Source organism: Bos mutus, chromosome 26 (assembly GCF_027580195.1).
Source record: "Bos mutus isolate GX-2022 chromosome 26, NWIPB_WYAK_1.1, whole genome shotgun sequence".
NCBI classification, from domain to species: domain Eukaryota; kingdom Metazoa; phylum Chordata; class Mammalia; order Artiodactyla; family Bovidae; genus Bos; species Bos mutus.
Window position 1 is genome coordinate 41,738,365 of NC_091642.1, and position 121,896 is coordinate 41,860,260.

Genomic DNA, 121,896 nt, shown 5'->3' on the forward strand with positions numbered 1-121,896 from the left:
AAGTAGAGACAGAACATGTTGGATCTCCTTGTGCCTAATAGGTCTTTACTGAATATGAAGTTCCCACTTCCCCACAAGTGACTCTCCCACCCTAAGATCAAGTTGCTAAGGGTGTCCAGGCAATGTACCGAGCTGCCTGAATCACAAGCGCTGTGGAATTGCTTCCAAAACGTGCTGCACAGGTGGCGACAGAGCCAAGGAAGGGAGAACATGTTTAATAACTTGTTTACAGGGCTTTTTGTTGTTACGTGTCATTTTCTCTCGCAAGATATGATTTATGCAAAGCACTGCCAAATATGTTTAGCAACATGCCCTGTTTCCAGGGAAATCTACTATACTGTATTCAAAGCTGTAAATGCAAAAATGTGCATTTTTTTTTCAGATGAAGAAACTGAGGCACAGAGTGGGTGAGTAAGGTCAAAGAGCTAGTAAGCAGTGGCATTGAGAATCAATGTGGTGGTGTGACTTGGTCCAAATCATGAACTCTATTACCGTTTCACCTGAAGTATATACACATATTTTGTACATTCAAGCATCCACTCAGTTATTACATATTGAAGAGTTGTATACTTGGAGAGAGGAAGGGAGGAGACAAAGAGGACGGGAGAAGAGAAAGTGTCTCAAGTCCACCATAGACAAAGAGCTGGTAGAGCCCTAGCATCCATCTGAGAACAAGCTGATAACACAATATAAACCAAATGCACAGCAAATGGAGTCTTCTTTGAGGCTCCCTTGTAAAAACTGTGACCCAGCCTCTGCTTATGTATCTCAAATTGCTACTGCTAAGTCGCTTTAGTCGAGTCCGATTCTGTGTGACCCCATAGATGGCAGCCCACCAGGCTCCCCTGTCCCTGGGATTCTCCATGCAAGAACAATGGAGTGGGTTGCCATTTCCTTCTCCAATGCATGAAAGTGAAAAGTGACATTGAAGTCGCTCAGTCGTGTCCGACTGTTAGTGACCCCATGGACTTCAGCCCACCAGGCTCCTCTGTCCATGGGATTTTCCAGGCAAGAGTACTGGAGTGGGGTGCCCTTGTCTTCTCTGATGTATCTTAAAACATACAGCTAAAAGCAAAACTAAGTTCTTCTTCAAACTATAGTTCTTCTGTTGGAAATTCTGTTAGCTAGAACGGCACTGTCCTATAGAAATAAAATGCAAACCTTACAAGTAATTTTTAGTTCTCCAGTAGCCATGTGTTTTTAAAATAGGTGAAATATTTATAATAATACATTAATTTAGCCCAGTATACCTGAAAGTCATTTTAACATTTGATCAATATAAAAATTACTGAAGAGATATTTTACATTCCATTTCTCACACTAAGTCTCCAAAATATGGTATGTAATTTATACTTCCAGCAAATCTCAATTTGGACGAGTCACGAATTTCAAGTGCTCGACAGTCACATGTGGCCAGTGGCGATGATATTGAACAGTAAAGAGCTGCAAGTTACTTATTGGGAGGCAAACTTGGCCTTCGAATATTCCATTCATAAATTCTGGTTATACTCCATGGAGTGAGAGAGTACAACTCACCCCTTTCAGAGGCCTTAGCCTCTTTCGTATTACGGCTACAGAGTATAGATCTAGAATTGAAGCAGCTTGCCCAAGGTCATCCACTGAGTGGTAGGAAACCCAGGATGAGCACTCAGATGTTCTAACTCCCAGGGCTGTGCTCTTTGGAAAACACCATGCCGTTAATACTTTCTCTCACATGGCAGACTTCAAATGTTTTACAACGTTTGGAAATACCCTTGGACTTCTGTTCTCAAGGAAAACTCTTGTAGTTGACCTCCATATGTGCCTCTCAGACCTGCGCCTTGACTAATAGGGTATTTTGCATATTGTAAGCACTATAAAAATGGGTTTTAATCATTTGTGCATTGTACAAGCAGTACATATAGAAATTATTATTCAACTGCCATTATGTAGTTACTCAAACATTGTCACATGTACAGCATGTAAAAGCACTGGGTCAGATGATCATAAAGGAAAAATGAAACTTGAGATGACCTAATTCGCCCTCATGACATCTGATAATCACTGGATTATTTTCTAGTGTTCTTGAATTCCGTGCTACAGAATATGGTATAGTCTTTTTCTGGGAATCAGTGTTAAACACACTGGTCTTCATTACCCAGAATGTATCCCTCTGGAGAGTTAAGGCAATCTTTTCTCATTTCTACGTGACAGAACTTTCCCCCATTTCCCCTAATTTGGCACAGATTACTGCGAATGATTCTGAGACCTCATTTTCAAGTTCCTTCATCACTCTGAAAATTAATTTGTTTGGAGCTTTGTTTTAGGTGAATGTCCTCTTACTTGCCTATTCCCAATCAAAGCTCTTATGTCAGTGATCCTCAAAGTGTGGCCTCCAGCCCTTGCAGAATATTGAGATCCTTTCAGCAAAGCAAATGAATATATTTCCTGTCAGTAATAAATTTCAAGCTTTTGAATAACAATTAATATTTTTAAAAACTTGCATCTGCCACCATTAACTTGACAGCTTTCCAATATTTAAAGACTTTTCTGATGAGCCCAGAGTGATATTAGCAACCATGACTTTTTTTTTTTAACATTGTGTAAGGAAATGTGTCAACATTTGGAAGATCTACACAACTCAATGAACCAATATTTTCCAAATAATCCATGTATGATGTTACAAAATCATGCATGGATAAAAGATCCATTCAAGGAACAGGATGAATCAATGTGTTTGCATTAATATACAATACAAAAAGTTCACTGAAGGTTTCCAATTCCACATTGTGCCTAACTTTAAGGAAATTACAACTTGGTGGGTTGGTAGTGCCAAATAAAAACATCTACCCTGGTAGCCCAGACAGTAAAGAATCTACCTGCAATGCAGGAGACCCAGGTTCAATCCTTGGGTTGGGAAGATCCCCTGGAAAAGAGCATGGCAACCCACTCCAGTATTCTTGCCTGTAGAATTCCACGGATAGAGGAGCTTGACAGGCTACAATCTGTGGGGTCACAAGGAGTCAGACATGACCGAGCAACTTTCACTTCACTTAACTCCACTTAACAATTATCTGAAAAGGCTGTTAACATACTTCTTTTCCTAACTACATACTTATGTGAGGCCATATTTTCCTCACATACTACCACCAAAAACCATACCATAATAGATCAAATGCAAAAGCATGTATGAAAGTCCAACTCATTCTATTAAGGCAAGTAAAAAAAGATATGAAAAAATGTTTTTTTAAGCTATCCTTATATATTTTTAAGATTAGTTGTTTGTCAGTTGCTTCATTTGCTATTATTTTCTCCCATTCTGAAGGCTGTCTTTTCACCTTGCTTATAGTTTCCTTTGATGAAACTGCAGCCTATTATACAGAGTAAAGTAAGCCAGAAAGAAAAACACCAATACAATATACTAATGCATATATATGGAATTTAGAAAGATGGTAACAATAACCCTGTGTACGAGACAGCAAAAGAGACACTGATGTATAGAACAAACAGTCTTTTGGACTCTGTGGGAGAGGGAGAGGGTGGGATGATTTGGGAGAATGGCATTGAAACATGTATAATATCATATATGAAACGAGTCGCCAGTCCAGGTTCAATGCACGATACTGGATGCTTGGGGCTGGTGCACTTGGTCGATCCAGAGGGATGGTATGGGGAGGGAGGAGGGAGGAGGGTTCAGGATGGGGAACACATGTATATCTGTGGTGGATTCATGTTGATATATGGCAAAACCAATACAATATTGTAAAGTTAAAAAAAATGTTTTTTTAAATCTGCAAAAACAAAACAAAAAAATAAAAGCTACCCTTATCACTAAATTTCTGTTTTGGAAAGCATATCATCTTCATCAAAAATGTTATCTTAATATGTAATGAGTTTATTTATTGTTACTTTTTAAATTAGTAAACATATATTAGGTAATAAGGCTTGAGTTTTAATTCCCTTTTTTTTTTTTTTTAGCTATAAAGCATCTTTCTTTTTGGGCTTCCCTGATGGGTCAGTGGTAAAGAGCCTACTGCCTGCCATTGTAGGAAATGCAGGTTTGATCTTAGGGTCAGGAAGATCCCCTGGAGAAGGAAACGGCAACCCACTCGAGTATTCTTAGCTGGGAAATTCCATGGACAAAGGAGCCTGGCGAGCTACAGTCCATGGGACCACAGAAGTGTCAGGCACCGCTTAGGGACTAAACAGCAATGAACTACACGTGTAGACCTGACCCTCATACCTCGTCTAAAGAGGCCTCCCTGGTTCTACTCAGTCTTATCTCCTGTCTGTTTCAATCAGAATATTTGGCTTGGTTCTGTAATTACCTCATTTACTTCTTTTTTCTTTTTAAGTTATTCACATATTTTTCTCTTTTTTTTATTGTAACTATCATTTTTTATTTTTAATTTTATTTAACTTTACAATATTGTATTGGTTTTGCCATATATCAAAATGAATCTGCCACAGGTATACATGTGTTCCCCATCCTGAACCCTCCTCCCTCCTCCCTCCCCGCACCATCCCTCTGGGTCGACCCAGTGCACCAGCCCCAAGCATCTAGTATAGTGCATTGAACCTGGACTGGCGACTCGTTTCATACATGATATTCTACATGTTTCAATGCCATTCTCCCAAATCATCCTACCCTCTCCCTCTCCCACAGAGTCCAAAAGACTGTTCTATCCATCAGTGTCTCTTTTGCTGTCTCATACACAGGGTTATTGTTACCATCTTTCTAAATTCCATATATATGCGTTAGTATATTGTATTGGTGTTTTTCTTTCTGGCTTACTTCACTCTGTATAATAGGCTCCAGTTTCATCCACCTCATTAGAACTGATTCAAATGTATTCTTTTTAATGGCTGAGTAATACTCCATTGTGTATATGTGCCACAGCTTTCTTATCCATTCATCTGCTGATGGACATCTAGGTTGCTTCCATGTCCTGGCTATTATAAACAGTGCTGCGATGAATATTGGGGTACACGTGTCTCTTTCAATTCTGGTTTCCTCAGTGTGTATGCCCAGCAGTGGGATTGCTGGATCATAAGGCAGTTCTATTTCCAGTTTTTTAAGGAATCTCCACACTGTTCTCCATAGTGGCTGTACTAGTTTGCATTCCCACCAACAGTGTAAGAGGGTTCCCTTTTCTCCACCCCTTCTCCAGCATTTATTGCTTGTAGACTTTTAGATCGCAGCCATTCTGACTGGCGTGACTTCTTTACCGTCTACTATCTTTACCGTCTACTAGCTTTCTCCATCCGGAGAAGGCAATGGCACCTCACTCCAGTACTCTTGCCTGGAAAATCCCATGGATGGAGGAGCCTGGTAGGTTGCAGTCCATGGGGTCCCGAAGAGTCGGACACTTACTGAGCGACTTCACTTTCACTTTTCACTTTCATGCATTGGAGGAGGAAATGGCAACCCACTCCAGTGTTCTTGCCTGGAGAATCCCAGGGACAGCAGAGCCTGGTGGGCTGCCGTCTGTGGGGTCGCACAGAGTCAGACATGACTGAAGCGACTTAGCAGCAGCAGCATGTGGCTCAGTTGTAAAGTCTACCTGACAGTTTAGGAGATGGGTTCGATCCCTGGGTGGGGAAGATCCCCTGGAGAAAGAAATGGCAACCCACTCCAGTATTCATGCCTGGAGAATCCCATAGACAGAAGAGCTTGGTAGGCTACACAGTCCATGGGGTCACAAGAGAGTCAGACATGCTTAGTGACTAAACAACAATATTGACCCACAGCACTATGTTAATTCCAGACCCTGGAATGCTTCACAAATTTGCAGAAGCCATGCTAATCTCTGTATGATTCCACTTTTAATTATGTAATGCCAAAACTAGTACTGAATTTTAGTTTCTCATACGGTAAATATCAATAGGTAAAGCACACAAACAAAAGCTCTTTGAGATCCTCCATAAATGTTAAGAGTATAAAGGAATTCTGAAACCAAACACTTGAAATGTGCTCCTTACACCACTGTTCTACCCATTCCAGATTGAAGACCATGTTCTCTTAAAGAAATTAAAGGTTTCCTCAAGTTGTTACAGGAAGTAGTATGTATAACATGATAATTAATGGCCTCGGGTCAGCAATCAAATTGACCTGGATTTAAGTCCTGGTTCTACTACTTACTAATTTTGCTATGTTCAACAAGTTGTTGAACCTTTCTGTACCTCAATTTCTCATGTATCAGATGGATATAATCATACTTCCTACCTTATGAGAATTAAATGGCAAAACTTGTTGCACTTTTTAATCCAGAATAATCATTGTCATCACAGAGTTTTATACTAACAGTTGAAAGTAATATGGTGCTACTGTAATAATGGGAGGTATTCTAAAGCCTTGAAATTCTCTTCCTTCATCAGGAAGTCATTTTCCCAAATGAGTGCAATACCAGTTCAGTTTTTCTCCAAACCAACCTAGAAACTTGTCAAGATTTCTGGGTGCTAGAAACTTTAAACATCAAATCTTTTCTGTTGGAAAACTGAAAAGCATGTGTCATGCCTACATGATTGGTCAGTTTTCTGAGGATGTCTCTGTAATAACATCCATATCTAGGAAAAGGCCCAATTACAAAGGTTAAATCAAAGAGTTAACATGAGCAGGTGACAAAGTGATTACCCAGTACTGACTCTGAGGATGAGCTTAACCATTATGTATCTGGTGACGACTCTCCCATGTTTCAAAACCGCTTTTATTGTGCGTATACAACACAATAGACCTAATCAGAATACTATTTTTTGTCAATGCCACTTTGGATATTGTAAGTCACAGAGCATTTGAAATGGGTTTTTACATATTGCATGCATGCTTAGTCACTCAGTCACATCCGACTCTTTGAGACCACCTGGACTTTAGCCCACCAGGCTCCTCTGCCCATGGAGTTCTCCTGGCAAGAATACTGGAACGGATAGCCATTCTCTTCTCCAGGGGATCTTTCTGACCCAGGGATCGAACTCCGGTCTCTTGCATTGCGTGTGAATTCTTTAAAGTCTGAGCCACCAGAGGAACCATTTACATATTAAACCTGCATAAAACACTGTAATATACAATTGACATAATCATGTTTGGACCTATGATAATGCTAATTTTTCACTCAGTGTTGTTGACAAACAGCAGGAACTTTATATATAGCTGAGGGAGTCCCATGAATGTTCTTGGTTTAATATCTTATTAAGGTACTTGTAGCTAATTGCAATCAGATATATTTTGTTTTTCAAGCTCTCATCCACCTTTAAGGCTTTAAAGTCAGCATGAAAATCAGACATTTATTAATTTACCTTCAAGTTTGCTGACTCCTATCACTTCCATTTTTCTGTTGTCCATGTAGTGGTTTTTATTTTTAATATCAGATGGTATACTTTTTGTTGTAAGATTTCTATGTGATTCTCTTCATAATTTCTCTGCTGAGAACTTTTTCCATTCAGTTCAAGTGTGTTTATCTCTTGAAGTATAATAGTTGCATTTACATCTGATAATTCTAACATCTGGGTTATCTGGAGGCTGGCTTCTCGACATTTTTTTCTTTAGAAAAAGTATTCTTGGGTCTTCCTGGTTATGTAAAGTTGGATATTGGCTTATACCACCTCTGATCTTGTTGGAACTCGGGGGGATGGGGAAACATTTTGTTTGATTGTTTAGTTAAGCAATCAACCCAATAAGGCTCAGACTGCAAATTCTGTCTCACTTTTTGTGAGGGGGGGCTCCGACCTCAGTTTCATTTGTGAAGGCTGCTATGATGCCTCAGGTCTGTCCTATGCATGCCAGCTCAGTAGTGAGCCCAGGACATGTGGAATGTCACCCAAAGAATTAGAAGGTTTTCCAACTCTGGATTTTCCTCAGGATATCTTCAAGATTTCCCCACTCTCCCCAACCCCATGCTCTCTGACTCAGATGAAACTCTTTTCTGGTTCCTCTGGCCAGAAAGCTGGATGTCTCCAACCATGTACAGCTCCACCCTTAAGGCCGAGCTGTAAGAGAAAAGAGAAATCATGGGAAATCCTCATACAAGTTGCTTTTCCAAGTTTTGACACTCCTTCACAGTCTGCTTGCTTTTGTTTACTTTTCAGGGTTCTTAGGTACTATACTTGATTTTCACATTTGCTTCAGAGGTTGTCATTAGCAAGAATTGAGTGCTTTTGGTAAACCTTGACTGGATCTGTGAGTTCCCTGCCTACTTCTCCAAATGCTCTCTTCCACCAGTCTCCACTGTCATTTACTCTACACCAGCCTTTTTCTTCTAACAGGTTCCTAAATGACCAAGTTTGCACCTACAAGCCATGGAGCTTGCTCTTCCCTCTACCTAAAATCTGTTTCCACGCTCTTAAATAAACACTCTGTGACCTTTTCTGACTTCTGTGTGTGCTTAGTTGTTAAGTTGTGCCCAACTCTTAGCGACTCATGGACTGTACCCTGCCAGGTTCCTCTGTCCATGGGGATTCTCTAGGCAAGATACTGGAGTGGATTGCCATGCCCTCCTCCCGGGGATCTTCCCAACCCAGGGATCAAACCCAGGTCTGCAGGCGGATTCTTTACTGTCTGAGCCACCAGGGAAGCTTTCTGACTTCTACACTACCATAATGCCAACTGGACATGGAAAGCATGCAACATGTCCTTGTTGGATGGCTAGCTGTTCTGCTAAACTGATAACCAGTTACTTTGAACAGTCCAGGTATTCTGGTCCAAGCAAAAATAAAATGTGAGTGTAGTTGATCAATTTAACAATAAACTAGTAAATAGAAAGAGCTCTCATTCTGCGTCTTGATATGAAAATGTGTGTCAACAGCTTACTATCATACCTGTCAAGAAGTTTGCAAGATAATATTTTCCTCTTTTATGGCTCAAACAATTAAGTATTTATCTTTGTAATTCATTTTGCATGACATACCCTGAGCTTAAGCTTCCTTTTCTCCCGTCAGTAATAAACAATATAGGCATGACTTCATTATCCACTAGTTGTTGAGGCTGTTTTGTTTGCTTTGTAAATTCGATTCTGTTTAACAGGTAGGAGACAACCCTGTTAAAATCTAGATCTACTTACTAGTTGTCAGATGGGAAATGTAAGGACTCTGAACTTCAGTTTTTGTGCAGAAAACGATATACAACTATCTACCCTGAAGGGTAGGTAAAGTACGTGAAATATCTACCACAGCGTCTGGCACATACTGCAGACTCAAAAGAACATTTTTTATTTTCCCATCCCTCCACCAGCCCCCAGTACTAAAAGTCAGTTTGAGCTCTCCCATGTGCTGCTTCCTGCTTTCCCTTCTTTTCTTACTTCAGCTTCCTCTCTCTGTGTTTCTTTTATTTCGGTCTCTAGGTACCAGACGTATCATCACAGAATTCCCATGAATTTTAAATATGTGCCTTCAGGTTTTCTGATGTAGAACTGTGTTTGATTTTCCTGAAAAAGATTCAAGTTGCTTGAGGTTTTCAAGGACCTCCTAGTCAAGAATTTACCTCAATAAATCGTGTTCATAGTGATAATTTTGTTTTAATCTTATTGGATTTTTTATAGAAACAATGGCTTCAGTCTTCTCCAAGGACAGCTAAAACACATTAAGTATCTGCTGGGTCTGGCAAAAGGGAAATTTTACCTTATATGCACCTACTATTTTATAAAAAGACTAAGATTTATTTTCTCCTTCAAATACTCATTAATATACAGTACTAATAATCATAACAAACCCATGCATTATTCATATGAATTGTGATAGCTGTACACAGTAAACGATTAGCCAACTAATTACTTAAAGAACACTTGCAGTTCCCTTGTTGAATATAACCATGCAAAATGTTTTCCCACCAAATATACTTTCATGGAAATATTGAATAAAACTGGAAAGTTTGATGATTTTCATATCCATAAAATTTAAATACATTTATTTTCCTTACAGATAATAAGAATTAGAAAACTAGGAAACCTTTAATTTCAAAAATATGATAATAAAAAAGGAAAGCATGAGTTTCACAGTATCTATAGGTCATATTTTTGCCTTTGCATACTGTTCACTGACTACGCTAAAACCTTTGACTGTGTGGATCACAACAAACTGTGGAAAATTCTTCAAGAGATGAAAATACCAGATCACCTTACCTGCCTTCTGAGAAATCTGTATGCAGGTCATGGAGCAACAGTTAGAATCGGACATGGAACAACAGACTGATTCCAAATTGGGACAGGAATACATCAAGGCTATATACTGTCACCTTGGTTATCTAACTTATATGCAGAGCACATCATGTGAAATGCCAGGCTGGATGAAGCACAAGCTGGGATCAAGATTGCTGGAAGAAATATCAATAACCTCAGATATATAGATGACACCACCCTTAAGGCAGAAAGCGAAGAGGAACTAGAGAGCCTCTTGATGAAAGTGAAAGAGAGTGAAAAGGCTTAGCTTAAAACTCAACATTCAAAAAACTAAGATCATGGCATCCGGTCCCATCACTTCATGGCAAATAGATGGGGAAACAGTGACAGACTTTATTTTCTTGGGCTCCAAAATCACTGCAGCCATGAAATTAAAAGACACTTGCTCCTTGGAAGAAAAGTCATGACAAACCTAGACAGTATATTAAAAAGCAGGGACATGCCAACAAAGGTTTGCCTAGTCAAAACTATGGTTTTTCCCGTAGTCCTGTATGGATGTGAGAGTTGGACCATAAAGTTGAGCACCGAGGAATTGATGCTTTTGAATTGTGGTGTTGGAGAAGACTCTTGAGAGTCCACTGGACTCCAAGGAAATCAAACCAGTCAATCCTAAAGGAAATCAGTCCTGAATATTCATTGGAAGGACTGATGCTGAAGCTGAAGCTCTAATACCTTTGGCCATCTGATGCAAAGAACTGACTCATTGGAAAAGATTGCGAAACTCATGCGAAACTCATGCGAAAGATTGAAGGCAGGAGGAGAAGGGGACAGCAGAGGATGAGATGGTTGGACGGCATCACTGACGCAATGGACGTGAGTTAGAGTAAGCTCCAGGAGCTGTTGATGGACTGGGAAGCCTGGTGTGCTACAGTCACAAAGAGTCGGACACAACAGAGTGACTGAACTGATAGATCATGTTTACCTGGAAAATATTAAATAGAAAAATATGACTAGCTATATTTTTCCCAAGTCTCAATTATTTCAAGAATAAACACTATGGTAAAAGCGTAGCTTATTTCCTTGAAAATTAGGTTGGAGACTTATTTATCAAAGCTTAAAGGAGCAAGTCACAAAAATATTCCAATGAGAGGTTCAGGAGATATTCCCAGTAAGTTTAACTGTTCAGCCAAGACCAATGGATATATGCAATATGGTTTTCTAAACTGACTTGGCAGTTTGCATGTTAGGGAAGCCCATTCAGATACCTTAAATTCTTTCTAAAGTAAAATGCAGTAGGAAAAAATAGCCGTGGACTCAGAATAAAAACAAAAAGCAAGACTGTCAAGGAAATCTTTTAAACCACTTAAAATCCTATTTTTAAAAAAGCTAATAGATAACATTTTCTTTCAAAATTTTATGTCCAGTTATACATAACTGCCTTGCTAGGAAAAGAAACTGGTCACTAGCAAATACCAGTTAAACAATGTCCTAATAAATAGTTGCAAATTTCTATTGTATTGACTTAAATATACTATTTCCCTTTAATCACAAAGTTAAACTTCTTGTTTCTTGAATGGAGTAAGAGAAGAGTGCGTGTGTGTTGGGGGGGGGGGTCCCTCTTTGTGAAAAGACGTTTCTTTCACTATTATACAGTTCCTCAGGCTTTTGCTTATGAGTTAAGAATATAAAGCACTAGGCCATAAATTTCACTTTTCTTGAGTAACTCAAAATTTACAACTTGTTTCCTATTAATAAATTGTAACTGACATTTCCTTTCAGCTTTACAGAAGTGTTTAAGGCCATAACAGAACTTTAACGACTACTGAAAAGTGGTATCAAATATTGCCAAAATACACACACACACATTTAGTAAGACTGCAAATTTAAAAATGAACACAACTCTGACAAAGAAGAGAAACAGATTATTTATACAGATTTTGCCAAACCAATTTAGAAAATAACATACCTTAGAACATTGTAACTATTTTGAGTAGTAGTCTTAAAAATTCTCCCTAGATATACCAATGTGAGCACCTGCATCCTCAGTAATGTCCGGCTCTTCATGACCCCATGGACTGTAGCCCATCACGCCCCTCTGTCCATGGGATTTTCCAGGCAAAAATACTGGAGTGGGTCGCCATTTGCTTCTCCAGGGGATCTTCCCAACCCAGGGATGGAACCCGTGTCTCCTATGTCTCCCGCATTGCAAGTGAATTCTTTACTGCTTGGGCAAGGCTCAGATATACCAACAGTAACCCTGAAAACTCAGAAATCAATATAGTTGTAAAAGGCGAGAACAAAATTTTATACAGGATGAGTGCATCTTGCTAATTAAAAGGATGAAAAATTCTAACCACTGTTTCAGGGGAGGCCTATTTGGACTTCTCAGTGCAATCTCTGTTTCTGTGTACCTGGTTCTTCCTTACCCTGTTCACATTCCCCACCCCTCCCCCACACAGCATTTATTAACTTATAAATGGTGTGGTGCTCATTCCTTATCTACTGATATTATCCCTTACTAGAATGTAAGATCTATGAGGACAGGGATCTATTGTTCACTCATTTGTATCCCACGTATCTAGATCAGTACCTGATACATATCAAGTGCTCTATAACAACTGAGTGACTTACAATTTAGTTTCTTTATTGCATCATGTTGTTTTGTTGCCATTTTTTTTTTTTTTTCCCAGTTTGCTTTGTTCTTAACTTCCTCTTCTTTGCTCAACAAAGCCTTCCCGGTTTTGTTGTTGTTCAGTCGCTACGTCCTATCCGACTCTTTGCAACCCCATGGACTACAGCACGCGAGGCTCTCACGTCCTTCATTCACTGTCTCCCAGTTTGCTCAAATTCATGTCCATGAAGTCGGTGATGCTATCTAACCATCTCATCCTCTGCTGCCCGCTTCTCTTTTTTACTTCAATCTTTCCCAGCATCAGGGTCTTGTCCTTCCAAAGCGTAAGCTAGAATACAATTAATGATGCAATGTAACAAATTGTCCCCAAATCTCAGTGTAAGGTAATCTTAACCGCTTGCTCATGCTAATACCTAACATTCAATACAGGGGGAGGATTTGAGGAAGTTTTGCTCCATACAGTCACTCAAGAGACAGGCAGACAGAGCTGCACCATCTGGAACACATCATGTCCTTGGTCACTGTAGTAGAGAAGCCTCAGGATTGTACAAGGGATTTTATTTTCATTGCTTTTCCTTGGAAGCGTCATACCACTTTTCACTGCTAACTCACTGGAATAGTCAGAACAGCCCCTTCTAACTTAACGGGGGTGGAAATTCAGAGGAGCATATGGAAGGTGTGGTAATCATCATGGTGTCACATATCAATATTATAACTATTTTAATAAAGTCTATTTTCTCTATTAGATTGGAAACTCCTGAAGGGCCAGAGGATGTTGGTTGGATCTCTAATATAATCCAAACATCTACGGACTTGACAAACACTTGTTGAATAAAAAGTTTAAAACCAAGTATTAAAAATAATTAACCTTTTTAATTTTTTAAAGAAAACAAATACTGTCCATAAGAAAGCATCTCTGTTTTCATGTCCATCAGTAGCCAAATGGAATTTTGATATAAACATTTCCAACATACCAACTTTGGATAAATGCACAACTCAGAAAACAATTCAATAATGCACGTATCAAGATACTACCAACAAATTCATTAATATCCAAGACTCATTACTGAGTGTCAAAGTCAAGCAAGGTCAAGATTATTTTCATTATGATGAGCTGTAAAATTCCAGTGAAAACTGGTTGCCTGAATTAAACTATTTCATCTCTAAAACTGGAATCTAGCACTCTCAAACACGAAGTTCACCCAGCCACCCAGACCTCACACACACACACACACACACACACACACACACACCCCCCACACACACACCCCCACACACTCTCTTTTAAAAACTGCCCATTAGGGCATTATAATGGAAAAAGAAAATAGAAACTGAAAGAGCATTTGTAAACATGGGATATCACTTAGACAACAGACTAGGCAGAAAAATCCTAAAAGTGTACATGAAAGCTGATAAATGATAAGCTACAGAAAGCCACATTTAACCATTTTAAGAATTTCACAACAGTGAACAGATTTGACAAACTGAAACACTAGAGCCATGACTATGAGCTTTGCTCCACTCCAGAACAAACAAAATCTCTAACCACTTTAAGAACAGATGAGAATCCACATGCAACAAAGGAGATATAAATATTATTTTTAATTGAAAAAATGAAAAATATAAATCCTTGTTAAACATTTCATTTAAAAATATGCAGCTTTATTTTAAAATGTGGTAATGCTCAAAAATGGCAGTTGACTTCACTCATATATGTAAAAATGTTGGTAAAATATCAATACATTGGTTTGTAAGTTATGTATTGCCCTCCAGCTAAATTTTTTCCACCAAAATTCTTAACTGTCAGGAAAAGTCTTATGTCCTAAGCCCACCATTATCAAACATGGTTAAGTTCCAGAGCTAAATGCGAACCATTCAAGAAATAGGTTTTGATGTGACAGAAGTCTCATGAGCACAGATATAGAGACAGCTAAGTGATAAACCAGCAGTAACTTTCTTTTTTGCAGGTGTTTAATTCACTCTAAATTGAGCAACTGTTTGGGAATTATAAAGACTGAAAAGCTCATCCTTCTTTTCCAACTTATAAGGGAAATAGAAAGGTGATGATGAAATTAACTAATAGTGTTTCATACATTCTGTTTAACACATAATCCCAAAATGCAAATGTTTGAAATAGTTTTTGAAGAGAAATATCTACAATCTTAAGCCTGTCTATTCTAAATAAATGTAACTGTCTTATTTACCTAGACATGTATTATTGTGATGCCAACAATATTTAAACATCTATGACTGACCCACTGAATTGGAAAGGGCTCTCCAGTACACTCATAATCTGCATCTGCAGCACTAGAAAGAATCCAATCAATGTCCATTTTCTGATGCAATTTAACATTCTACAAATCCATGAGAGAAATACTAAGCTTAAAGGCTTTGAGTATGCACAGTACAAATTTCACTATTTAAAGAAAATATATACATGAATATACAAGAAAAAAAACATGATTGTATAGTCACTGAAGTATTAATGGCTATTTCCAGGTGGTGGGATTATGAGTGAAGATTTTTTTATGGGAAACTGTTCTCAACATAGCTAACTTAAAAACCAAAGGGTATTCTCAACCAATGAAACTACTGTCCTTTACTGACTTCACATTACAAACTTTTAAAGCTACCAACATATGTATTTGTCAGAGTGGCTACATATATTCTGATACACTTGGAAGATCTCTTAAAAGATGGAAAAATAGCAAGATCATAAAAGAATATATTTACTCTAAAATTAAAAGCCATTGATAATCATTAGGTTTCCTACAGATACATAATTCCATAGGAAAATCAGTCTCTTTCATCTCATCTTTAGAAGTTTTTAAATGTTTTTCTCTATTATCTTTTTTGCTAGTTTTTTACGTATTTATACCAGTTTGGACTGAATATTTACACTATTTCCATTCACAAACATTCCTGCTTATCAAAACTTACACTCTAGCCATTTAAGACTAAGTTTTAGATCTGTGGCTAATTATCTGGCAAGAATAAAAGAATAAGAAAAGTTTCACATTAGCAGCAAATTAACTAGATTTAAGGGTCTTGATTTGTTGTGAGCCTTTGGAAGCCTGCATATTAAACACCGGTGATTTTTAAATTCTCAATGGAAATGGTGATGGCATTCACTTAACCAAGCTAGCTCAAATTAAGGGTAGTGAGAACATGCAATTAAGAAAAAAAAAACAGTAAATTCCTATTTTCCAGACACCACCAAGATCATCTTATAAATCAGAATGATCTTAGACTCCAGGATGGTTTTCATCCATACTTAAGGTATCTAAAAAGAAAAAAAATGTGTGTACTCACACACACACACACTTTTCATACTTTATATATTATTCACTTTTTCAAAGTTAGAGAAAATGTAAACTTGAAATAACATTAAATTGTTACATAAATGATCTGCTTTAACATTTGTATAAGCTACACTTTCACTTATTACCTTACTATGCTTTGTGAAAGGATATGCCTTACTTAGTTTTTGCGCTCTTAAAAATATGAGAAATAGTAAGATTAAGTTCAGGAACACGAAGTCTTTAGACTATTGTGGAATATCAATTTTTAAAGAGCGTAAGTCACAATGAACAGATGAAGCTTCCCATGTTGATGGCGTATTACAGAATCAAAGAATGGAAAAGCCACAAAATTGAAATCTGAGATATCAAATCCATTCTGGGCAATTATCTTCAGACACCCCACTTAGTAGAATATATATATATATAGATATATGCATGATTTTTCAAAAATCGTGAACATTTTGGGATTAGCGTATTATTTAATATGTGCAATTTAAATTGTGCTTGAAACAATTTACTAAGTATTAGACTAAGATCCTAAAAAAGCTAAATGCCTCTCAAACATGAGTAGATTGGTACTCTACTCCCAAACTGATAAGGGCCCATGTTTTTATGTAACTGCAGGCGTTGAAGGACAGCAGGGGGTTAAAAAAAAACCTTACAAAAAACTTATTAATTACATTTGGCTGCCCATCATTAAAATGTCAATGAACCTAAGCAATTTAAATTATTAATATTCTCATTTAATAAAACACCCACACAATGACAAGAATGAGACTTTAATCAGTTTTAAGTGGAGTTTATAACACTAAGAGATAAAGGGCTGTTAACAAACACAATAACAAATGGACATCTGATTGGTAGGAGGCATTATCCTGTACACATCGTATTTTTTGTGTATCCTCAGTGCATAGCATTTACACACAGAGCCACTGCTGCACAGCACAAGAGTATCTGAAGAGGCTGAATCAGAGTAAGGCTGTTGAACAGACTGAAATTTTTTAGTATATATATTCTATATGAAAACAGATTGAACTTTTGAACTGGCAGGGTAGAAGGCAACTCTGCCAAACACTGCAGTTAAAGCCCCCACTTTAGTGCACAGTTCCACCCCTTCCATCTGCATGCATGACACATTAACAGTATTTAAAGGTAAACGAGGCACTTTGTGGCAACCACAGCCATCGTTATGAACATATTGCACAAATTTTCTAGAACTAAACATTAACTTGTACCCTACTTTTATTTTTTAAAGCTGAAACATTTGATGCTGCCGGTAAACTCCACTCAAGTTTATAACCTGTGCCACAGTGAAAAATGGTGATGCTATTTACTCAACTACCCTTTAATAATAATGGCAGAAAAATGTTCAAGAGGAGCTACAGAGGACTTGGGATGGTACAGGGCCCCAGTTGTAAGCTTTCTTAAAAGTGATGCCTTCAAGTAACTTCAGACAAGTAAGCGGCTGCACATCCAAAAAGTCTAAGAAAACATTCCAGAAACTCAAAGAGATTTACCTACAGAATGCATTTCAGGCTAATCATGAATACTGTCATAAATAAAGTTTTAATTAGGACTCGGAAACCTTTCAGTCATAGCAATTCTTGTCAAATTCTATGGGCATGGTAACTGAAAAAAGGAGAGTAGTATGTATAATATATATTTATATATATATAATATATATAATGCCATTTTTCCATTTCCAATGACTACACCATAAAATGTAAGCAAGGCTTCTCAAAAACATCGAAACATTCAAAATCAAAACCCTCATTCAGACCTTCACATTCCAAAGGAAAAATAATAACAGTGCAAAAGCCCATTATAATGTCATTATTTATGACCTGGCCCTCCATGTTACATATTGGAACAATACAAGTTATGCTTTAATATACTGTGCCCAAAACTATAACAAACAACAGTATTAATAACTATCTTCAAAACACAAATAGTTGATTTTCATTTTAGTCAACAGTTTTCAGCTTTTATGAAAGACAAGGTGAGATAAATTTCAATGATAAGGGCTGAGGAATAGGTGTCTCTAACCTTACCAATTTAACTTATGAGCAGTCAATCAATTCTCTACATATCAGTGTTTAAATATAAATGTGTAAATACTAACCGCTTTGTTAAAAAATTTTAAAACCTTATTTTTTGAATGAAACTGACGAGGTATGGAAAACATGTCAAGATTATTTACTAAAGAATATTTTAGATGAAGTTCTGCCTAATCTATTTACCATCAAACTCTATAAATGCTGCTCTAGTAGGTCCTATGCAATCTGTATTTGTAAATTAACTAGGTCAGACCACAGCTAGTGAACAATTTCAGCACCAATAAGTTATTGAAAATGAGATTTTACACCAATAAGAAATAAATTGGCTGGATAGTCAAATGTTTCAAGGTCAAGGTGTAATTTGAAAGATATCAAATTTCTGGGAAAAAAATGATTTTTAATCATATCTTCACATTAACTTTACAATAGTAGTTGTACTCTGCTTAAAATCATATGCAGTCTGGGCATATCAAATATATGATATTTAAGAAGTGAAACTGAAGCCCTAATCCTAACTCTAGCACTATGAAAAATGATTCAACACTGCACATTTAAAAAAATCTATTCTTTCAATAGCAAATTGATAAAAGCATTATGTGGGACAATTTCTACTGAAAAAGTAAATGACTTATTATTTGTGCAGTGTTGAAAATTTACTGCAACTCTAATTTCCTTTTTAACACAAATAACGTCCTTTTAAATATAAACATTATATGTATTCAATATTCAAGTAAAATTCCCTAACAGTTAATGACATTTAAAAAATGTGCAAAACTGCAAAACTCATTGTAATAGAATGTGTAAGGTCAAAAGGGTGGAACGGCTGACATCTATTGGATTGAATAAGTGCATCATAAATTTTTAAAGAAAAAAAAACCGCTTACTGTAGAATCTCAAATTGAAATTTCCTGTGCAGCATTACAAAATATTGTATATTTAATGAGAAAAAAGAAGCTTGTAGGCAGCACATGAAGCATCCACAGCAGGTACATGATTGAAAACTAATAACGTAAGTGTAAGTTGTTGACTGATGTAGGTACTAATAGCATCTGACTTTTAGCACTGGCCTTGATTACACAGGAGATGGAGCAGTCATTACAACTGAGAAAACATATTTAATAAATCATTGTCGATTTTTATAATGTTTCAAGCCCATTCTTTGTTGATAGCCTCCACATTTGTATGGTTAAGTCATTGTTGCTGTGTTTCTTATCTATGACCACATTACTTTTAAATCCCTTCATTTGTGGATTCTGAAGATGTTGTGGAAGGTTCATTCCTGTACCCCAATACAGATTCACTCCCTCTAGCTGCCTTTTCTAGCACCAATATGCTTAAAAAAAATAAAATGCACAAATAACAAGCAGTGACAGCGGCCAATTCCTCAAACGTCCAGATTAATAACTGTAGCATGCTAAAGAAAGGTGCGTGTAAATAGCTGGAGATGGTATATGGTCCAGAGTCCAGCACACAACAAATGCCTTTCTGAGCATTCCCTCCATTCCCCTAACCCGAATACATGCATTAGAATGTAGCAAAACCTTTTAGAAACTCCTCTTAGCCAACTGCAAACTTATCTGTTGCCACAAGTGCAAAGGGGTAGGATGTGAACCTGTGTATCACAAAGCTCTTTAGCCACTTCAGTTGGTGACAGAACACAAAATGAGAAATTCCTACGTATACACATCAGTCTGTCTCCACTTTTTATAAAACTGGAATAAAATGGGAAAGTGCCATCTTTATTCATCCTAATTGAATTTTAAATGTCCTTTTGACACAAAAAGGTATATACATGACACTACACAATCTTTTTTCAACTGGACAACAAGTGTCAAAACCCTGTGGATGTATAGGGTAAAACAAGATTGGTCAGGAAAAGAGAATTGTTCCTATAACTGGTAATCTGACACAATGTCCTATTGCCATTAAAAAAAAAAAAAAAAGGTCCATTTTCAGTTTATTCAAGTTTGTTTTCATGGTGTTTTATCCCTCTTGATAAAAAAAAAAAATCAGACTTTTGTAATTTGTGTATGCTGATCTTCATCAAAAGGTTCATTCTCTGGATCAGAGTCAGTGGTGTCAGAATATCTATAATGATCAGGTTCATTGTCACTAACATCTGGTGTTACAGAAGTTGAACTGCTAGCCTCTGGATTTGATGACTCCTCTACTGTTTTTGTGAAGTACAGCTTCACCTAGAGAAAGAAGAGAAAGTGTAAATGAAAAATCAATAAATCTGACCACCCTCAAAGATACATATCTTCATCAGATTCATTTTCAAGTACTATGACATATATAATCTTTAAAGAGCCTTTTAAATGACATTCTCAAGATTTCCTACATTTTCTTTCTTGGTATACACTGAAAAGAAACTGGGATGTTAATATACTACGTGTTTTTTTAAATAAGCATAAACTACAGGCATTAATGAAATAATTCTACAAAAGAAATGTACTGATTTCAACAGTCCACATAATATTTTTTCAATCACAAAATTCAACTCACAAAGAGTTGAGTTTCAAAAGAATATTTCACTTACAGCCTGTCTGAAATTCAACGTATTTTCTAATACAGATAACATTAACAATGATGTTTAGGATTCCATTCGCCCTAAAAACTTCACTGAAAGGGAGTAATAAAAAAGTTAATATCATACAGCGCTCTAAACAGTGAACCAACGACCTTTACAAGCAGAGCTGGAATAACTGTCAAAACAACTCTACAAGATAGGTCTTTCTCTTTTAAAAGAGAGAAAGCTATAGTTCAGAAAGGCTAGGACACTTGCTAAAGGCCACGTATCTAGTAGGCAGTGGATGTGGGATTTAAATTAGATCTGACATCCAATTCTTTGATCAGTCTATTGTATCTACAGCCCTGCCCACATGATCCAAGAGTCATTATGCACTCTTCTTTTTCTTACATTCAATAACCACTCCATCAGGAAAGCCTTTTAGTTCCACCTTCAACTAGTGTCCTAGCTTCACTCTTGCCCTCCTCTAGCCTTCATTTTAAAGGAGAGGACAGAGGAAACTTTTAAAGACAAAAATCAGGTTACATCTTTCCTGTGGAGAACACACTCAATGTATTCACACTTGGACTGATGTGTGTGAGTCAAAATGATTTCTTATCTATTGCTCTTCAAATACACTAAGCTCACTCTTGTCTCAGGGTTTCTACATCTGCTCTTTCCTCTTTTCCCAGATATTTTATAGCTCCCTCATTTCACTTAGGCCTCTAATTAAAGTCAATTTCTTGGAGAGGCCTTCTCTAATCATCCCACTAAAAAATACACCAAGGCCACTCTCTCTCCTATCTCTGCTTTATTTTTCCAAAGCACTTACCATTATATGATGATATATGTGTTTACTGATAACTGCAACAGCTTTATTTGTAATAACAAATATAAAACCTCTTGTAACATTAAAACAAAAAAAATAAAATTAGAGTAAGTCACACTTTAAAAGCTAGGAACTGAGGAAAATGTAGACAGAGAAAAGAAAGTAAACAAACTTACAAATTCTAAAAGACACTTCAAAACACTTTAAATATAAGATCTGAAGGCACTTATTAGCTCCATTTTCACTTGAAACAGGTAGCCCCTCTTTATTTTTATTACTACTAGCAATATCCTTAAACTTATAAGATATGATTAAGTTTGCTACATGTTATAAAAATGGAATGAAGAGAGAATTTTAAAAAAGAAAGGAAGAGGGTGTGGCGAAAGGGAGAGAGAAAAATCAGGTACAATACAGAAGAAGAAATGAGAAGAAGAAAAAAATGGCAAACAACCATTAGGGAATGTTCACAAGTCAGATTTTTAACCTGATTTGAATTCTCATCTATAAATATAAACAAAAGTACACAAATACGTGTGACATAGATAAAAGTAAAATGAATCAAATAATTCCGTAACAAGAGGAGGTAGGCAGAGTTTAAAGAAAAGGAAGAAGAGGAGAGGATGACCAGAGAAGGCCTTTCGGAGCACATGAGATTGAAGCGAAGGTTAGGATGTAAGGAGGACAGCCAAGTGAAGGGCAGGGAAAGGCCAAGGGCTGGAGAGAAGGGAGAAGGAAACGAACTGGAAAGACCTGAAGCAACTGAAGAACTGACAAGAGACCATCCTGAATGAACTGCAGGAAGAGAATGTGGCCAGACTAGGTGTAGAAAGTAGTCCCATGCTAAATTATACAGTTTCCTGCAGGTCCCATCAAAAAACCACAGATCTTTAAAAAGTATAAACAAGACTGATACAATCAAGTCATTTTTAAGATCGCTCTAAGGAGTTGAGAACAAAATGGAGAGGGAGAAGGGTAGAAGCAGTGAAAACATTCCATATGAATCATTCCTAAAGGGCTGAGTTCCTTCCCACTTCCTTCTTCACCTATTCTTACTTCATATTCAACTTAAATCCCCTCCCCAACCTATGCCCCGTATTTCACCAAATTGCAAAGAACAGGGTAAGGAAAAGGTAGCCTTTTGACTCTCTGTGCATCCTGGATTTCATTAGAAAGTTTTAGGTTACTGCTACGTGAACAATGCTTATGAATTTACTTAGTTTAAAAATTAACCGTCCAAGTCTTTCACCAGCTATATACCTAGAATAAAACAAACACACAGAGCCACTCATCAACTTGTCAATATGTTTTTAACTGACCTTAAAATTTGGAGAAAAGTATCGGTTGGCCTTGTCTTTATTTGCTTTGTCGAGATCATTTTTTGTTAAAGTGAGTACTAGATATTCCTTGTCATTATCTGCACGCTCTATACTGCAAATACTATCAATTTCTTGATCACATAGACTTCCATTTTCTACTTTTTCTGAGGTTTCCTCTGGTCCTGGTATGAAGAATGTGTTTACCCAAAAGTGAAACATTTTGTCCTTTAAAAAAAAAAAAGCATATTTGAATTTTTTTTTAAAAAACAATGCTAATTTATTCAACATTTGTCCTAGGAAGTGAACACATCATGCCATGTGCTATTTAATATTCCCAACAAAGGTAAACACAAAAACTAATACTGGGCAATCTATGGGTTATCTGTCTATAGCATCTAACTCCCATAGGAAGTTTCCTTTAATTCAAATCTAGACCAAAATGTAGTTCCACAAGTGCTAAAATAAACTTACTTTAATACCTTAAGTAAAATATCTTTTCTAGTCTAATGTTAGTTTTTTAAAGTGTTGAGTTTATATTATATACTAAAAAAATTCAGAAATGGATTTAATTTCCTCTGTGTTTCAACAAGCTATTACAAAATTTACTTTAACAAAAGCTCCTGAAATGTCAGTACAACTTTCCAATGAAGCACTGAAAGGTGTTACGAACTTCAACTTTTCATTGTTACAAAATGCCCACTTTAAAAAAAAAAAAACTTCTTACTAATAACGAGGTCTTGTAAATTAAAACAAAAATCACATCAGAAATTCACTACTTCAAACCTTTCCTGATCAACATAGAAACTGTTCTCTCTTGATTAGTGGAACTGGCCTGTATGCATCATTTGACAATTAATGATGTACAGCCCTGTGACATCTTATCTGGTACCTTAACCTGCCATTTAAACCTTTTATTCTAATTTATCTTCAAGTTTATTTTCCTGGGAAGATGGTAAGAACCTTAAGGAACTTATGTCTTAAATGTTTTTGTATCTTTTAACAGCACCTAGCACAGCAATTTTATAATGTGGTAGAAGTCTTTTTAAAATGTCTTATTAATTTCAATTATTTTAGCAAAGTTACTGAGTTAGTAACTACACACATACTTCACTTAAAGAGTCAGAAGAAAATAAACTAGTAAAATTTAAAACTTCAAAAACTGTGGATTGTGCTAAAGCACTAATGATAGAAAAACTGCTTTGTTTAAAACACACCAAACTCTTACAACATGCAAGGAATATCACATAAAATGGAAATAAATGTAAGGTAATTCAAGATACACAAATTATTATAAATATTTAACTTAACCTTCAATTTTACATGTGTTAATGTAAATTGGAAGAATAAGAATTAGTGCACTCCTAAAAGTATTGAAAATGTGATACAGGTGCTTACTTTTAAAAGCAAAATATAAAATTTTTATGTGTGCTAGTCTTACAATGAATAAAAGAAAAAGTTTACCTTAACTGCAAAACATTTATTAATACCTCTTGGATTATTGAAAAATATATTTTCAAAGTTATGGAGATATACTTAACTTTTATTTATATAGTACACATAGGAAATGGGTTTCTGGTGAAAAAAATCAGTTTTACATCTTGTGATTTTCTAGCTACTTGGATTCTGGATAAAGAAAAATATATTTCTTCTGATAAGCAAAATACAAGTCAAAATTTTTGTAGTAAATGAAGCTTCCTTATTTTCTCTCAACAACAACAATAAAAAGCTAAAATTCAGGAAAAGGAAATCAATCTGACTATGGAGACTGTCTAAAGATTAGTGATACACTACTAGCTGGTATGTTTAGGAGGCAGGAACAATACACACAACCACTGTTTCTGCTCGTTACTATCTAAATATTCTGCACCTTAGGCTCACCTTAAATGTTCACACTTAGTATTTTAAACCAAGACTGTTTTAAAATGAGCTCCTATATTCTCTAAACATAGCTCAGTGAGATGCAAACCTCACTGACTTTCTAAACGTGTATATTTAAATACCACATTTTTTCATTCTTTATTACTTCCTCTTCATATTTATTCCTCGCCTAGCTAAAAATTGAAATACTCAGTAAATCTGAAGAAGCTAAATATAAAATGACCCAGTCTCAACAAACATTAACCAAAATGGGGGAAACAGATTTTATTTTTACAAACAGACCAAAATTTTTTTTCAAACTTGTGCCCCATGCTTACTTCTTGGTTTCATCAATCATCTCTTCTAAAAGGACTGTAACTGATTGAATGGGGTACATATGCAATCTTTAATATTTTTACAGAATTTATCTGCATAACCCAAGTTAAGAAAAATTCATCTCAAATTACAATGTCAGATGGCCTTTTCCTTCTCCTAGGACTATGTACCACTATAATGGCTCACTGATGCCATAGTAAGCAAAGCCTGTGCAGATTTAGTAGAAAACTATTCATGATTTATTAGATGTCAGACAGAAAACACATCTTTTAGTCTCTCCTTTCAGAATGATTTCTGCCCAACTAAATGCTTTAAGCAAAAGATCTGAGGTTACTATTCAAGGTATGGTTATTTTGGATATTTTTCCCAAAAAAAGTAAAGAGCAAACCTTTTTTAGCATCTTGTTCTGTTTGTGGAAGAACTCTACTTTGATGTCACCACACACAGGCAATGGCTGAGGGAACTCAAAGTACATGAACTTGTCTTCCCGTCGTGTGGGTCCTGAATTGGAGGAATATATCTTCACCTTTAGCTGGCAGACCACAAACTGAGGATCTGCATGGTCAAATACATACTAGTATCACTTCACAGGAAATGTCTTTAACTGTCAAAAGCTATTTTGATGATTAGTATTAGCAACAGACACAAAGTAGTAATTTTGCATCTTTAATGCCCCAACTAAAACAAATCAATAGATAGAAAATAACAAACAGGTAGATAGATAGAAATAAATCAGTGGAAATAAACTACAGCAAAATATAATCAATACCAGATTTTCCCTAATTTGTACCGTCAATATGAGGTAACATTAAAAGGAACTTTTAAAACAGGTATTTGCTGCAGTATTTTAAAGTCTGTAACACAGAATAAAAACCACAAAATACCAATCCTTACACATTAAGAAAAAGAAAATATAACCTATAACAAAGTTATAATACATTCCATAAACACAAGTTTCAACAATTATAAAAATATTAACCATATTTCATTTTACCTATAATTCATATTTTATTTTTAAAGGTATATAAAGCCACCACAAGAAACAGGAAGAAAGAGATTTGAAGTGTCTGCAAAGAAATGCAACAGACATCAAGTACAAATTATAGCACAATCTCCCTCTCTTCAAAGCACATTCCAGTTTCATTAACAAGTATTTTGACTTTGGTCCATGTCTGTTTTAAAATAAATGGTAAAAAATAATAATAATAAAAATAAAATAATCTCAAAATACATTGTTTATATTAGCAATGCAATTAAAAGGCAGCTAAGTGTGAAAAGAAAGGCTTATGTGTTTTATTTTTTAAATCTGCTCATAAATACATTTATACTAATGACACTGATGACAGAATTTGGCTTCAAGTTACGAACATTAAGATCCTAGCAGTTAAGAAAGAAAGTAATTAAACTGAGGAGGGAAGAAGTGGGTTTTTAAAGTTTCAAAACATACCAAGATAATTAAGAAATAAAAACATAAGCTTGCATAAAGTAAATGAGAAATACATAAATATATAGACATAAAGTTCTCAGCACCAAAAGACATCATCCTTAAATATGGGGGGGAAAATGTATCACATTCTTTATCAATGTGACCACAACTCTGGACAAGGCAAAAAGCTTATTCAAGCTAAATAAATTTTCCACTATAATAAACACCTACTGGCTCATCTATACAATACTTAATGCAATATCATCAATCACATAATAAATAAACAGTAAGCTTGATAAAAAGCATGAGTGTTTACTGCAATATGGATTTGTGAGACATTGATGAGAAAAAGGAACTCTAAAAAGAGAAATGTTACACTAACAACCTATCAATAATCTTCACTTCCTTGACTAAAGATTCAAAGTACAATGAGCTATTTTACAAGACTTAATTTGACACTGAAAATTTCACTGAGAAGTCCAGCTTGAAGAAGTGAACAAAGTATGATTTTAAAACTGTGATAAAAACCAATCAGGATGAAAATGCCTTGTAATCATATTAATTCAAACTCCACTAATTCAGAATCTGATCATCTTAATCTCAGGAGTTTAAAAAGCAAATTAACTGTGAAATCTGAATTAACAGATTTTAATTAAACTACATCTAAAATGTGCGCCTTCAAGACTTTTAGAATTATATAAATAAATAATCTTATTAGAAATTAGTGTTACTTAGATATTTCCTCAAAAAACTAAGCTAAAGTTTTAATAAGTGAAAAATATTCCCTCAAATCCCTAAAGAAGACAATTTTCTTTAAAGTATGAATTTCACATTTTAGATAGATAAGACCAAACTTAACAGAAGTCCAACATTAGTATGGTTCTTTTGACTAAGACACAACTGATATATATATATATATATGTCTTTGATAGGATAAATGGTGCTCTAATAGAACAGAAATGAAATAAAACTTAGAATTTTTTTTTGGATGGACATATATTGATATACTATGAGAAAAATCACAGTGATCATCTTTTATTAACTTTTTTAACCCTTTTAGATATACAGAAGATAGCAACTTTTTATTTAGAAATATTAAGACAAAAATCAAATAAGAAAAAGGTCGTTAACCCCTGACAACTTTGCAGAAGATACTTTATTTTCACGTTTCGTTTTCTTCACTGATTCCTCTTCCTCCTCCTAAACCGAAACCATTATGAATCCTGTTTGTCTCAGTCCTCACACTATTTTCGTCTGAGCCTTCCCATATTCTCAGTTCAGTCGCTCAGTCGTGTCCGACTCTTTGCAACCCCATGAATCGCAGCACGCCATGCCTCCCTGTTCATCACCAACTCCCGTGAGTTCACTCAAACTCACATCCATCGAGTCGGTGATGCCATCCAGCCATCTCATCCTCTGTCGTCCCCTTCTCCTCCTGCCCCCAAACCCTCCCAGCATCAGAGTCTTTTCCAATGAGTCAACTCTTCCATGAGGTGGCCAAAGTACTGGAGTTTCAGCTTTAGCATCATTCCTTCCAAAGAACACCCAGGACTGATTTCATATTCTAGCCCTATTCCAAATTTATATGAAACGCTTAACTACCATGTCTTGTTCCTGATGCTTCTCAAAATATGACATATCTTTCACATAAGTTCAAATCCATACTTTCAAGTACCAAGTGAATATGTTCATGTAAACGGCTCACCTTTACCTGATTTAAAACATATGTTTAAAACCAAAATATCAACATTCATGTCTCCAAGTCTCAGATTCCCTTTTCTTTCTTCCCTTTTCTGTGACTTATTCACCTGACCAGAGTAAAATATTTAGATATAAATGGCAAAAGAAAAACTAATCATTTGACTGCCCTAGCAAAGCATACCTGGCTTAAAGAAAGTCATGTTAATTCAATTGTTTAAATTTCACTGTTTTTTCTTCCCTCGTGCAATCACTACTTTCTACAAAACTGTACCCAACTACAGCTTAAGCTATGATCACTGACAACTAGTATTTATCAAATCAAGTCTGATATGCCTATCCGGAGTCTTCTAACAGTCAGCCACACATTTTATTCCTATTCTATTCTCCATCTCTATATTTCTTGTCCAGCTCATTTCCTTCTGCTGTGCTTCAATTCAAGCTATTTCCTACTGCCTGTAATTTTCTTTGGTTTAAAGGCCAATCTAAATTGTATGCTTTCTCCAATGTTCAATAAAGATCTGGACTTCCTTCATGAAACTATTTGACAACTCCCCCCAACTTGATTTTTCTGAATATACTATTTGTAATTTACATGTACAACCACACATTTAGTTATATATTACAGCTTCACTAGACAGTATTGAATCATAGTATGTAAACAAAGAACTAGAAAATTAGTAAAGATTAAACAGATCTCAGTAGTAACTTGCTAAGTTTAAACATAATACTGAGAGGTCCAATATACACAGACATATACAACACATAGGTTTAAAGGTAGAGCACAACTGGGAGAATTAACAGATGTTTGCTAGAGACCAATACGGAAAAAAAAAAATAGAGTAGATAAAATTACTGAACTAAATGTTTATTTCTGTAATATTTTATATCTTGCCATTTGGCTCTTACACTGATCTCTAACACTATAGGAAGAGCATGAGTTTTTTGCGTGTTTTTTTCCTTTCCCTTCTCTGCTATAAATCTAAATTCCTATGTCAATCACCTCTTGACAGCATAGTATCTTGTACTCAGCAGTTTTTAAAACTGTACTGAGATGACAAAAACATCAATGGGGTCTCTTTGAAGTCTTCCACATGCTATGTTAAGGTCTTTGATAAATAAAGTTAACTTGCCCTAAGAATACGGGAAAGATCTAATGAAGGTGATCACACCTGACAAACAACATAAAGAAATTAATTCTCTAGGTATAAATTAATTCAGGGTCAGAAAGCCTTTAAATTACATAAATACTGTCAAGAAGAAAACTTTAAGCTAAAAAATAAAGCCACCAACAAATTGCAAAGCATCACTGAAATACTGTTAGAGGTATTAGAAAAATAATACAGTTACATCTTATCTAGAAACTACAAAATTGTATTCTAAATAAACAAAACACAGTTCTTAAACATGAAATGGAATAGGAAATGGCAACCCACTCCAGTATTCTTGCCAGGAAAATCCCATAGACAGAGGAGCCTGGCGGGCTACAGTCCATGGCGTCACAAAGAGTCAGACACAACTGAGCAGACACAGACACAAACGTGAAAATACAACTAACCATACCTGTGATAGATTCATTTTGATATTTGGCAAAACTAATACAATTATGTAAAGTTTAAAAATAAAATAAAATTTAAAAAAAAAACAAAAAAAAAACTAACCACTTCCAAGACAGAAACTAATACAAGAAACTCTAACAGAAAAAAGCAGCACAGTCTGTTCTTTTATAGGTCCGCATTAACACTTCCACGTGTTCTCTCGTGACCACCTGCTTAGGGTCAAGGTTTTAAGGTTCCTATCAGTCTAGCTTAAGAACTCTGGCAAAAAATAGGAGAAAAGCAGAAAAGGACCAGGAGGACTGAGGTAGGCTTACAGAGGTTAGGATGGGAGAGATAAATTAAAGGCAGACATCAATGACATGATCTTCATTTAGTACTTTTCTAGGAAGTTTCAGATTTCAAAATATCCTCATATTATTGATAAACAAAGAGAGGTGAGGAAGATGATGTGCCCTTGGTTACATAGCACATTAATGACGACTCTAGCACTGGGGTGGGGGCGGGGGGACAGAGGGGTCTCAGTCACTTAGTCATGTCCAACTCTTTTTGACCCCATGGACTGCAGCCCGTCAGGCTCTTCTGTCTATGGGATTTGCTGGGCAAGAATACTGGAAAGGGTTGCCATTTCCTCCTCCAAAGGAATCACCCGAGAGGGCACCCATGGATCAAATCCATGTCTCCTGTACTAGTAGGTGATTCTTTACTACTGAGCCATTTGGGAAGCCTCTTTAGCACTGGAACTCAGATCTAAATCTAGGTTTTCTCTAATACTCCACACTCAATCAATATACTTCAGCATGTTGCCATGTCTTGTAACTGTTTTCTTTTTAACGTTCTTATCACCATTTCTATTAATATCTGGTCTTCCTAAGATACTGAGGAATTGGTTCCTACCCTAACACCACTGAAGTGGTGAATCTCAATGCTCAACCACTCATACTGAATCACTGACAGGACAGGCTTTAAGTCACCAAGTCAGAATATAGGCTGCATTTGGTGGTTGTGGCACAGAATACTTCTTTCATAAATGTAATGACTTCAAGACTTTCAGACCCAATGGTCTTGCCTTCCTTAGGCCAATGTGTGCTGAAGAGCTGAGTTTAAGTAATCAGTTTGGACACCTCAGAAATACACAAACTTGAATAAAGTTTAAGTGTGGTAAATTTCTTTCTAGATTTTTTATAAACTTCTACATATGTTAAGAAAAGGGTTACAGTAAATGAAAGGATGGGAATTTAGAGCACTTACTGCAAGTTCCACCACTGAACATTGGAATAGTTTCAAACATCATCTTGTGAAACAACAGTGCCACTGGTCTATAATCCAGATGATTCTTTAACAGGTAGCTATAATAATACACATAGCGCCTCTGACTGGGAATAGTTACTCCCTGGTGAACAGACAAAAAAAGACAAAAAGGCAAAGTCAAAAGAAAAGTTTCATTGTATCTGCTGAAGAATATATATACATTAAAAATTTGACCTTAAATGATCTAACATTTAAATCTAGCTCGGTAATAGAGTAAATCAAAGCAACATCAATATGAAGGAAATATCATAATAAACTCTTCTCCCTTAAAATACAATTATCATAACACTCCCATCTATTCAATGGTCACAACAATCTTTGAACCATGCACCCAATAAGCAAAGGCCAGTGCATATCCAAAATAACTGTCAAAAGCCTTCACACATAGGGTTCCCCACAAGGATTTATAGAACAAAATTCCTCACAAACCTGGATACTTATTTTCTAGGCAAAGAATCAGCAAACTAAATAAAGGCATATTGCCTTTATGAGACAGAAATAGCAGCAGCAAAAAAGATGTTGGCTTTAGAACCCAACAAAAACAAGAGTATGTGGCTGACACATATGCTTGTATGCTATAACCTGAAAACAAAGGTACTTAGGTGTCCCTGAGCTACTGTGTTACCTTGGAAATACATAATGTTTTAGAAAAGTTATGTATGTTCTTGCTGTTGTTCAATTGTGAAGTCATGTCTGACTCTTTGCAATCCCATGAAACTGCAGCATGCCACGCTTCTCTGTCTTTCACTATATCCTGGAGCTTGTTCAAACTCATGTCCACTGAGTTGGTGAGGCCATCCAACCATCTCATCCTCTGTCGTCCCCTTCTTCTCTTGCCCTCAAACTTTCCCAGCATCAGGGTCTTTTCCAATGAGTTAGCTCTTCGCATCAAGTGGCCAAAGTATTGGAGCTGCAGCTTTAGCATCTGTCCTTCTAATGAATATTCAGGGTTGATTTCCTTTAGGATTGACTGGTTTGATCTCCTTGCTGTCCAAGGGACTCTCAAATATACAAATGCTAAAAATATATACAATTCATGTAGTGTTTAAATGGAGACCCTGACTTACCTCAAGAAAAAAAAATCTAATGTGTGTAACAATGCATTCACTAATGGGCTGAATAAATGAGGTATTAGGGAACTTACTGAAGGTTTCTTTTCCTGTTACACAATATTACTTCAGGAAAATTTAAACATTCAACCTAGAATTTGCAGTATTTCTCTTTTAGATGTTATAGCAGCATCTAAATTGCCCTATGTATTAAAATCTCTGGACTTTTATGCTTTCCTTCCCCAATGAATAGTAGAAAGTACATTTATATAAGTTTAAAGATAAGTATGTTGAATGGCAGGTATACAGGTATTCATTTCAGTACTTTCACAAAGGTTAGTATGATTTTATTACGATTAAAAAAATATATAAAGTGCCAAATAATGGATAAAAGTCACTTCAAAATCTAAGATTACGGCTATAGTACAAAGATCATTCAATCAGGAGACTTGGATGTGAATGCTGATAGTCAAAACACAAATTTTGTTTCTTCAGGAAAATGAAGACAATACTACTACCTTCACAAGATTCTCATGGGGATTGAACACTAAATGAAGTTAACACAAAACCATGCTAAAACAACAAAATGTTACAGAAATCCAAATCAGTGATTTTAGAAATTCTACCAAATATTTAAGGTATAATTTTTGGAACTGCAGTATTTTTAGTTCTACATATTTTCTTAAACAAACAGAACTAAAGCTGTGTTATTTTAAGAGCTGCTACAAATACCAATGTAAAAATTATCATTAAATTTTAAAAACTGTTAAGCTTAAAATTATTCTCTAAATCACATTACTTATTGCCACTTAACCCTGTCCCCCCAAAAAAACCCTCTTCATGTTTATCAAGATAAAATACAGAATTGCAAAGCAGGTTGGGGGAAACAGCACACACAAGATGGATGGGGGGTGGGGAATCTTTTTTGAACCATGTATATTTATAATCTAGTCTAAAATTAAAATCAAATTAAAATTTTAAAATTAAATCAATGGAAACCGACCAAGTTGTCAAGTTATTTATTGGGGTTTAGTGGAATGAAAGATGATCTTTTTTGTCCTTATCTTCATTCTTGGTATAAGTGTGCATGAAATAACTAGAAGATTTTCAAAGTTTTAATTTTATTCAAGTAGCAAGTGATTGGTAGTTTATCTGTAGTACAGGTTTTAGAAACCCAGTTAATCCTTAACAAAAAGGCAAATGCATAGAGAAAAAATACTATATGAATCTAATAGCTGCTAGCAATGAGTAATTAATGTGTAATTACAAGAATCAAAATTATTGACACAGTTCAAAGAAAAATGCTGGAAAATGTAACTTTAAATGTATTATTTTACTATCAAATTATGTAAAATTAGTCTTCTGTATCTTAACTTTGCAATCCTTATCTGTTAGCTAACCAGCATCTCAAATTCAATGTGCCCAAATTAAAAGAAATTTAAAACTTGTGGAGAAATCTGAAGCTTTAGAGATACAGACAAGCAAATGCTAAGAGTTCAGCACCACCAAATCAGTTTTAGTTTTATGTTAGATCTCTATATTTGATAATAAATAAGCTCTAGCTTTGTTTAAAAAAAAAGAAAGTTGGAAGGTCCAAATGTGTACTATAAGCCCTTGAAATGTTGTTCTCACTCTATTCTTGTCTCTCACAGCCGTGATCCACCTAACTAAAATTTAAATAACAGTACAATGAATCACAATGTAATCTAGGATTTGAAGTAAAATGACTAAAACTTCCACACTAAGTTGACAATGTGATTTATAACACTTTAAACATCATATATCCTGAATGCATTCACTGAAAACAATGATTCATGTGCATGTTTTACCTACAGCATCTTGAATATTAAGATTAAATTTAAATATATATCTTTTTTAAAAAATCTAAGAAATGAACTTACTGATCTTCAAAAATTCTACATATATGAAGAGGGCTGACCTTTAAAAGCTGTTGAAGATTAAAAATTACATGTTCAAAAATTTCCATTTTTCATTAAATTCAGACTAATAAAAATCAATTCTATTCTTGAATTAATAATTTTTAAGCTAAACTGGTCTCTAACTACATCCCCAAAATGTAGTTCTACTCTCTACCATTAAATATTCTCCCAGAAAATTACTTATATTCTTAACTTTTTTTCCTCAAGTAAAACATTAAAACCACTTTAATTTTAGCTACACTTAGCATTCTACAGGTTGACTTAGCATCACATTTCTGGCCATCATCTCAAAAGGCAGCCACTGCTTCTTCAATTCCCTTTTAATTCACCGGCCAGGAGGATGTTTAGTGTTCCTCCCACTATTCCTTCTAGCTTACATTTCTACTGTCTTTACTTAGCCTCACCAATTCCAAATCTGTATCATTCAATAACTCTTTCCTCTGGTATACACTTATTAACACCTGACTACAATGTTTTCAGCATTTTGTTTATCCACCTCTCTGTCCAGTCGCAAACATCACCGTCTAAGAACTAAGTTCTCATTTTACTGGGAACCCTGAGGTAACCCAATGTGAGCACCCTCAGAATTATTTTCTCTCACCTTAAAATCTTTTTAGTGCTGAAATTTTATAGAAGTGTCTCTTCATGTTCACACTGGTTCCATTTTTGCAAGTGTTCTATTAATTATCGCCTCTCTGACATCGGCCTTTATTCTCTCCACCTGTCCATCCTAATAAAAAGCTCAGGTAACTCATTCTTTATCCAAAACAAGCAAACAACTCTAAGACCAAAAACCTATTCTCTCCCAAAATTTTATATCCCTCTCAAACTTCCATCTTCTCTCTCTCTATAAACTCTTGAAGAGAAGTCTCCTTAACTCCTGGAAGTCTGTTAGCATAAGGCTGATTTCTTAAAAGTCTTTAGTTCTAATGGGCATTAGTGGTCATTCTACTGTTTTCCTACTATCATTGTGGCTCATATTTTTGGCTGCCATTTTGAAAACTCCCTGCTTCTTTCACAGGATACACTTTCTAAAGATATTCTCTTATCTTTATGGCCATTCTTCTCTTCTTGTTCCCCCCAAAATCGATCTCAGCTATCCCCTCTTTACATCAATCCAATCTACTTCAGTCTCAGTTCAGTCACTCAGTCGTGTCCGACTCTTTGCGATGCCATGAACTGCAGCACACCAGGCCTCCCTGTCCATCACCAACTCCCAGAGTTCACCCAAACCCACGTCCATTGAGTCAGTGATGCCATCCAACAATATCATCCTCTGTCGTCCCCTTCTCCTCCCGCCCTCAATCTTTCCCAGCATCAGGGTCTTTTCAAATGAGTCAGCTCTCCAAATCAGGTGGCCAAAGTACTGGAGTTTCAGCTTCAACATCAGTCCTTCCAATGAACACTCAGGACTGATCTCCTTTAGGATAGACTGGTTGGATCTCCTTGCAGTCCAAGGGGCTCTGAAGAGTCTTCTCCAACACCACAGTTCAAAACCATCAATTCTTCGGTGCTCAGCTTTCTTTATAGTCCAACTCTCACATCCATACATGACCACTGGAAAAACCATAGCCTTGACTAGACGGACCTTTGTTGGCAAAGTCATGTCTCTGCTTTTTAATATGCTGTCTAGGTTGGTCATAACTTTCCTTCCAAGGAGTAAGGGTCTTTTAATTTCATGACTGCAGTCACCATCTGCAGTGATTTTGGAGCCCAGAAAAATAAAGTCAGCCACTGTTTCCACTGTTTCCCCATCTACTTCAGTAGTTTAATTATAAATCTTACACATTAACTCCCAAAACTGTGTCTCTCAATATGACTTCACTCCTCACTCCCAGTCCAGAATTTACATGGCTGGACATTTTGAGCTGGAAATCTTACAAGTGCGTAAAAAACAATATATCAGAGCTGAAGCTTTCATATTTTTGCATGGACCAACCTCTTTTAATTACTCACTTACTATTTTCTCCAGCATCTGAGGGCCAAATCTCTTCTAATACCATCACTATCATAGAGCAAAGGAAACACACTTTTAATGTGACAAAAATATAAGATTAATCACATAAACAAAATGTTAAATGGCTTCCCAGTGTCTACCCCAATAAGAACAAGTTTATTAAATACTATAATTCCTCATGTTTGTTGTTTAGTTGCTAAGTCTTGTCCAACTCTTTCACAACCCCAGGCTCCTCTGTCCATGGGATTTCCCGGGCAAGGATACTGGAGTGGGTTGCCATTTCCTTGTCCAGGGAATCTTCCTAACCCAGGGATCAAACCTGCGTCTCCTGCTTGGCAGGCAGATTCTTAACCACTGAGCAACACCAGAGAAGCCCGTAATTTTTTAACAAACATAAAAATACAGTCCAACTTCATTTTCTACTCTTATTTCTCACAACTCCCTTCCACTTACTCTTACTTTTGGCCAAACTATTTAATCTCCCCTGTATTATGCTTTCTGGTTTTAAAAATGTTATCCTTATCACACTGAGGTAGGAGGGCAATGTGAGCAATCCTCTGGGAAGTTACATCCCTTCCAATACCTGGACGAATTTACATAACATAATCATTTGATGCTTCAAGGTATTATAGCAGGCTGAAATACAAATCTGTTACTTACTTCTTGAAGGCTCCTACACATTTTCACTCTTAGATGGTCTATTCAGACTTTGTATTTCACCTTGAAACATTTATGATAACATACTTATTAAGAAAGTCATGGTACATATACACAATGGACTATTACTCAGCTATGAAAAAGAACACATTTGAATCAGTTCTAATGACGTGGATGAAACCGGAGCCTATTATACAGAGGAAGTCAGAAAGAAAAACATCAATACAGTATATTAACGCATATATATGGAGTTTAGAAAGATGGTAATGACGACCCTATAGGTGAGACAGTGAAAGAGACACAGATGTAAAGAACAGGCTTTTTTGGACTCTGTGGGAGAAGGCGAGGGTGGGATGATTGGAGAGAATAGCACTGAAGCATGTATATTACCATATGTGAAACAGATGACCAGTGCAAGTTCAACGCATGAAACAGGGCACTCAAAGCCAGTGCACTGGGACAACCCTGAGGGATGGGATGAGGAGGGAGACGGGAGGGGGCTTCGGGATGGAGGACACATGTACACCCATGGCTCATTCATGTCAATGTATGGCAAAAACCACAAGATTGTAAAGTAATTAGCCTCCAATTAAAATAATTTTTAAAACACTGTCCATTTTCCATTGACATTTTCAAATTCATTAGCATAGATTTGAATATGTAGTTCTATCTCCTTTCTCAAACCTAACATCTTTCTGTTTTCTTCTCTCTTTCCTTTGATTGGCTTCCAAAAAGATGTATTGATTTTAATGGCATTTTTATACAATGAGTGTTTGGATTTATTAGTTCAAATGGCTTACTGTTTGCTAACTCATAAATTTATACTTTCATCTTTATTAATCCATCTCTCTCCAATTTGCTATTATTTTAATAATACCTAATATGAATTTCTATTTCTTCAATGACCCAAAATTTAAAGAGTTTTTAAGTTTCCAAATAGTTGATTTGGTTTGATTAAACATTTTAACAAATTTTCTCATTCTACTGAATTATAACAAAGGTATGGGGCTTAGATATTTCTACTTGGAGGTGAGATTTTTATGGTTGGCCTAATGAATTATTAATATTTATGACTTTTTAAAATGAGAAAACAAATATATTTTATGGGATTTTATTATATTATTCAAGGAATTTACATATCTTCTTATTTTGTATCTTTCTGATCTTCAAGTGAGGGCTTCCCAGCTTGCTCAGTGGTAAAGAATCTGCTTGCCAATGCAGGAGACACAGGTTTGATCCCTGGGTCCAGAGGATCCCCTGGAAGAGGAAACAGCAATGCACTCCAGTATTCTCACCTGGTGTATCCCACGGATAGAGAAGCCTGGTGGGCTGCAGTACACGGGGTTACAAAGACTTGGACACGACTGAGCAAAGGAGCATGCACATACGTTAAAGTACGTACCTTAAAGTACGTTAAAAAGATTTCTACTAGCACTGCTATCAATTTTTCTAATTTCTTCCACTTTTTGCTTAATATATTGTGATGTTATGTTTAACACTCTATTATTGCTAAGTCTGCATTGTGGAGTGTGCCCTGTGTTAATATAAAATGGTATTCTTGGTCCAGTTTTACACATTTTGCTGTGCATTAACCCTCTTATATCATCTTCTTCAAGATGAACTTATAATCTAGATTCCTCAGTTTAAAAAGTAATTTTCTTCCTCAGTAAACTACTCACTGGCACATCTAAACTCAGAAACAATGTAAATGTTTTAACATGACACCGTTTTTTGAAAATTTGGAAACCCATGTTTCAGAGTGATCACAATAAGATTATTACAAGAAAGTAATTCAACAAAGGAAGAAATATGGTTCTTAAGAATGGTGATTATTATAATGACATCATATAACAGTGTATGCTCAGATGCTCAGTCGTGTCTGACTCTGTGCAACCCCATGGACACAAGTTATTGTATATTAAGCTACATGCCAGACATTTTACATATATCCCTAAAACTACAACCACTTTACAAGATAGATCTTTTCTAAGGATAAGAAAACAGTCCTAATGTACATAATCACTTTGTTCAAAAACAAGATCTGAACCTAAATAAGACTCTAATTTTTTTTTACTCCTATGTCCTGGGTTTTCTAACAGTATGTATACTAACTATGTAAAATGAAGGACTTCACAACCTCTCAGAACTCTTGTTTTTCCCACTGACAAAAGACCTCCAAAGTTTAGAGTATTACTGTGCTTCAGTTCTATGAAACTAATTATAAACAGTGTGCTGAATAGTGGTACATTAACCACAGAATCCTTGAGAATAATATGAAACAGAAAACTGCTATTTTTCTCTTTGTGTAGCTACAGGTTTATATGCTGTCTACTTTGGCAACTGCAATGGGAAGAGAGCAACAATGCTATGTAGCATCCTTTCCTCTTTGGGATGCTCTCTCTCTCCCTGTGACTTGCAGGGAGAAAGAGGCAGGGCCTAGTCTTCAGGTTCGGATATATGCCCCAAGCCTCTGGCTAGAATGTCTGGTTAAGGATCAGAACATATCCTAATTCAGGTAAACTAGAACCTAATCTAGAAATTTTTGCTTGAATTGTAGCTCTTGTCCCATTGGAGTTGCTAAAGTAGCACATAAACCCAGAGCTACTACCTTGCCATTACTTGTGAAAAGTCTGCCTAAAATAAAGTACAGAAAGATGAAAATACAGAGTTGAGAGACAGATTTCTGACATATGTTAAACATCTAGATCCAGGTCAGAGTTTTTAGGTTTATACAAGCCAATAAATGTCTCCTTATGTTTAAGCTATTTTGAGTTGGGCTTCTGTGACTTGAAACTGAAAGAGTTCTAATACATTAAAATATACTTCTTTTTTCCTTTTTAAAATTTTCTGTTTTTATTTTGGCTTTGGGGATTAAAATAATAAAACCAATTTGGATAGGAGAACATAACATAGTACAGTAGAAAAAATACTGGATTTGAGGTTAGGAGACATGGTTTTCAGTTATTACATAGAATAAATGACCAGGAGAAAATGATCTTTGCAAATCTGTTTTACCATTTATATTAAATGGGTTCTGAATTAAATAACTGCTAAGATTCTTCACGGCTCAGTGGTAAAGAAACCACCTGCCAACGCATGAGACAAGGGTTTGATCCCTGGTCAGTAAGATCCTCTGGAGAAGGAAATGGCAACCTACTCCGGTATTCTTGCCTGGGAAATCCCATAGACAGAGGAGCCTAGGGGGCCCTGGTCCATGAGGTTGCAAAAAGAGTCAGACATGACTTAGTGACTAAACAACAAAAGATTCTTCAAGGTATAATAACAACTTTATGCATATATAGATTGGATAACAGGTTTAAATACCATGTATTAGCGAAACACAGTTTAGCCCAGGAGAATTACTGTGTTAGAAAAAATAAAAACCTTATAGTCAGAGCTTTATTAAGCCAAAAAAAAGGATAATTATAGCTTACTTTGCTTGAAATGAAAAGATGAGAAATTTTCATTAGGTTACCATATGGGGAAACTTAATAAATAGACCAGAAAAAAATAATCTGATTATACTAGCACATAAATTCATTCCTCAAAGAAACTAGAAAATTTCCTCTTCTTGGGGTCACTCAGAATAAAGTGCCTATTACTTCTAGAAGACAGAAGTCTTCATTAAAGATAAGCTAATGAATTCATGTATAGAGATCATAACACACAAGAACTTTAATAACTGCTTTGAAAACAAACCTTCTCAAAAAGAAAATAAAAATCTCAAAATTTTTTCCTAAAAGTTAAAGAAAGTAAGTATTAATGCATACTTAATCTGCCACCATTCTAGAAGGGAGAAGACAAAAGAGAGAACAGCAGAGATTTTGCATATGTTTGTCAGGAATATAAGTTTGTCTCTCTAAATTCGGAAATGTGGGGCATCTTTCCAAAATATACACTTTCCAATATATTCCAATATACATCTTTCCAATATATACCAATACCAGTATTGGTAGGGCATTTTAATTCAATTCATAGTTGGTAATAAATATGGTTATCTATTTTAATTCTGAAATGTAAATGTAAATACAAATGCAGATAGGGTAAGTCATAGACTAGATGGGAAGCAACCCTAGAAGCTTTATTTGAGTGGGAACCATCAACAGTTCATTTTAGACTTTTTGCCATGTGCTCATAAGGTAAAGACCAAATATGCAAAGAAATGATTCCTAGAAAAGTAATAACATGATTGCTTTCTTATAAATTACTGAATAAAAGAGTCTTCCCTCAAGTAGTTATCCTACTCTCAGAAAACTTTTTTTGAGTAAGAGGTTATCAGTTGTACTTTGACTTCTCTGCAACAATCAAACCCTGAAGTCTTATTTAGGTATTACTAACTGCACATTGTTTTCAAGTGGTCATGTATGGATGTGACAGTTGGACTGTGAAGAAAGCTGAGCGCCAAAGAAATGATGCTTTTGAACTGTGGTGTTGGAGAAGACTCTTGAGAGTCCCTTGGACTGCAAGGAGATCCAACCAGTCCATTCTAAAGGAGATCAGTCCTGGGTGTTCTTTGGAAGGAATGATGCTGAAGCTGCAACTCCAGGACTTTGGCCACCTCATGCGAAGAGTTGACTCACTGGAAGAGACTCTGATGCTGGGAGGGATTGGGGGCAGGAGGAGAAGGGGACGACAGAGAATGAGATGGCTGGATGGCATCACCGACTCGATGGACGTGAGTTTGAGTGAACTCCAGGAGTTGGTGATGGACAGGGAAGCCTGGCATGCTGCAATTCATGGGGTCACAAAGAGTCGGACATGACTGAGCGACTGAACTGAACTGCACATTTTATGGTGAAGAGGCACCCACCACTCTGCCATCTAATTTGTACTAAGTATACCGAGAAAAATGGCAAGACTGCACTAGATTAATCTGAGGAGAGTCTCTGCCAAGTCTATAAATCTTAAAACAAAAACAGGACAACTAGCTCCTCTTTCTTCAAATCAAGGGGGAGGACTGGGGAGGAGCAAGATGGTAGAGAGGGTAGGGGAGCGGAAGGGGAAGGCGGAAGAGGAGGAGAAGAAACATTTTGCTCCTATAAAAATGTCACAAGGACATAACTTTCTTCAGTATCTTAGTGTTTATCTATAAAGTTGGGCTTCCCTGATGGCTCAGACGGTTAAGGATACAAGCAAAAGAACATTAAATACAGTTCTAATAAAATTAATCCTACACTACAAAACTGATAAAATGCATGTATCTTCTATAATTGTGGTTCACAATTTCAAAAATGCAAATTCATAGACTCAACCTAAAATACTGGTAAGAGGATAAATCTCTTAGCAGATGTTTCAAAAATAAAACTACTTTGGATAATCAATTATACTTATTATAAGATACTTATTTCTCTGGAAAAATTCCACAGTTATATAACATCAGCTTTAATATGCTCCACTAAGTTTTCTTATGATAAGAGAAAGTTTATTTTTCTAAGCTTTCTTATTTTTATTTTCCATTAAGTTTTCTTATGATAAGAGAAAGACATTATTTTTAAAAGTTAAAAATATATTATTATATATATTATTATTTCTAACCATTAGATGAAGTCATACTTGTAGTTTGCAACAGAAAAAGTAAGACTGTTGTAGTACCTCTATCAATCAATTTTTTCCATTCCAAAAAAAACTGAAAACTATGAAGCAGGTCATGAAAGGACTGGAGGTGCCACTTCTCTTCAGCATATGACGTCTCAGCTTAGCCAGCTACTAGTTTTCATCAAATACATGCATGGTGACACAAACGGTAACTCCTGATTTGGAGTCCTTTTTGGAAACTTCAGAGGACGTTAACATTTTCAAAACAGTGACGTTTCTTGGCCCAGAAAAAGGCTTCTGAAGCAATCTCATTATTCTGTCGACAGAGAGTACACCTTAATGACGAGCAAAACTTGGTTTTATGGCTCTGGTAAAATCAGAAGTTCTACCTGTCACTGTGACTCCATCCTGTGTTCACCAGAATGTACCAGTGTATAAGACTCTATCATTAATTCCAAGAGAAAGCTTATCTATTGTTGTGAAAGTATCCTACTGCTTCATAAGAGCCAAGTTTTGAATCACAGACTGTGCAAGAGGATCTGTCACAAAAAAATCTACTGTTGAGAGAGGTGCCAAATTCAGTAAAGCCAGGACTTTAAATAAAGGATTCTTAGCAGGTTTTTGCGGAGAAGGCAATGGCACCCCACTCCAGTACCCTTGCCTGGAAAATCCCATGGACGGAGGAGCCTGGTGGGCTACAGTCCATGGGGTTGCAAAGAGTCGGACACGACTGAGCGACTTCACTTTCACTTTTCACTTTCATGCATTGGAGAAGGAAATGGCAACCCACTCCAGTGTTCTTGCCTGGAGAATCCCAGAGATGGGGGAGCCTGGTGGGCTGCCATCTGTGGGGTCGCACAGAGTCGGACACGACTGAAGCGACTTAGCAGCAGCAGCAGCAGCAGGTTTTTGTCAAGGAGTGGTACCATCTATGCAATTCTTTGCTACACATTAAGTTCACTGGCTTTAGGAAGACAAATACTATAGCATAATATACAAATTCATTAACACAGTTTAACTCTTCAATATTGAAACAAAACTGTGGAGTTATAATCCTTTCCTTCCTAACACATGCAGGATCTTGCCAAAAATGATCTCAATAACTAGAAGGCAAAGAAAATGACGCAACATGAATTTATCTGAAGAGTCTTAGAGAATTCTTATTTGCTAACACAAGCCTACTTTCATCTGGCCAAAAAAAAAGATTCCAGTTTGCTCTTTCATTCTTACAGGATAGGGTTCTGGGCAGTTGTTTTCACCAAGAACAAAGTCAAAGCTGACTGGATATCAAATATGACATAAAAATTGCCAAGTCAAAGACAATGGCATAGTTTCAATGTGTTAAAGACTAAATAGTAGGACTCTTTCACAAAATTTACTACTGAGGAGAACACCAAAGTTTAATTTTGGTTAATCTGTACCACTTGGATTTATTACTCTCAAGCAGAGGCCACTGATTCCGGCATAAAAAAGTGAAACAAAATTTGGGGAATATTTATAGTTTTTTCATATTTTTTAAAAGGTATATAACATAAATAGTTTAAAAGTCCCTAACTTAAAGCTAGTTCTATGAAGCACAAGCTGGAATCAAGACTGCCTGGAAAAGTATCAGTAACCTCAGATATGCAGATGACACCACCCTTATGGCAGAAAGTGAAGAAGAACTAAACAGCCTCTTGATGAAAGTGAAAGAGGAGAGTGAAAAAGTTGACTTAAAGCTCAACATTCAGAAAACTAAGATCATGGCATCCGCTCCCATCACTTCATGGCAAATAGATGGGAAAACAGTGGAAACAGTGTCAGACTTTATTTTTTGGGGCTCCAAAATCACTGCAGATGGTGACTGCAGCCATGAAATTAAAAGACGCTTACTCCTTGGAAGCAAAGTTATGATCAACCTAGATAGTATATTCAAAAGCAGAGACATTACTTTGCCAACAAAGGTCCATCTAGTCAAGGCTATGGTTTTTCCAATAGTCATGTATGGATGTGAGTGTTGGACTATAAAGAAGGCTGAGCACCGAAGAATGGACACTTTTGAACTGTGGTGTTGGGAGAAGACTCTTCAGAGTCCCTTGGACTCCAAGGAGATCAGTCCTGGGTGTTCACTGGAAGGACTGATGTTGAAGCTGAAACTCCAATATTTTGGCCACCTGATGTGAAGAGTTGACTCATTTGAAAAGACCCTGATGCTGGGGAAGACTGAAGGCGGGAATAGAAGGGGATGACAGAGGATGAGATGGTTGGATGGCATCACCGACTCAATGGACATGAGTTTGGGTAAACCGGGAGATGGTGATGGACAGGGAAGCCTCGTGTGCTGTGGTCCATGGGGTCGCAAAGAGTCAGACACGGCTGAATGACTGAACTGAAAGCTAGTTCTGGCTTCACGTTACACAAGTTTCCTATTTTTATTTTAAATTCTTTTTACCTTCTTTCTTTTCCATGACCGAACTGTGTGGTGCTCATCAACCCTGTTTTAAATTTCTACCACTGCTTCGGTGACTGTACTTTAATTTGATCCATCTCTCTAGTTTTTCTTCTCATTGAGTCACTTTTCCTTGTGCTGTCCTACATTTATTCACTTAAGCACAGAAAAATTTACCTTCTATATTTTCAGTCAGTAAAAGCAGCTGTTTCCCTCTACATGAAGAAAAGAATGAACCAAAATAAACATCTCAGGTCCTCTGCTCTGGAATTCATTTTAGTGCTATAGTTCCATGGTACACATAGCATACAGAAATGTACAGCAAGTTGTTATAATCAATATTTACCAAATCATGCATCAACAGTAAGATTCAATTTTATAAACTATCATCAACAAACCATGCTTTGGTATCTTTAGATATAATTCAAAAAAGTAACAACAAATAAAACAAGTGAGGAGGAAGTAAAGGAACAAAAATCAGTGCAACTATACAGCTGAAAACGATAGTTACAATCACCTATGTTTCTGTTTTGAAGTTAAATTAAAAAGAAATTAAACTCAAAGAAAGCCCTCTTCATTGCAAAAATTATTAAAACTATAATAAATTTTCACATAAAGTTCAGATGTCTTCCTCAGCAGAGCTCTCTTCCCCCTAACTCCAGTTGTTTGTTTGTTTTTTTCTTTCTTGGAGACAGAAATGAACAAACTCCCTTTGCAAGAAATGTAAACATGTTTTGTCATACTTACTATCCAAAGAAATAAATTCCTTGAAAATCACTGTAAAAATTCTCGCAAGAATTCACTTTTTGCTTTCACATGTATTACACAAATTTGTCAATGATTTTTAGCAGTCTTTAGTTTTCTGAATAAGAGAAGAACCTTTGACTAATCTTAATTATAATTTCACTTACAAATATTCAAATCAAAAAACAATCTTTATGTATTATAAAAGTAAAGATCACACTTTACTAAGTAATGGCATCCAAGTTATTATCCACAGACATTTTATTTTCAAGTAAGCTTCAGGAATATAAATCTTACTTTTGATCAGTGTGTGTTACTTTTTAAAATGCTTTGTAAAGATTTCATGAGACCAAACTTTGCAATCCTGTTAATAGGTAAGATCTGCCAGCATGGCATGAAGAGAAAAACTTCAGTGAGTCTGCCATTTGCTCATATGAAAGTTAAGGTAGCATACTGACTTAAATGTTTAGAGGAAGGAAAATAAGGGTTACCAATTATCTTTGTAAAAATTTATTTTCCAATAAATTCTCAGATCTAAGTAGACAGAAAAAAAAAAATCAAACATAACTTACCTTTTTGTCTCTGGTCCTTACTTCCCCATAGAAATCTAGGGCCTCTTGTGCCTTTAAAAATTTGCCCCGATGTAACAAATATGCACAAATCATTACACCAGTTCGTCCCTTTCCAGCTTTACAGTGAATTGCTGCAACATGATTGTCATCTTCACTTAGCCATTGGTCAAGATCTTCACAAAAGGGTTTGATAAGTTCTAACTGTGGTGGATTATGGTCTTCAAAGGGATACTGTGCAACTGTGATAAAAAAATAACCTCAGAATAAGAAAATAATCTCACTTGAATTGCTTATTACAAGTAGGTTAACTTTAGAAATGTTGCATACAAATAGTTTAAAAATATCTGAACTATAGAGAAAAAGAATTTATTGTCTGATAATTTTCTAATTTTTGAACAGAAAATAATCTCTCATTAACTCAAATTTATCCATTAGACAGGTATGTCAAGTATTATTTTCCTCACTTTATGATGGAGGCAATGGAGTAGCAACATATCAGAGGTCACAACATAACAGAGGGAGAGGTAAACTCAAAATGATACATCACATGAGCCTCTTATCAGGGCTCTCAATACATTTTCTAGCAAAAGGAACTGTAATATCTATAATATTGCATTATCGCAAAATATGTATTCCAAAGAAAGCAAAGATCACTAATAAATCAACAATGCAAAAGACTGCATTTTATGCTATATATAACAGAAAGGCCAAGCATATTATTTTAAAGATGGTCTCAAAAATGTAACTGTTGCATACACACAACTCTAAACACATTTACAAAAGACACTTAAAAATTTTTTGTTTATAATGTATACAACTGCAGCAAAGTTTATCAAGCAAGTTTTAGGACTTTTCACATAAGTTGTAAGAACTCAAAACTTCTCTGTTCCCCATAGTTGGGGTTGAGGTTTTAAAAAATTTTTTTTCTAGAAATAACACTTTAAATATGTCACTTAAATTTTATCTTATTGGTCTGTGCCTAGGTTCCACTCTATAAAAATCCTGACTAACATTCAAATAATTATCCTCTGTGTCACTTAAATATGTGAAAAGTGTGTCTTTTATATCTTCAACCAAATCATTCATGATGTGACACAAGATACACTCAATTAAGCCTTTGGTCTGACAGAACAGCTCTTCAGACAATGACTACTACTACAGGCAGTCATCAGGACAGCTTTGATTTAGTCATCTGCCTAGCTGAACCATCATTTCATCTTCATTTCCCCAGTGGCATACAAAAATACCCAGGAAAACCTGTTAAATGTCTATTCGAAGGTGGATAAAGCTCAATTAAGACACTCTTTGACCAGTAAACAGCAAAAATCCACTAAAAATGAAACATTCTTAGTAATAAATCTATCCTAGCTCTCAGTTATTTCAGCACTTCTGAATTCTTAAACCAAGTTTGAAAGTCTGTCCTTATAAATATTTAGGAAGGAACAATGGCAAATCTGTAGCTCACGGCATCAACTTTCTCTTTGTGACTATCACAGCAGCATCTTGCCAAGCTTCTCAACGTTCTAGGTCTCTCATGGTTCAAAGAGTTCCACAAACACAAATGAAAGTTTTTTGTGGACTCTGAGATAAAATATGCTACACCTGGAGAATAACTCACTTAAAGCAATTTTTGCTCTCATCTATCAGGCTCCTTTTATCCATATTTCATTATACCCTTTTCCACTGTACAGGTCATGTTCCATTACAGAATTAAGCCATTCTCCTTTCTCCCTGTAATCTCTTACTATCATGCCAAATGCCTCAAATCACAGATATAACCCTCTATTTATTCTGTTAGTCTATAAATTTCTCCTAGTTTTCAGTTAATTCAATTTAGTCTTCCTCATTTACATGATACTTATTTCCAAAAACACAACAGCAAAATTAATTTCAAATTTTCTCAGACCATCTTTAAGATAAATATATCACTTAATACTTGAGATTATTCATTATTGGTATGACAGTAAAATTTAGACTGTTGGCTTCAAGTTATCTAACATAATATGTGTACCTATACTTACCTCTGCAATTAAATTTGGCGGTATCATAATGTCTTTCAGCACATCTAAAAGAAAATTTTTAATTTGATATAAAATTATCTTGTGCACTTGAGGAAAAAAAGTGCAACAGTAACAAACATTTCTGAACCTTTATAATATACCAGGCATTATGTTAAATATCTTACATTAACTACTTCTTTTAATCCTAAGAATCCTATGAAGTAGGTCCCATTCTTCAATCCACATTTTACAATTACAGAAATCTAGGTTTAAAATGCTAAGTATACACAATCAGAGCTTATACATTTGGTTGCAAAACTTGTAATGTCACTAATATAAAACAGGACAAATTCACCTGCATCCACACCATCACCATTCCCTTTATGAAAATTATACACGCGAAAGGACTTGTTATTTCACAAGTATGTGTAAATAACTAACTAGTTTCAATTTTATCTTTGCCTTACAATTGAGCATACATAGTTCTCTCAAACTATTATTATAAAAGATGTATGTTAAAACAGTTAAAAAAATAAGTAGGGGAAAATTTAAAGCAAAGAATGAAAGTGAATGATGCTAATCTACTCAAACACAACATTAACTCAGTTATTTTAAACCTGATCTTTCCCTCCATAGATAAGCCAAAGGTCATCTTTTTCAATAATCTCTCAGGTCGTAGGTTTTAATTAAAGTCTGAGAGTAATGAAAGAGTAGTAAGTAAAATCAATACAGAAAAACATTGACTTAGCATATTTAAAGCATGCTAAAATCTGTCTTTTTACCAGTAGTCACACATTTGCTATCATGCACTGGCTGACTCATGATTAACAGGCCACATAGGCTCAGAAAGGGATTCCATACATTAGTTTGTGGTCAGCAGCATCCTGGTAACTCCAACTACTAGCCAAACCAGGTATTTTCAAAAATTTAGCACTTTAAAACAAATAAAGACTCTTAATCCATCACTGCAAAATCCCCAAATTTTTAAACATCTGAAATTTTCTCTTAACTGTATGGTAAACTCAACTGCAGGAGAACTAGATCTGAGTTTATAAAAATGTGTAGTCTTTAATTAATAGAAATACATTTAAAACGAAGAGTGAAACAATCTATTCTAGGTACTGTTCCAAATCCTGCTGGGGTGTTATGTAATACAGAATATATGTTTCCATGTTAACGTTCTAAAAAAACTGAAAAATTCTGAATGCTGAAACAAAACTAGTTCAAAGAGTTTCAAATAAGCAATTATGGACCAGTGTTTTACATTTAAAAATCCTGAGAATATCTGTAAAGTTCTTTTATTTTAAACAGTTTTTGAAATCCACATGAAGATAGGGAATCCCCTGGCAGTCAAATGGTTAGGATGGCGCTCTCACTGCTGAGGGCCCAGGTTCAATCCTTCGTTGGGGAACTAACATCCCACAAGCCTTGTGGTTGTGGCCAAAAAAAAAAAAAAAAAAAATTCCACATGAAAGTTGAAATAACTCTAAGTAAACTGCAATCCACTAATTTTTAACTGGTCAGATCTGAAACAAATCAGCTTTTATACTACCACTGAAAACCAAGTTTTCCCCTTTTAGGATATTATAATTAAGTATATTGAGTTTGCTAGAAAGAAAATTTACTTAATAATGAGATGCATATATACACATCTTTGCTAAATAATTTCATATTCACTTAAATTTTTAAAAAATGACATAAAGAAGAGAAGTAACCATGAAAATACTATCATTTTACACTGTCTTTGGTACAGATTAAAGAGGAGTATGGTCAATAGTGAAGAATCCATGAAAAATGAAAGTTAGTGTTAGTCGCTCAGTTCTGTCTGACTCTGTGAACCCATGGACTGCAGCCTGCCAGGCTCCTCTGTCCATGGACTCCTCCAGGCAAGAATACTAGAGTGGGTTGCCATTTCCTTTTCCAGGGGATCTTCCTGACCCAGGGATCAAATCCAGGTCTCCTACATTGTAGGCAGTCCTTTACCATCTGAGCTACCAGCAAAGCCAAAGAGTCCATAATGGAATATTTTATAAGGAATCATGTAAAGATAGAGCTTAGGAGACAAGGGGAGCACTATATGCCAGGAAACAATTCTAAGAAACTGGTCTCATCACAGCAAAACAAAAATAAACATTTTGAATTTTATACAGCTTCAGTTATCTATAAAATTCCCATACTTTTTTAGCAGCTCAAACACTATGACTACCTTCATACTTTGACTCTCAAGAAATATTGTTAACAGGAAAAAAACAGAGGGAAAGTGAAAACAATGAGCTACTAAATGTCTACTAGATGTGCATACCTTACAACCAAGATTCCTTGTTTTCAAATTCATCCTCACAATCAGTTAATATTATCTCCATATTATATATGAGAATGCTAAGATTTACAAGAGCATTACAAAACTTGCCCCAAACCACAATATATAAGTGGAAGAGCCCAGCACTTCTGATTACAAAAGCTGAACTTTTTTCAGTACTGTTTCACACTTTCACAGAAAGAATATAAAACGGTTTAGAAAACAATAACACATTTTAGTCAAAGTCAGCATTCCTACAAGAGCATTATTTGGCATAACAGAACCAACAAACAGTGATAATGAAAACATGACCAAAAAATAGCAAAAATCTCTACAAGTATGGATAGGGAGTATGTGAAAACATATACTGGGTCTGGTAGGGATAAAAGTGATCTGGGGAGAGGTTAGGGTAAAAAAGAAGATCCTCAATTAAAACCTTCTCTGATAACTGCACAAACACACACACACACTATTCCTTATAAATTTTTTGTGGTATATTAATGATAGGACAAGTTTTTAAAAACAAACCAAAATTGACATGAATGGGAAATGGGATTTGACCAAGACAAGTGTTAGGAAGATTTAACCATTTTTGCTTCCTTATACAGAGAACTCAAAAGACATCTTTTAAAAATCATCGTCTCCTTTGGCTTTCAAGAGATAAGAAAAATGAAGATACACTGAAAGAGTTTTTATGAAGCAGCAGAAAATGAAGAAAGGGATAAGATTAATAGAAAAAGCTTCCAGAGAAGTGAGACTTGCCATAGATTCAGCTAGGCATGTAGGTCTCTTCTTTACTTTCTTCAATGGAACTATCCCTATCTTACAAAAGAAAACTTAATAGATAAAAATTAATAACAGCTAAAGGTTTACCACAAAAGGATGGAGAGTTGTATGTTAAGGAGAATATATGATGAAATAGTCAATCTTTTAAAAATTAGTATCTAAGGAACATTTAGCTTCCTCAAAGGCAAGAACTATATTATATCTTTATACCCTATCTTCCCCCTCCTCACCTTACCCTCCTCAGAAGATAAGATTATAGAGGAACATACAAAGATGAAATACACACACCTGCACAAAACAAATTGATTAATGTACTAATTCACCAAGTATATCTGAATTTGGTTAATGATTTGAAGCTAATTCTGTCCTTTCTTAAAATAACCTTACTGAATGCCCAATAATATAGAGATATAAACAGATAGTCAATTAGAAAGTCTATGTTAAGAACTCTTCATCCACATATGTCATAGTTGCCATAAAAATTTTAATATACTATTGAATATAGGTATGTTAAGTGCAAGTATTTTAAGGTCTTTCCACTTACATATGGCTTCAAAGACATATATCACATGTTATTAATATCCTAAAAATAAAAGAAACAAAACAGAAACATCTGCTAGTTATCAGACTCACTTACCCAGAGCCAAAAATATAAACAGGGATAGGTAAAGAAGATTGAAAAATGATGTCAGAAATCAAAACATTCTACAACTTGGTAGTTCTAGGAATTTCTGAAGTAAGTAAAATTTGGGGAGATTAAAACAAACAAAAAAACCAGAAAGGGAATACTGGTATCAATAGTGGACGGTCTGCTAACATATGTACCTGTGTGACCTTGTTCAACTCACTTAACTTCTCTAGACCTCAGATTCCCCATCTGTAAAATGAGAAGGTTGGACTAAATGATCTCTTTCAGATACTTTCCAGTTCTATGATTCCATTAAATGGATGGGGGAATAAGCGAGTTAAAATATGTGCACCAAAAGCTACTCTCAACTAATAATGAGACAATTCATTAACTTGAGAGTCCAATGTTTGGATATACAAACAGGCAATCAAGTTTCCAGGCTAGATCCCAATGCTGATTTTAACCAAATAACACAAGTGACCCACAATACTGACAGTACAAACCTAAGTTTTAAATTCTGGAAGCAGGAAGCCACTGCATACAGGAATGAAAAGTATTTCCTTTCTTTTCTTTGGATATAATGTTAAAGCCTTCCTTCTGGGGCTCTACATGCTCAATCCTCAGAGTCTAAGTCCAAAGTGACTCATTTAGTGGACTCCAGCTTTTGCAGTTAGTTCATGACCTCTTTTTTTTTTTTAAACTGAAATTCTGAATCCATTTGTTCAAAAACTACAAAACTCTGTGACTTATTTTCCTCCACATAAACCTGTGGCACCTGCAACAAAAGTTGTTGCAGAAGAGGTTAATCCAGAAAAGAGAAAGATACATGCACAGATCATTTGTAAACAGCTGCTGCTGCTGCTGCTAAGACACTTCAGTCGTGTCCGACTCTGTGCAACCCCATAGATGGCAGCCCACCAGGCTCCCCCATCCCTGGGATTCTCCAGGCAAGAACACTGGAGTAGGTTGCCATTTCCTTCTCCAATGCATGAAAGTGAAAAGTGAAAGTGAAGTCGCTCAGTCATGTCCGACTCTTGGTGACCCCATGGACTGCAGCCCACCAGGCTCCTCTGTCCATGGGATTTTCCAGGCAAGAGTACTGGAGTCAGGTGCCACCTAAACTAAGTTTCTGCAGCACCTGTTTGTTACTCTCCTTCATTTGATTATACCACTGCTCCCTCCACACACCATAATCTGACCATAATGGACCAAATCTGGCCACCAAGCTTCTCACATGCCATTTTCTAGGTCTACAACACCATTTTCCCTCCTCCTAAGCCTGTAGGTCAACCTTCATGATTCTTTTCACCTCAGCTCAAGCATTCTGTTCTTTATGAAATCTTCCCTATAACAGGCAATCATTATTTTGACTGTTGTCCATGTAGCTCTCTTCTATACAAGAGTTACCTCTTCCATAATACTTTGTCTACTTTTTACATTAGACTAATTACTTGAGGGCTGGAATGACATCTTACTCACCTCTGCACTAGCTAACATTTTACAATGTTCAACATGTAACAGGCACTCAGTAAATGTCTGCTTCTTTGTGGATCTGAGGAAATCATTTTACAACTAAGAAACAACACCTGCGCCTATGTCACTCTCAGATCTTCTGAAGTCTTAACAGAGCACAAAGATCACTAAATTAAAGATAAAAAAGCAACATCCCATAAACCAATAAGGCACTGCTGCTGCTGCTAAGTCGCTTCAGTCGTGTCCGACTGTGCGACCCCATAGACGGCAGCCCACCAGGCTCCCCAGTCCCTGGGATTCTCCAGGCAAGAACACTGGAGTGGGTTGCATTTCCTTCTCCAATGCGTGAAAGTGAAAAGTGAAAGTGAAGTCGCTCAGTCGTGTCCGACTCTTTGTGACCCCATGAACTGCAGCCTACCAGGCTCCTCCATCCATGGGATTTTCCAGACAAGAGTACTGGAGTGGGGTGCCACTGCCTTCTCCCAATAAGGCACAGAGACGCTTTAATTTTTTGGTGAATATTTGAAAGCCCACTCTAGAAAAGAATCTTCTTCTTATATCTGATAAACTCTACAGAAATTAAATAGTAGATAGTAAACATAACTTGGGATTAAAAATTTTTTCAACGCACAATTTATACATATCACACAGGAAAAAATAAAAGCCATGTAGAAACATAACACATTTTATGTATCATTTTTTAGAATTAGAAAATGGTCAATATTGGGGGAAGAAAAAATGGTCAAGGGCAAAATGGTAAGATATTAATATTTTCCTCACATTTTTCTTGCCTTTCTTTTTTTTCCACATCTCTACTCACAAAGTCAAAAGAAAAAAGGAAAAGTTAAAGATAAGGTCAGCTAGCTGAATCAAGAGGCAATCCTTACACCCCTGCCTCAAACAAGAAGAACCACCCATTTTAACAATTTAGGTAATTTATTTATCTTATATACAGTTAGAGAATATACTAATAACTTTTTCAATCAATTGACCTAGAGACACAGAATAAAATTATATTAGAAGCTTCCCTCCATAGAAGATGGCATTGATGCTTTAATAGAAGCTCTGTGTGAATTACACTTCCAGTTTCCACATGGTTATGGGCGCAAAGATGGGCTAGATGCCAAGTCATTTGAAGCAGATCAAGCAACATGAATCTGTGCTGACACTGTTTTACCTCATCACTACACTTTCTAAATGACCTAACAATGCTCTCAATCAGAATTCTTGAACTAATTGTTTTAGGAATACAATTCTGTTAAATTTTAACTTTAACTCTACTTCACTCTAACAAGGAAACAACTTTCACTCAATAGTTGTTTTAGAAGATATTTGCAAGCATACAAACAAGAAAACATACTTACAGATTGTATATCTTGTAATGGTTTTTATGCTTTGAATCCAAAAACCTTAAAACAAAACAAACAAACAAAAAGCCACCATTAACAAAAATGAGCTAACATTTGAAATTACATTAATACTATTGAGAAAAACCAAAAGACAGATTCTATTTTTCCTAATCTCAAATGTAATTTAAGAAAAATAAACTTCAATAAATATTCCCTCCATTGGTTTAAACTAGTAAGCAGTTCCTTCTTATATAATTATTATATTACACAGATTTATACAATCTGAAGTAAAGCCATAGCTTTTCATAAAATGAATATTTTCATAATCTCTCTTCAGCCTAACATAATGAAGTTGAGCATTAAGAAATAACTTCTTTAAAAAGCATTATTAGCATTTAGCTCAAGTTACCTAGCTTATACATTTTTCTGAGTCACATGCAATCAAATAATCTTAAAAATAATCCTAGTAACTCAGTCATCATTTCTTTCAAACTAAAAACATTTGATATTTGAAAGCTGCAAGTAATAACTACTAGTTTTGTACAGTGTATAAAATGTTTTCACATACATATTCTTATTTGATGCTCACCAACATCTAAGAGGTAGAGCTTATTCGCATTTTACAGATGAGGGAAGTAGGTAAAAGAAATTACAGGGCTTGCCTGAGGTCACACAGCTGCTATGCCAAAAATCCACACCAAAGACCTCGCTCTCAACAACTAGTGAAGAAGCTAAACAACACTCACAGCCAACACTTTATATGCCAGGCTATGCCGGGCACGACTGTAAGTTTATGCATGTAAACTTACCAAATCCTGTGAGGTAAGTAACAGAGGGATTAGAAATGTGTAAGGCTGAGGAAACAGAATAAATAGAAGAACAAATGGAAAACAGAAGAGACGAGTTTAAAAGACCTAAAATCTAGGAGATGCAACATATGAATAGGTATCCCAGAGAAAAGGATGGAAAATACAGGAGAAGAAATCCATGATATAATTCAAGAAAAAGACCCCAAACTGAAGATTATGAATTTCCAAACTAAAAGGGTATAATGAATATTAAAAAAAAAAAAAGAGAGAGAGAGATCCAAACAAAGGCATACATATTTTAGCGAAGTTTCAGAATATTGAAGAGATAAACGTTAAGATCTTAGAAACTGCCTGAATCAGGTTTCATAAAAGAAATCTGGAATCAGAATAACTTCATCCTTTTTAATGGCAACACCAGCAGCTAGAAAATAATTAGACAAAACCTTCTGACTTTACATTATTCCTAGTCTAGAATTCCACAGCTGCTGCTGCTGCTGCTAAGTCGCTTCAGTTGCGTCCGACTCTGTGTAACCGCACAGACAGCAGCCCACCAGGCTCCCCAGTCCCTGGGATTCTCCAGGCAAGAACACTGGAGTGGGTTGCCATTTCCTTCTCCAGAATTCCACAGCAAGATACACTATAAAACAAGTGCGAATTTATAATAAAGACATTTTTAAATAAGCAAAGTCCCAAATAATTTTGATTTCCACATATTCTCTCGCTCAGGAAATTATGAGAAAATTATGAGAAAATGTGTTCCACCAAGACAAGCGTGGGAAACCTATGGAAAAAGATGACAAGTTTCAGAAACTGAAGAACTCAACTCATGAGAAGAAAACAGAAAACAGAGAACCCCTGAATGAATAGTGAAGGAACACCTCAAGAAGAAAGTCATACAGCAAGCTCAGAGAAAAACTAAGCCAGTTTAGGGACGAACAAAAGGTTCCTGAAGAAGATGAAATTGATACAATGCCAAATGTGCTTAAACATTTCCAGAGACTCAAACTTAGAGGCAAGTTTAGAGACAAATTAAAGTTAAGAAGGCAGAGACTAAATAAGAGAGCGAGAAAGGAGGAGAAAGGGAGAAAGAAGGGAAAACAAAATGTGTAGGAAAAACCAGCTATAATATACTATATTGTTTATATTGAGTTCAGTTGCTCAGTTTATATTGAGTTCAGTCGCTCAGTCATCTCTGACTCTTTGTGAACCCATGGACTGCAGCATGGCGGGCTTCCCTGTCCATCAACAACTCCCAGAGTTGCTGATGGGCAACAAACTCCAAACTCATGTCCAAACTCATGTCCATTGCAATGGACCATCTCATCCTCTGTCGATCCCTTCTCCTCCTGCCTTCAACTTTTCCCAGCATCAAGGTCTTTTCCAATGAGTCAGTTCTTTGCATCAGGTGGCCAAAGTATTGGAGTTTCAGCTTCAACATCAGTCCTTCCAATGAACACCCAGGACTGGTCTCCTTTAGGATGGACTGGTTGGATCTCCTTGCAGTCCAAGGGACTCTCAAGAGTGTTCTCCAACACCACAGTTCAAAAGCATCAATTCTTCAATGCTCAGCTTTCTTTATAGTCCAACTCTCACATCCATACATGACCACTGGAAAAACCATAGGCTTGACTAGATGGACCTTTGTCGGCAACGTAATGTCTCTGCTTTTTAATATGCTATCTACGTTGGTCACAGCTTTTCTTCCAAGGAGTTAAGCATCTTTTAATTTCATGGCTGCAATCACCATCTGCAGTGATTTTGGAGCTCCAAAAAATAAAGTCAGGCACTGTTTCCCCATCTATTTGCCATGATATGATGGGACTGGATGCCATGATCTTAGTTTTCTGAATGTTGAGTTTTAAGCCAAATTTTTCACTCTCCTCTTTGACTTTCATCAAGAGGCTCTTTAGTTCTTCTTCACTTTCTGCCATTAGGGTGGTGTCATCTGCATATCTGAGGTTACTGATACTTCTCCCAGCAATCTTGATTCCAGCCTGTGCTTCATCCAGCCCAGCGTTTCTCATGATGTACTCTGCATATAAGTTAAATAAACAGGGTGACAATATACAGCCTTGACGTAACTCCTTTTCCTATTTGGAACCAGTCTGTTGTTCCATGTCCAGTTCTAACTGTTGCTTCCTGACCTGCATATAGGTTTCTCAAGAGACAGGTCAGGTAGTCTGATATTTACATCTCTTTCAGAATTTTCAACAGTTTATTGTGATCCACATAGTCAAAGGCTTTGGCATAGTCAGTAAAGCAGAAGTAGATGCTTTCTGAAACTCTCTTGCTTTTTTGATGATGCAACGAATGTTGGTAATTTGGTCTCTGGTTCCTCTGCCTTTTCTAAAACCAGTTTGAACATCTGAAGCTTACAGTTCACATATTGTTGGAGCCTGGCTTGGAGAATTTTGAGCATTACTTTGTTACTGTGTGAGATGAGAGCAATTGTGTGGTAGTCTGAGCATTCTTTGCAATTGCCTTTCTTTGGGATTGGAATGAAAACTGACCTTTTCCAGTCCTGTGGCCACTGTTTCCCAAATCTGCCGGCATATTGAGTGCAGCACTTTCAAAGTGTCGTCTTTTAGGATTTGAAATAGCTCAACTGGAATTCGATCACCTCCACTAGCTTTGTTCGTAGTGATGCTTTCTAAGGCCCACTTGACTTCACATTTCAGGATGTCTGGCTCTAGGTGAGTGATCACACCATTGTGATTATCTGGGTCGTGAGGATCTTTTTTGTACAGTTGTTCTGTGTATTCTTGCCACCTCTTCTTAATATCTTCTGCTTCTGTTGGGTCCTTACCATTTCTGTCCTTTATTGAGCCCATCTTTGCATGAAATGTTCCCTCGGTATCTCTAATTTTCTTGAGATCTCTAGTCTTTCCAATTTATTGTTTTCCTCTATTTCTTTGCACTGATTACTGAGGAAGGCTTTCTTATCTCTCCTTCCTATTCTTTGGAACACTGCAGGCAAATGGGTTTAACTGTAAACGACATTTATCTAGTTATGACATAAAAACAATATTGATAAAATCAAAATTACAATATAACTTCTGGAAGTATGGGAGAATGAAAACATGTGGCTGGATTAAGGGGGGAAAAAAAAAGTCCATAAACTTGAATGTGAAAAAGTATGTTACGCAGTCAGTCAAGCAGTACTTAAAACTTTATCACTAACTGATGTCACATTACGGTTTTTGAAGATACCAAAATATTATTTACAATCAACACTGCAGAGTTAACATTAGACCTGCCAATAGATTTAAATGTGTTTATAACTATTATTATATAGATATTTTAAAATATTTTATAACCACTATAATCAAAACTAATATAATAGGCATATTTGTAATCCTATGAATTTTATCAATTTAAATCATTCTAAGAAACAGTTCATAAGCTTCAACAGACTGTCTACAAGATACACGGCATAAGATTATGAACTCTTGCCATGGGGCAGTGGTTGTTAATAAACCCTATAAATCTATCTGATTCTAGTAATTCATATGTAAATATTTAAGGTATGTGTAACTTCCTATTTCTTTTTTTTAACCCACTACTTCAACCAACCCAGGAAGCATTGATTTTGCTACGAAGACTTCTATTGAACTATAAATAATATTACAGGAAAAAGTGGTATGTTACAGACTCTTCCACTCCTATCTCCTGTACCCTCTGTATCTTCTATATTCTTGGATATTTCTCAATTTGTACTTTTGGATTTTTCTTTAAAATTAGGTAAAATTTACATATAGTGAAATACATAGATCTCAGGTATACAATTCTATTAATTCTGTAACAACCACTCCAATCAAAATATAGGACACTTCTTCCATCCCAGAAAATTCCCTCATGCCCATTTGCAGCGAAGCCCCACCAAGCTCTCAGGTAGCTACTACTATTTCATGAAGTATGCATTCTTTTTTAACTGACTTCCTTCACTTACTTTTTAAATTTATCCATGGTGTAACATGTATCACTAGTTCATTCTTTTTATTCCAATTATTATTCTGTTGTATGAACATACCAGCACTGATCCATTCTTCTTTGATGGAAATCTTGGATTTTACAGTTTTGGGGTTATTATGAACAAAGTGCATAAACATTCTTGAGCAAGTCTTTTATGGGGACATACGCTTTCACTCCCTTGAGTAAATAATAGCTAGGAGCAGAACTGCTGGGTCACAGAGTAGATAGGGGTGGGTGCATACTTATCTCTGTGAGAAACTACCGAACACCCTTCCAGAGTGGCTGTTCTCTTCCACAGATCTACCACATTTCAAGAGTTTCAGTTGCTCCACAGTCTTATCAACATTTGGCACTGTTGGTTTTTTTTAAAAATTCTAATCCTTCATTTGTTTATTAGTCAGTTTTCTACTTCCTTTTGTGAAATATCTAAGTTACTGGCTCATTTTATCCCCCAACTGGATTGTCTTTTTTATTACTGATCTAAAGGAGTCTTCTATATATTCTGGGTATAAGTCCTTTGTCTGATATTTGCTCCCTGTGTACAACTTGCCTTTCCATTTCCTTAATAACGTGCTTTGATAATCAACAACTTTAAATTTTTATAAAATCCAATATATCATATTTTTCTTTAGTTTAGAACCTTGTAGTTTCTCTGAGAAATCTTTCCATACACAAAAACAGTTCATAAAGATATTCTCTTTCTTTTGTTCTAGAAGCTGTATACATACTTTTAGACTTTTCTCAGTTTCTATTTTAATTTGGTTGTAAATATAGATAATGCTAAGGATAATTAGCATTGGAGAAGGAAATGGCAACCCACTCCAGTGTTCTTGCCTGGAGAATCCCAGGGACGGCAGAGCCTGGTGGGCTGCCGTCTATGGGGTCGCACAGAATCAGACACGACTGAAGCGACTTAGCAGCAGCAGCAGCAAGGATAATTAGAATATCTAAAACACGGACAAATGATTTCAAGGACAGTGATCATAAAATTTAATAAACAACAACTCATTGCTACCTGCAGTATCTTCCACCATGGGTTGCTTATGAGAGAAAATGAATAAGCAAAAAATACTCTACAAAATACAATATTCTCTCAGAAAGCCTACAATGTAAATGTGAGCAGAGGAGGGGAGAGTAGGTATTATGGAGGATTAACATTGCATTTTTAGTTCATTCTGAGTTTGGTAACTTTATGATTTGAATCCAAATACATAAACCTACACTATATTAATAGGAATGTACACATCCCATTGCCCAGCTCCAGGGAATACTATTCAAATGCGATAGTCCTGTACACTTCAACTGGAGCCCAAAGGAGTGCCAGAACACATACCAAAATGGTCACAGTGGTTATCCTGGGTTTACAGGGAAAGATGGGCCTTTCATGATTTACTTTCAACACTTCTACAATTTTGTTGTTAAAATATAAGCACATACTACTTTCAAAAGAAAAAAGTTTTCTGTTCTAATGTATTTCCCCAAATAAGTAAGAACTGATGAAGTTATATCACACTGTTTTAACCTCCAAAGAGTGGGCTTCATGAAAGTCTAGGTTCTTTTTTTAAACAGTATTTTTTAGAGTTTACATAAAATTATTATTTTTATATACTGTTTTGAAGTACAAAAGACAAGAAAGGTTTTTTATGTGACAACAGTCCTCTTTGAGAAATAATTAGTTTTAATAAGATTCATGCAATCCTTATTTATAAAGACTCGGGAGGTTTTTCTTAATTGTATTTTCATTCATACTGAGCCTGTCCTGAGGATATTAAAAAAAAAATTTACTAGCACACACTTGGTGCCAAATCACAAATCTGACATTAGTGAGAAATGATGTCAGCAAAACAGAATGAACGATTCATTAAAATGCTGGTAATGTGTTATTCCTTTAAACCCCTCCTAGACGTTCCAGACATGAAAAGCTTTTTCTTCAATTTCATCAACATACTTTTTATGTTACTTTAGCTAGTAACTACTTTGTTTATAGTGTATATTCAAAGATAACTGTTATCTTTTTTTAATGTTCAAGGATTATTTATTATGGGCACAATTGCTAAGAATTTCTGCTTTCCATTCTTTTTTCTACATTCCTTTCAGGAAGGACAAAGTCTTACTAAATAGTCTCATTTGATTCCTCATAACACATACTTAAAAATAAAATCACTTTAGTTCTAAAAAAGAAAAGTATCTATAAGGGTAGATGGTGACTGCAGCCATGAAATTAAAAAACGCTTACTCCTTGGAAGAAAAGTTATGACCAACCTAGGTAGCATATTGAAAAGCAGAGACATTACTTTGCCAACAAAGGTCCGTCTAGTCAAGGCTATGGTTTTTCCAGCGGTCATTTATGGATGTGAGAGTTGGACTGTGAAGAAAGCTGAGCACCGAAGAATTGATGCTTTTTGAACTGTGGTGTTGGAGAAGACTCTTGAGAGTCCCTTGGACTGCAAAGAGATCCAACCAGTCCATTCTAAAGGAGATCAGCCCTGGGTGTTCTTTGGAAGAAATGATGCTAAAGCCGAAACTCCAGTACTCTGGCCACCTCACGTGAAGAGTTGACTCATTGGAAAAGACTCTGATGCTGGGAGGGATTGGGGGCAAGAGGAAAAGGGGACGACAGAGGATGAGATGGCTGGATGGCATCACCGACTCGATGGATATGAGTCTGAGTGAACTCCAGGAGTTGGTGATGGACAGGAAGGCCTGGCGTGCTGCGATTCATGGGGTCGCAAAGAGTCGGACACGACTGAGCACTGAACTGAACTGCTCTGAAACTTTCATTAAATTATATATTCCACAAATAATGATTAAGCTAGTAAAATGAAAATAGATTTGAGATGGCAAATAGGTGCCAAACTGGTGGTGGCTTAATGAGGTGCAATGTTAAGGCTATTAGAACAATACCCAGGTTGGAGACTGAGAAAGAATATGATGATTGATTACCAATGTCTGCCATTAGTGAGGGAGAGAGAATAAAATAAAAATGTTCACTCTGCCATCTCTAGAGGACATCAATACAAACTTATGGGTTGTTGTTATTCAGTCACTAAGTTGTGTCCAACTTTGCAACCTCACAGAATGCAGCATGCCAGGCTTCCCTGTCTTTCACTATCAATTTAAAAAAAGAAAATTTGAACATTATAAATTATTATAGAGTAGGCAAAGTTACTGTAACCAGATAAAAGTCTATTATGAATAAGCCTTTAAAAGCTTTGTTCTAAAAATGTTTTTTCACACTGGCATTCAATATAAAGGGGCCATCTCTTAAAATTTCTCTTACAGGAGCATGTATATACTTTGACCATTATAGAGTACTGGTATAGGCATTTTTCCTTTGTAAATAACTGCAAAATTGGGGAAAAACATATAAGGAACTAAACAAAAGGCAGCAGAGGCCTATGATCTTCAAGGAAAAAGAAACCTTACCTGCCTCGTGCAAAACCTGTACGCAGGTTTTTCTATAAGTTTACCCTTATAGATACTTTTCTTTTTTAGAACTGAAGTGATTTTATTTTTAAGTGTGTGTTATAAGGAATCAAATGAGATTATTTATGTAGTAAGCTTTTGTCATTCCTGAATGGAATGTAGAAAAATAGAAGAACAGGAAGCAGAAATTTGTAGAGGTTGTGCCCATAATAAATAATCCTTGAACATTAAAAAAGGATAACAATTATCTTTGAATACACATTATAAACAAAGTAGTCAAGAAGCAACAGTTAGACTCAGACTTGGAACAATGGACTGGTTCAAAACTGGGAAAGGAGTACATCAAGGCTGTATTTTGTCACACTGCTTATTTAACTTCTATGCAGAGTACATCATGCGAAACGCCAGGGTAGATGCAGGCACAAGCTGGAATCAAGATTGCCGGGAGAGATACCAATAACTTCAGATATGCAGATGACACCACCAATGGCAGAAAGTGAAGAGGAACTAAAGAGCTCTTGATGAAGTTGAAAGAGAAGAGTGAAAAAGCTGGCTTAAAACTCAACATTCAAAAAACTAAGATCATGGCATCTGGTCCCATCACTTCATAGCAAATAGATGGGGAAAAAATGGAAACACTGATAAGACTATTTTCTTGGGCTCCAAAATCACTGAGGATGGTGACTGCAGCCATGAAATTAAAAGATGCTTGCTCCTTAGAAGAAAAACTATTACAAACCAAGACAGCATACTAAAAATCAGAGACATTACTTTGCCGACAAAGGTCCGAATAGTCAAAGCCACGGTTTTTCCAGCAGTCATGTATGGATGTGAGAGTTGGACGATAAAGAAGGTTGAGTGCCAAAGAATTGATGCTTTTGAACTACAGTGTTGGAGAAGGCTCTTCAGAGTCCCTTGGAGAGCAAGGAGATCATATCAGTCAATCCTAAAGGAAATCAACCCTGAATATTCATTGGAAGGACTGATGCTGAAACTGAAGCTCCAATACTTTGGCTACCTGATGCAAAGAGCCAACTCATTGGAAAAGACCTAGATGCTGGGAAAGATGGAAGGCAGGAGGAAAAGGGGACGACAGAGGATGAGATGGTCGGGATCGCATCACCGACTCAATGGACATGAGTTTGAGCAAGCACCAGGAGATGGTGAAGGACAGGGAAGCCTGGTGTCTTGCAGTCCATGGGGTCGCAAATAGTCAGACCAACTAAGCGACTGAACAACAACCCCAAGCCTGCCTTGTTTTCAGCTTGAAGACTCTTTTTTGACAGAGCAGAAGGAAATGGAACAAAGGTTTCACTGAGGTAAACAGACAGAAATTGGAGTTCTGGATGGTAAAGCAGCTAGAGTTTGTGGAACACAATAGCAGAAAAAGGAGGATGAAGAGATGGAGGGACTTCTAAGTTTGTGTGGAAAGTAACCTCAGGGCCTTGGCATGGGTTAGGCTGCATATCTGCAGGTTCTGGAAGCATAATGGAGATAACATCAGAGAAAGCACAGTACTGGGAGAAAGAGTTCTGTCCAGCCAGAATGGAGAGACCTCAGGTATTCAGCTGAGACCCTAGAAAGCCACACCTGAGGAATAAGGACCATGACATGAAGCAAAAGACAAAACTGAAACAGGCCTACCTTAACAAAGAAAATCAAGTCTGATAATATAAGGACATTAGCCATTAATTTAAATGCCTGCCAAAATGAAACTCAGCACACTTAAAGTAACAATTCAGACTTCCTACAACATATCATCCAAAACATTCATCATGCAATTAAAACTTATTAGACATGCAAAGCAGGGAAATATGATCTATGACCAAGAAGGGAAAAAAAAGCAGCCAACAGAAACCAATTCCAAGATGAACCAGATGTTGGAATTAGCAGACATGGACTTTGAAGCAGCTATTATAAAAATATACAAGAATGTACAAGAAAATGATTACAGCTTAAGTGACAAGATGAAAAATCTTAGCAAAGGCATAGAGACTATAAGAGACAGAAATTCTAGGTCTCAAAAGTACAGTATCTGAAAAGACAAATCTACTTGCAATACTCAGGACTTCAGAAGATGTGGGAGATTGAGTTTTCTAAGAATGACATATTCCTCATTCCACATGCTCCTCATAAACATAACCTTAACAATGGTCTCTTTTAAGTGGTGGAGTCTATGGTCCATCCCCCTTGAATCTGGGCACACTTCTATGATTACCTCCACCAACTGAGTACTGGCAGAAGTGAGATAAAGCTATTTCTAACACTGCTGCTGCTAAGTCACTTCAGTCGTGTCTGACTCTGTGCGACCCCATAGACAGAAGCCCACCAGGCTCCCCAGTCCCTGGGATTCTCCAGGCAAGAACACTGGAGTGGGTTGCCATTTCCTTCTCCAATGCATGAAAGTGAAAAGTGAAAGTGAAGTCACTCAGTCGTGTCCGACCCTCAGTGACCCCATGGACTGCAGCCCACCAGGCTCCTCTGTCCATGAGATTTTCCAGGCAAGAGTACTGGAGTGGGGTGCCAATTGCCTTCTCCGATTTCTAACACTAGGTCATAAAAAATGCCATATACTTCTACCCTGGACTCTGGATCTTCACTTTCAAGAAGATGCCATGCTATGAGGAAGCTCAAAACAGCATACACAGAAAGGCCAAGTGTAGGGGCTCTGGCCAACAGCCCAACTAAAGACCCAGATAACAAACAGCCTATACCAGACACATGAGTGAAAATACAAATAGATGATTCAGCCCTCAATCTGCCAAAACTCATCTCCTGTCACTGAGTTTTCCCAACTAAGGCCCCAAATATTCTGGAGCAGAAACAAGTCATTTCCATCATGCCTTGTCCAGATTTCTGACTCACTTAATCTGTGAGTACAAAATAAATAAATGTTCTATGCAATTTATGTTTGGAGGGAGGTTTGTTATGCATAGATATCAGCTGGAAAATAAAGATATGAATTTGATAACACATAGTAGTTATTTATTTAACCTAGAGAACAGAAGAAAGAAATTGAAAAACAAAAATTTAAAGACATCATGGCTAAAAATTTCCCACCCACGGTATATAAAACAACTTAGAGACTCTAAAAGCTCAATAAACTTCAAATAAGACAAACATAAAAAGAACCAAACTATGCCTATCATAATCAAAACCACTGAAAACCAAAGGGAAAAAACAAAAGGAGTCAGGAAAAAGATACATTATATATCTAGGAGAATACAAGCATGAATATTGGCAGACTTCTCATCAGATCTAATGTAACATTCAAAAACAAAAACAAAGCCATCACAGAAGTCTATATCCAGCAAAATGCCTTTCAAAAACAGTCAACAAATACAGAGGATCTGTCACCAGCAAACTTGTTCCTAGGCTGAAGGAACTAATTCCAGATGAAAACTTTGACTCTAAAGAAAGAAACAAAAAGCATCAAAAATAGTAAATACAGGAGTATAAAAGGACATCTTTTTTCTTGATTTCACTGAAAGATAACTGCTTAAAGCAAATAAAATAACATTGTATTCTGGGGTTTACTACGTACGTAGACATAAAATACACGACAAAATAATACAAAAGAAATGGAGGAAAACAGAATTTTACTGTTGTAGGGCTCTTATATTTTCATGCTTACAATAACAACTCTAGGAGAACTATAACAAGCTGTGTTCTATAATTCCTGTAACAAACTCTAAATATATACAGATACACACACACACACAAACACACACAGCTAAAAAATAGAAGAATTTAAATGGAATACTTCAAAATATTCTATTAACCCCAAAGAGGACAGAAAAAAAGGAATGAGGGAGAATGAGACTGAAATAGGAATGAATGAACAATTAAACACAAATAGGAAGGTGTTAGACTAAAAGAAAACATATTAATCATCATATTAAATATAAATGGACTAAACACTCCAATTAAGAAAGCCAGTGATTATAAGGCAAGTTCAAAATTACAAATACTTGCTATATAAGTTGGCACACTCTACAAGCAATGAATACACTATGCAATGTTAAAAACTGAAAGAAGCCAGATTACATAAATCAAATGCAAAACTAAATCTAGATGCAACTAACTCTAGAGGCTCTATACATTAACACCTTGCTACTGAATTCATTCCAAGAGAGGAGAAAGAATCTAGGTAGCAAGATAAGCTTTTACTGACTCTTAGAAGGTATCAGAAATTCAGTTAGTTATTATTTTGGTGAAGTTACTGGTGGCCCAGAGTCTGATCTTCTATCTTTCAGAATTAAACTTGATCATGTCAACATATTGAGCAGTGTTTTTCCCCCCAGGAAATTAGAACCTGTATTGTATGACTGATGTATAATTATTATAGCGATCATAACGGCAATATGTTAATTTATTGAAAAATCCAACTGCCATAAGAACTAAATTATTCATTTAAGATCATATCTCACCGTAAGGAGATCTGAGAAGTATAATCAGAATGTTGCTGAATAAGTGTGAACTCAAACACGAGAAGTTAGTTAAATGAAGCAATTTTTAATAGCCTAAAATATTCTGATGTTTCCATCTCCACAAAAGGAACAGTTTTGCCAAAAATATCTGAAGTTCATTGGCTAAGGCTTCCTTTCTCTTGGCAGTGTTTTTCCTATATTTCAATAGCCAACTGGTCTTTCTTTACACTGAAAGGCTTTATGTAGATGAAGTAAACATATTCCATTGGATTAATCTGAAGTCTTAAAGTTCTAAGAGTCCTTCTGTTTCTTAAAGGTGAACTAGTATATTTCTGCTCTGTGCCAGTATTTATAGACTAGAGTATTCTATCATTTGCAAGTGCCTGGACAACTGATAAAATAAATATAATCCAAAAAATATTTCTTGAAAACTTGCAAAGTGACAAACACTACTGTAGATACACTGGTAACAAAACTCCAAGTATGAACAACCACAATCATTAATAACAACTGCTCCCAGCAGCGTGACAGAAACCCAGCATACCCGTTTTTTAAAAAGGTGTCCCATTCAGAAAACAGACACTAGACAATTCTTACCAATCCAGCGTAGGCTAAAAAGAAAAATAATTACTCTATATGCTACATTTTTCTACAGCTATTTGGTAACCATATTTAAGTCATCTGCTGTATCCACGTTGAATCAATATTTGCCCTTACAACCCTAACATACCTACAGCTGCTACTGCTTTTACTGAAACGTGAAATTGGATTGCTGTTTTTCTTTTTAACACATAAATCATACCATGCTTAATCCCATTAAACAAAGGTAAACTTCAAATACGTCATTAGGTTGGTGGAAATGTAATTGCTGTTTCAGACTGTGAATTTTAAATCATTAGAACTAGGCTCAAACACATCTTTATTAATCAAAATAGGAACCATTATAATAAATACATTTGTGTCAATAAGAAGTAAGTTTGTTTATTCCTGTAGCATAAAAATCCGAGCTTCAGGATTCCATGAACCCCTGGAGAATATTTTCTGCCTCCTGCTGGTTGTAGAAGTGTTTTACCTGCAAAAAGCTCAGATGCTTGAAGAAACGGTAGTTGGCTGGTGAGAGGGCAGGTGAATATGGTAGATGAGGCAAAACTTTGTGGTACAGGTCATTCAACTTTTGAAGTGCTGGCTGTCTGATGTGTGGTTGGGTGCTGTTGTGGAGGAAAACCGGGCCCTTTCTGTTGACCAAGATCAGCTGCAGGCAATGCAGTATTCACTGCATCTCATTGATTTGCTGAGCATACTTGTTAGATGAAATGGTTTTGCCAGGCTTCAGAAAGCGATAGTGGATCAGACTGGCAACAGACCACCAGCAGTGACCATGACCTTTATTTGGTGGAAATCAGTCTTTGGGGAAGTGCTTTGGAGCTTCTTTTCAGTTCAACCACTGAGCTAGCTGTTGTTGCCTGTCATATAAAATCCACTTGTTATAGAAAAGCTATAACAAACCTAGACAGCAAATTAAAAAGCAGAGACATCACTTTACTAACAAAGGTCCATCTGGTCAAAGCTATGGTTTTTCCAGCAGTCACTTACAGATGTGCGAGCTGGATCATGGAAAAGGCTGAGCAGCAAAGAACTGATGCTTTCGAATTGTGGTGCTGGAGAAGACTCGAGAGTCCCTCAGACAGCAAGGACACCAAACCAGTCAAATCTAAAGGAAAACCCTGAATATTCATTGGAAGGCCTGATGCTGAAGCTGAAGCTCCAATACTTTGGCCACCCGGTGCAAAGAGCCAATTCACTGGAAAAGACCCAATTGCTTGGAAAGATGGAAGACAGGAGGAGAAGCGGGCAACAGAGGATGAGCTATTTGGATTGTATCACTGATTCAATGGACATGAGTTTGAGCAAACTCTCGGAGATAGTGAAAAATAGGGAAGGCTGGCATGCTGCAGTACATGGGCTTGCAGAGAGTCAGACATGACTTAATGACTCAGTTCAGTTCAATAGCTCAGTCATGTCCGACTCCATGCGACCCCATGAACTGCAGCACGCCAGGCCTCCCTGTCTATCACCAACTCCTGGAGTCCACCCAAACCCATATCCATTGAGTTGGTGACGCCATCCAACCATCTCGTCCTCTGTTGTCCCTTTCTCCTGCCCTCAATCTTTCCCTGCATCAGGGTCTTTTCCAAGGAGTCAGCTCTTCATATCAGGTGGCCAAAGTACTGGAGTTTCAGCTTCAGCATCAGTTCCACCAATGAACACCCAGAACTGATATCCTTTAGGATGGACTGGTTGGATCTCCTTGCAGTCCAAGGGACTTGCAAGAGTCTTCTCCAACCACAGTTCAAAAGCATCAGTTCTTCGGAGCTCAGCTTTCTTTATAGTCCAACTCTCACATCCATACGTGACCACTGGAAAAACCATAGCCTTGACTAGACGGACCTTTGTTGGCAAAGTAATGTCTCTGCTTTTGAATATGCTATCTAGGTTGGTCATAACTTTCCTTCCAAGGAGTAAGCGTCTTTTAATTTCATGGCTGCAGTCACCATCTGCAGTGATTTTGGAGCCCAGAAAAATAAAGTCAGCAACCGTTTCCACTGTTTCCCCAGCTATTTGCCATGAAATGATGGGACAGGATGCCATGATCTTCGTTTTCTGAATGTTAAGCTTCAAGCCAACTTTTTCACTCTCCTCTTTCACTTTCATCAAGAGGCTCTTCAGTTCTTCTCCACTTTCTGCCATAAGGGTGGTGTCATCTGCATATCTGAGGTTATTAATATTTCTCCTGGCAATCTTGATTCCAGCTTCTGCTTCCTCCAACCTAGCATTTCTCATGATGTACTCTGCATATAAGTTAAATAAGTAGGGTGACAATATACAGCCTTGACGTACTCCTTTTCCTATTTGGAACCAGTCTGTTGTTCCATGTCCAGTTCTAACTGTTGCTCCCTGACCTGCATACAGATTTCTCAAGAGGCAGGTCAGGTGGTCTGGTATTCCCATCTCTTTCAGAATTTTCCACAGTTTATTGTGATCCACACAGTCAAAGGCTTTGGCGTAGTCAATAAAGCAGAAATAGATGTTTTTCTGGAACTCTTTTTCGATGATCCAGTGGATGTTGGCAATTTGATCTCTGGTTCCTCTGCCTTTTCTAAAACCAGCTTGAACATCAGGAAGTTCACAGTTCAGGTATTGCTGAAGCCTGGCTTGGAGAATTTTGAGCATTACTTTACTAGCGTGTGAGATGAGTGCAATTGTGCAGTAGTTTGAGCATTCTTTGGCATTGCCTTTCCTTGGGAATGGAATGAAAACTGACCTTTTCCAGTCCTGTGGCAACTGCTAAGTTTTCCAAATTTGCTGGCACATTGAGTGCAGCACTTTCACAGCATTGTCTTTTAGGATTTGAAATAGCTCCACTGGAATTCTATCACCTCCACTAGCTTTGTTTGTAGTGATGCTTCATAAGGCCCCTTTGAATTCACATTCCAGGATGTCTGCCTCTAGGTGAGTGATCAGAACATCGTGATTATCTGGGTCATGAAGATCTTTTTTGTACAGTTCTTCTGTGTATTTTTGCCACCTTTTTTTAATATATTCTCCTCTATTAGATTCCTACCATTTCTGTCCTTTATCGAGCCCATCTTTGCATGAAATGTTCCCTTGGTATCTCTAATTTTCTTGAAGAGATCTCTAGTCTTTCCCATTCTATTGTTTTCCTCTATTTCTTTGCATTGACTGCTCAGGAAGGCTTTCTTATCTATTCTTTGGAACTCTGCATTCAGATGTTTATATCTTTCCTTTGCTCCTTTGCCTTTTGCTTCCCTTCTTTTCACAGCTATGTGTAAGGCCTCCTCAGCCAGCCATTTTGTTTTTTTGCATTTCTTTTTCTTGGGGAATGGTCTTGATTCCTATCTCCTGTACAATGTCACAGACCTCCATCCATAGTTCATCAGGCACTCTATCTATCAGATCTAGTCCCTTAAATCTATTTCTCACTTCCACTGTATAGTCAGTCATAAGGGATTTGATTAAGGTCATACCTGAATGTTTTAGTGGTTTTCTCCACTTTCCTCAATTTCAGTCTGAATTTGGCAATAAGGAGTTTATGATCTGAGCCACAGTCAGCTCCCAGTCTTGTTTTTGCTACTGTATAGAGCTTCTCCATATTTGGCTGCAAACAATATAATCAATCTGATTTCGGTGTTGACCACCTAGTGATGTCCATGTGTAGAGTCTTCTCTTGTGTTGTTGGAAGAGGGTGTTTGCTATGACCAGTGCGTTCTCTTTGCAGAACTCTATTAGCCTTTGTACTGTTTCATTCTGTACTCCAAGGCCAAATTTGCCTATTACCCCAGGTGTTTCTTGACTTCCTACTTTTGCATTCCAGTCCCCTATAATGAAAAGGACATCTTTTTTGGGTGTTAGTTTTAGAAGATCTTGTAGGTCTTCATAGAACTGTTCAGTTTCTTCAGACTTAATGACTAAACTACAATATATGTCTTTAGCAAAAAAACACAAAGCAAGAAATGTGCATTAAAATGATGTATAATGTAACTACATTTATTTAAGAATGTATTTCTAATATCAATGGCCAAGTTCAACAATGTAAAACCACAAATGCTTTTACACCAATCTAATAGTCCTTAACTATTTTCTCCTAGTCATCTTCAGATTGTCACAATCAAAATTAGTTATATATCTGATAAAAGAAAAGTATCTTGTTGAAAATGTACTTTTTAACTCTTGCCTGAACAGTAGTACATTATCTCAAGTTAAACAGAAAGGCAAAAATAAGAGCTTTATATTAAATTCAGGTGAAAAATAGTGATCTCCAGAACTAAAGGAAATCTATTTTATCTAAAGAGGTATAAGATTCAAAGGAAAAGAGGTTTTTAGGGCTTACCGGGTAGTTCAGACAGTAAGGAATCTGCCTGCGATGCAGGAGATCCAGGTTCAATCCCTGGGTTGGGAAGATCCCCTGGAGAAGGGAATGGCAACCCACTCCAGTATTCTTGTCTAGAGAATTCCATGGACAGAAAAGCCTGACAGGCTACAGACCACAAAGAGTTGTACACGACTGCATGACAACACTTTAGGGTTCTATCTATAATCCATTTGAAGTTAATTTTTGTCCACAGGCATATCTCAGAGGTGTTTTGAGTTTGGCTCCCTGGTGGCTTAGATGGTAAAGAATCTGCCTGGAATGCAGGAGACCTGGGTTCGACCCCTGGCTCAAGAAGATTCCCTGAAGAAGGGAATGGCAACCCACTCCAGTGTTCTTGCCTGGAGAATTCCATGTACAGAGGAGGTGGTGGGCTACAGTCCACAGGGTCGCAAGGAGTTGGACACAACTGAGCAACTATCACACACACTAGAATATGGCAATAAAATGGCTATAGCATTCTGGCTTCCCAGTGAATATAAAAGTTATGTTTACACTATACTATAGTCTATTAAGTGTGCAAAGGCATTATATGTCTAAAGAAATAATGTACATCTTAACTTAAAAATACCTTATTGCCAAAAAATGCTAACCATCACTTGACAATGAGTAGCTTCCATAAACCTTCAATTTGTTAAAAAAAAAAAAAAAAAAAGCAGTATCTGTGAAGTGCAATAAAGTGAAGCACCATAAAATGAGGTATGTCGTGGTATAAGAAAGGTTCATTTTACTTTTATACTGACTTACAGTTGCTTCTGTATCATTCTGTTAACAAGAGTATTCTTTCCCCAGTGAATTATCTCTGTACCTTTGTCAATAAACGATATGTGTGTTTTTCTGCAATCTCTAGTCTGCTCTACTGATCTATAAATACACGAGCCAGCCATTCCACTCACAGATAGCCAAGAGAAATGAAAACATACATCCACAAAAATCTTGTACGTGAATACTCACAGCAGCTTTGTTCATAATAGACCCAAACTGAAAACAAATATCCACCACAGGTAAATGGATAAATTATATCATATCTATAAAATGGAATATCACTCAGCAATAAAAAGAACCAAATTACTAATAAAAGCAACAGGGATGAATTTCAAAAATACTATGCTAAAACAAAGAAGCCAGACCCAAAAGAGTACATATTACATGACTGCATTTATGTAAAATTCTAGAACAAGCAAAACTTATCTACAGAGTGATAAATTTACAGACTGCCTGCAGGGCAGCCCCAGAAGCAGGGCTGGGGACTGACTGCAAAGGGGCATTAAGAAACTTTTTATGATAGAAATGTTCTAAATCTTGATTGTGGTAATGTTTTTACATGGATGTATATACGTCAAAACTCAGTCAACTGTATACTTAAAATAGGTAAATGTTATTGCATGCAAATTATACCTTTAAAAAGTTGGTTTTTAAGAGTATATGATTATAATTATCAACTTGTAAAATGCAACTCACCTCAAAAAAGTCTCAAATTTACTTTGATTAACAGCAGAAACAGCAACAGAAGGAGCACATCATATTCAGGAATTAGAACTTGTTAGAATGAAATGCAAAATGGCACCATCTACAACAGAACTTTCCACAATGATGGAAATGTTCTATATCTGGGCTATCCAACACAGTAGACACTAGCCACATGTGGCTACCGAACACTTGAAATGTGACTGTTGCAAATGAAAATGAATAAGTAAATTTATTTTTAATTACTGCAAACTTAATAAATAGCTACATGTAGCTAGTGGCTACCATGTTGGTTAGCACAAGTCTAAAAGATGTATCGGTGAAAAAAATCCAATGGAACATACTATACGTGCTTCTTAGAAAGTATATTCTTGGGAGAGAGCATAAAATTGAAACAGAAGAACGACACATTAATAACTAGGGACTGTTAAAATACCTACTGAAAAATATTTTCAAGTACATGCAATTTTCTAACAAATTTTTGATATGCTTGATTTTCTTTTATCAGTAAACTAATAAAGAAACGAACTATAATTTTGGATGTATTTCTAACCAAGAATGAGGAACAAGTTTGAGTGGAAATGCCAGGAAACAGGGAGAAAGTATTCATATAATTTTAGAATTCACGTCAGACAAGGAAGGAAATACTGGCATAGTTAGATATGATACAGATCAGTAAAACGGATTTCAAAAGCTTCATTTAAATAACAGGCTATGAATTCATAACTCAATATCTAAAAGGAAAGACCACAGAGAGGTTTTAAAAACTAAACTTCTGTATAAACAATTACAAATGACCGTAGTTTAAAAAAGACAAAAGAGGAAAAACAAAAATTATTTAAGACCAATAAATACAGCTACAGAGAATTTACTCAGATTAGATTTAAAAAAAAATATATATATATATACCTCTCCAGAAAAAAAGGGGGTAAATATTTACAGATGAATATAAAACAGTAGCATATATAAAGGAAAATAAAAATGGTAAAGACAAAAGAAAAGGCTTGGAGTGCAAAGCAATGTTTAAACCAAAAAGAACAATAAATAAGACAGAATCCCACAAGTTAGCTAGCTATATAATGCTAGAGGCAGAAAAAAAGCAGGACTCCTAAATTTCCTTTTCACTTCTATTTTCTCTGTCCAAGAAAATATTGCTCTGAATGAATAACTCAAGAGTGATAGATGCATGATATTTTCCGGATTAAAAGTTTTATTTGCAATTTAAACAAGGCTATTTCTTAAAGAACATTTCTTAACAAACGCTACAAACAAAAATCTTTTCATATTCCATGACTATACATATTAGTAAAGCAGAGAGCAATCAATGATTCAAAACAGAGATAAACCACCAAGCTTCTTATCACTGCTTTATCTGAATCTTATAAAATTCAAATGGGAAGAGTGGCATAGCATTATAAAAATTGTCTGAAAAAATAGTACCAATTTCCAAAGAGTTTGTAAAAATCATTAATAATCACAGCAAGGTCAGCACACACAAACAAACCAAGGAAAAACATGTAAACCAATAAAGATCACCAAATTGCTTAAACTCACAAAGAAATACAATCAAAAATCACATTACAACAAACTGCAAAAAGTTTTAAGCTTGGTAATATTTATTTCACCAAGATTGTGAAGACATCTTGGGGGGAAGATGCATACATGTTGGTGAGAATATAAAATGATACCATTTTTGAGTTTAAACCATGGACTCACTGCAAAGAAATTTACCTTAAGGATATAAGTACTTGCAAAAGGACACCAAGACAAATGTGTGATATTTGTTTAGAGCACTGTTTTCAGTAGCAATAACTGGAAGCACCCTAAAACATGTATCTGAGTGAGCTGTTTATTATGGTATGGTCATAAAATGAAAGACAACCAATAAGAGAATCAATTTCATCTCCACACCAATATGGAAAATTCCAAAGTATGTTAAATGAAAAAAGAATAATATGAAGTATGTTCTCATTTGTATTTTTTAAAGGGTGAGTATAACATGAAAACCATTTTTTAAAGAATATATGAAATTTTTAATTGTAGGTAAGAGAGTCTGAGGATGTGTGTGACGTGAAAAACAGGAGAAATTTGTAAGGGATATCTGCCATCTCTAGGCTGTTTAGCATCCAAAACTATTCCAATCTGGAGAGAATTTCAAGAAATAAACAAATACTCCCTTCCCCATCTTTCTCATATTACATGTGCAAGGTCTAAGATCAATTAGGTCCTCATGTTCTGGACACTGAATCCCAGGTAGTAAGAACAAGGTACAGATGAGTCAAGGAATTATTCAGAGAGATCTCCAGCGGAGCTTAAAGTTTATGAATCCAGTCAACAATATTTAGTCATGGTGGTAGTACCTGGGATAGCAAATATCTAAGCAGCAATGTCCTCAGCTGGGGGTGCTCTTCTTTATAACCTCTTGACTATGATCTGCTTCTCTTAGCTTCTGACAGTCTTCAAAGCCTGGTTCTCTGTGAGCTATTTTTTTTTTTTTTTTAGAAGTCTCTTCTAATTAAGTTAATAAGAGTTACTTTTTGTCATGTGCAATCAAGAACCTTGACTTCTTTTATTTTCCTATAGTTTTTTTTATAAGTGAGGGTTGGTGAAATCATACTTTTTGTGTGTGTTCCCTTTAATATGTGAACTTTACTGTAATTTCTTATCTAGCACTGTGGGCAACATTGAGACAGGCAGGAGAATAAACAATCTATTTAAAAGAAAATATCACAGCATTTTTTTCAAGGAGCAGAGGTAAGTTCTCTCAAAGAACTTGAATATTACTTAGGGAAACATTCAGCATGACTGCCCCTCCCACTTCCTCCTCTCTCCTCCCAAGGATTTCATGCCCACAATTGGCTCACTGCCTTCTAAGTTTGATACAATGGAACGGCGGAAAAAAGCAAGAAAACAGCACTTTCCAAAGGGAAATGGGAAAATTTAACTGTGGATACTTGGAAAGTTGAGACTGAGAACTTGAACGAGAGCAGAGAGTAATACTCTCAAAACTTAAAAATAGTATAACATTTAAAAAGTTTGAAACAAAAAATTCAATAAAGCCTTGCAGCTTTGTCCAAAGGAAAAAAAAATACTAGAATTCAAATCTTCTAATTTTTTACCTTATTTCAAATAATTTCAGATATATATATACATAAATATGAATTAGTTGTGAGAATAAACAGTCTTATTAAGTCCTCATTCCATGGAATAGTCCTAAATAAGCTTCTAACATGCAAAAATTTTTCATTTTACTGGCATAATCTGTCTGGTGTAACTATTTTAGAACTCTGGAGTCTATTCAAAAGTTTGCAGTTTTCAGGAGACGGCCTAGACAGTAAATCACAATTAATTTCAATTTCAACTCCTGGTGTGGCAGTAGTTAACCACCCATTGTCCCCTCCCAGCAGGCAGCCACACATGTATTCCTAGAGCAGTCTGATGCAGCTTGTGGGACTCCATCCTCCAAATATTAGAGATCTGTGTCTTGATCCTTGACGGCTGCTTCTGATTATGATTATGGATGTGCACACACAAGCAGGCTGCCATTGCTGCAATCCCCAACAACAGAAATGGCTTCCAGGGGATTTAAAGATCCACAGCCTATTTTCTTTTCCCTTTTCTTTGTCCAGGAGCCAGGCATTTAAGAAGTATGACATCCATGCATAGGATGAATTAAGTCTTTCAATGTGAACATTAGTCTTCAACTCCTTTGGGTAAATAGCCAAAGAGGTGTACTGCTTGATTACAGAAATTATGTGTAGCTTTGTAAGAAACCACAATCTTCCCACAGTAGCTATCTTATACCGTGTGCTGTGGCCTTTTCATATACTGCCATACTGAATAGGAACAGAGTTTCTGTGTGCTACATGCTGGATAATTCTACCTATGTAACATTCTGGAAAAGCTGAAATTGTGGAGACCATAAAAACATCAGTGGTTGCCAGAGGCTGGGGACAGAGACGGATGAACAGGCAAAACACAGACTACTTTTAGGGCAGGGGAACTGCTCTGTATGTTACTACAGTAGTGGATGTATACTTACACAATCTGCACAAATCCACAGACTGCACAATACCAAGAGTGAGCCGTAACATAAACTATATTCTCTGCATAATGATGAGTCAGTGTTGGTTCATCAACTTAACAAATGCACCACTCTGGTTGAGGACACTGATAATGAGGAAGCTATGCATATAGAGTAGGGGGTATACAAGAAATCTCTGTACTTTCTGCTCAATACAGCTGTGAACATAACATGGCTCTTAAAAAAAAAAAATCCACTCCACAGCTAATGATATGCTAAGATAAAAGACAAAGTTTTTTCTTCTGAAGTAAATGACAAAGCAGGAGGCCTACTTTTGCCACTTCTATTCAAACAAAGTATTGAATGTTCCCAGAGTAATTAAGCAAGAAGGAAAAACGCATTCAAATCGGAAAGAAGTACAATTACCTGTTTCCAGATGACATGATCTTATACAAAGAAAATTCTTAAGATGCCACACACACACATACAAAAAAAACCTGTTAGAATAAATTCAGCAAAGTAGCAGCATACAAAATTAACATGCAAAAATCAGATGCATTTTTATATAATAATAAACAATCCAAAAAGGGAAATTAAGAAAACAATGCTATTTATGATAGCACCAAAAAGGATAAAATACCTAGGAATTATCTTAACCAAGGAGGTGAAATACTTATACATAGAAAGCTAAAAAATACTGCTGAAGAAAATCAAAGACCTAAATAAACAGAAAGATATCCCATATTCCTGGATTAGAAGACTTTACATTATTAAGGTTTCAATACCACATTATGCAATTCCTATCAAAATTGCAACAACTTTTTGCATGAATAAAAACTTCCATCCTAAAACTCAGGGACTCTCACAGGACTCTAAGTAGCCAAATTAACCTTGAAATAGAAGAGCAATGTTGTAGGACTCAATTCCCGATTTCAAAATGTGCTTTGTACAATGCTACAATCGGCAATCCACTCCAGTATTCTCGGCTGGAGAAGTCCATGGACAGAGGAGCCTAGTGAGCTACAGTCCATGGGGCTGCAAAAGAGTCGGACACAACTGAGCACACACGCAACAATGTATGGTACTGGCATAAAGACAGACATATACCAATGGAATAGACTAGAGAGCACAAAAATAAAACTGTGCATATATGGTCAAATGATTTTGACTAGTGTGCTAAAACCACTCAATAGGGAAAGGAGAGGCTTTTCAACAAATGGTGATGGGAAAGGAAAGCTGGATATCCACTTGCCAAAGCACTAAGTTGGACCTTTATCTTTTATCATATACAAAAATTAACTCAAAATGGATCAAAGACTACACCAAAGACCTAAAACTATAAAATTCTTAAAGGGAAAGATAGGAAAAATTCATGACATTGAATTTAGCAATGATTTCTTGGATTCAACACCAAAGATACAGGCAACAAAAAAAGATAATACTGAACTGCATCAAAATTTGAAACTTTTATGTATCAAAGAACAATATCAACATAGTAAGAAGGCAATCAATAGGATGGAAAAAAATATTTGCAAATCACATTATCTAGTAAATGATTAACATCCATCATATATAGAACTCAAAAACAAAAAATCCAATTCATAAACTAGCAAAGGGCTCAAACAGACATATCGCCAAAGAAGATAAACAAATGGTGACTAAGCACATGAAAAGATGCTCAGCATCATTTATCATTAGAGAAATGCAAATCAAAACCACAATGGGATATCACTTTATAACCATTAGGACAGCTGTTATCCAAAAAACCCCAAACAAACAAAATAAAAAACCCCGGAAAATATCAAGTGTTGGCAGTGAGGGTTTGGAGAAGTTGCAACACTTGTGCATTGCTGGTAGGAATGTAAAATGAGACAGACACTGTAGAAAACACTATGATAGCGCCTCAGAAAAAGCAAGCATAGAATGATCATCCGACCCAGCAATCCCACTTCTGAGTTAGTTAGAAGTAGAGACTCAAATAGATACTGGGACACCCATGTTCATATTAACGTTATCTACAATAGTCAATATGTGGAAGTAACCCAGGTGTCAACCGACAGAGGAATAGATAAACAGAATGTGGTATATACATATAATAGAAGGACACATGCCACAACATGGGTGAAACGAAGTAAAATAAGTCACAAAAAGATAAATATTATATGTTTCCACTTATATAAGGTACCCAGAATGGTCAAACACAGTGGTTCAGGGGCTGGAATTCCGGGGGAATGGGAAGTTACTATTTAAACAGTACAACGTTTCAGTATGGATAAAACAGTTTTAGAGATGGACAGTGGTGATAAGTATACAAGAATGTGAATATACTTCATGCTACTAAACTGGACAGTTAAAAAAAGTTTAAATGATATTACCCTATATATATACCATTAAAAAAAAAAATACTCATCTCCCATCACTCTTCATCTTCAAACGCATGTTTTTTCCCCAAAAGTAACTACCCTCAAGTATTAGAATTCTTTTTCCTGGTATTTAAGTCAGCATTTCTATATAAGACAAATAACAATGCTTCTTGTAGATTTATCAATTACCTACATATTTTATGCCTTGGTAGAGAAGACTAACAAAACCAGTAGTATCCCCAACACACGCTTCACTTCTCTTAATTTCCCTTAAACATCACAACTTTGGGTTAAATCAACAGATGTTAAAATTGCTTCTTGATTCTAATTCACCAAATTTCCTAAGAATCTTCTTATATTTTCTCCCAGATAATCTTATTTCATTATCCACCTATAGCGTTCTTCCCGAAAGCCTTCCGTCCTACTGCTCTAACCAGAACTGGCTGCTCTTTAGCTTTGTGGCATTGTTGTCACCCTGGGACTTGACTGTGGTTTCTGAGTTGGATTCTCAGTTTGTCAAAGCCTTTTTCTTTTCTTTCACAGTTTCTCTCCCTGTTTTCCTAGGGTACATCTTCTAGTAATCGCCTAAGAAATGTTACAAGGACAAATTTTTTTTTGTTCAGTCCATTGACTGTCTTTTTTTCCTACTCTTGCACCTCATTGATGGTTTGGCTGGATATAGAATTCCAGGTTGACTGCAGAACATCTGAAGTGCTGTTCCTCAATCTTCCATCTTTAATTCTACTACTGAGAAGTTAGATGCTACTGACATTTCTCAGTTCAGTTCAGTTCAATCGCTCAGTCATGTCCGACTCTTTGTGACCCCACGAACTGTAGCACGCCAGGCCTCCCTGTCCATCACCAACTCCCCGAGTCCACCCAAACCCATGTCCACTGAGTTGGTGATGCCATCCAACCATCTTGTCCTCTGTCATCCCCTTCTCCTCCTGCCCTCTATCTTTCTCAGCAGCAGGGTCTTTTTCCAAGGAGTCAGCTCTTTATATCAGGTGGCCAAAATATTGCAGTTTCAGCTTCAACATCAGTCCTTCCAATGAACACCCAGGACTGATCTCCTTTAGGAGGGACTGGTTGGATCTCCTTGCAGTCCAAGGGACTCTCAAGAGTCTTCTCCAACACCACAGTTCAAAAGCATCAATTCTTCTGTGCTCAGCTTTCTTTATAGTCCAACTCTCACATCCATACATGACCACTGGAAAAGCCACATTCCTAATCCTTTCTAAATGACCCTGAAAGCTTTTGAGAAATTCTCATTCTTCTTAATATATTTTTTTTAACTTCTTAATAATTTGCCTGGTATTGACCTGTTTTCACTTACTGTGCTTGGCACTATGTAGGTCTTTTCAATCTAGATACTCAAATCCTTGAGAAATGTTCTAGTATGATACTAGAAAAGACTTTCCTAGATGATTTCCCACACTGAGTGGGGAACAACACTGTGTATCAACAGCTAAATGAGCAGGAGTTTCTAGTTTTTGTCCTCTGATATACAAGATTTTACGGTTATTAAGCAAATCAGCTTTGGAATCTGACAGACCTGGACTCAGTCCTCAGCCTGTTCTTACCAGCTGTGGCACTTGGGGAAGTTAGCTTCTTTGAAACCATCTATGAAATGGAGATAGGTTTACTGTAGCAATTTAGTAAGAGAACACATGCAAACTGCTTATACAACAGTAACACATATATATAAATGCAAGTAAACATCATACTAAAATATCAAAAATTGGATTGGTACAGATAATTTAATCATTGTCAAATCCATCATGGCTCTGCAATTTGTAAAGAATAAAGACTAATGAAAGAAGTAGGAGGAGTCTCTGGGGACAGGGTTTTCTTCTGGGGTGAAAAAATGTTTTGGAACTTGACAGAGGTGGTGGTTATAAAATATTGGAAAACACTAAATGTCCCTGAACTGTATACTCTGAAGTGGGCAATTTCATGTTATATGATTTACATCTGAATAAAGAAAAAAAGGAAGCAAGAAACAGAGGCAATGAGGGAAGAAGTCAAAAGTTGTTGGAAAGGGAGAAGGGAATTGATATCCTCCTAAATTATTTTTGAAGCTTTCCTATAAATAATCTCTTTTCAACCTTTTTAAACTGAATAACCAATAATGGTAATGTTGAGAAAACAAACATGTCCTTTTTTTTAAATTGAAAATCAACATAAGGTTGATTGAGAGATCATTATATGATTAAGAGAAAAATATTTGAAAAGTTTCTTCAGGAAGAAAATGCATAAAACACGAAAAGGGAAGACGGACTTTTGAATCTGCAATATGGCTGCTTATACACGGGTGAAAAAGCTGATCTTTCCAATAAAAGAGGAGGAAGTACTGTATTTCCTAATGACAGACAAGAGGAAAATATTGTTATATACAACTTTTTCATTTCAAAATTTCCAAAATTGTGCTCCATGGAACACTGTTGAGAGAAATCTTATTTACTATACTACAAAAGAAAAGAAAGAGATAAAGGGGAAAGGAAGGAGGGGAAGAGAAAGGGAAAGAAATGAAAAAAAAATAAGGAAAGGAACATATTAGAATTTCATTCCTAGGAGAATTACAATGCATAATAGCACATTAAAGGTTCTTCAGTAAGAAAGCCAGTTCACCTCTATTAAACTTACACTTCTATGATTTATTACATACAGAACAATTCTCAAACTATGTCTGCTAAACCTATGAAGCATCATCAATTTGTTAAAGATTGCCTAGATTTATACAGGTAACATATAAATTATTAACAGATAACTTCAATATTAACCTGAGAAATAAGATTAATATACATATCAAAGAACAATAAATCACCCAAATAAAACACTGCTTCATATTATCAGCTGGTTAGAGCAAGAATTTTAGAGGCAAGAAAGAAAGGAGAGAGAAGGCAGTATTAAGATGAAGAAAAAACGATCTGCGAAGAGCTAGTTTTTCCATTTCCATTCTATGAAATGACCCTGTCTTGCCCTGTCAATTCTAACTGCTTATTAAAGAAAACACCTGCAGTAAAGATAGTAAAAAAAAAAATTCAACTTAGTTCACTTTTCCTCTGCTCTTATTCTTTACATTAATTCCTGATCCCAGGAGATAACCTCAAAAGGAGAAGTTAAATATTTGAATACCTCAAGTAAAAAATCTTACATTGCTGTAATGAATTATATCCATAAACAGTTAATACTTTAAGCATGAAGGTATCTGGAATATGAGTTTTACTCAAAGCAGTAATGTACAACAACAAAGTCTGAATTCTGCACAATATTTCTTGTTTAGGGGGGAAAAATCATAGGAATCATAGGAAACACATGGGCTTAAAGAGGAAAAGGTAATTTTAAATACTCTTTAGATATCCCAGTTTCTAAATCCCAAAGTTTACTGTTAAAAGAAAAGATATAAGAAAATAAAGACATTTTTTCACTGAGGTGTTACCATCTTTGAACCAAAAAAAAAAAAAATCACTACCAATTAGTACTAGTGTCTCCAACATCATGAGAAATGCTGGACTGGATGAAGCACAAGCTGGAGTCAAGACTGCTGGGAGAAATATCAATAACCTCAGATATGCAGATGACACCACCCTTATGGCAGAAAGCAAAGAAGAACTAAAGAGCCTCTTGATGAAAATGAAAGAAGAGAGTGAAAAAGTTGGCTTAAAACTCAACTTTCAGAAAACTAAGATCATGGCATCTGGTCCCATCACTTCGTGGCAAACAGATGGGAAAACAATGGAAACAGTGACAGACTATTTTGGGGAGCTCCAAAATCACTGCAGATGGTGACTGCAGCCATGAAATTAAAAGATGCTTGCTTCTTGGAAGAAAAGTTATGACCAACCTAGACAGCATATTAAAAAGTAGAGACATTACTTTGCCAACAAAGTTCCACCCAGTCAAAGCTGTGGTTTTTCCAGTAGTCATGTATGGATGTGAGAGTTGGACTATAAAGAAAGCTGAGCACCAAAGAATTGATGCTTTTGAACTGTGGTGTTGGAGAAGACTCTTGAGAGTCCCTTGGACTGCAAGAAGATCTAACCAGTCCATCCTAAAGGAGATCCGTCCTGGGTGTTCATTGGAAGGACTGATGTTGAAGCTGAAACTCCAATACTTTGGCCACCTGATATGAAGAGCTGACTCCTTGGAAAAGACCCTGATGCTGGGAAAGATTGAGGGCAGGAGAAGGGGATGACAGAGGACGAGATGGTTGGATGGTATCACCAACTCAATGGACATGTGCTTGAGCAAACTCCGGGAATTGGTGATGGACAGGGAGGCCTGGCGTGCTGCAGTTCATGGGGTCGCGAAGAGTCGGACACGACCGAGCGACTGAACTGAACTCCAATATCGTGCAAGCCATTCAAGGAAATCAATTATCTAGGTACTAGAGAAGGTCATTTTCATGGAGAGGTTAATCACAACACACAAACTACTTAAGAATTATTCATTTTCATTTTAGCTCATAGGAAAAGATACATCTTCCTTAATGATCACTGTTCACCCTTTCTCATAAACTAAGGGGGAGGGGTAAACTGATAACAGCAAAGCATTACTGGCCATTTATCCATCAAACAAAAAAAAAGGAAAAAAAAAAAAAAAGTACAGCATAGTTATTATCTTCAGTTGATGATTCTTCATTTTCATGTGCTATAACCATTATTCACTAGGGTGACAAGACCAGTTGGTGACAAGATCAGTTGGCTAAAGTAACTAACAACTATCAGTTGGCTAACCTTTTTCTAAGAGTGACATCTGAAAAATTTTAAAGCTAGATAAAATAAACTAGATACATTAAAGGAGACAGAATAAACCTCAACCGCTGTTCCTGATTACAAGCCAAATGTATATGAATCTTAATTCAGAGGCATAAAGGCAGAGGTTTCTGAAGTCAGAAGATGACAGATCAAAATACTTCCCAGCACAGTATTTTCTTGATGGAGTTATTATAACTTAACATTGTATAGGAGGCAGTGACTAAAACCATCCCAAATGAAAAGAAATGCAAGAAGGTTGTCTGAGAAGGTCTTACAAATAGCTAAGGAAAGAGGAGAAGTGTAAAGCAAGGTACAAAGGGAAAGTTATATCCAACTGAACACAGAGTTTCACAGAATAGCAAAGAAAGATAAGGAGGGTTTCCTAAATGAACACTGCAAAGAAGTAGAGAAAAACAATAGAATAGGAAAGACTAGAGATTTCTTAAAGAAAATGGAGAGATCAAGGGAACATTTCAAACAAAGATGAGTACAATAAAGGACAGAAATGGCAAGGACAACAGAAGCAGAAGAGATTAAGAAGAGGTGGAAAGAATACACAGAACTATACCAAAAATGTCTTACTGATCTGGATACCCATGATGGTATGGACACTCACCCAGAGCCAGATATCCTGGAATGTGAAGTTAAGTGGGCCTAAGAAGCATTACTACAAACAAATTCCAGCAGAACTATTTCAAATCCTAAAAGATGATGCTGTTAAAGTGCTGCACTAAATATGACAGCAAATTTGGAAAACTCAGCATGGCCACAGGACTGGAAAAGAACAGTTTTCATTCCAACTGCAATCAAAGGCAATGCCAAAGAATGTTCAAACCATCATACAATTTTGCTCATTTCACATGCTAGTGAGGTTATGCTCAAAATCATTCAAGCTAGGCTTCAGTAGTATGTGAGCCAAGAAGTTCCAGATGTATAAGCTGGGTTTAGAAAAGGCAGAGGAACCAGAGATCAAATTGCCAACATTCGCTGGATCATAGAAAAAGCAAGAGAATTCCAGAAAAACATATACTTCTGATTCATTGACTACATTAAAGCCTTTGTGTGGATCACAACAAACTGCAGAAAGTTCTTAAAAAGATGGGAATACCAAAACACCTTACCTGTCTCCTGACAGGTTTACCTGTTGTAAAGAAGGTAAATCTGTTGTCAAGAAACAACCATTAGAATCTTATATGGAACAACAGGCTGGTTCAAAATTGGGAAAGGAGTATGACAAGGCTATATATTGTTAATTTAACTTATATGCAGAGTATATATCATGCAAAACGCTGGACTGGATCAATCACAAACTAAAATCAAGTTTGCAGGGAGACATATTAACAACCTCAGATATGCAGATGGTACCACCCTAATGGCTGAAAACAAAGAGGAACTAAAGAGACTCTTGATGAGAGTAAAAGAGCTGGCTTAAAACTCAACATTCAAAAAACTAAAAGATTATTTGAAGATTTGTAACTTCTCTATTAACTTTTTGTTTTAGAAATAATAAAGAAACGAGGGGGAAAAAAAAACAACTAAGATCATGGCATCTAGTCCCATCACTTCATGGCAAATAGAAAGGGAAAATGTGGAAGCGGTGACAGATTTTACTGTCTTGGGCTCCAAAATCACTATGGATGGTGTCTGCAGCCATGAAATTAAAAGATGCTTGCTCTTTGGAAGGAAAGCTATGAGAAACCTAAACAGTATATTCAAAAGCAAAGACACCATTTTGCTGAGAAAGGTCTGTGTAGTCAAAGCTGTGGTTTTCCAGTAGTCATGTATGGATGTGAGAGTTGGACCATAAAGAAGGTTGAGTGCCAAAGAACTGATGCTTTTGAACTGTGGTGTCCGAGAAGACTCTTGAGACTCCCTTGGACTTCAAGGAGATCAAACCAGTCAATCCTAAAGGAAATCAACCCTGAATATTCACTGGAAGTACTGATGCTGAAGCTGAAGCTCCAGTACTTGGCTACCTGACGTGAAGAATTGGCTCACTGGGAAAGACCCTGTTACTGCAAAAGACTGAAGCCAGGAGGAGAAGTGGGCAGAGGATGAGATATGGTTAAGTAGTATCACTGACTCACTGGGCATGAATTTGAACAAACTCTGCGAGATGGTGGACAGGGAAGCCTGGTATGCTGCAGTCCATGGGTCAAACATGTCGTAGTGACAAAACAATACAACACCACCATCAAAGATCTGATGATCATATGTAAATCATATATACAGAACCAGAAACTGGATTTATCAGTAACCGGAAAGATGATCAAACAGCCTCAGTATTAATCCACAGTCAGAAGAAACAAATTCACATTCAGAAGAGAAAAATGTTGAAATTAGCACATCAAATTAATTTACCAAAAGGATATTCTTACAGTGACTGCAAAATGTATCCTCTACTCAAAGAGTATTCATACTCTTTTTATGTATGAGTATCAATCTGACTTGTTTGAATTAGTAGTTGGTTGAATGCAGAATTACAGTAATGTTAAGTAGATCGACTTTAGAAATGTTTCTTCTAGGCCACAAAGAGGCCTGATAAACACTCCTTCACCGTAGCAGCAAACATGTTTCATGACAGCACTGCTTGTTTCCAAGATTCTCCATCTCTAGAGTCAAAATTTACTTCTCTTAATCTTTTTTCTATCACTCACTGTATTTCTGTAGATTGGTATTAACACTGACTAAGCCATATCAAGCTGCTGCTTCCATTCTTCCACTGTGTCCTGCCCAGCTACTAGAAGGCAAACTCATTTCTGAATCGCAAGCTCTTAACTCATTCCTCTGACAGCTCATGTACCAACCACAAAGCAGTCTGGGAGTTTTTCTGTCAATACTGAAGTTTAATTCTGAACACAATATAAGCACTACAAAAACCCAACTGGGTACAACTCTATACTGCAAAAATGTAAACAGACTTTGGTTCAAAGCAAATTGCTAAAAATTAACCACTGAAAAAAACAACTATGGTTGGCTCGTATAAGAGTATATAGATAGTTTTAAATACTAAGATAACTATTTAAAAAGAATCCTATATCTGCATAATGCTTTACAAAGTGCTTTCCTGCCCATTATAACATTTAGTTCTCATAACCACCACATATTTAAACTGGAAGTCTCCAAAAAGGATACTTCTGAAAGAGAGTACAAGGAATGATAGAAAATTTAAACTTTTAAAGCCAATTATACTTCCTACTGACATTTTACAGTTTATTTATACACAAATTTTGTGTTCTGAAATTAGAAAACATGTTGACTATTTACAAAGCAGACACAAATTCCTTCTCTCATAAAATATACTATGTAAGCTTAGGTCATAATGTATTTAAGGTTATTTAAATGAGCCTTCAGAACTATTATTAAGATATGAATGATAATTCCTCTTAAAAATGATGCAAAATTGAAAAGCAGACACCTAGGCTTTGGTGTCTAACAAATTCCTTTCCAGATCCCCTGTGCTAAACACTTCTCCAGGTCCTTTGTGCATTTATGCCCCATTATAAACTGTTCTATGTAAAATTACACCATTTATGTATACCTTAGCATAAATAAATTTATGAATAAATCCACTCAAGGATTTTAAGGCTAATACCCAATTGTGAAATAAAAGACAAAAACCATAGTGCAATGGAACCCAGATATTAAACTGGTGAGGGGCATTTTATGGAGTCCATGAAATCATAACACATATACCTGATTATGTAAAAAGTCAGTTCTTATCTAATGAGTTTTATCCCACTGATGCTCAGTAGGTACATGGAGCAAAATAAAGAAAGCAGTTATAGATCATCAACATAATAAAAATAAACAACATCAAAAAGTACATCTTTTTCTGTGGTTTAGAAATTTTCCTAAATGAAAATACAACATGAATACACATCAATATTTGAAACAGAAAATTAAAAAGTTCTTACCTTACTACATCATCTATATTGTTCCTGTATACACCTTCAAGTCTTTCTGCAGGAAAGCCCATAGCAATAATGTTTGGATAAATATCTGAGTGCTTAAGTTAAGGAAATATGCAACAATGCAAACCACATGTACACACTTTAAAACATTAGCTTACTGAAATATACAATGCAAACTACATGTAAATGTTTTAAAACATTAGCTGATTATAAAAAGCTTTCCCCACTACAAACCATGTTAATAATAAGGCTGTCAGATGTATTTATTTATAAGCCATCATGTGTAATTAAGAAATACAGGTAAATACACTGATTCCAAAAAATATCAATGGCAACCCACTCCAGTATTCTGGCCTGGAAAATCCCATGGATGGAGGAGGCTGGTGGGCTACGGTCTATGGGGTCCCAAAGAGTCTGAAATGACTGAACAACTAACACACAAACAATCATACGACAGTGATTATTAAATCCTACCCAGTATGTTTAGAATGCATCTAAGGTAAAAGGTAACTTTCATATTTACATACTAAAATATTCAGACAAAATCCAAAAATCAAAATAAAAATGAAACAAGAAACAGCTGCATAATTTCTCCTTTTTCAGAGAAAAGTAGAAACAGTTAAGAGTTAGAAAATTAGATTTAAGAACAGGTTATTGCTCTAATCAGATGCATAAATTGGACAACTCAACCTTTTTAGACTTCAATTTCCTATTCTACATGGTGAGGAGGTTGAGAAAACCACAATGATCTATCTTAACCCTTGGTATTTATGATGATAATACTGAACTGAGGTATCAAAACTTAGCGTGCCCATTCTATTAACTTATATACAACAGCTGCATAAAACAAACTTCTATACTCAAGAAAAATTTATATAAAACTATAAAGCAGCACAGATAATCCACATATCTGTGGATTTTGTCCATCAGACTGGCTCTCATTCTTGAGCTCCATCAATTCTCTCTAATCTCATGATTTTCTGACACAGATGTTTCAAACCAGCCAATCTTAACTGCTTTAAACCACTCAAGACTATCTCCAAAGCTCTATGCTCATCTATTGGACCCATTTATCTTCCAAATACAATACAAAATTCATCAAATCTAGTGCCTTTTTAGAGATCTTTTTAATTTCTGCTGCATTAACATTAGTGAGCTTATTCCAGTATTATTTTCAATCCAAAATAACTACTTAAATTACTAAAACCTTTCATTTTGACATTGTAATTTAAGAAAAGATTACCTATTGACTATATGTTCTATATAATTATTAGTACTGCTTGGACAGATCTACAAAATATTTTAAGGAAAAAAATGTGCATAACAGAGTATATAGTATGCTACCTTCGTATAAAAGAAATACTTTATAAACTAATTTTTTACATGTATATTTGCCTGAATTGGAATGCTCCAACACACATACAGATAACTGAGAGACTAATAAAAATGGTTGCTTCATAGAGAAGTAGAGGGGAGGAGGCAAGCACACACTGAAACAAATCTGATTAAATATCAAATTGGTAACCAGGAGAAAGGATTTATTTCAAGGGTTATCTAGGCACTGTAATTTTACTGTACTTCTGGGCAGGAAGTTTTCTAAGAAAAAAGAGCTACAAAGAAATTTTAAACTTTTCCAGTAATTTCTAATGACATCAGTATTAGTATCTTCAAACTTTTTCTTTACATTATAGGAAAAATCAATGAAGTTATGTTAATGATTTGAAGGTTTGTGATTACTGTAAGAGAAAAGAGATAACATTATAAAATCAAGAAATCAAGTAATAACTGAAAACATTCACATGAACTCATCCTTGCAGACATTTATATTGTTTAGGTCTTTCCAAAGAAACAGCCTAAAAGTATGTCACTTGAGCAGTAGTAAACACTTCTAGAACCCTGATTTCATCCTTAATATCATACTATATTGCTGCTGCTGCTGCTGCTGCTAAGTCGCTTCAGTCGTGTCTGACTCTGTGCGACCCCATCGACGGCAGCCCACCAGGCTCCGCCGTCCCTGGGATTCTCCAGGCAAGAACACTGGAGTGGGTTGCCATTTCCTTCTCCAGTGCATCAAAGTGAAAAGTGAAAGCGAAGTCGCTAAGTCGTGTCTGACTCCTAGCGACCCGATGGACTGCAGCCTACCAGGCTCCTCCGTCCATGGGATTTGCCAGGCAAGAATACTGCAGTGGGTTGCCAAAGGTACCAACTCCTTGAAAAAACAGCTGATGTCAGATCTGGGGCAGGGAAGATACAGGTAATGTCTTTCTGTGCCAGAAAGCAAGGAAAGCATACATATATTAGTGGCCTATATCAAACACAGGAGCTAGCATGAAGCATGGCTAAATTTGTGACAAACTGAGCATCAGAGAAAAAATGTAAATGGTAGTAAATCAAAGAATCCTGAATAAAATAGAAATAAATCCCCAAGTCTATAAAGATACTCAATACAGAAAAAGTTACAACAAAAAATTATTTTCACTTTTAAGCTTTGATAAGTGTCTACTGGAATAGTTATTTTCTTTACTCTGAAATTGGTAAAGGGGAAGATAAAGGATTTATCCTACTTTTCCTGTAGGAACTCTATTTCAGGGCAACTCAATAGCTCCATTTCATAAAGCAAACACAACAGAAAACACCAGTTAATAAAAATAAAAATTTTAGAAAAATCAATCAGAATCAGAAAAATCAAACTTTGAAAGCCCTAATAAAATTACTGACTTAGGCAAGGATCAACAAATGGTACTAAATCAATAGGTGAGTGGATAATAACGAACTGAACTTTCTAACAGAGCCAAAGTAATACCACACAATGTATCTTCTAATGTAAGAAAACACCACATAATAGATCTTCTAATGTAAGAAGACAAACATAATTGAATAATGCACAGAAAAGACTGTTATCACCCAATTTCAGTGGCCAATCTCAGCATTACCAAGCAAGTTAAGTAGAGATCACATAACTTTTGATGTGATACAATATGAAGGACACAGCATCATCTATGAGAGCCAAATTATCTTCAATCTGAGAATCCATGAAGCACTTACATATAAATTTTAACTTAACAGGTATGAGATAGAACAAGCTAAATGACATTATGTGTATAAACTGGACAATTCAAAACGTCTGTAGGTCATGACCCAGTATCTTTCAAATTATCTTTTAAAAAAAAATCAAGTATCATTTCAAAGCTGAAGAAGGGAGAAATGGGTAGCTGTCCTTGATTTAGAAAGACTTAGGGTTCTAAAAGTCAAATTCACTGGTACAATCCTGTTCTGGTTACTGCTTCAGACCAACCAGCCATTAAGGATATTTTTGAACCAACTAGAGAAATTTTAAATATGATCTAAGTATTGGCTAGATGAAAATTTACAGAAATGGAAAAGTAGATATTACTGACTGGGAAAAAAAAAAAAAAAAAGGTTTCAAAAGAGAAGGTACAATGTGATACTATTTTAATAAAAGAAAACATATACAGCATACCAGTATAATTAAAATATGTAGACAGAAAGATTACAAACTAAAGTACTAAAAGTAATAATATCTAGGTAGTAGGAATATATATTTTTTCTCATTTTTGCTTGTTTTAATATGATCACCTATACTGTTTCTGTAACAGGTTTAAAATGTTGTTTTATAATTATCTCCAAATCTATTTCCTAAGATATTTGTCTTAACAAAATATTGTCTTGCCCTGTATGACTTACAATCAGCTTTGTATGTAATTTTTTAAAAAGCTGAATTTCTTAAAAAAAAAAAAAAATAATAAAAGTATATAGGCCAGGAATAATTTTTGTCACTTTAAGAATACATAAATTCACCCTCAACTTCAAAAGGTTCCATTAGGATCATCATTTTTAACATCACAAATATTAGCCATCATCTATTATTCTCACATAAGAAAGCAGCCCCACTTAAAAATGTAATTCCTAATTACCAAAATGCTTTAGGTATCCACTCACCAAAAAAAAAAAAAAAAGAAGAGACAAGAGACTCAAATCAAGCCTGAAGCACTACAATTCCTGAATATGAATAATCTTTACTTTTTAACTGTCTTATAGAATACAAACATAAGAAAATGGAAACTAATAGAAAAAAAAAAAAAAATGAGGCAGCAGTAGGGAACCCCAAGCAGTGGCAACTAACACAAATCTGGAATTTCTAACTAAATAATTATAAACACATTTTACTAAAAAATATAAACTGAAATTATGCCAAGGTTTTCTGAGCAATGCAACAGAAATTTTTCATGTAAAAAAATTTTATTACTACTAACAAACTTATCTGACTTAACCATTAATTTCAGTGGGAATGCTAGTAAGCTTCCAGCCTTACAGGAAAGCATATAAGTGAGGGAAGGGATAAGTTAGGGATTTGGGGTTTATACATACACACTACTATATACAAAATCAACAAGGACCTACTGTACAGCACAGGAATCATATTCATCTTGAATATCCTATAATGGAAAAGAACCTGAAAAATAATATATATATATATATATATACACACACACACACACACACACACATACATACATACATAATTGAATTACTCTGCTGTACTCCTGAAACACTGTAAACCAACTGCACATCAATAAATTTTTTAAAAAGCACAGAAATATAAAACCCCTTGAAATGCAGTCATTTTAACAAAGACTAAATTTAGATTTATCCTTGTACTATGAATATTAACAAATAAAGTAAATAAGGTTGCAAAGGGCTTGGTTAACTTAAGAAAAATACTTGTCAGTAACTACACATGAATGGGGATACTCATCGGCTCCCTCCTTTACTCAATTATCCAAACACACTGAACATTCGCATACTGAACATTGTGCACAGGACACTGAGAACATAAGTCTAAGTAAGCAAAGACTACCACACTCTAGGAGTTCCTATTCTATCAAGGAAGACAGACACACAAACCCACAACTATGCCAAAGGCCCCACTACATATACAGAAGATCAAGATGTTTTAAGAGCAAGAGAAAGAAGGATTAATTCTGCAGAGGTAGAGATAAAGTAGGTAATATGTTAGAAATCACAAAGTAGATAGGTAATATGTTAGAAATCCTTAAGAAATAAGTCATACATCAGAAAAAAGAAGAAACAAAAGCAATTACAACATTCTAAACAGAGGGTAGAACAAATACATGGAAATACTGAGTTGGTCAAAAAGTTCATTCAGGTTTTTCCATACCATCCATGGAAAAACTCCAAAGAACTTTTTGGCCAACCCAACACATAAAATATTCAGAAGAAGCAAGCAGTCCAGTACAGCTCACACACAAAGCTTTATGCAGAAGGTGGCAGGACTGATGAAGATTAGGTCTAGGTTTAAGGATGCTGTGACAGGAAGTTCAAGTCAATCAGACAGATAAGGAGTCAAAGGCCACGATCAACACGGGAGTTTCTAGCACAGCAACAACCCATGGTTCTGCAATGTCTTACTGAGCAACAATCCAATTCTTCCTTTAAACAGAATTGAGCAATCTAGCCTTCTTAAAGTTTCATTTTCCTCAGACTTACACCTTCTTTATTCATACAGTATGAAATTCTACCCAATACTCTGGCATCCATCATAAATTAGAAAAACAGAGACCATGTTTCAGACAGTATGCCAAATACATTCTCATTTAATCCTAACAATCCTTTGAAGTAACATTACCACTTCACAGATGATCAAAGTGTCTTGCTCTTTGCAAGCCCAAGGACTATACAGTCCATGGAATTCTCCAGGCCAGAACTTTCCCTTCTCCAGGGGATGTTCCCAACCCAGGAATCGAACCCCGATCTACCACATTGCAGAATTCTTTACCAGCTGAGCCACAAGGAAAGTCCAAAGATGATGAAACTGTGGATCAAAAAGAATGGCCCCAAAGCCATCAGTAGTTAAGTTACAATTCAAATACTCTATGTATGTAACTTCAAATGGAAGTAATTTACTAATCAAACATTAAAAAACTTCTAAAAGACAACAGAAAAATCTACTGGTATTTCCAAAACTGATGTCAGCAACTAATGAGTACTCAATTTTGAGGCAAACATTTCTCAAGCCAAGAACTGTATAAAATAAAATGTTTCTTACATACAACATTTTTGCTTCTCGTTAAAATTTTTATGACATACTTTTTTTAGATAATTTCAACCAAACAGGAATAACCAAGGGAGGAAATATTAGAATAAACTTAACTGGATATTACTTTGAATAACACTTACTGGATATTATTTTGAATAATAAGTAGAAGGGGCTAATAAAAGTACCCATCATATAGGGTTGTTTTAAGGATTAAATGATTTAACATATGAACAATGCCTAGAACATAATGTTTGTCTATCAACTGAACAAATGGTATAATACTAGACCTTAAGAGCCCACGGTAACTGTTCAGTCGTTTTTCAATGACACTGCAGGAGACACAGGTTCGATCCCGGGTCGGGGAAGATCCCACATGCTGTAGAGCAACTAAGCCCGTGTGCCACCACTACTGAGCCTGCGCGCCCTGGAGACCGTGCTCCACAACAAGGGAAGCCACCGCCATGAGAGGCTCCCACGGCAATGGAGACCCAGCACTGCCGAAAATAAATAAGAAATAAATGAGAAATTATAAAAGGCTTAAAAAAATGTGGGTTGAGATCTCATGAGTCTACCTTACCTCAGAAGTTTGAGCCTAAATTAATGTGGTTCAAATGATAAATTTACCTTGAATTTTCAAACAGAGGATAACAATCAAATATAGCTCCCTAAGATACTTTGTTTTACTACTTTCCATTCTATTGCATATTTTATTAAAATGGTAAGGGAGGGAAAAACAGGCCCCCTGAGCCTTATTTTCTAACAATGTGTTCCTGACACAAAAGCTGAATCTTATTTGAAGCATAATTACTAACAGTAAAGCAGTTCTGAAAAGTTTCTCTGTAGTACTCCATATAGTATATATACAGATATGCTTATCCCTTTACAACTTACAAACTGAAATGCAGTCTTAAGTTACAAATCACTAACTACTTATTTTTCCTGCTATAATTATTTCTAGGAAAATTATTTCCATAAGTCACATAAGAGTTATTTTTAGAATTCTAGTTAACTGAAAGGTGTGCCATATGAAACTAGAATATGGGACATGGACAGGTCAAATAAAAGTGACATAAAGATTCAGCGAGTCTCAAAAAGTATCCAGAGCAAATCTGAAGTTGCCCAGATCACAAAAGGAACACTGAGCTAAACTGGCAGCAGGAGTAAAGGAATCAAGTCAGACTGACAAGAGAAGACAACAATCAAAAACAAGTTAGCAAATACCAGAACTTCACCATTTAATTTCATTTTCTAGGAATATCTGGAGCTTTTCTCGACTATCTGGGAGTCTTTCAACTCACAGGCACTTAAGGCTCAGGTGAGAAGAAAAATTCAGCCACTGATTCATTAGTTATTACATCAGCTTTACATTCCTTTCAACAAATTTTAACAGGTTTAAATTTAACAAATACTTTCCAAATATGTCACAGTTATATCCACATTATCAACTTTTATAATCAATTATGCTTTAAATACCAGCCATGCTCATAGACTTCTATGACTTTCTCATTTAATAAAAGATTTTACATTTCTTACTAGATTTTTTTTTCCTTAAAAAGTGTGTTAAATGTTTGGATCTCGTTTCTAAACTGATGATTCACATTGGGAGGAAAGCAGAAATAGAAAGTGCTTGAATTTCCCAGTTGATAAAGTGTTAATTATTTATTACTTAAGAACATCTGCCCTAATACATGTCATATAATCATCCCTCTACAAACCAAATTAATGCAGCCTAAAATTTCATTTTCTAAAGTGAAAAGGGCACAAAGGTACAAAAGCATGAACTACAGAAATAATGAGAAAGAATTGCTCAAAAAGATGGGAATTTTAAGAATAAAGGAGATATGAACAGGAACACTGGAAATATTTTCTAGGTGAAAGGCCCTGTTCTAAGCACTTAATGTATATACTGTTTTTTAATATAGAATACCAGAATTCTATCCTTAGCTTTGCAACTTAAAAGCCTAGACTTCAATTAAGTTACTGAATCTCTAAACCTCAAATACTTTTGTTTTTCTATAAAATAATAAGACTTGCTGCAAATTCTTCACTGGTTGTCTCAAATATCAAATGAGAAATGCGGAATTATCTTTAAATTATAAAACTGCAAAGGGGTCGACAGTTGTAAATAAGGGGCTGTAACTATTTGAAGTTGCATAAGTTAGAAACATCCTGGTTTTTTTAGTTTAAATGTCTCATTACAAGGCAACTCAATATAGTGTCTTCAAAAACAAATTATAAAAGGAAGTTCAATATATTCACTTAAATTCACTTTAGCATAAATTTTAAGTTTCATTGAACACTTTTAAATTTTCTGCTAGTACTGCCCAACCAGAAAGCCAAATAACTGAGGAACTACTAAAGTTTTCTATTTCTCCAAGCAATTTAAACCTCTCAACTTTCTTTGATGTTTTTATACTATACCAACTCTTCTTGACAGAAAAGTCTACATAAATTTATATCTCACTTTGTAAATGAAAACACCACATTCTTCAAAGGTAATATTAAGAACTGCTAGTAATTCTTCCACTTAGAAGCAACCCTATAAATTGGTTTCCTTGGCAAGAAATTCGCAAGCTGTAACACAGAGCTGTGGAGCCGCTGTGCCTTTTCACTCTGGCAATCCTGCTCTAACACTACACTCTAAAAACACAAACCAAAGGGGAAGGTAAACTATGCAAAGATACGCACAGTAGTGCTGTTCAGCAAATCACAATATTTAGCCTGATGAAATATTATAGCTTTTAAAGTAAGTACCCAATGACATAAAAAATGTTTATAAAAGAGATCACAGAACAGTATGGAAACACTGATTCATAAGATCTAATTATGTTCATATGTACATTAACAGGGAAAGATAAATTCCAGTTGATATAAAACAGAAGTTAACTTTTTTCTATTAAACCATTCATATTTAAGAATAATTCTGAAAATATTTCAAGCCAGATACATTAAGATTCCACTGAGCTTTAAAAAAAAAAATCTTTTTAAAGGAATAATCAAGGCACTGTGAACTTTTAACTATTTAAATTTAAGCAAAGTAGAACCACAGAAAAGTATGTTATCAAGTCACTGATGTGTGTATGCTTAGTCGCTCAGTCATGTCCAAGTCTCTGCAACCCCATGAACTAATAACACAAAAAAATATCTTATCAAGTCACTGATAGTATGAGCAATACTCTTAAAATCCAAAGCATAATTTATTAGTGCATTGAGCTGAGGTGTTTAGTGTATTAGTACCCTCAACTAACTGAATCAGGTTTTCTCCAGAGTAGTTGTTAACTATGAAATAATATATCTAACAACTGTTCAAGCCTGCATCTGTGAACCTCTAAAAATTTAAGTTGCTCAACTAACTGGTTTTAACGAGTACACCGAACAATTACCTTCTTCCTAGGTCTCTGGATGAATACGATAAGACTGATTTCCTGTTTCAGAACTCTGCTGCTGTTAAAATACACACACACACACACACACACACACGCACACATACCCCTCCCTTCAGCGTTGCTCCCACTAAAAAACATCTAAGATTGACTACTAATGACAAATAATGTTCAAAAAGATTATCAGTTCAACAACGTGCATTAGACACTTATCAACATTATAAACTTGAACTAATCCAAATACTAATTTTCTACCACAAAATCTTAATAAAACATATTAAAGACTGTAAAAATTGAAATTACTTCAATCCATTATTACACTAAAGAACATAAGAGGGTGTCTTTTATGCTCTAATATTCACACTCAATGTTAAGATTTATGCATTACTTCTGTAGTATCATTCTATGATAAAAGTCATTCTTTTATCATTTAATAGAAGTAACTACCGAAAACATTAGTTTTGGCTACTTTATAGCTATGTAAAAAGATAAAAGGTCATTAACTTTTACAGAAAACAAGACATCCAAAGAGTTAAGGTACAGAAGATGGCAAGGGATTTGTCAGTAGTATGACAACAAAAGCCTAGTAACATTCAGCGCCAATTCACTCAATATTAGCAAACTGCATTCTGGAAGAAAAAAAGATTACAACAGTTGTAACTGAATTGACCTTTCAGATACAATCATGAACAAATTTTCTAACATTCAAAACTACCACACACAAGCTAAGAAAAAAAAAGTTCTAATACAAATGTGTCTTCAACAAGTGCATTTTCCTTCTCCTATTAATTCAGCCAAAACTGCAAAATTTTTAAACTAACTTCTAACAATCAAATCTACCTTTTAAAGAAAGTCATTAATTTGATCCATATTAAAGGAAAAAAAGCTCCAAGTATGTACTTACTGCTTCATTTTATATTTGGCTTTAATATTATAAAATCTAATCTCTTTATTTCATAGCTTGAGTCAGAAAATCATTTAGAAAGTACTTACTTTTTCCCTCAACCAGCAAAAATAGTGTTGCCTCAGTGCAGTATTTTAATCTGGGTAAGAACAATATGAACTAGAAATTCGGACAGATTTCAAAATATGAAGGCAAATATATTGGCATTCATTCCTCTACTGCTAAGAATCATGTTACTGATCTTATGATAAGTGCCTTGTTCTAATACTGTATGATTCATATTCCCACTGATGGTATTTTAACCATACCAATTTAAAACTGATTGAATAAGTGTATTATCCAAAAGATCTTAAATTACATATTTGCTAAAATACTAAAAAAAATTCATCTTAAGATTTAATAAGATACAGTTTTAGAATATACTAACAGCTATAAGCGGGTGCAATGGCACCCCACTCCAGTACTCTTGCCTGGAGAATCCCATGGACGGAGGAGCCTGGTAGGCTACAGTCCATGGGCTCGCTAAGAGTTGGACACGACTGACGCGACTTAGCAGCAGCAGCAACAGCTATAAGAATGAGTCTACATAGCTGGCTTTGAACTGTTGTCACTCTTAACTCTAGACGACGTGTCCCATTTTAGTATGAACCCAATTATTGCAACTAGGGGAAGAGACACAATTACTGACCATGATTAGTTATGGAATCTTCATATCCAAAGGAGAACACAGTAAAAAACCTTGGAAATTAAGCTGAAACATTAAAAAAACTTAGTAACTTTTGCATCCAGTAAATAAACTTTTAAAAACACAACATTTAACACAGAGGAAGACAAAAATACCAACAGTTAGATGGAAATGAGAGAAATGAAGAGGAAGACAAGCTCTTATCAATACCTCACACCCTTTAAATACTATAAACAGCACAGGTGAAGACTTGTAAACCTCGAGTATTTAGACAGAAACTCTCACCTACACATGCACCACACTCCATGTAAGAGCTATAATTTAGGTATGTACTATCTATCTACCACCCCCCCCCCAAAAAGGGCATCATTCTTTTCACGGCCTACAATTCAAGAATGTAAACTCTATAAACTGATACTAGTAAAACAATTTAATCAGACATTAATTTTAAATTGGCAAGACATTTCTTACACAAACTAGAAACCCCAGACACAAAGCTGCATTTGAGAACATAAATTCAAAATCATATCTAAATATTACATCTGATCATATTAATCACACTTGGCATGGTAACAAACTTCTCAGTAAAAAACAATGTCCACAAAGTAGATTAAAATTAATCAGATCCTATTAAGCCCAATATGCAATTTTAAAGACGTCTAAGAAACAACAACTAAATTCTTAGGGATGATAAGAAATTAACAACTACTGCTGTGGTTGAAAATGTAACACCAAGATTTTAGAGGAAACTCATTTACTAGCATACAGACAAGAACTGAGCTTACAGAAGAAAGCAAAGCACTTAAAAAATATTTAAGCAAATTTTTAAGGAAGAGTTATTCTATCCAATTCCTGGTTGAGTTCTAGAATAATGAATTTCTATAAATCAACTCTTAGGAAACCTAAAGCTTAAAAACCTTATACAACTACAGTACTAAAATCTTGTCTAACATAATATCTCAAGTTAAAACATTATTTTTCCACTTATATATCCAAACAACCTTAATAAATGATAAAAGTCAGACTTTCATTACATAATATTTAGTTCCCAACCACTATCTTCAAATTTTAGTAGAAAAGTATCAACACTGGCATAACCATTGTTTTATTTTTGCAAAAGCTTAAAATTTGATATTTCTTTTAAAAATTTATAATTAATAGATGATTCCAAAAGGAGAAGTCTCAAAACCACTTACATCACTAGATTATCTTAACTTTTTCCTATATTTGTGTAACAGATGGCAAGCCTTACTTCTTGGACATTATACAATAATCACAATCTGCGTGACCTTTTCAGCACCAAAAGGAACCCAAATAGCCTAATAACCACTAACAGTATGGAGGTTCCTTAAAAACTAAAAATAGAGTTACCATATGATAAGGCAATGGCACCCCACTCCAGTACTCTTGCCTGGAAAATCCCATGGACGGAGGAGCCTGGTAGGCTGCAGTCCATGGGGTCGCTAAGAGTCGGACACGACTGAGTCACTTCACTTTGACTTCTCACTTTCCTGCATTGGAGAAGGGAATGGCAACCCACTCCAGTGTTCTTGCCTGGAGAATCCCAGGGACGGGGGAGCCTGGTGGGCTGCCATCTATGGGGTCGCACAGAGTCGGGCATGACTGAAGCCACTTAGCAGCAGCAGCAGCATATGATCATTCAATCCCATTCCTGGTCACGTATCTGGAGAAAAACAGGATCGAAAAGGATACATGCACCTCAAAGTTCACTGCAGCACTGTTTACAGTAGCTGAGACATGGGAGGAACCTAAATGTCCATCAACACAGGACTGGATAAAGAAGATGTGGCACATATACACAATGGAATATTACTCAGCCATTAAAAAGAATGAAATACTGCCATCTGCAGCAACATGAACGTACTGAGAAACTGTCACACTGAGGAAAGCCAGAGAAAGAGAAATCTCATATGCCATCCCTTATATTCAGAGTCTAAAAAGAAATGATACAGATGAACCTATTTACAAGCCAGAATCTGCCTCACAGACTAAAGAGAACAAACTTATGGCTCAGGTGGGGTGGGAAAGCAAGGAAAAGCGATAGTAGTTAGGGAGTTTCAGATCACCATGTACACATCGCTATGTTTAAAATGGATAATCAACATGAACATATTCTATAGCACAGGGAACTCTGTTCAGTGTTATGTGGAGCCTGAAGGGGAGGGGTGTTTGGGGGGAAATGGATACATATATATGTATTGAGTCCCTCTGCTGCCACCTGAAACTATCACAATATTGTTAACTAGCTACATTCCAATATAAAATAACAACTTTTAAAAATTTAAAAGAAAAAAAGAGGGCGAGGACTCAAATCAATAAAGCTAGAAATAAAAAAGGAGAAGTAACAACTGACACTGCAGAAATACAATGGATGTGAAGAGATTACTTCAAGCCCATATGCCAATAAAATGAACAACCTGGAAGAAATGAACAAATTCTTAGAAACGCACAACTTTCCAAGAACCAGGAAGAAACAGAAAATATTAACAGACCAATCAGAAGTAATGAAATTGAAACTGTGATTAAAAATCTGCCAAAGTCCAGGACCATATGGCTACACAAAGAATTCTATCAAACATTTAGAGAAGAGATAATACCTATCCTTCTCAAACTCTTCCAAAAAACTGAAGAGGAAAAACACTGTTGGAACTCTTTCTATGAGACCACCATCACCCTGATACTAAAACCAGACAAAGATAATGAAAAGAAAATTACAGCCCAACATCACTGATGAACATAGATGCAAAAATCCTCAACAAAACATTGGATTGGCCAAAGGGTTCCTTTGTGTTTCTCCATAAAAGGATACAGAATAATCTGAACACTATGGCCAACCCAAAACTAGCAAACTGAATTCAGATCCACTTTAAAAGGATCATATACCATGATCAAGTGGAATTTATCTCAAGGATGCAAGGATTCTTCAATATATGCAAATCAATCAATGTGACATTCCACATTAACAAATAATAAAAACCACACGGGGCAGTTGCTGGCAGTCCAGTGGTTAAGAATCCACCTTGCAATGCAAGGGACACTGGTTTAATACCATATGCCATGGAGCATCCAGGCCTGTGCACCCATCTACTGAGCCCATGCTCCATGAGCTACAATTACTAAGCCCATGCACAGCAATTCTGAAGACTACACACCTAGAGCCTGTGCTCCACAACCAGAGAAGGCACTGCAATGAGAAGCCCACACACAGCAATGAAGAGTAGCCCCCACTTGCTACAACTAGAGTAAGCTTATGTGCAGCAATGAAGACCCATCACAGCAAAAATTTTTTTTTAAATATTTTTAAAAATGGTCATCCTAGTGATGCAGAAAAACTTTTGACAAAATTCAACACCCATTTATGATTTAAAAAGAAAAAAAAGGTTCTCTAGAAAGTGGGCATAGATGAAACCTATCTTAACATATTAAAGGTCACATATGGCAAACCCAAAGCAAACATTTTCAATGGTGAAAAACTGAAAGCGTTTCCTTTAAGATCAGGAACAAGACAAAGGTGCCCACTCTCATCACTATTACTCAACATAGTCTTGGAAGTACAAGCCACGGCAATCAGAGAAGAAGAAATTAAAGGAATTCAAATTGGAAAAGAAGTAAAACTGTCACTGTTTACAGATGACATGATACTATACTTACAAAATCCTAAAGATTCTATCAGAAAACTATTAGAGCTAATCAATAAATTTAGTAAAGTTGCAGGATACAAAACAAAGAGAAATCTCTTGCATTCCTATACAGTAACAATGAAAGATCAGAAAGAGAAATTAAGGAAACAATTCCATTTACCACTGCAACAAAAAAAGAAATAAAATCCAATCCTAAGGAGGCAAAAGACTGTATGTAGAAAACTGTAAGATACTGATTGAAGAAATCAAAGACAACACAAACACATGAAGAGATATACCATGTTCTTGGACTGGAAGAATCAATATTGTGAAGATGACTATACAACTCAAAGCAATCTACATATTCAATGCAATCCCTATCAAATTACCAATGGCATTTTCCACAGAACTAGAACAAAAAATCTTACAGTTTGTATGGAAACACAAAAGACTCCAAACAGACAAAGCAATCTTGAGAAAGAAAAACAGAGCTGGAGAAATCAGGCTCCCTAATTTCAGACTATACCACAAAGCTACAGAAATCAAGACAGTATGGCACTGGCACAAAAACAGAAATATAGATTAATGGAACACGACAGAAAGCCCAGAAATAAACCCATACACCTATAGTTAATTAATCTATGACTAAAAACGACAAGAATATACAACTAAGAAAAGACAGTCTCAATAGGTGATGCTGGGAGAACTGGATGGCTACATGCAAAACAATAAAATTAGAACACTCTCAAACATAATACACAAAAGTAAACTCAAAATGGATTAAAGATCAAAATGTAAGGCATGACACTACAGAGCTCTTAAAGGAAAACAGGCAGAACACTCTTTAACATAAATCACAGCAAGATCTTTTTTGACCAACCCCTAGAGTAATGAAAATAAAAACAAAAATAAACAAATGGGACCTAATGAAACTTAAAAGCTTTTGCAGAGCACAGTAAATCATAAATAAGATGAAAGGACAGTCCTCAGAATGGGAGAAAATATTTGCAGCAAAGCAACTGACAACAGATTAGTCTCCAAAATATACAAACAGCTCATGCCAACTCAGTATCAAAAAGATGAACAACCCAATAGAAAAAATGGAAGAAGACCTAAACAGGAATTTCTCCAAAGACATACAGACGGCCAATAAACACATGAAAAGATGCTCAACACTGCTAATGCAAATCAAAACTACAGTGAGGTATCACCTCACACTGGTCAGAACAGCCATGATCAAAAATTCTACAAACAATAAATGCTGGAGAGGGTGTGGAGAAAAGGGAATCCTCCTACACTGTTGGTGGGAGTGTAAATTGGTATAGCCACTATGGAGAACAGTATGGAAGTTCCTCCAAAAACTTAAAATAAAACCACCATATTACACAGCAATCCCACTACTGGGCACATAACCTGAGAAAATAGTAATTCAAAAAGACACACATGCCCCAATGTTCACTGCAGCACTATTCACAGTAACCAGGACATGGAAGCAACCTATATGTCCATCAACAGATGAATGGATAAAGAAGACATGATACATATAAACAAGGGAATATTGCTGCTGCTGCTGCTAAGTCGCATCAGTCATGTCTGACTCTGTGCGACCCCACAGATGGCAGCCCAACAGGCTCCTCTGTCCCTGGGATTCTCCAGGCAAGAACACTGGAGTGGGTTGCCATTTCCTTCTCCAATGCATGAAAGTGAAAAGTGAAAGTGAAGTCGTTCAGTCATGTCCGACTCTTCGAGACCACATGGACTGTAGCCTACCAGGCTCCTCCATCCATGGGATTCTCCAGGCAAGAGTACTGGAGTGGGGTACCATTGCCTTCTCCAAAGGGAATATTACTCAGTCATAAAAAGGAATGAAATTGTGCTATTTGCAGATAAGTGAATGGACCCAGAGACTGTCATACAGAGTGAAGTCAGAAAAACACATACTATACATTAATGCATATATGTGGATTTAGAAAAATGGTATAGATGAACTTATTTGCAAAGCACAAATAGACACAGAGGTAGAGAAAGAGGACAAACGTAAGAATACCAAAGGGGAAGTGGAGGTGGGGTGGATTCGGACACTGGGATTGGCATATATACACTACTATGCATAACATCGATGACTAATGAGAACTGACTGTAGAGCATAACACAGAGAACTCTACTCAGTGCACCATGGTGACCTACACAGGAAGGAAATCCAAGGAAACGGACATACGGATATGTGTAGCTGATTCACTTTGCTGTAGAGCAGAAACACAACACTGTACAGCAACTATACACACCCCCCAAAAAGGAATTGAAACAATTATATCTCATTTGGAAAATGTTACACTAACAAGTAATTTTGTTTAAAAAAGAGAAAGTCTGTTTCTTTTGCAATATTTTTGTTCTAACTACAGGAATTAATAAACTCACTGAGAATTATCATTTACATAATAAGGTTAAACTCATTTCCATGTTTTTGTAACTGATACTTAAAAATAAAATTTGATATAGACTATCACAAAAATTAATAGATTATTAATGCAAATACACAACAAACCTGCATCAATTACTATCACCAATTACTGTGACCAAGGCAACCAAGTAAATATAAATTGCTATTTCAAAATATGCTCTAGGGCAGGGGTCCCTAAGCTCAGGGATACAATGGCTGATGATCTGAGGTGGAACTGATGTAATAAATAACAGAAATAAACTGCACAATACATGTAATGTGCTTCGATCATCCCAAAACCATCTCCCCTATCTGGTCCATACAAAAGTTGTCTTCCATGGAATCAGTCCCTGGTGCCAAAAAGGTTGGGGACCACCACTCTAGAGAACAGTAACATCTCGACAAGTCAAACCCTTTCTAATTAGAGAGAGGAAAGCAACAGGGTTATAATAACTTTAACACAAAATGATGTGATAGTTTAATCAAATGACTTCTGTATCCACTTTCAACACAACAGAAGTACTACTCCTACCATAGCAAAAGAATATTTGACAGATCAAAAGTAGCTAAATTCTATTTTGCCTCACTTCAATATTATTAAAATATTCTTAAATTTTAAATATGCAATAGCTATCATATAGTAAGGGGAAAAAAAGCTGCTAAATGTCAAACTTCAGCTACTTTTGTGTAACAGGTTATGATCTTGTGAATCAAAATAATGACAGCCTTTTCGAATATTTAGGTCATCTTAAATTCACAGTAAGGAAAATCAGAAAAGAACAGGAAAAAAAATTTGCCAAATATTAGAAAAATGTTTAACGTGTAACTAGAGAAACAAATATTTCTGATGACTCTGCCATTTAAAATAATTAACAAAATTATGAGGTGCTTTGGAAATTGTTAAAACGCACACACACCTTTAAGTTCAAACATACACACACACCTTTCAGTTCAAACACACACACACCTTTCAGTTCAAACACACACACACCTTTAAGTTCACTATGATGAATAATATTTTAAAATAGATTGATATCAACAAAAACTAAAAGCTAACATGGAAACATGAAGTTCCAGAGAAGTAGAAAAATAAGTACTTTTTTCAAAATTCTTTAAGTAGTTTTTATAAAATTTTCTTAAGTAAAGAAAATGGGGTTTTTTATTCATATACTGAAATAAACACCATACTTATTCAATTAAATTATAGCAACAAGTGCTATTTATTTTTCTTAAAATGTGAAGTTATCACATGATTAGCAGCCCTGGTTTTAAAATATTTATCAGTATCTCTGACTAGCTCCTATAATCATAAAGAATCAAAATAGTCAAAACTTAAATTTCATAAGGATTTTTAAAACAGGCCTTGACATCTGCCTGTGCAAAGTTGAGAAGCAAAGCAAATTGTATTATCAAGCGAACAGAAAAATATCATAGCAAACAATCTATTCCTAGAACACTTTCGTAATTATGTTTGTCCTAAAAACAAAACAAAACTCAGAATCCACTAAGCTACTCCCTTGGCATCTTCTCGTCTCCGGACTAAACTAAAACTCTGTCCCAATTTTTTCTAAAAACTTCACACATTAATGCAAGTTTTTAAATGTAGATAAGTAAAGCACTTATTCAATGGGCTGACAGCAAATTTAGGGTCTCGGAAAGAATGTAACACATGCATCAGAGAACCTTAGCTGGCCCTACTTTCTTCATCTGGAAAGAAACAAGACATTTTTATAACTTGTCAGAAATTTGCCATTTTTACATCAGCATATTTAACTTCATCGCATCTGATTATAACAAAAGCAGCTTTAGAATTAAAAAAGTGTAAGAGTAAAGAATGCATTAAACACCACAAAACAAGTATCCTGTAAGTAAAGTATCTCCTAATTACGTAACTGACTACTTTTAAAACTACTGGCAATATAAAAATGAAAAAAAAAAAAAAAAGCTTTAATAAAGCATATCCATCCTGTTAGAGAAGTTTTATGTAACATCCTTCTGAATACCTCATATAGTGCAATATACTTAACTTGAAAATATCTTCAGCCTTTTCTGACAGAAGTTCAAAGCAACACTTTTACAATCAGCCAAGTAACACATGAGCCTTCTTCAAATAAACCTTTTTTTGTTACCAGGGAACTTTTGTGGAAGAAGTTCTTATAAAGAATACTAGCCTAGCAGCAGTCAAAAAATACAGATGTTAAAAGCCTAGCTCTATCATTTATTAGCAATTTGACCTTCTTAAATACTACAACCTAAGGGCAAAGGCACTGACTTGTATAAAGTATCATACTTACTATATACCAAACACTTAAACCTCTAAATCAAGAGTTTCTTAACCTCAGCAGTGCTGGCAATTTGAGCTAGACAATTATTTGTTGTGGATGAGACTGCTCTGCGCATTGTAGGATGTTTAGCAGCATTCCTTGCCTGTACACCGAGACAGATGACAATAGCTTCTGCCCTTTGCCCCTCCTCCCCAAGCTGTGACCACCAAAAATGTCTCTGACATTGCCAAATACCCAGACAAGGCAGGAGGGGATCACCCCCAGTTGGCAACCAATATTCTGAAAATATATTCTTCCAACAAACCTAAAAAAGTACACACAAGTGTTTTTACCACCATGTTAGAGATGTGAAAAGGTTCACCAAGGTTAAGTATTTTGTCTTTTATTACATAACCGATAAATAGCCAAGCAAGGACTTCAGCTAGACTTTAAACCTAGCTAACTCCCAAATCTATACTCCTTCCATTCCACTATGCTTTTGTAAAACACATTGTCTTCGTCTGCAAAAATTAGGATAACAATTGCCATCTGAGCTATTTCGTATTTACAAATAAAATGATATGTATGTGTAAATTCTATTAAACTAGAGGAGATAACTAGTTTAAACTAAAGGAGATAACATATTAAGGATTTGCTTGACAGGAGATTCCCCTGATGCTGGGAGAGACTGAAGGCGGGAGGAGAAGGGAACAGAGGATGAGATGATTGGATGGCATCACCGCCTCAACGGACATGAGTTTGAGTTAACTCCGGGAGCACAGGAAGGCCTGGCGTGCTGCAGTCTATGGGGTCGCAGAGTGGGACACGACTGAGCAACTGAACTGAACTGAACTGACAGGAGATAATGTAATATGGTGGTTCACAAAGTGTGATCCCCAGACTACCATCATCAGTACCGTCTGGGAACTTAATGAAATACAAATTCTCAGGCCCCAACTCAGATGTTAACGAATCTGAAACTCTGGAGGTGGGGCAAGTAATCTATGACTTAAGTCTTGCAAGTTTTTACATGCCCATCTAAAGTTTGAGAACCACTGATGTATATAACGGGAAAAATACCGCACCAGGTGCCTAAAAACCCAGCACCCTCTGTGGACTCAATCTTCTAGTAGCCTTTACAAGTTACTCATTTTTTTTTTTTGGAGCTACAATTCCTGTATAAAAAAATGAGGAAAGTAATGCTTGTGCCATCTTTCAGGCTGCTCCTTTTTTCTTGCAAAATCAAGTGCATTAACAATTATTAAAGGCTTTGTTAATGAAAAATGGTAAACAAATATAAGACACAGGGTATATGCTACCTAATTCTATTTCATTTTTCAAAAAAAAAATCCCTTCTGGCTTATATCCTCATTTCTTCATCTTTCATATTTCATAAATGAATAAGTGAAAATGTTAAGTAAATTTTACAACAAAGCTAAGTTAAGCCTGACAAAGTACTATTTTCACATAATAAAAGAAAAAAAGTCTACCCATTTCACTTTAACTCTGATAGATTCAAAGTCACTGATAAATACAATTTTAAAAAATAACACCTAAAAAATATCAAGCTTGGTAACATTCCCCAAACTTCATTTTAAAAGTAGAATACAGATTTCCATTCTATTTATTTAATCTCCAGTAAGTTCCAAATAAATAGAATACTCAAACAGAAGTATCTCACTAAATTCATGACAGCAAAAGAATTTTAAATGAAAAAAAAAAAAAAAAAAAACCTATATATTTAAAAAAAGGACTTGTTTGCAATTCAACATGTATGCTGTACTAATAAATCACTTTAAGAATATATCTGATTCCGGACTTCCCTGGTGATCCAATACTTAAGAATTCATCTTCGAATGCAGGAGACAAAGGCTCAATTCCTGGCCAGGAAATTAAGGTCATACGAGCCACAGGGCAACTAAGCCTGCGTGCCACAACGAGAGAGCGCATGTGCGCCACAACTAGAGAACCCACGCACCACAATTACTAAGCCATGTGCTTTAGAGCCTTGGCTCCACAACAAGGGAAGCCCATGGACCACAACTAGAGAAAGCCCAATCACTGCAACAAACACCCAGAACAGCCAAGATTTTTTTTTTTTTAATTTAGGAAAAAAACTATATATATCTGCTGTAAGGACTACCTGCTTCAAATCACAACCCGTTTCATAACACCTTAATTACATCTTCCTTAAAAGATCAAAAATACTAAATACATAAAATTAGCAGAATGCAATTAACACTAGTTAATATTTAGTTTATTTTGTTATTAAAGTATTAATGATTTAATAATCTAGTCGATTAATTAGTAATTAATACTAAAGAAGAGAGAACCTTATTATATTCAGCCTAAAAACCTACAAAAAGCAAAAGAAATAAAATTGAAAGCTATTCTGAAGGGCTTTAATAACACTAAATCAACTATAAGTTTGGGGTAGTGATATAAAACAAAATTTAGGTGCATGTAATATAAAATAGAGAAAGTGAGGGAATTTTAGACAATGAAGTTTTCCTAGAAGTTGTCAAAATGCACAGTTCAATTCTGCAACCCAGACTTGCACCAAAAATACAGCTAGTTTATCCAACATATAACAAAACATGTAGAAATCATGTAATCAGATAGTTGCATACATAATTAGACAGCACAATTCATTCTGTAATACAAAACAAATAAGAAAAAAACAAAAACCTCCCTGGAAATCAAGTGCTTCACTACTGAGGGCACTGTGACACAGCAAGGAGACCAGAACAGGGAAAGAAAAAAAAAGACTGATCCCCATACACAAGAAATGGCCTCTAATAGGCAGGTCTCAAGCTTATTCCATCTTTCCCCATACCTGGTAAGAATAAATTAAGAAAAAATCTTTTAGTTCTTCTTCCCATTTCTAGGGCCTAAAACTGGATCAAAAGTGAAAATGGGAAATACTACAAAGGTTTAACCTAAATAAAACTCCCATATTAATGCACTGCCAGATTATTTTAAGTGCAAATGATAATGTAATAAATGTAACTTGGCATTCAAAGCTGCATGACTCCTCCAAAAATCTGAACTTAAAAAGAAATGCTACAGTACCTTTACTGATAGTTTATGTTACTGCTGTATCACATAATAAATGTTTTGGGACAGAGATTACTCTGTGAATAAAATATATGATATTTTTGTTGACCTGTCTTTAACTCTAAAGAAAATTTAATATTTTAACAAATTTTTAATGTTATAACAAAATTTTATTTTTCTACTTCATATTGAGGAAGTTTTCATCATACCTTAGTATTTAGAGCAAATAGTCTTTGATTAGTATGATTAACGCTTCTACAGTATGAGGGAGCAGAGCGTCAAATTACTTGTGATGAAACAGCAAAATCACAGACATTTTATACTCAGAGCTCCTAAAGGAATATCCCTATTTTAAAAAACACTCATAGCATGAACCAATTAATATGGCAACATATCCAAACTGAGGAAATTCAGTTAAAATCACTGCTCCTCCCATACATGAAAAGACAAATAATTTCTCATACATGGGTAACCTGGAATTATAATTTTTAACAGCAGCAGTGCCCATTTAAATATTTACAAGGTGGCAAGTGCTATGCCATTACTTATCTCATTTATTTTTCAAAATAAACATTATATGGATGGGTACCATTATCCCCATTTCACAGATAATACAGATTGAGAAAAGTTAAGCAACCTACACAAAGTCATCCAGCTAATAAGTGTCAAGAGTCAGGATTCCAACACAGGCAGTGTTGGTTCCAGAGGCTACACTGCCACCTTAAAATCTAAAATGAAACAATGTACAATGTGTGGAAAAGACTCATACTCAATATTTTAATGTAATTTAAAACAGATTTAACCTTATTTAAAACCTATAAAACCATACCCACCAGGTGAACTCTCCTTTAATGAGAAATTCAACTTTTAGAAATATTACTATGATTGCCTAACTTTGTATTTACATACATAAAAGTAAGTTAGATTCACTGTCCATAGCTGAAGTGATGACTACTATAATAACTGTGTAACAACTTAAAATATGATACATAAATAGTGTTTCTTCCCACACTACATACAGGCTAAGAATAATTTTCTGCTGGAAGGTATTGCCATAGTATCCGAATCTGCCAAAAGGACCAATAAGTACACGCCTAATACCCTGAAGATGTCTACTCATCTCTGAATGCAAACTGTTGCAAATGAAGTGAATTTGCCTTAACTATACTGAACTAAATTGAAACTTTCCATACGAAATTAATTCACCCCTAAGTTATGTTTATTCTTTTTAAATCAGTATTTTTCCAACAGTCTTTTTAATTCCAATGCAAATTATTTTAAAAGTACCAAACTGCAAATCGCTTTTTTGTAGCCAATGAAAAAATTCCAAAAAGTAGGGAATAGTAGGTGAATAGTCAAATCCAATATACTAATTTCACCTTTCCTGACAAATGAAAGTATTTTAAGTAAAACTGAATATTTACTGAAATAATTTCTGACCCGAATCTCACAGTCTGATACATCTTAAGTCACTATCCTTAGAATAAATCCTAACAGAAATCGAACCACAAAAGACTATTGACTTTACTTAAAATCATGTTTATCTAACAGAAAAAGAGAAAAAAGAGTGACAGTTCTATGAAATACAAATAGAACTTCGGAACAAAGAGTGTCTACAGAAAAAAAAAGTATACCAAATAAATTTCTTTCATTAATAACATTTTTCTGAAAGCTAACTTCTTATAGTACAGCCAAGGCCTAACATTTCAAGTTAAGTGAAAAACTGTCATAAACGTGCAAACTTCTAAATTTCTTTTCACAAACTCCAATTTCACATACAATATAAAAACATTTCCTACGCTGCTGTCTCACTAGAAAGGTTGAGGTAAAAATTTTAAAATAGAATGTCTGAGAGTGATTTAATGTCAAAATTTTGTGAACTGATTTTCCCATAATAAATACTCTTACATTAAAAGTCACTGAAGTGATTACTTAAGTGGCTTAAAAATTATTACAAAGTATTAAGCTATCACCACATGAACAAATAGCAAATGGGGCAAATCTCAAAATGAGGACCTCTGAAAATCAGACTTCCAAAAAGTATTTTGTGATGTTAAGAGGTCTGTATTGTTTTTTTTCGTGGTTTATGGAATAAAGCAGATATTATACTGTACCACACAAGAATTAAAATATCACCAGTTACCTTCAATGTTGTTAAAATTCTAAAAGGTAATACATACAAATGCATCTTTCTCTATCTCTCTAAAACTATATTTAAAATTAACGTGGTTATGTCTCACCATATTTTATATTTACTCTTTAGTGTATAATAAGCAATGTTAAATCTGCACTGATGACTACTATACTACAGTGAAAACTTTTACAATGAACAGCAATAAATTCCTTTTTCCTTATATTAAGAATTGCATAAACCGTAAATTTCTCAGATGTGCTTTATTCTTTAATACGCTTTATGAAAATGAAGTTTGTAGATTACCCTGTAACAATTAGGTGGCCCAGTCATTTTGCACAGGAAAGAAATACAACTTAACTGATATAAAAAGTGTAAAATAAAAACTTTTGAGTAGAATCTTTTCTAAAAAAAAATCTTCACTATGCAGTCATTCCAGTAATCACTCATCTTAAAAGATAACAGCTAACTTCAACAGTCACTATACTCTCTATGAATTAAAAAGTTTCCCCATGAACGTTAATTATTTGAAAATATGCAAACTTATCAAACAATTAAAATTCAATAGAAGCCTAAAGTGTCCATGAAATCTAAAAACAATGAATTTTTTATAGTCTCATGTTCAGTACTACTTTCCAGACTAATATTAAGGACAAACCCCCACCAACAAATTATTTTTAGAATAATTCAATTTTGCAAAAAAAAAAAAAAAAAACCCATAGTCCTCAATTTTCCTTTAAGGAAGTCACTTCATTACTGACTTTTATAAGAATACTCCAATCACTACTTTCATTAAAGAATTTAACTTTGAGAAGGCTAACTGCTGAAATAGATACTACAACTTGTCAGAGAAAAAGCTTTCAATGGCCATTTTAATTTTTCCCCCACCACAATAAACACAAAACACTGAAGTGAAACCAAGCAAACCAAAGTGCCTTGGTGTATCAAAATTATTGGAAGTGCAACTATCAAAAAGGCAAACCCTTTACTAACTTTCCTAACATGATTTTTTTTCATATCAACATTTGGCTCAATAAAACCACAACTCTAGAAATTAAGTGTTATTAGTCATTTGATGCAATATATGATAATGCTTTCTATGCATACCATAACTAAAAGGACAGTTTGAGAGAAAGTTGTAAGTCACATAAATTTCACACAGAGGCACGCACCCTGAAATCAAAGGAGAAATGGCTAATCACCGCACTGCTCACATATAAAAATCTGGTAGAATAATGATATTCTTATAACTGTGATAATTTTAAATCAAAAATAGCAAAAATACCATTTTTATGCCAAAATAGCACAAACATACTCTGAATACTAAAAGCAATCTGCCTAACAAACAGCATTCTAGAAAAGTTTTTGAATGGGGGTTTACTTTAAAAAGTTAAACATTTAATTAATTTGGTCCTATACATCTAGATGACTGTCAAGTCACACCAAAAGACTACTTCTGAAATAGGTTACAAATGAGAAGAACCAATTAAGTACTTTTCATGATTATCTTCTGGGCAAACAGGTCAAGTTCAGCTTTAGTACTTTTTCAATTAATGCAACTCCAAAATGTCCAAATATTCTTTTAAAATACTATTTTTAAACTTAACAGAAAAGTTATGTGCGTGGTAAAGCTACTTCTTCAGTAACTTTTACCTTCACTTCGTATCAAAAACTTGGGCAACATCAGCTGCAAATACTATGTATGTGCAGATACATAATCCAAAGGAATAAAACCTTCTTCATGTACGTAACATTTTTCTTCAAAAATATCTTCCTCACAGTTTTTAGCTAGAGATACAGGCACTTCAGTGTCACTCTACTATTAGGCAAAATGTTTAATGATACTTGTTAAGAAACCATTTTTTTTTTTTGTATACTCTATTAACACCTACACAACTGCTTAGTTTTAACTAAGTATTATCCACTGCTACAATTCACATCACCAAATTTTTTTATCTTAATAGATACCTTAATAAAATGATTCAGTCACCTCAGACCAATAACTTAATCCTATTTTTCATGCATTATACACTGGCCTACCAGTGACTCTCAATTCCTAACGTATTTCCCATTCTGCAAAAAAGGAGGGCTCTATCCCCCATCCTTGATCAAAATTTGTTCATTATACCTGAAACTGTGAAGATTCATGCCTTTCAATAACCACTATCTTCTGAAATACAAAAGCCTAACTTTCAGACAGCCAACTGTACCCCAGTGAAATTCTTGGGTTTCTGTCTTATTCAACAAGCTGACTCAGTAAATTTAATACACCATGTGAAAAAAACGAACACACCTACAATCCAAAAATGGAGTAACCCACTCTTGCCAGCATTTCTGGTTCTCAGCTGGTAAATTATATTTGATGTTCTACACAAGTCAGAGTAAAATGAACGGATACCCAAAGGTGGCACAGGACCTGAAACCTAACTAAAGTTGAGTATCAATTCAAGTATCGCAATCAATACTTAAATTTCAAGTGAAACTGAAGTTTAATCTCTGCAATCACCATTTGCTACACACAATACCCTTGAACCTACATAACATTATCATCTGAGATCAAAAACCACTCAATCTCCATTCTATTACGTGTCAGAAGAGCACTGAATCTCAATGCTACTGAACTGTAAATTTCATGTCCTATCCTTCATCATCTCAAAGAGACAAAAAAAAAAAAAAAAGCAAATTTAACAAAATCTAGTAAGAGCGTCTTTGAGAAGTGTCATGGTACTATTGATTTCAAACTGCAAAAACTTCTAAACACGATTCAAAGTTGTAATTAACTTAGTTTTAACACATAAACCTACTTTTGCCTTCAAATGAGCACCATACGTGCTAAAATGATTCTCTCTAAAGTTATGCAAATCAGTTCACAACTCACATTTTAAAAGAATCTATCAATGCAACCCAGGAAACTAAAAACAATCACTGCAAGATTCTGATGCAATAAACCGTACGTGCAACACTAATTTTCCTTTTAATCTGATCTATACCCTTGATCTAGGGCCTAAAGCCAAGATTTAATCGAAATATGCTCAAGCTCAAAGCATCTACTTTTCTGTTCATTTAGTAGACCGGATTACCGAGCTCACTAATCCACTAACAGTGTACTGGATTCTGCGGACAATAGCCCTTAGAAAGAGACCCATCGGTGCCTTGACACTTGCAACCAGGCAAGAGTTCCGTCTAGCCGAACACACCCTAGGCTGAATGCATTCAAAAGAGACACAAAATATACATCTAGAAATCCGACCGGGGTTAAATGTCACCCACACTATGGACATTTTTTCGCATCCGTCTATTCCCACGTTATCAGAGAGAGTGACAGAAAGGCAAAGAGGAACAGCAGCCACAGAAATGGATACAGGTCAAGTCTAAGTCGAATCCATCCTCTTGATATCTCCTTTTGTTTCTGCTAACGATCTCTTTGATGATGGCTGTCATGTCTGGGAGCCTGTGGCTGAAGAAAAAGGAGGAGAGAGATGGCAGAAGCTGCTGGTGGCGGGGCTTCTTCTGCAGGATGGAAATGGCTCTGGACTTGGCGGTGGCTGATGCCCCTCGCTCTGCTGCCGCTTGGCTCTGGACCGCAGCCGGGTAATGGCTGCTGCGGCGGCTGCTGGATGGTTGCAGCGACTGGGCCTGCTTCTCCTCAGCAGCCAGGGGTCTGGCAGCGGCGGCAGCGGAATGGGGAGAAGAATAATCCTCGGAACGGTTGCCTCCTCCGGCGGCCTCCGGAGCCCGGGCCAGGGGGGGTGCGGCGGCGGCGGAGGGGAGGTTTAAAACCGGCCCGGGTCCCTGGATGTGCCGCCGCCGCCGCCGCCGTGTTGGAGGCAGTAGAAGGGGAGAGACCAACTCTCCGGCGTTCCCAGCCCTGGAAATGGTGACAGGCGACTCCGGCCCCCTCCCCGGAGCTGCGGCCGCCGCCGCCGCCGCCGCTTCTCCCCCCCGCTCCAGGAGCGGGAGGTGCCGCCGCCGCGCCTCAGCCGGCTCCCGCCCGAGCCCACGGCTTCCACCTTCCCTTTCAGGAGAAGCCGAGAAAGAGGCTGCACGGTTAGAAAAGACGAAGAGGGGGCGAGAAACGCCGCCGCTGCCGCCGCCGCCGGCCGGCCGGCTCCCCGAGGGCGCTGCCCCCGCGGCTGCTCACAGGCGCTGAGAGGGGCTCTGGGCTGCGGCCGCCGCCGTCTCTCATCTCCCTCGCCTGAGCCCGGCCTCGCCTCGCAGCGGCTCAACTCTCAAACTTCCATCATGGCTGCAGCTTCCGAGAGGAGAGATCTGAGCGCAGCCGCGTCCCGGCGCCCGAGCGCGTATCCTGCCGCAGTGCACAAAGAGTCCCGCCACATCACCGCCCGCCGGCCTGCCCGCCCCCTCCGCCGCCGCCGCGCCGGGAGTCCGGGCGCCTCGGGAGCCCGAGGGGAGGAGGGAGGCGTACCCGACCGCGCCAGGGGAGGGGAGGGCAGGGCAGGGCCGAGACTATAGGGAGGCGGCAGAAGGTGCAGCTCCGGGTGCAAGCGCCGAGTCCCCAACCTGCAGGCGCACTGAGCATGCCCAGTATGACTGCCCAGTGCTAGATCGGGCTTGTTGCAAGGCGCCCGCCTGTAACTGCACTTGCCGCGGCTTCTTCTGCAGCAACGCAGGGTGGGGGGAACGAGCTGAGCCTCGGCCGGTGCCCAGCCAGAGGCAGGGTAAACTATTGCGAAGGTGGGCAGGCGGGGGCGGGGAGCGGGGGGAGGGAAGGGGCGCGGTGAAGATTGAAGCAGGTTTGTTCATCTATGTCACTGACTTGAGTGTGAGACTACCTGCGCACAGGTGGAAAAGACCAGGTGACCGCGCTGGTCAGTGTTCAGGGAAACGCAGGGACGGCCCGTGCAGCGAGGACACCCCTCCCCCCACCCCCAGACTTCCCCGGCACGGCCTGCAGCCTTCCTCTGCTTTTGTACCGATGTCGGATCATAAGCGTTCGCGGGGATTTGACTGCAGGAGACTTCGCCGAGAAATCCCACCTCTCCACCCATCCCCGCCCGTGTCCTCAAGGTGTCAGTCTTAGTACAAAGAACAACCCCCCTATTGTGTCTCCAGTGTGTATCACCTCACCCGGCTCCCTTTCACCGCCCCACCTCCCGCTCCCCCGGCTACTCGATTCATTTGCCCTAAAAATGAAAGCTCCTAACAGAGAGCGTGAGCACATCGCCCCTGAATTTCTAGATCCCCAAAGGCAACTGTCCAGGTGGGCTGAAAGCGGATTCCCAAAGATGGAATGCAGCCTGCAGCCCCTGCATTCCCTCTGGAGAGCCGAGAATCTCTCCCCTCGGGTTTCCAGCTGGGTTCACCGCTTCCAATTCAAGCTCGATCCTTAGAGGCTCCTCGACCCGCCCCTTTTGGACCGCTGTGAAAACCTCGCTGGGTGAATCGCCCCGGAGCCAGGTTCTGCGTTCCCCCTAGCTGGGGAGTGCGCGCCGCAGACCCCTGTTGCAGCGCGGGAGGGCGAAGTACGTGATTGTAGGAAGCTGCAGCCCCTGTGAGTGGGCGGAGCCGAGGACGGTTCAAAAGGAGGTGGAGGGATACGCGGGCCACAGTCGGAACTACTTTCAGGAGGAGGTCACGTGTACTTCTAGTTGGGGAACTTTCCAAATTCCCACTCCCATATGATAGCTGTAGAGGCAAATGCTTCGCTTCTTTCTCCCAGAGTGCTCCCGCCTTGTACGGGCAGCGGGACCCCAGAGCCTCCGGGGTCTCGGTGGAAGAACAGGCTCAGACGAGCTTCCTACTGGAGCGCTGTCGGGGCTGGCGCCGGAGGAGCTGGTTACACAAGCACCCACATCCAAGCACGTGCCCCCGCCTTCCCTCACCTTGGTTGCTGCCGCTGATTCTTACAGATCTCGGAGCGAGGGTTCCCAAGCTGGTCGCACCCTTTGCCCGCTACCCACAGAGCAAGCTAGAGGACCGAAACCTGAGACTCCAAGCTCTGGAATCACTAGCTCTGCCTTCCCAACCGTGGGAGAAGGGACTGATTTCAGGGGTCTGTCGCATCTTTCTCGCTAGCGCCCTGCCCCTTAGGGCGTAACTTTTCTGGTGCTGTACTCACGGGGCAAAAGGGTATCTCCTGCAGCAGCCCGCTGCGTGAATTCAACGACGTTGCGACAAACTTTCAGTCAATACTTTCGAGCTGATGAGCGCGCCCCACCTACTGTAGACTCAGCCAAGTGACTTATCTGGTCGGAGAACCTAGTCCATGGCCTTCAGCCCAGAACAAACTTGTCAAGTCTGCTTACAATTTGGATTGGTTGACCTAAACCGCGAAAGAGCTGGTTCAGAAATGCTGAGAACTAGAGTGCATTTACCCCAACATTGATCGGCCTGTAAAGTGAGTTGTCCACCGTCTGCTTGGAGAGAAAGAGGGCATCAATACCAACCTAGGAATTCTTTCTTTCCCCTGGGAAGCAAAACTCAAGAATTTGAGTCCAAAAGAATTTAAGCGGATACCCAGGTTGAGACATTGGTTGTTTTTTTAGATCTTGAGACTGGGATCAGTTTGCATGTGTATTGCAGTAATTGTGAATATGTGGCTAGGGAAGGTCTAAAGAGAATTTACTCAGTGTTTGAGAAAGAAAGTGATACATGAGCACATCATAGTTGCAGGCAGCCCCTGAAGACTAGAAACCTCAAGAGAGCTTGCTTAGACGCCACAGACCATTACCTAACTCCAGCACTACTAATTAAACCAGGGATATTTACACTGCTTTTAAGAGATCTCTGAGGCTTCATGAAACTTTGAATTTATATGCAACATCCTTTTAAGATGGCCCTTCAGGAGTTGCTGCTACTGCTGCTAAGTCGCTTCAGTCGTGTCCTAGTCTGTGCGACCCCATAAACGGCAGCCCACCAGGCTCCGCCGTCCCTGGGATAGCCACCTGCTAAATCTTCAGTGTTGATATTTATTGAAGCCTGGTTTTGTGCATGGTCCTGGTCAGCTTGGGGGAAGGAGGCGCCACAAGTGAAAAAAGAAATGGAGAGCAACCTAGGAAGAACAAGACAAAGGCCTCCATTTGGTTTCCAAAGATGAAAAAGCCCTGTCCACACAGCCTAATGTAAACCAGAGATTTCTCTATTTTATAAATAAAAAGAAGTCCCTGATTTTTAGATGTTCCACTAGATTGCATGGCAAGATCCTGAGAGTGGCATTCAATTGATCATCAACTACTGCTTGGTGAAGAAAGGGAAAATGAAGATAAAGTTAAATGAAGGCAAGTGATTACAGAGGGGTACAGTGTCCCATGTTTGTTTTTCCAGTTTCTGATCTTGTCTCCAGAGTTCCGGTTATTAGCACTGCTCTTCCTTACCCACTCCCCATGTGAAGATCAGTCTCACAGCGTCTGAGAAGCCCTGAAATCCACTCCCTGGGAAGAAAGTGGATTCAGTCCTGCCCTGTTGGGTGTTAGGTATGAGGAGAGAATCCTTTTCCTTGCTGTGGCACAGAGCCATTCTGGAGCAGAGAGGGTGTACATCACCAGCACTTATGTGCTAGAATATGAGACTGGCCCACAAGTACTTCTGTCTGCTGAAGGAAGAAACTGGAAAATGAGTTTTGCTGGTACTCTAAACATCAGGTCCCTCTACTCATCTTCATGGTGAGTTAAAGAACCACCAACGTTGGCAGATATTTGACCAACCTGACAGCAATATCGGATGGTTATTAGAAGCTGCTGAGTAAAAATTTCTTACCTTTCTCAGTATTAAGTGTGTTCCTGGAGGAAATCCTTTTTTTTTTTTTGTTTGTCTTTCTTCACTCTGTCCTGCTAGTCCCAGAGATCTCCTTACCCAGGTGGTAGAGCTGAAACCTCTAAATAGCTGACCCTATCTAATATACAGAAAGTTTTTTTTTTTTTTTTTCAAGTTCAACTGCCAAGTATCCCTTTGGCTGTATAGGTATTACAGTACGTTGGTTTCTAAACACTTCAGTTCACTACCTGATTGGATTCAGATTGCCCTGGGAGAAACAGAAGCTTGTAACAAAAGGAGAATTCTATAAAGCTTCAAGGAAAGTAACCATATAGAATAATTAGTGAACATGATAAACTAGCTTTAATTATAGTTTCTAACAGCTGATTCCAAAACTTTATTGTTACTGCATCCAGAGAATATCTAAAGAAAGTTCCTTTCTTATTTTCTTTGATAAGTGAAATGACCAGCAACTTGATGGGGATGATATAAATAGTTGATGTGCTCTTTGTAGGTCCCACTGCTAAAATGTCTTTTGTAGAACACTGATTGCTATAGTGCCTTTCTCATCTCCCACACACTGACCTTTCAAATAGAGATCTAAATCAATGGCTTTAATTTTTAAGCAATCTTCTCTATTTTTATCTGCTTAACCACTGTTTTCTAACTGCTGCTGCTGCTGCTAAGTCACTTCAGTCGTGTCCGACTCTGTGCGACCCCATAGATGGCAGCCCACCAGGCTCCCCCATCCCTGGGATTCTCCAGGCAAGAACTCTGGAGTGGGTTGCCATTTCCTTCTCCAATGCATGAAAGTGAAAAGTGAAAGTGAAGTCACTCAGTCATGTCCAACTCTTAGCGACCCCATGGACCGCAGCCTACCAGGCTCCTCCGTCAATTGGATTTTCCAGGCAAGAGTACTGGAGTGGGGTGCCATTGCCTTCTCTGTTTTCTAACTAATACAAGACTAAAACATATACAATAATTATAGATTTTCATTTAAACCATCCCATTCTTCCAACGGTCTGAAGCCTTTTCCTTTATTTCATTTATCCTAATTACAAATATTCCTATTGTTTTAAATAAAGATATTTTGCTTACCACATTTCTCCAGAAGGTATCAGTATGGATCATACAACCAACCACATCCTAAAAGAA

The 121,896-nt window shown here is 36.5% G+C and overlaps 1 protein-coding gene across 1 annotated transcript; it reads right to left on the reverse strand.

Annotated features, from left to right (window-relative positions):
* Window positions 1–16,782: 16,782 nt before the first annotated feature.
* On the reverse strand, window positions 16,783–117,156 carry PTEN (phosphatase and tensin homolog). Its single transcript, XM_070363759.1, has 8 exons — window positions 116,391–117,156; window positions 88,448–88,532; window positions 47,818–47,861; window positions 45,797–46,035; window positions 30,855–30,996; window positions 25,312–25,478; window positions 22,731–22,955; window positions 16,783–20,271 (listed from the first exon to the last, which is right to left on the reverse strand). Exons 1-8 carry the CDS (start codon window positions 116,467–116,469, stop codon window positions 20,086–20,088), a joined length of 1,167 nt encoding a protein of 388 aa, XP_070219860.1. The 5' UTR covers window positions 116,470–117,156; the 3' UTR covers window positions 16,783–20,085.
* Window positions 117,157–121,896: the final 4,740 nt, after the last annotated feature.

Bases quoted from the DNA above. Each gene is read 5' to 3' on its own strand.
- PTEN (XM_070363759.1), bottom strand. From the start codon at position 116,469: ATGACAGCCATCATCAAAGAGATCGTTAGCAGAAACAAAAGGAGATAT. The intron at 47,862-88,447 runs GTAAGAACTTTT...ATTTTCTTTTAG, and splicing joins AATATAGATGATGTAGTAAG to ATGTGCTGAAAGACATTATG. The intron at 30,997-45,796 runs GTAAGTTATGTT...TCTGTTCACCAG, and splicing joins TAAGGACCAGAGACAAAAAG to GGAGTAACTATTCCCAGTCA.